The sequence below is a fragment of the Octopus sinensis genome, linkage group LG5, assembly GCF_006345805.1.
Source record: "Octopus sinensis linkage group LG5, ASM634580v1, whole genome shotgun sequence".
Lineage (NCBI taxonomy): Eukaryota > Metazoa > Mollusca > Cephalopoda > Octopoda > Octopodidae > Octopus > Octopus sinensis.
This window is the reverse complement of record NC_043001.1, coordinates 44,124,964-44,247,463: the sequence shown is the minus strand read 5'-3', so window position 1 is coordinate 44,247,463 and position 122,500 is coordinate 44,124,964. Positions and strand designations below refer to the sequence as shown.

Sequence of the window (122,500 nt, the reverse complement as noted above, 5' to 3'; positions counted from 1 at the left end):
CCGCAAAATGTGGGAGTAATTACGAATCTAAATCGTAGGAGACAGACACACAACTTCACTCTTATATAAAGATGCTTTTTTTTTTCAGTCATAGAATTAGATTTATGAAGGTCTTCAGTAGAAAATCCTTCGAATTCTGACTCGCTGCTTGATATAATGAAATTCGTATCCATTTTTTGTCAGAATTACAAATTTTGAAAACACAATAGGAACAAATTTCGGAAAAAAATCTCCCATAATTCACGGAATTAAAGTTACACTTCGATTTTTGTACAAAACTGTAGTTGAAGTGTTTACGAAGTATAATACGTGTTTTCACGAATGTACTAAAGAGATTTGCTCTGATATTCTCATTTAAATATGAATAGGTAAATTCGGGCGGTTTGGTAACGAAAGGGTTAAACGGATGCATACATTTATTAATCTCTTATTATAATCTCTTATTATAAAAGGCAGATTTTATCTGCCTCCCTTTGGGAGTTATACAAATCTACAATATAGGATTTCTTCAATTACAATTTACCTAGCATTTTTAAGAGTACAATGCATCGCGTCATGCCAGCTCCAGTTTTTAAAATTTAAACTCCAATTAAGCAAAATTTACAGAAAACTCACATTCTGGTGTGTGTGTCAAATGCTTTTCTTAGTCTGGTTTACAGCACACGCAAACGCACACACACAGTGTGCAATGAATAAACTGAAACTAATTCACTGTGTTGACAGGTAGAAAATAGAATGCGATGGCGATGGCTATGGCGATGGCGATGGCTATGGCGATGGCGATGGCTATGGCGATAGCGATGTAATATTTGTTTCTCTCTATGACACTCATAAAAGCATTGATGTACATGTGTGCGTGCGTGAGTGTGTGTGTGTCATTCCTCACACACACGCATACACATACATATATGAGAGTGGCAAACACAAACGTTTCAAACAACTACATACAAACACGTGTGTGTTTGTTATTAGTAAAAAAAAAGGCGCCAAAACACAACTCACTTATCATTCCAACACATTTCAAAGACACACGGACGGTCGAATAACAATACAGAAAAGGTAAATTGGTTTTTATTTTACTCTGTATATATTTTATTACATAATATTATATATAGATATATGTATATATAATTGCACCAAACCGCCCGAAAAAAATTTTGGTTAATGTGACCAAGCCGCCCGAATTTACCTATTCATATTTAAATGAGAATATCAGAGTAAATCTCTTTAGAACATTCGTGAAAACACGTATTATACTTCGTAAACAGTTCAACTACAGTTTTGTACAAAAATCGAAGTGTAATTTTAATTCCGTGAATTATGGGAGATTTTTTTCCGAAATTTGTTCCTATTGTGTTTTCAAAATTTGTAATTCTGACAAAAAATGGATACGAATTTCATTATATCAAGCAGCGAGTCAGAATTCGAAGGATTTTCTACTGAAGACCTTCATAAATCTAACTCTATGACTGAAAAAAAAAGCATGTGGTATTTGATCTCAACCTAAACAAAGCGAAAGAAACGATAGTTTGTTATTTCCCACAACCTTAAATGAAATTAAGGCCTATTTTGCCATAAATATTATTATGGGTATTAGAAAGTTCCCAGAAAAATAACAATTCTATCGTAAAATTTTGTTGTATACCCAATTGAATATTAGCTAATAACCCATTTTCTATAACGATGTTTGAACAAAATTTTAATAATTTTATATATTTTTGAATTTACCTGTATCTACCTGCAATTAGAGTCACTTTATGACAAAAATTATAGTATAGAATTGGTTGAGAACATTTCACTAAATTATCTTCCAAAAATCAGATTAATGTATTCATAAATAAAAAAGTTATAGTGTTTTAATGAAACCAGACTAAATTTATGATTACGTTAGAAATTAATTGAAACACATAAGGGGTGTATTTTAGTCAGAAATATAGTAACGAAAGGGTTAGAAAAACCAAAAAATATTTTATTCTTTGTAATTTTGTGTTCAAAATAACATTTTCTTTTAAGAATGTGTATATAACAAAGTATGTGTATATAACTACGTGGCTTATATCTTTATATATAAGAGTGAAGTTGTGTGTCTGTCTCCTACGATTTAGATTCGTAACTACTCCCACATTTTGCGGTGTAGTTTAACCAAAAGCGGGTATCTTATAGTCGTGATTCATATCGAGCCCTTCTGGGTATTAGCGTCTACGATGAGTCTACGATTTAAAAAAAATTTACCATCATATTTTTCCATTTTAATGCATATTTTTCGTTATTATATAAGGGAAGTAACTCTCTAAAAATATCTACGATGTGTCAACGATTTTTAAAAAAATTACCTTAATTTTTTTTCAATTTTTAATGCATTTTTTGCTATTTTTTGGCTATAACTCTCTAAAAATGCTTATATAGTTATTTCCCTTACAAACCCGAGCAACGCCGGGCGATACTGCTAGTAACTATATATAAGTGTCGTCTGTTTATACATAAACACTGTTTCATACTGCAATTATATATACATATATCTATATATAATATTATATAATAAAATATATACAGAGTAAAATAAAAACCAATTTACCTTTTCTGTATTGTTATAGCAATTCCACCGTCCGTGTGTCTTTGCAAATGTGTTGGAATGATAAGTGAGTTGTGTTTTGGCGCCTTTTTTACTAATAACAAACACACACGTGTTTGTATGTAGTTGTTTGAAACGTTTGTGTTTGCCACTCTCATATATGTATGTGTGTGCGTGTGTGTGAGGAATGACACACACACACTCACGCACGCACACATGTACATCAATGCTTTCGGAGTGAAATGTTAAAATATTGAGTTTTCTCGAATTTTGTCTTAATTGTGGTGGTAAAATTGAAAGAAATTTTTATGGCATCACCCACTGAAATACTCTGAAAAATCATGGGTACACTCTAATTGAAGAAATTGTGTGAGGAGTAAATCGTTATGTATTTATTTGTTTCTGTTTGCTGTGTTTTTTTTTTTTTGAGTAGTGGTTTAAATACTTTCAGTTTAGTCTTCCTCAAATCACTCTGTCGCTATTTACTTTCATTTTATTCGTTGCACACTGTGTGTGTGCGTGTGCGTGTGGTGTAAACCACATTAAGAAAAGCATTTGACATACACACCAGAATGTGAGTTTTCTGTAAATTTTGCTTAATTGGAGTTTAAATTTTAAAAACTGGACCTGGCATGACCCGATGCATTCTACTCTTAAAAATGCTAGGTAAATTGTAATTGAAGAAATCCTATATTGTAGATTTCTATAAGTTACAAAGGGAGGCAGATAAAATCTGCCTTTTATAATAAGAGATGTATGTATGAATGAATGTATGTATGCATGTACATATGTATCTATATATATATGTGTGTATGTGTGTGTGTGTGTGTTTGTATGTATGTATGTATGTATGTATGTATGTATGTATGTATGTATGTATACAGAAAACAAAGTTATTTTATTCTACACGGGTAGAAATGTAGAAAAAATAGAATTTGAAAATGCACTGAGAATAGTTAAAATATTTTTATTAAGATATTTGAAGGTTTCAGTTTACTCTGATTTTTAAAAAGTTAAAAAGAAAGACGTAGTTTATGTCGCAGCCGTCTTGCTTCTGAATATTGTTTGAAATTTGCCCTGTTTTTATAGGGAGTTCATGGCTCAAATTAGTATATGTTTTCAATAGGATTTGAGTGGCAGAGGATAGTCACATGACTGGTCTTAGGAACAGGACAAACTTCAAACACTAGTCAGAAGCAAGACAACTGGACATAAGCCACGTTTTTCTATTTGAACTTTTTGATAATCAGTGTAAACTGTGAAACCGGTTTAAAGCTTCAAAAATTTTAACTATTCTCAGTGCATTTTCAACATCTATTTTTCCTATAACGTGTGTGTATTTTGTTTATTTTATATTCATATTTATTATAACTTAACATTTGTTCTTTATAATCTCTGACGAAGCCTAGAGATATATACAAGTACCTCATGTTCATCTACCTATTACCTTAATCCACTTGAGTAATATAGGTAGAATGAGGTATTTTTATCTATTGGCTGAAACAGCTGTAAGTTATTTTACCAATTTATATTCATGTTTTTATAATAATTACTGGTATCTTTATAACTATATTTTATATCTTATATCTTATATGTAAACAATATGCTATATGTATGTATGTTATTATAATTATCAGTTTAATAAATAAATAAGTTAATATTTTAATGTCCAAAAGTTGATGAGCCACCTACTGTTCTTCTCCATTTTCTTATTTGCTATATATATATATATATACATGTATTTATTTGAAGGCGTATAAATTATTTTTCATATCCATACACATATATATATGCTTGTGAGTAATATGTACACACACAAACACTCACGCACAGTCACTCACGCACACATATACACACACACACTCACACTCACACACGCACTCAAGCACACACACACACACCACACACGCATTTCGATTGTATATGTGTTTATGCATGGTGTACATACGTGCATATGCAGACATGAGTAAACAGTGGTGAACATGTAAAACCTGACGCATTCATGGACAATATTGCAAGTAAATCTGAACTGACGTTGATGTATTGCCATAGATGTTGTCAAACGTGCATTAGCATGCACTTGAAATGATGCAGTCGTGCAGTAGCATATATAATGTGACTGCTGCACCAAAGGAAATACATTTATCACACGCACACTCACATACACACATACACACACACACACACATATGTACATACATATGTATCTATATACACACACACACACACATATATATATATATATATACACACACACACATATATATGCGTGGGTGTACGTATATATATATATATATATATATATACATATATATATATATATATACATACATACATACATACATACACACATACGTACATATATATGTTTGTGTATGTTCATATATATATATATATACACACATAAATTTGTATGTATATATATATGTATATATATATATATATACATATATATATATATATAATATATGTATATATTGCTCATGTGTGCGTATGCGTATATACACAGCATATTTAAACACACATACCATCAACATGCATATGTGTGCTAGTGTGCGTTCGTTTGCGTCCGTGTGTGTGTGTGGGGGGGTGCATTCATAAATATATAATTAGGTATCACGTATCGGATATTTTGTCACATACCAACATACATATATATATATATACGTATACACATACGCAGACGCACACACGTACACGTATAGACGCAATTACAGCGCTATGCGATACCTTAGCTATCTTTCTCCATCAAGTTAATACTGATGATGTAGTATAAATATTGGTAATATTATACAAGTTCCCTTTACTACGTTTGCGTTTCGTCTGTTTGTAATCGCTCATTATGTCCAACTTTTCTCCCCCGCCCATCTCGCCTCTCGCTCCTCTTTCAGTTCTCTCCCCTTCCTTCCCATTCGTTTTCGTGTTTATCTGTTTCCTTGCCTACCGGTCTGTCTGTCGCCCAGTGTCAATTTCCGCCTCGGGCTTTCTCTTTTTCATAATCCGCCGGTTCTATCCGTATTCAGAATATGTCTGTCTATCTGTCTGTCGGTTGGTCGGTCGTTTTCTTCGGTGTCTAGCTTTGTCTTTCTCTCTCATCCACTGCTTTTCTATCTATCTATCTATCTATCTATCTATCTATCTATCTATCTATCTATCTATCTATCTATCTATCTGTCTGTCTGTCTGTCTGTCTGTCTGTCTGTCTACTTATTCATCTGGAGAAGCAAGCCCATGTCGTCCACCAGCGCCTCCGTCGTGGGACGCTGGACCGACGAATTGCTGGGTTCTGGTTTGGTCCGGTTCTCCAAACGGAGAAGAACTGGAACGAGATAACGAGTAGGGTGGTACTCTCGCCTGGCAATGGGCCGAGAGGAGGCTGTCCCTAAAAGGTCGGGTGGAGGTGGCGAACACGTACATCGCTTCCGTCATCTACTACCGCCTGACCGTCGTGCCTTGACCTGACCCTACCATCACCAAACTAGAACGCATTCTCTTCCGCTTCTTGTGGAAAGGATGCGTTCCGATGATCAGGGGATCCGTCTGCTACCGTGGTTGATGATGTGCAGACACGCACTGAGACTGCGACATCTCCAGCTCTACGTAGACGAAGGTGAACAGATGTGGTCACCGTTTGTGAAGCGCGCTTTCCTGCAGCTCGTCTCCATGACCGAACTGCAGTCGTGGATCAAAAAGAGGCCGAGGAAGGGCGAATGGCACTGCGAGTGTCGCGTTGCTCTCAAGCAACTATGCCGTCCCGGGTCGACCTTGAGCGACTTCACAACCAAAGCATTCTATAGGGGACTAGTGGAGGTGAAGTACGACGACGATCTCGAGGCGAACCTGGGCGTCGACGAGGAATACCTTACTCGCCTGTTCAAGACGACTTTCGGGCCGGGACCTATGAACAACTTCCAGAGATCCCTGGCCTGGCAGTGCTATCGAGAAGCGCTACCCGTTCGGGATAAGCTCTGCAGGCATGGCTCGAGAAACACGGGGCCGACTTGCCCAAGATGCGGTCAGAGCGACGAAACCGTCCTGCATGCACTCGTACAGTGTCCAACCATTTTCGACCTGTGGGCCTATGTCAAACGACTTCTATCGCGTGTGGGACGAGTCGGTTTATCAACCGAGTCTATCGTGAATATTGTCGCGCCTCCTTCCTTGAAACGGGAGGAAAGAGCCATTTTCATCGTACTTCTGGCTATGGCGAAAGAATGTGTATGGTTGACGCGTCTGAAAGGTCTAGAGACAAACTCTTTCCTCTCTGGTCAATCTCTCATCAACTTTTTCACGTATCACTTGAAGAGAAAGGTGAGAGTAGAAAGAAAATTTTGTCTAGTGAATGTTTCAAAAGAAGATGGGTGAATGTTGCAAGGATGGCACGTGTGAATGACGGAGCCAGCTTGAGCATAATCCTATGAACCCAAAAAAAAAAACAAAGGTAAAAAGAGAGTCACTTTCTGTAATATTTTCTTTTTGCGTGACATTATAGCCCAAGGTTACCGTGGTCTTTTACGTAGGCTTTTCTTTCCACGAATAAACCTAATCTGTTTTCCCTTTTTACATTGACATTTATGTGATACACGATCCCTATTGATCGTTTTTTTTTTTCTCACGATCCCTTTTGATCGAAATTCGAACCACTTTTTTCTCTTCTTCTTCCCAAAAAGAAAAGCTCTACTTTATATTTTCTCCCCTCTGTGTTCAGCCCTGTGTGGCCAATAAGGAAACATATCTACTTATTCATCCACCTACTTACATTCATAAATTCATACCAACACTTATCGACCAACCAACCAACCAAACTTTCCGGAAGTTTATCATTTAAGTATATATGAGCATGTCTAGATATGCAAGTATATGCATGAGAAGACATACATAACACAAAACATACAAATCTACACATATACATACATACAAAAATACCCTTTTGATGTTGTTGAAATTCCAATGAAGGAGCCTTTGATCTTGGTTAAAAACCGGCTCTTTCTCTATTGGCAAGAGATCTTGAAATAAAACTGAATAATGACATACGTACATACATAATACATACATACTTATCTATCTGTCTTCTGTCTGTCTGTCTATCTATCGATATATATATATATATATATCCAGACTTTCTATTTGTATATCTGCCTCATAATTTTTACAACTCATGTATGTATGTAGTACATATATTCTTTTAAATAAATACATGCGTAAAATGAAACTGTAAAATGAGATCCCTGCGGCGAGGTACGTTTGGATGACACCTTGGACTGCACTCGAACCCTTTTAACAATATTAGAGTGGAGGAAGGCCGTGGTCTCGTGCTAAGATTGTGTCAACTTACCCAGAGCCAGCGTGGAGTACGACTCAAAACCTCCCATATGAATCTTGCAATTAAAGATGCCACAGCCGTTCCTGCCGAATGTGTGAATTTAGTTCAAGGTCCAGCGAAACCAGATCGAAATAAGAGCGGTGTATTCCGAATTTGACAATCCAAACACGATACTCTTTTGGATCGCCATGAACTACATCATAACTTGGTTTGATTCCAAAATGAAGCCAACGTTCAACTGTAGCAATAACTCACTTGGCGCTTAACTAAAATCATGAATACCACCGACCACATTTTTCCATATATGAATTTGTGTCCTTGTAACACATTGGGAAGCCTTGGCATAATAATGACTTCAAATTTGGACACAAGGCTAGCAGTTTTCGAGAATAGGGGGTATAGTTGATTACTTTGACCCCAGTACTTGACTGCTACATATTTTATCGGCCTCGAAAGGAAGAAAGGGAAAGTTGAACTCGGCAGAATTTGAAGTCAGAACGTAAAAATGAACGAAATGCCGCTTTGCATTTTGCCCGGTGTACTAACGATTCTGCCAGCTCACTGCCTTATTATTATAATAATAATAATAAAATAATAATAATAATAATAATAATAATAATAATAAGAAGAAGAAGAAGAAGAAGAAGAAGAAGAAGAAGAAGAAGAAGAAGAAGAAGGATGATGATGATGATGATGATGATGATGATGATGATGATGTGATGATGATGATGATGACTTAATTTGCTAGAAGGGCATTAGCTGATGTTAACAGTTCAAGGACAGTTTATTATTTGTGTGGGGCTTAGAAGACGGGGATAGGGGAGGGGAATGAAATAAAAGAAAGTTTATGCAAAATATGTGAAAAAAGTTTATGTAAAATATGGAACGAATAGTCCGCAAGAAACTAATCGCGTTTCTTGAAGAAAATGATTTACTGACTGACACCTAACATGGATTTCGATTATGTTGAAGCTGCCTAACACAGCTCTTGCAACACTACGAGTGGGTGTTAAAACAGCTGTTAAATGACTCGTGTGGATGTGATATATCTCGACTTTACAAAAGCGTTTGATAAAGTAGTCCATGGTATGATATGTCACAAACTGCGTGATCTCGTCATGGGCAGAAAACTTGGAGAATAGTCGCACGACTTTCTAAAAGATAGACGTCAAGCAACGGTGGCCAATGGAGCCACCGCCAAGGAAACACAAATAACAAGTGGTGTTCCACAGGGCACTGTCTTAGGGTCACTCCTGTTCATATTGGCCCTCTCAGACATGTCATCAGCTGCTCAGATAGCCACCCTTGCTAGCTATGTTGATAACACAAAAGTCTCTCGGACAATACAGAATCCTGGAAATATTACACTTCTGCAAGGAAAATTTCAAGCCCTGCGCTACCAGCACTCAAAGCTGAACGACATACAGACGGAATACACTGGTCCAGAAGGAATTGCAATCTCTGAATCAAAATCAGTGCGCGACCCGGGCATTGACATGAGCAATGATGCATCTTTGCAAATGCATATTACCAATTTGGTAATAAAATGCAGACGGCTAACTGGATAGATCATCTAAACTTTCAAAACAAGAGAAAATGAGATAATGATGGGTCGGTGGGGGTTGCATAGTCCTGACTACTGCTCCCAACTATAGTCACCACATAATATGAAATTAACAGCGGAACTCGAAGCTATGCAAAGATAATCGTCTCAATGCAACGTATCAGCTACTGGGAAAGACTGAAAGAATTAAAACTCTTCTCCCTAGAACGAAAGCGGGAAAGATATGCAGTGATATACAACTGAAAAGTCTTGGAAGGCCTTGTACCAAACTTTGGCATTGAAAGTTATACAAAGAGCTGAACGGAGCGCCACTGCATAGTGACAAAGAGCCAGCGCCTCCATCAAAATACAGGACCAGATACTGCAACAGCTTGAGTTTCAAGGGCCCACAGCTCCAATATCCTTCCAAAATGCCCGAGAGACCTGCATGGTGTGGATGTAGGTGTATTCAAAACAAAACTGGATCTTTTCTTCTTAAGGGTTCTAGATAAGCCTACATCACGCCATTCACCAAAATTCCACATATCAGAGGAGGTTTCAAATAATGGTTAGCACAGTCAACAGTGGTGTCACAGCATGACAGCAGCTTTGAAGCTGAAACAATTTGAAGATTTAAAGATTTAAAGACATGTATGACGCTGTCCTACTGATACAGGAGAACCTTCAAGTAGACCCAGTCAACGAAACCCACAGATCTAGGACCACCCTGACTATCAAAGTGCACAAGCCACTGCTCCATTTTATCACTTCAATCTATAGGCACATGCTTAGAGTATTTCCATTTACCCTGACCATTTTTGCTACACGACACAGCGAGCTCGCTTCCTAGAGGGCGCTGGCAATAGATAGAGCGTCTATCCAGCAGGACGCGTCCTTTCCAAAGGAAGCAGAAACGCAGACGCTCCATCCTAGGTAAACGGGGACTGAAACAAAACATAACGGTTGTGTTATAAGCTATGATAGAGGCGATGTACGTATTCATCATATCTGTTCGATCTTCTCAATCCCGTTTCTGATTGAGGTCACCCTGTTAGTAATCTTGTCCTAGTTTCTGTTCATCTGGAGGACCAAACTAAACCTCAGCGGCCTTCTAGTGTTATCGACGACATAAACTTACCTCTCCAGGTGCCAAACCTCAAGCCCACCGACTTGTCTGGAATAATTTTTGCTCCTGCCATCTCCTTGTTTTCCTTTAGAATGGAATCAACGACTTGCACTTCCCTGGTGTTCGAATTATTACAGTGTCATCTTCCATATACACCTACACAACTTTCCCAGCATCTCAACTCGAAAGGGACGCTTCTCAAGAGTTCTAGCTTTTGCAGTATTGGCTCCAGAGTCAGCACACGTAGAAGAGATGAGAAAAGATATTCCTAAGGAACCGAGTATGCGATAGGAAACGGTTCCAAGAAGTATCCGTCCACTTTGACCACTGTGCAAAAGCCTCTGTACATTGCTGCGACCCAGCTTTTGAAAACGGGTCCAAAACCGACTGTTTTCAGGACTGCTGCCAAGTAGAAATGGTCAACCCTATCGAAATCTTTTGACTGATCCAAATTGATCTGGGCTCCACCAGTGCCAGATTTGTCACATGAGGTCGAAGCTGTCGTCGATGGATCTTTCAGGGATCGCACACTTTGTGGTTCCTGACCAAACCACCAACGACAAGCGCCAACTCCTTTGCTAATACCTTGATCAAAATCTTAACTACTGCATTTAGCTTGGTTATAGGGTGAAAATTATATATAATATCCCTTTTGTTGGCAGCGTTAACATGTCCTTTTTTCAGCAGCTTTAACATACTCAGGTTTCCAGAACTAGGAATTCTTCCGTTTTGCTACCAGTAGGTGGAGACGTTTGCCAAGATGTTGCCAGACACATAACCATAAAACTCACAAGGCAGACCATCCAAACCAGGCAATTTGTTCTCGCACAACAATTAACTTCGGGAGTTTATTGGTTGTTACTGGACTTTTCTTCTGACAGCCGCAGCAATCTGTTGAGCTAAAAGTCATAGTCGTCTCTAACCTATCGTTTACTCCGAACTGTTGAACAAAGTGCTGCAGGGACGATGTATGTATCTGTATGGAATCAAGTATCACGGAGCCATCCTAGTCCGTGACCCTTTCTAAATGAAGAGAAGACACTTCACTGTACTCCGATGAAAACTGGCGCAAGGCAAGAGGTTCTGGCGGAAATAAATGACTGAGGCGAAATAAGCATTCTCCATTTCTGGCGGAGAGAAAATTGAAAATAAATTAACATGACTACGTGAAAGGTTCATTTTTTTAATCAGGCATAGAATGATAAAATGCAGTATCAACCGAGCTGAGGGCTAAACTCAGGAAGGAAATACCGCAGGGTAGCTTTAGCTGTGATGGCGGTGCAAATAATTGTTGTGGTGTTGGTGTTGGTAGTGATGCTGGTGATGGCGGTGATGGTGTTGGTTGTAGTGATGGGGTGGTGGTGTGGGTGGTAAATAGTTTAGATATGTATGATACATCAATTCAGTTGGGGAAGGCGAGACTTTCCACACGCATATACGCGCGCATACACACACACACACACACACACACACACCACACACACACACACACACACTCTCATCTCTCTCTCTTTCTCTTTCTTTCTCTCTTTCTCTCTCCTCGCCCCACATGTATTCATAACGCTTGCTCAAATCTTTGTGTGTGGTATGTGTATGTATACGTACATATGATATATTTATATATGATACAAATATACACGATGTATACATATAATACACACACACACACACAAGTATATATACTCGCACGCACACACACACATATATAAATATTGTATGTGTGCGTGTATATATATATACACATACTCTTTTGGTGGGGTAACAAGGCTACCATTGGTTTCATACGGAGAGGAAGCATTCATTCTCACTGTTCGACATTAGTGTGTTTGTGTGTGTATATATATTTATATACATACATATATATTATATAAATGATTAAGATATAGGTATGTGTGTGTGCGTATATACACACACACGCACATGTGCGCACATACATCACACACACACACACTCTCTCTCTCTCACTCTCACACGAACACACACACACACACATACACACACAAGCGCGCGTTCGTGTGTGTGTGTATGTACACTAGTTTCCCATAATATCCATGACACATCACTACAGTCAACCATAAAACATTTCTCCTCCATTTAACATCAGCCCACACCACAGCGCCACCCCGCATCACCGTGCCACCCCGGCATTGCCCCACAACTGTACATCACTCCAGTCATAACAAACTGTCAGCTTGTTTATTCACATGTTGTTGTGGTTGTTGTCATTGTTGTTGCTATCATAATTTATCTCAAGCCCTCCTCTTTCTTTTTCCACTTTTTTTTTACTGGACTTAGTTGTGATGGTGATGGTGGCGATGGTGGTAGTGGTGGTGGTGGTGGTGGTAGTGGTGGTGGTAGTGGTGGTGGTAGTGGTAGTGGTGGTGGTGGTAGTGGTGGTAGTGGTGGTGGTGGTGGTAGTGGTGGTGGTGGTGGTAGTAAAAGCAATGTTGGGTGGTGGTATTAATGGCAGCAGTGGTTTTGGTGTGTAAGGTGATGGTGATACTGGTAGTGTTCGCGGTGGTAGTGGTGGTGAAGGTGGTGGAGATGGTTGCAGTGCTCGTGGTAATGGTGGTGGTGGCGACACTGGTGGTGGTGAGGGTGTTGGTGTTGGTGGTGGGGTGGTGGTGGTGGTGGTGGTGTTGGTGGTGGGGTGGTGGTGGTGGTGGTGGTTAGGGTGATCGTCGTCGTGTGGTAGGAGAGTATTAATGGTGTTAGTGGTTCGTAATCGTCATAGCGTTGTGATAGTTGGTGATAACGTTGACGATGATGATGATGATGATGATGATGATAATGATGTGGTGGTGGTGGTATGGCGGCGGTGGTTCTCTTTTGCAGAGATACTACGTTGGTAGTAGTAGTAGTAGTAGTAGTAGTAGTAGTAGTAGTAGTAGTAGTAGTAGTAGTAGTAGTAGTGTTGATGTGATTGACGATACTGCAGTGGTGGAAATGGTGGTGGTAGCGGTAGTATTGGTGGCGATGGCGTCGGTGAGGCTAGAATTGGTTGATGGAAATGTTGTAGAATTGTTGCGGTGTTAGTGTTATGGTGATGGTTTTAGGAGTGGTATTGATGACGGCGTGGTTTGACAATAGTTGCAGTTTCTCTGTTCCAATCGTAATGGTTATATAGCTATGTCCGTGATGATGATGGTAGTGATGAAAATAATCGTGGTAGTGGTGGTAGTGATAGAGTCAATGGCTGTGATATTACTGGTTCAAGCACACGCGGTAGTTTGGGCGGTAGTGCAAGTGGTGGTGATGGTATGACAGTAATATTGTAGTTGTGGTGGCGGTGGGGCTGGTATTAATTTTGATGGTGTTGATGTCGTTGGTGGTGGATGGTGGGGGATGTAATAATGATGCTGACTAAAGCGGTGGTGGTGTTGGATGCAGTGCAGCTTTTGGTGTTATTTGCATAAACTCAGTATTTCTACACATCACGCACACACACACATATATCTCTTATGTGCTGCACATACACACACAGAGACACACACACATGCATGTATACATATGCACATATATACATACTCACACACACCTTACAAGAACAAAATACAAAGAAAGAAACAAACAAAGAAACAAAATGCTTTGAAAACTTTGTCATACACAGAAGAAAGAAAATATTTACATTTTATAGAAAAACATGTGAACTTCCTGAGCTGATATCAGAAAGGGTTAATTAATTTTATTTCAAATATTTTCTTTCCCTTTACAGCATGACTAAATCTGCTATAAAATGATTGAAGCCGGTAGCATATTTTGATAAAGAAGTAAATATCTTCCTTTGTTTATGTGCTGCGCATACACACACACATGCATACACATGCACATATATACATACTCGCACACACCTTACAAGAACAAAATACAAAGAAAGAAACAAACAAACAAACAAAATGTTTTGAAAGATTTATCATACACAGAAGAAAGAAAATATTTACATTTTTAAGAAAAGCATGTGAAATTCCTGAGCTGATATGAGAGAGGATTAATTAATTTTATTTCAAATATTTTCTTTCTCTTTACAGCATGACTAAATCTGCTATAAAATGATTGAAACCGGTAGCATATTTTGATAAAGAAGTAAATATCTTCCTTTGTTTCATGATAAAATTCTCAAAGCATTTTTATTCTATTTTTTAAAATGAGTTTATTCATGCGAGCGAAATCTCAGTCTTTTTAATTCATATGTATATAATTCCGCCGTCTCTTCTTTTCATCCTTTCGTGGTCGACCAATATAATCGATTTACTCCTCTCACCAAAATTGCTGGCTTCGTGCCAAAATTTTAAACCACTGTGTGGGGTGTGCGTGTATGTGTGTAAACATATATGCACATGTATTTATATACTTGTGCGCGCGCACATCCACACACGCATACACACATATGAGTAGTATAAGGCACGGATTCAGAGAATCGTGTGGTAATCACAGTAAGTTCCTCGAACGGACTTGGCTATCAGTCCACTTACTAATCAATTACAATGAAGCGTAATGTAAAGTGTCCATGTAACTAAAAATTCAGAAAATCAGAATGATAAAAAATATTCTGTGAAATATATATAAAAACATAAAGTTAGGTGATATGAGCGATAAATATATATTTAACTACGTGATTTCCATAGGGTTATGGCCGGTTCACAACCTTCGTCATATTGCATTAATTTCAAAATACAAGAAATTATGCAAACATGTATACATATTTTCTGACAAACTGAAATTAATATTACATGAAGAGGGTCTAAAACAGTTGTAACTCTATGGACGTTACGTGGTTAAATAAATCAATATTCACCTCTTGTACCCTACTGATTTCGTGTTCTCTCTTTCTCTTTCTCTCTCTCTCTCTCTCTCTCCCTCTCTCTCTCTCTCTCTCTCTCTTTCGCTCTCTCTCCTTATATATATTTGTGTGTGTGTATACACACACACACACATATATATATGTATGTAAGTGTGTGTATCTATCTATCTATCTATCTATCTATCTATCTATCTATCTATCTATCTATCTATCTATCTATCCACCTATCTCTCTCTCTCTCTCTCTCTCTCTCTCTCTCTATATATATATATATATATATATATATATATATATATTATCGTTGTTGTATTTCGAGATGGTCATTTTTTTTTTTGCTAAATAAATCTAGCTACTACACCACATGGGAAGTTTCCGTACAGTTCTTGTGAATTTTCTTTGGTCTCTTCCACTGATTTAACTTGTGACATATCGCCATATGCACTCAAAAAGCAGGTAGAATTTGAAAAACTCAATCGCAACATTTAATATTAATTCCCTACACTCAATCATTCACGAGTTTCTTTCACTTTTCGTATATAACAGTCAAAGAAACCGAAATGTTTGCAAAGTGGAGATACAGAGAAAGCTCACCTAATGTAACTGAATGAACTTTCTCGACAATATTGATTGCACATCGAAGCAAGAAATGCCGGTTTGTTCATAACACAGGGTTAAGAAATTTGAAATCGGGGAGAGAGCTGATATCGAGATCAGGGAGTAAGCAATTAAGAGCCTTGACTGCATCTGCGTAGTGTTCTTAAACAATGCCAAGAAATGTATTGAGACTGAGGCAGAGTTGAATAAGAGATTAATTACCATTGACAACTACGGCTTGGCAGTGAAGTTTAAGATGTAGACTTAATAACATGACCTTTTGATGACTTTTTCATGGATACTCCAAGTAATATGACATCATTACCAAAAGTGAAAAGAATGGAAAAGTGTACTAGTAAGTTCCTGCAAAAGAGGCATAGTCTCTTGTTATGCTTTACAAAAGTGGTAGCTTCGGCTGCTTTTAACACCTGTGTTGGAGAAGTTTGGATTAGAGAAAGTCTGCTTCTTTTTTATGCTGTGGTATCTAATGGATTCTATTGTTCGTGCAACCTGGCTAATATAGTGACAGGTTGGAAATGAAGAGTGGGAAAAATTGTGGTTGCTGAGACCAATCTGGAAATGAAAGAGATGATAGGCGCGATGAAGAAAACACAGGTTTGACTAGGACAGGTATAGAACAAAAGTGTAGCCTGCAGAAAGACTAACATGGATATTGTGGCCAAATAAATTCATCATATTAAAATAGGATGAATAGTGTATGACTGAGGTTACAGGATTAGGGATCCAATGTGCATGACCAGCATGGAAGGCAGCTGAACAAAAGAAGCTATCAGGGAACGCGTAAAATTGAGCTTAGAGACAACTAGATTGTACATTCTCTTGAGGACGATGTTCGATGTTCTTCCAATCTCGACCAATATTAGATGGTGGCACTGGATTGACATTACTGGTTGAAAACGATGCGGAGGTAATGTATGGCTGAAGTATGTTCTGGTTGCATGCAAATCATCCATTACAGTGGTTGTCTGATAGCATAGCCGAGTCGTGAGTAAGGCACTAAGGCAACTTAACAATCTTGAAGCAATGATAATCAACATCAAGTGACACCTTATTTTGTCCCATAAGGAAAATAAAAAAATTACGACACGTGAGCATAAACAAAGGTAAAGGTAAGTCGATAGTCAGACTTCTGTATAGTGCTAATGAATGTGAGGTGCAAGTGTAGTTGAAACTCGTGTTCTCAAGCTATATAGCAATAACAAAACAACGTTTTGATATTATAATATGGTTTTACTGGGCAAAAATATTCCCAATTGTTGAGTTTTGATACTTTAGGAAAGCAATACGAAAAGGATACATGAAAGAAAGGGCCAAAATATGACGAATTTAAGGAATCGTGTGAAGTACAAGGATGACAATGTACAGTGTTTCTGGGAAAAATTGCCTATCCTAGTTTTGTAGCTACTATGTTCTACCTGACTTGCATTAGACTTAGGATGGGCGACAGAGCAATGGTTCGTGAACTGAGAAAGACAGGAAATGCTTTATCATGGTTTATAGAAGATATATGTATGAGAAAGACCAAAGCTGAGCGCACGGAACAAACAAATCGTCAGTGAATAGTAAATCAAAATAGTTACTGCCTGATTGGTGGTTACAGTTGCACTTGGTTTGGTGTGGCAACTGCATGGAAGACGAAAGGACAAAGTGCGCCAAATGAACCCGAATATACCTTGATAGCAGCAATACAGCTAAGCATCGCTGGAGAAAACGGTACTGTCTGTAGGTACCAAAATCGTTACGAGCTCTAACTGGGAAATGTAGTGTTCAGCAGTGCAAACTGTGTAAAGTACACAGGTGCAAGAATGGCTTTCTTGTTTGTGGTTTCAGGTTTAGTCCCACAACGCGGTATTTTGGGAAAATATCTCCTGCTATTGCTTCAAGTCGACCGACGCCTTTTGAGGGAATTTGTTTGGCAGAAATCGAGTGGAAGCCCATCGTATATATAGATTTATATATATGTGTGTGTGTGTGTGTGTGTGTGTCTTTGTGTTTATCCCCACCACCGCTTAACAACTGGTGTTGGTTTGTTTACATCCCCGTAACTAACCAGTCCGAAAATAGAGGACGATAGAATAAGTACCAAATTTTAAAATATATCTACTGAGGTCGATATGTTCGATTAAATCCTTCAAGGTGGTGCACCAGTATAACTGCAGTCCAATGAGTGAAACAAGCTGCCCACTTGTAACCGAGGAAGATCATCACTGACCACCATTAAGAACAATTGGAATTGAGATAAAATTATATTTTACACTTGTGGCTCCGCTGGCGACTAACGAGCCCAGCTCTTGATAAACACACATATCTGCAAATGTTTACAGACCAAGCTTCTCTCATTCATTACACTGGCGGTGCGTTTCTTAACAGCTCTCTTAAATTCTGCATGCATGTATACGTACGTATGTACCTGCCTACCTGCCTGCATGCATGAATGCATGCATACATACATACATACATACATACATACATACATACATACATACATACATACATACATACATACATACATACACCAATCCTGAGAAATTAGGCTTCTCAAAACCAGAAAGGAAAAGGCTGAGAGATTGCGACCAATTTTAAGCAGTTTGCTTAGTGCGTTTAACATTTCATTTTTTGACAAAATCTTGCTTGTTTGAAAATCTAATCCTCCTTTATTTTTCAGATAAATAGCGAACTGATTCGACAACAGAAAGTCATGGAATAACAGAATCGTTCCGCTATTGTTGTTTTGGCGCGCGCCGGGCACACTGCCAATAAAATTGTTAAGTTGGCGAAACTTCCAAAAGCTACAGTTTATCGTATGTATAAACAATTTAAAGACGGAAAGATTGATAGAAAAGAATACAAGATTTGAAGTGATTCTAAGCACAATCCAAAGTTTTTTGCTGACCTCAAATACTTGACTGAAGCCAACCCATCCACATCCATGACAACTTTTGCAAAGAAATGCAATGTGTCCCTTTCCACGGTGTGCAGAGTTGTGAACAGGAACCTTGGCATTACTAGCTATGTTCAACGATGCCATTACCTCCTAACAGCCAAGGCCAAAGCAATCAGAGCTGATAGATACCCAAAGCTTCTGTCATTCATCAAGCATCAAAGTTTAAGGAAAAACTCTCGTGTTTGTGGATGAGAAGTTCACTGTGAAAGCTGAGGTGAATCACAGAAATACTCGAGTGATTGCATGCAACCCTTCTGACGTCTCCCCTCCTTGTGTTTGAGACTAAGAATCCTGCATCTGTAATGGTATTTGAAGCCGTGGCGAGTGACGGAAGTGTCATGGATCCACACTTCATTGAATCTGGCTTGGAGATCGGCACAAAGAACATCCTGAAGAACTCTGGACATTCTTAAGAACTCTGGATATCCTGAAGAACTCTCTGTTACCTTAGGTGGAGTAGAAGTTGGGCTTGACAACGTAATGCTTATCCAGGATTCGGCACCATGCCATAGGTCAAAAACAACATTAAGCCTTCAGAGAATTTTCAGATAATTTTTGCGAAGTTGTGTTCTACGTACTGGAATTCATACGATTATGAAAGAATTTTTTTATACTCCTCTCCACACCACAAATCCTAAAAGTTCCACTCTTTTTCGATTAAAAAACAAGTTCAAAATACGAACAGTCCGAATCTTTTGCTTGAATTCCAGCAACGAACCATCCTTTGGTGTATCTTCAAACCATAAAATGTATTTAGGAAAAGAAAAATATTGAAGAACATCAATACATGTCAGAGTGACAAAGAGACGAGGAAGGTATCAAGTGGTCGTTGGATGTACTAAAAATAACAGCTAAACCGCCCTTAAATAATACAAACATCTTCTTCTTCTTCTTCTTCTTCTTCTCTTCATCATCATCATCATCATCATCATCATCATCATCATCATCATCATCATCATCATCATCTTCTTCTTCTTCTTCTTCTTCTTCTTCTTCTTCTTCTTCTTCTTCTTCTTCTTCTTCTTCTTCTTCTTCTTCTTCTTTTCAAAATCGTATGATTCCCGTATTGAACATAAATTCACAAAAATTTTCTGAAAATACCAAAAAATAAAATAAAAAAAACTATGAGGGGGTTATATGGGATGTTTAAGTCAGAATTCCACCGAAAGTTGCTTAGCAGCTCATATGGCCGCGGACGGTATACATGACTTTACAGGTTTTCCACCAGTAGAATCTTTACTTTGAATTTAGTGAGATATTGTGATAGCAAATAACAAATGATACAGAGTTGCGAAGAAGTTAAAGACACTAGGGGCCAACAGGAAGTGAACTGTAGGACGAGAGGTGTAAACGGTAACAAATATGACTGGATTTAAAGGTTGGCACTTGTAGAGGAGGGTTGGTAAATCGGTGGTAATAAGGTTATTAATTGCGAACGTAAAATAAAAACTAGAAAAAGAATTCGTTTTATCGTAGCCTAAACGCCCTGTATATGACTACTGTATTTATAGTTATTTCCTGATGTATTTATTTTCAAATGTATACATGTTCTACTGTATATTTTTAAAAATTGATATTTTCATGCGTAAAAATCTAGTTGTTTTTTCCTCGTAACGCACCCCAATTTATAACATGGATATCAATGGAAAAGATAGACTTCGCATTAAGTGATTCGATGCTAGGGTAAAATTTTCCGGAACGTGATATTTCGTAAAGTGGGAAACAGTTGTACATTTAAATATAATTCGATAAAATAAAAATTAAGGAGACTATTGAAGTTTTGAATTTACAGGTGAAGAATATCGAAACGATATATTAAAATTTCAAGGAAAATGTGTAAGAGAAGCGACCTGAAATGCTTTATCATAAAACTTCTATTTTTGAAGGGTAGAAGATAGTACCTATTTCTTTACTTCCCACAAGGGGCTAAACACAGAGGGGACAAACAAGGACAGACAAACGAATTAAGTCGATTATATCGACCCCAGTGCGTAACTGGTACTTACTTAATCGACCCCGAAAAGATGAAAGGCAAAGTCGACCTCGGCGGAATTTGAACTCAGAACGTAGCGGCAGGCGAAATACCTATTTCTATTTCTTTATTACCCACAAGGGGCTAAACATAGAGGGAATAAACAAGGACAGACATAGGTATTAAGTCGATTACATCGACTCCAGTGCGTAACTGGTACTTACTTAATCGACCCCGAAAAGATGAAAGCAAAGTCGACCTCGGCAGAATTTGAACTCAGAACGTAGCGGCAGGCGAAATACCGCTAAGCATTTCGCCCGGCGTGCTAACGATCCTACCAGCTCGCAGGGCAGAAGATAGTACCATGCACTACGACCTTATCACACAATCATATTTGTGGTATATATAGTACTATAATACTATTAATATTTTTAAATTAATGTATTTATTTTCAAATGAAATGTGAAAGAAAAGATTCTGAAGTTCGATAGCTAATAACCCAATTAACATAATAGTTAATGAACGAATCAATGTAACTTAATTTTTAGCCAGGGACAATTTTATATTTTCCTCATACTGTTGGGGCTGACAACATGCATACCTTTCATAGATTATTCAGGTTCAACTAAAATATTAAGAGTTATTCCCCTTGTTAAAAGTTATTTCCCTTCCCTACAGGGTTTACTCGTTATATTCTGAATATGCACTTTCGCGACAAGGTAGACCTAGCTTAAAACAAGCCTTGCTATTCCAGTTTGCTTTTTCTATTATCCATTTAATAGATTTATACGATTTTTCTTTTTTTAATTGGAAAATGAACAGTTAGATACCCTTTTGAAGTTGTGACTATACAACACTATACACTTTGTATAACAGTTTCCACAGATCTATATCAACTGAAGACTTGCCTATTATATCACCTTCTAGCGGTCCCTTCACCCTTTAGACGTGATAGCGGTAAAACCTTTGACCGTGTCTGACATATGAATTTCCTAAATAAGTTGTTCACCAGTTGCATCATTCGGTTTTTCATCTACAAGATAGGGAGCTTTCTTTCAAATCGCACCGTTGCATCGGGTACTGATGAGGCTCTTTGTCCCCTATTCTATCAGTTGATGAGCCTCGTGGCTCATTTCTGTGCTACACTTTTCCGTCGGTATAATAACGATCTGTTTTACTGACACTTATAAACCGTTTGCATGCATTCTGATAATACCACTCGGTTATGTTTCGTTATACCTCGCGAAGTTGTCAACGAACTGTCATCTTAATCAGCTGCTTTGTTCGTTAATTTCCGTAAAAATTTTTTATTGGATTTACTCTAGTTTTAAAGTGAAAGAGAGGAGAAAGTCAAAGATGTATGAAAGCGTATATGAAATTGACGTGTGCATGTGTGTGTGAGAGAGAGAGAAAGAAAGAGAGAAAAAAACGAGGAAGAGAGAGAGAGAGAGAGTGAGTGCCACTTAAATATACATGACAACACACAATTCACTCACTCTTTCTCTCTCTCTCTCTCTCTCTCTCTCTCTTACACACACACATGCACACGTACATACAAAAAAGACGTATGCATATGTATTGATGTATGTACGTATACATGACAACGGCCCCTCACTCACTCTCTTTCTCTCCCTCTTGCTCTCTCTCTCTCTCTCTCTCTCTCTCACACGTCCATTTCATATACATGTACACACATCTTTCACTTTCTCCTCTCTTTCACTTTAAAACAAAAGTAAATAAATAAAAATATTTATGGAAATTAACGAACTTAGATGACAGTTTTACAAGTCAAAACGAAAGATCGCCGACCACTTTATTTCTCTTCTCTCTTTGCATAGTTGTTTTCTACATGGAACCTTGATAGCTCACATCAAATATTCACTGTTTCATGAGCTCCTAACACGAAAACGACCTCCAATAATCTTAGTCTCACTTCAAGGACACAAAGATAATCGTTATTCATTTCAAAGGAGACAATCTCGTATCTCAGCCATTCTAGAGTTGAACTAAATCCCCGTGGCTGCTTCAGTCTCCAGTCTTGAAGTTTTAATGATCTTTTTTGGATATTCAGCATATAATATATCACTGAAATTGCATCCCAATGACTTACCGTTCCTTTTAAGGACGGGAAATCCTTCGTTTCTGATCAATGCACTCTTTCTATAAAGCTTAAGTAAGATCTACAATAAATTATTGTCACCACACATGAGATGATGCTACTACTACACACATAAGCGTTATAGATTTCATTCAAAAGAACATCATCCAATTAGTTGGATGCTCGTCTTTTGGGTGAAGGCTCATTCACTGACAGGCTGGTTCACAAATTTCGCGCCTATTCTGTCCCTACTACAGCAACCTTTATTAACAGTAATCAAATTCAGTTTTAACAGGATAAAGAGAGATAAGAGATAGAGAGTAGTAAGAGAGAGATAAAAACAGAAAATGAAGAGGAAGGAATTAGAGCAAAATGTTTAGAGTTATCTCCCATTGATTGACATCCGGTGTTATAGTCGGAAGTGATTAAAATGAATTTACCACGTGTTTTAAATGAAAATAAATACGGCGGAATTTCTGGTCGACACAGCTGTGTACTGAAATTCAACGACAAATTACAGGTACTATATTATTCACTGTGTTGAAGGCTGGATTTAATAATTGAATTAGCTTATGTGATGAATTTCATTTAAATAATTAACATTTCTTATTTGAAACTTCTGTACCAACCAGATACGTCACCTGGACACAAATCTCCACCATTCTATTTTCAGATCTTTTATTCATGGAGCATGTTACCGCATGAAGCAATAACAGAGAGTTAAAAACGGTAGAGCTTCGGACTAAATGTCTTCTTTATAAATATTCAGCTTTGTTCCTCTACATTACTAATTTAGAATATGTCGCGATGAAACTAGCTGTTCGTTCATTTTATTCAGAGACTTCGCATACATTCTACCGGCTACAAGAAATATATTTGTGAAACCAATATATAAAGTGACTGTAAGAAATTAAATGTCCAACATGGCACGAGAGAAACAGAAAAAAAAGGGGGCCAGAGAAAAAAAACAGGAGGCTGGTGAGAAGATATTTTGCATTATGGACCAGTTTAAAAGATATTCAACTCTAGCACAGAAATACCTTGCTTTGTCACCCGAACTATCAAGATATTTCATGTAAGCGTTCGTTACTTTAACCTCTCCCACTGTACAAGCAAATACATTCTCATCTCGTTCCTTTAATTACGCAGCTCTATAGATTTCTCTCAAAAGAATAGAGCCCAGTACTTATTTGTATAAGCCTGGAACTTATTCTATCTTCTCTTTTTCTGAACTGCTAAGTTACTGAAATGTAAACTAATCAACACATTGTCAAGAGGTGGTGGGGGACAAACACAAAGACACATATGTTTGTGTGTAAGCCAGCTAAGAATCCATAAGTCAAGAAAAAAATGCACTCGTATAGCTGTCAGTAGAGTGAATATATTAATTGAAGTGTACAGTGTTATATATCCATTATAACTGATCTTAACAATTGGTTTCACACTAGGCATTCAACAGTATCAGGTAACAGTCTGATTATGTAACCCTGCACTCTTCAGAGATGGCAGTTATGGAATAAAATATGTTGCCCTATTTTATTTTCTATTGTTGGAGGAGAATGCCTAGTGCAAAACTGATTTGTAAGATCGGCCATAATGGATATATAATTATGGACACTCCGATTAATATAGATATATTGGAGTGGTTGTGTGGTAAGTAGATTGCTTATCAACCACATGGTGCTGGGTTCAGTCCCACTGTGTGGAACCTTGGGCAAGTGTCTTCTACAATAGCCTTGGGCCGACCAAAGCCTTGTGAGTGGATTTGGTAGATGGAAACTGGAAGAAGCCCATCATATATGTATATTTGTGTGTCTGAGTTTGTTCCCCCAACATTGCTTGACAATCGATGGTGTGTTTGCGTCCCTGTAACTTAGCAGTTTGGCAAAAGAGACCAATAGAATAAGCTCTGGGGTCAATTTGTTTGACTAAAGACGGTGCTCAAGCATGGGTGCAGTCAAATGACTAAAACGAGTAAAAGAGAGAGAGAGTATATATATATATGTGTGTGTGTGTCTATGTATATATACTATTGAACCTTGGGAAGGGCATTATGCCGATAATAATAAGTGCACGCACTGGTTCAGACCCTTATTGTTATTGTTCAGTATTGTTTGTGCTATAGTATTTCAATCATATTTCTTTCAACACCCGAATTCACATCAAGAATCTTGCAAACTAAATACAAATACGAACTATGTACATATATATATATATATATGCAAAAATGGTTTCAAGGGATATATAATCCTGGTGGTTACCATGTTAACTCTTAGATCAGTTCTCAATGCTGGCTAGCCACAGCAAATGTTGGTGATACACAAGTTAGTGAAAATTTACTAAGACTTGGTTATTACCCTTGGTAAATCTGAATGTCCCTTTTAAGGACTGCGTAGTTTCCATAGAGAAAATAATGAAACTAAAGTAGATCAGGAGAACGGAGATTTGCACATCCATATTTTATCGTACAATTATTTACATCATTCTTCGCTTGTACTTATACACATTTTGGTTGCAACTACTGCACATTAAGTGTGCATCTTGGTGTTAAATTGTCAGTGCAGCTCCTCCAGAGTCTGTTGTTTACTGCTGTTTGAGATGATCTTTAAACAGCAGTAAACAACAGACTGAAGAAACTACACCAAGATGCACACTAAATGCACAGCAATTGTAGCTGAAATGTGCAAAGGATGTTATAACTGTATTATATAATATGTATGTGCAAAGCTCCATTCTCCTGATTTTCATTAATTTCATTACTTATATGTATATATATGTGTGTGCCAGTGGCACGTAAAAAGCACCATCCGATCATGGCCGTTTGCCAGCCTCGTCTGGCACGTAAAAAGCACCCACTACACTCATGGAGTAGTTGGCGTTAGGAAGGGCATCCAGCCATAGAAACATTGCCAGATCAGACTGGGCCTGGTGCAGCCTTCTGCATGGAAAGCGGACGCTAAACGATGATGATGTGTGTGTGTGTATATTTCGTTTTTAGATTTGGTTTGCAAGATTCTTTATACGAGTTCATGTGTTGAAGCATATTCTGTTATGTCTGAGGAGAGTCATTTTCTTTTTGTGCCTTATAATGTAACACACTCACCGGTAAAATTTCCACTTATTTCTTATTTTTATTTTCCTAAAATTTTCATTGCATCTTGCAACCTTTTCAATAGTCTTGACTCTGTCCGTTATTTACACTGCGTTCCTTTTTGTTTGTTTGTGCACATATGTGTGGGTTAGTGTATGTCTGTGTGGTTATGCATGTATGTATGCATGTGTGTGTATGCATATGTATATATGTATGTATTCTGCATATTCATGTGCTTGCATGTCCGTGTTTGTATATTTTCTGTGTATGTGAGCATGTGTTTGTATATGTATGCACCTGTCTCCTTGTGTGTTTTGCAACTATGTACCATGTTTGTATGAATGTGCATCTCTATATGTGTGGAATAAAGTGTGTGTATATGGTCATGTGTTTCAGTCTCCATTTGCGTATGTGTGCTTGTCTGTTCTTATAACTTATGTACCTATCTGTCTGTATGTTGATTTGTTTATTTTCACCTGGCCTATTTCAGTTTCTGTCTTCCAGATCCACTCACAGGGCTTTAGTCAGCCTGAGACTATGGCTTAATTGTTTCCTTTCTATCTTCTTCAGGTTCAATGCTTTAAAGAACAACTCAAATGAAGGTAAGTTTATTTACTTCTAAATACAGAAATATTATTTCACTTGTTTGTTTATTGAAATAATCATTACTATTATTATTTACTTTATCAGAGTGTATCTGGGAATATATTGATTCTTAATAACTAATGTACATGAAAACTCAACATGTAATGGCGGTGCCCCAGCATGGCCACAGCTCGTGAGCTGAAACTAGATAAAATAAAATAAAATAAAATATATCCTCTGTGGTCACATTCATGCTTAACTCAGCATTGGTTGCTTGTTATGAAATTTCAGAAATATCAATGGAAAGCGGCTGTTATATTATTATTATTATTATTATTATTATTATTATTAAGGCGGCAAGCTGGCAGAATCATTAGCACACCGGATGAAATGCTTAGTGGTATTTTATCCATCGCCATGTTCTGGGTTCAAATTCTTCTGAGGTCAACTTTGCCTTTCATCCGTTCAGGGTGGTTAAATTAAATACCAGTGAAACACTGGGATCAATGTAATTAACTAGTCCCCTCCCCACGAATTTCAGGTCCTGTGCCTTTGGTAGAAATAATAATAATTATTATTATTATTAAGGTGGCGAGCTTGCAGAATTGTTAGCACGCTGGATGAAATGCTTAGCAGTATTTTCCCCATCGTTACATTCTGAGTTCAAATTCCATTGATTTTGCCTTTCATTCTTTCAGGCTCAGTAAAATAAGTACCAGTTGAATAATGGGGTTGATGTACTCAACTCATTCCATCCCCCAAAATTGCTGCTCTTGTGGCAAAATTTGAAACCATTATTATCATTATTATTGTTAGTAAGGTGGTGAACTGGCAGAATTGTTAACATGCCTGGCAAAATTCGTGCCAATCACAAAGCCAAACATCCCTGAAAGTTTCATCTAAATCCATCCAGCAGATAGTTGAATGATATATATATATTATATAATGTCTTTTGCAGAAAACAAATGTTGGTGCCAGACCTGTGGTACTTATTACTTTCCAAATAACTTAAGAGTAAGACTTTCACCCAAATTAACCCTGAATAAGCATATAAAATCGTTGGTGAAACGATACATGCAGGATCCCGATTCACTAAAGACATGTCAACAATCTCTAGCACTTCACTATCTGAATGGAAGAAATAAAGTGGTGAGTTTATTGTTTATTTTGTCTTCTTTTACTTAACATGCATTTTTATATGGTAATAAGTGCTGACCCCAAGTGAAAAGTACCCAACACACTATAAAGTTGTTGGCATTAGGAAAGGTATCCAGCTGTAAAAAACGAAACCAAATCAGACTGGAACCTGGTGTGGTTCTCCTGCTTGGTAGCTCTGGTCAAACTGTCTGACCCATGCCAGCATGGAAAAGGGACACTACAGGAGGGTGATGATGAGGATGATGATAGCATGGATAGAATGATTTTCCTGTTGGCACAGTTGTTTTTACAGCTGGATAATGTCCTTTGCCTTATCATTAACCTTGCAGTTGAGGTAGTAAGGGAATCTTCTGTGTGGGCACTCAATCTGCTAAAAATGGCTGCCAATGCTCTCCTAAATTACATGTCTACTCCTTAAAATAGGAAGAATGCATTAGATAATGTTGTCCTAGATGCATTGTCTTAAAAATAAAGACTGAATTGTTACAGCTAGAATGTTGTGGCCAAATTCTATCTTGTACTAAACATTGCATAATATTTTAGAAACACTATCTGAAATAAGAGTTGTGGTTATGGTTGGAACAACTTTGGTATTGGAGTGGGGGTGTTATGGTAAAGGGGGAGAGAGGGTAGAGGTAGATTGGTTAGTTTTCAAAGGAGCGGGGTTTTGTTAAGTACTGTTTGAGGTTGAGGAGGGTGGGGAGGCTAAGGGGAAAGTGGGAAGTGGTTGATTTGAAGATTTGGAAGAAATCTGAGATGTGTAGTTGGGAGGATATATATATATATATATATATATATATATATATATCTGTCCACCCTGCTTAGTAGTTGGTGTTAGGAAGGACATCCAGCTCTAAAAGTGTGCCAAAACAGACACAGAAGTCTGGTGCAGGCTCCTGTCTAATCTGCTGTCAAACTGTCCAACCCATGCCAGCATGAAAGGCAGGCGTCAAACGATGATGATACTGTGTATGTAACACCTGCACTGTTCCAAATATTTTACCTTTCTTCTTATGTAGCATGTATTTGTGTGTTATTTATTTTATGTTTCATTACCTGAAGGTCCTTACATGTCGAGTGTGCCATACCAGAAATAGTTACAAAGGAAAGAAACGGTTACCTATTAAGTGGACTACTCCTTCAAACATCACTGACAATTCTGTGGGTGAGTTTTTTTTGTTTTTTTTTACTGTTTTCATTCTTGCACAGGGAAATACTTTGAGCCAGAGCAAATTATTTCCCTTCCTATTAATTGTTTTATGATACACTTTTTCATGCTTGTATGGATCAGATGGAATTCATTGAGATGGATTTTCTACAGCTGATGCCTCTCCTGTCACTAACTCTCACTTGTTTCCAAGCAAGATAATATTTCCTCATAACCAGATGTTGTTTTCATGGAAGACTGGAAACAGACGACACTGCTTAAATGATTGTGACATTTATTTACAACTATCATATAATATTAAGATAGAGGAGACAATTATTAACCATCTTACAAACAATAACTCTGAGCACCTTTTCAAACTCCACCTGTCTAACACCCGTGGACATGTTTACAAAGTCAGAAAACAGCACAGCTCCCATGACTTTCGGAAACATTTTTTCACGCTAAGAGTTGCTGAAGCATGGAACAAACTGCCGGCATCAGTTGTTAGTTGTCGGAATACTGCATCCTTCAAAACTTCCATGCTTCCTGAGATTTGCCAACATTACACCTGATTTTCTCCCCTCCATACACACGCAAGCATGTATCTGACTCATACACTGTTCACTTTCCAGACATTTGTACATTACTGCATATGCTTTATACGCACTTTTGACAAGTTGTGGTGCACCTGAGCACTGTATACAATAATTTCATTATTATTATTATTATTTTATACTTACACATACATGACTAGCTTCTTTCAGTTTCCATCTATGAAATTCATTTATATGGTTATAGCAGAAGACACTTACCCAAAGTATTACTCACTGGGACTGAACCCAAAACCACATGATTGTGAAGCAAATTTTTTATGCACACAGCTATGTCTGTACCATGTCTATAACAATATTTGATTTTTGTCAAGTAGTTATCTTCTCTGCCCTGGGCCCCCAATACTATTTAGGGATTGCAGTGTAATGCAGCTTAGCATTCAATTTTATACAGTTGATTGAGCAACAGATGTATAGTCTCATGCTGTACACACTCTTCTGTGTAAATGCATTCACACATATACATGCCTATGTGTATTTATGTGCACTCACATACAATTTGTGTGGACAGCAAATACTGAGTAGAAATATCTTTTGAGTTGACATCATCATCATATTTCATACTGGCATGGGTTGGATGGTTTGACCAGAGCTGATAGATAAGGTCAGTGGCTACACAAGGCTCCACTGTCTGTTCTCGCATGGTTTCTATGACTGGACGCCCCTTGTAATGCCAGCCACTCTACAGAGTGTACTGGGTGCATTTTATGTGGCACCAGCATCAGTTTCAATTTTGTTGTGGCAAACAGGTGTTCTTATGTACAGCACTGCATCAGATATCTTGGTCCTTAATCATCTCCTTCATAAGGTTCAGTGTCATGAGCTAGCCTTCAATACTTCATCTCATGTCTTCTTTGGTCTCCCTCTTCCACAAGTTCCATTGACAGTATTTGTTAACAGTGTACTAAACCATCATTACCTGTATATTCATATTTATATAGAATGGTCATTTATTCATCCATACTGGAATGGGTTTGCCATTTAGTATATTGCTACTTGTCTTACTTTTTTACTTCATTTATGTAGTGACAAGGTGGGTATGTGGATAATGTATGAGATTACAGCATCTGGAGATCTAATAAAAAAAATCACCTTTCTTTGGTTTTTGTCTTCCATGGTTACATTTCACTAATCATTTTTGATTCAAATCACACATCCATATTAGCACAGTAATTTCTCCTGCACACATGAGCCTCATGTCCAGTCACCTTCTTCATTTATTTGTGCTCAGCTTTTCAGACAAGACAGCCTGGCATATCCAGCAAACCATTTTTGCTCCACTTCTCTACAATCTAGAGAACTTCCATTTTCAATGCTAGGCTGACAACCCATTATGAACTAAGATGCTAATTGAATTCATGAGCTATTCTCAATTTCCTGTTGTAGCTACGTCACTTTATTGTAAATATCCCTGCAAAGGCATCACTATCAAAATGTCCATCACACTCCACTGAAGTCATTAGAGCTTCTTGACTATTTATTGTGCTAGTGCCATGTAAAAAGCACTGAGTCCACTCTGCTGAGTGGTTGGTTTTAGGAAGGGATCCAGCTGTAAAAATCCTGCCAAAACAGTCACAGAAGTCTGGTGCAGGCTTCTGTTTGGCCAGCTTTTGTAAAACTGTCCCACCCATGCTAGTATGGAAGGCAGGTGTTAAACAATGATGATTATGAAGATATTTATGGTGTGTGATAAATACTTAAAGTGTGAATGTGTTTATGCACGTATCTTGTGTATGTAAGTGAATATTTATGTGTATGTGTTTTTTTTTTGTTAATTTTTGCAGAAGATTCTAAGTTGAAAAAACAACAGCTAGTGATGGAAATTATGTCAGAAATGAAATCTGAGAAAAAGAAGGCCTCCAAAAAGAAAGCATCTTCAATAAGGTGAGACTTAAAAGAAAGTTTTGTGTGTTTATGCAGTAGGGGGATTTGATAAAGTACCAATAAGTATTAGTATTGATGTAATCAATTATTCCCCACCCTTCAAATTTCAGGCTTTATGCTACATTTGAAACAGTTGTTGTTATTATTATTAGTAAGGTGGCGAGCTGACAGAATTGTTAGCACACTGGGCAAAATGTTTAGTGGCATTTTGTCTGTTTTAGATTCTGAGTTCAAATTGTGCTGAGGTTGACTTTGACTTTCATCCCTTTGTGGTCAATAAAATAAGAATTACTTGAGCAATAGGCTCAATCTAATCAACTTAGCCATCCCTTTACTCCTTCCCTTGGAATTTCTAGCTCTTTAAGTTCAAATTTTGCCAAAGTCAATTTTGTCTTTCATCTTTCCAGAAATGGTGAAATAAAGTACCTGTAAAATCTTGGGGTTAATGGCATTGACTAATTTCTCCCCTCAAAATTACTGGCCTTGTACCTTAATTCAAAGGTTGGTGAATAACAGAATTGTTGGAGTGTTGGACAAAATATACCTTGCAGTATTTGTTCTGACTCTTTACGTTCTTTGTTCAAATTCTTCTGAGGTCAACTTTACCTTTCATCATCTTCCAGGGGGTGTGGGACATCAAAATAAAGTACCAGTCAAATACTGGGGTCAATGTAACTGACTGTCCCTTCCCTAAAATTTCAGGCCTTGTCCTTATAGTAGAAAGGATTGGGACAGGAAGCTGGCAGAATCATTAACATGTCAGACAATATGATGCTAAGTAGAAAGGATTATTATAAGTAGTAGCAGTAGAATAGAGAAGTAGATTGGTAGAATTGATAAAGCACAAGTCCTATTTTGCCTTTAAATCCCTTCTTGAATTGATAAATGCCAGTCAAATATTTTTGTCTTCTTGTAATGGCATTCACCCAGGAGGGATTAAGCTAGCTCCTATTGTGAGTTCATAAGAGTCTCAAGGGATGATCAACCTGCAAAAACAGTTCTTGTCTGTATTTATAAGTCACCATTCACGACCAATGGCAGGTGGTAGTCCTGTTGCACATACTCACCACAGATGTGATCCAACGCCACCAGGAAGGCACCGGATTCTGGAATTCACTATTACCCTCCTGTTAGCTGGGTTGTGGCCCTAGCACCACCAGGTATCAGACCTGTCTATCTTGGAAGGCCCTGCCAGGAACTCTCAACGGCATAGCTCTGACACTCATTTAACCTTCCCACCATGATAGGATCAACTCTACAGTGCCTCTATTAGAAAGGGTAGAAATAACAATAGACAAATAGTATTTAATGTACATATTTTGTTATGAGTTCAAATTCTGCATGTTGATTTATCATTCATCCTGCCAAGATTTGATACTGGGGATTATTTGAAATAACTTTACTCTTCTTCCATATGAGTTTGGGTTGTACCAGTATCAGAAGCCATTATTAATTTGGCTTGTGGAATGACATATTTCGTTGAGTAATGGACACAAGCTTTTGTGGTTCTTTGTTACAGTCTGTTGCATCTTGAGTTCAGTTTTATGATCTTACACCAATTTTAGAAATCATTTATATATTGGATAACAAATATTAGAGACACATACTGAGTATGATTTAACCAACTGTACCCTACATTATGTGGAGGCACATGGCCTAGTGGTTAGAGCAGGGGACACATGGTCAAGGGATTGCGGGTTCAAATCTCAGACCGGGCGATGTGTGCTCCGGCAGAAGGTAATGGCAAACTTCTGCTGACTCTTTCGCCACAACTTTCTCTCACTCTTTCTTGCTGCTCACCTGCGATGGACCGGCGTCCCGTCCAGGTGGGGAAGCTATATGCCAAGGAAACCAGCCCTTATGAACCAGGCGTGGTTCGAGAAGGAACAAACAACAACCCTACATTATGCGTATACTTGTGCCACAGTAAGAAATTGTTAATACTGTGAGGTTCTTGGATATAACTTGGCATTTTCAGTAGATGTCAAACAAAATACCATCTGGTATCTATGCAGTCCTTTATGTTCTTAGTTCAAATCCTGCTGAGATCAGTTTTGCCTTTCATCCTTCAGTAGTTAATGAAATAAATTGCCAGTCTAGTACTCAAATAACTGGTCATTTTTTTTACTTGTAAATTAATAAGAGGAGGGGCAATGTCTGTAACTTTTGCATGACTTTCCAGGTTGGTGGAATTTATAGGGGACTTCAATGCCAGCCTCACCATCTGTGGGTTAATATATGCTGATATGTGGGAGAAATATGGGTTAAGAAAGAATTGGGAAGCTGTCTGGAATGAATTCTGTTAAACATGCACTGAAACCAGGTAGTAGTGTTAAACCAGGCACTGCATTTGGTTGATGACTCTTTCTGTTACCTCCTCCAATAACTCACGCAGATGAATTTGAGCTAGTAACCATTTCATAGTGGGTATTGTTCTAAGACATGCGGCTAGCAGTGATTTCCAATTAGTTACTCTGGTTTAATTACTTTATTTTGTATGTCTTTAATAACTCTACAATTTGTTTAATTACATGTACAGTAAGTTTTAGTTGGGACTTGAAATGTTTGGCTTGAAATTTTGCTTTTCAGTCAGATTTTGGCATCAAATATAACATACATTCTTTTCTCTTTTCTCTCAAGTTCGGAAAAGCAACGCAATTCAAAACACAAAAAGACCAAAAAACAACCATCCTGGCAGGTGAAATGTGAAATGAAAGCACTTTTGAACAAAGAATCTACAGTTTCAAATGATGATTCTTTACTGAACTTTTTGCTGACTTCTTAATATTCTGATCAAGATTGCTCATATGTGTCTGTGAAGCAACCATGGGAAAGCAAATAAGAACAATATAAACAAATTTTCACAATTATTCTTCAAAGCATTGTGAGTCAACTTCATTTTCATCTTTCCATGGGGTCGATAAAATAAATACCAATCATTTACTAGTAGACAAACTGAATATACTCTCCTACAAAGTTTGCATAATGCTTCACAGCATTTTATCTGTCTTTACATTCTAAGTTCAAATTCTGCCAAAGTCAACATTGTCTTTCATCCTTTTGGGGGTCAATAAATTAAGTACCAGTGAAACACTGGGGTCAATGTAATTGACTAGTCTCCACCCCCAAAATTTCAGGGTTTATGCCTTTTACAGAAAGAATTATTATGGCAGTGATGATGATGGGGAGCTGGCAGAATTTTTAATAAGCTGGGTAAAATGCTTAGTGGCATTTTGACTTTACCTTTCTGGGGTCAATAAAATAAGTACCAGCTGAGCACCAGGGTTTATATAATCAACTAACTCTCTCCTACCAAAATTTCAGGCCTTGTGCCTGTAGTAGAAAAGCTTCTTAATAGTATGGTGGCTGTTAGCAGAATTGAAATATTGCCTTGCAATATTTATTTTTGACCTATGAAAAAAGGACCCATACACACTGTAAAGTGGTTGGTGTTAAGAAGGGCTACAGAAACCTGAGCCAAAGCACGACATGGAGCGTGATGCAACCCTGTGGTTCATTGGATCCTGTCAAAACTGTCCAAGACGATTTGTACTGAATTCAGATTCTTCCAGCTTTACCTTGAAATCTCTCATAATTAATAAAATAAAAACCATTCAGATTCTGGAAGTCAATTTAATTGACTACACACCCTACAAAAGATTTGTGGCTTTGTTAGAATCATTTTCCATTTCAGTTCAAATTCTGCCTTTGGTAACTTTGCCTTTCAACTCCCTGGAAGTAATTAAATAAGTACCAGATAACTATTGAAACTGATGCAGTGAACTGTATTATCCCTATCAGAATGTCTAGCCTTGTGATGAAGATTGAAATCAATTAGTGTTTAAGAATATTCCTTTACATTCTAGGTTTAAAATGCATCAAAGTAGACTCTCTCTTTCATTCCTTTAAAGTTGATAAAATTAGAACCAATGAAATACTGAAATAGATTTAATATTGTGTTTGTCTGTCAATCTTATATAAGCACTGTTGTATTGTCAAAGACTACATCTTTAAATATTCTTGTACTGCATGTAATCTCTGATAATTCTTTCCCAAACCATCTTGTAACTGGACTTGGAATTTCTAGATAAAAAAAATCATCACCATTGTTTTAACTTCCAGTTTTCAATGCTCACATGGCTTAGAAACCATGCCAAAAATGAAATCTAAGAGTGAGAAACTGTCCTCTGGCCCATCTAGGAGGACAGTAATTCCAAATAAGAACTGAATCAGTATTTGGTAATGGAAAAACATGTATTGCTACTGGTGCTATACCAATAAAGTTGAACTTTGGTTTATAGTCATTAATAGTGAAACTTCTAAATATTTTAGATCTTTCTTGACAGGGAAAAAAAAAACCCATCCTTCTGCGACTAATGCAGGGAAATTTTTTTCCCCTCTTATTTTTCTCTTGTTGGTGGGAGTTCAAGATAATGTGATACTTATGAATTTATCAAATCTGAGGTTAAAATTCTTGCAACAACAAAATCTAAGTATATAATGTAATGGAATTTGCTAGGTGGTGGTAATAGTGAGGATGATATTGCAATTAAAACGATTTTCTTAGAAATAATCAAAAATAGTTTATTTAAAATACCATCAAATCATAATCTTCAGATATTTTCTGTTAACATACTAATTCAACGGAATTTGTATTGTTAGATATAAGTACCAAATTTTCAAAATGCCCAGACTTTCGTTTCTTGATGTAATTTTAAATTCAGATAAAAAAAGATAGCTCTTAAAACAATAAGCATATGTTAAACATAAAATTTAGAAGCAAAAATGAAAAAAAAAAACAAACAATAATGATAATTATAAAGTAGCAAATATTCAGTATGAACTCTTACAGAATTACTCTAACATCTGTCCATAACCTGCGGCTTTAGAAGAAGAAACATAACCTAATATAGAGAACACAAAATTTCCAGATAAATTTAAGTGAATAACAAATGTTATTTGAACTGGAGGCTTCTTTTAGAAGTTAGCTTATACACCTATTAAAGCATAGCTTATCAATTATATACTTCTTAGGCATGAATAAAGAACTTTATATGAAACCTATATATATGACCAGTACAGGATAACTAATAAAAATTTATGTTAAAGTAATTATAAATTTTAGTGGCAATGAATTATAAAATATTCAAAATATTAAAAATTATGTGCACCATATTCCATTGAAAAAATAAGTTAAAAGAAAAACATTTTGTAATATTCAACATATAAGATCAGCACCATGTACCATTAGAAATATAATGTGATAAAAACTGGTAACAAGCTGGAAGGATTATTAGTGTGTGCCATTGTTAATTCCATGGGTGTCTTTTTTTGACAAGAAATTAAGAAGGTCCAGACGAGTAGCAATTCCAAAGATGTTCGTTTGGACAGAACCATGAAGATGACCACCTGTAATGAGAAAAATATCAAATGTAAAAATTATGAGGCAAAATGCTATTTAGGAACCATTTCCCAAAATGCTAAGAATTAGAGAGTAATACCAAATAATTTTTTGTTTCAATTAAGTCAATTTAAAAATAAAAAAAACCAATTTTTTTTTTCATGATTGTTTTAATGTTCTCTTTTCTATGCTGGCATTGTTTGGATGGAATTTGTTGACCTGAATTTTTTATGGCTGGATGCCCATTCTTTTGTCAACTTCACCCGTTTCCAAATAAGGTAATATTTCTGCATGGGGCTGTTTAGCTTAATGGCAGAGCACTCAGCTGGTATTCGAGGGGATATGGGTTTAATTCTCATAGCTGCCTGTTGGCAACTTTCTTTGTCTGACCAATGCCAGCATGGAAAATGGATGTTAAATGATGAAGAGGAGGAGGAGGACCAGACATATTTTCATGGATGACTGGAAATGAAGGATATCACTTGCATGACACAATGAAACTCATTCACAGCTATCATGCAATGTTAAGATAAGGAAACTAACACACACTAGGCTTTTTTTTAGTTTCTGTCTACCAAATCCATTCACAAGGCTTTGGTTGACCTCAAGACCATAGTAGAAGACACTTGCCTTAGGTGCCATGCTGTGGGACTAAATCTAAAACCATGTGGTTGAGAAGCAAACTTCTTACCATACAGCCACACCTTCAGGCATGATGGTGGAATTATAGATATTAGAACTTTATTTCTTTTACAAAGGAATTGTCTTAAAATTGAAAATCAACTTAATGTTTGTTTAATTAGATTTTTAAAAATGAGTAATCTGCTATTCACATTGTTCCCAATCAAAACTGTCATAACCAACTTGGATAATCTTGCCTTCATTTGATAAGACATTGCAGTATTAAAAATGAAGCTATAATTAAATATTGTTTATCTTACTTGTTTCAGTCATTGGACTGTGGCCATGCTGGGGCATTGCAGCAGATTTTTTGGGTGGGGGGGTGGGGGGTCAACAGATCAATCCCAGTGCTTATTTTTATTCTAATGACCTCTTTGTTTCCTGAAATAAATGAGGCACAGGCATGGCTATGATACTATAGGCAAGTGTCTTCTACTATAGCCTCGGGCTGACCAAAGCCTTATGAGTGGATTTGGTAGATGGAAACTGAAAGAAGCCCATTGTATATCTATGTATGTGTTGGTGTTTGTCCCCCACCATTGCTTGACAACCAGTGTTGGTGTGTTTATGTCCTCATAACTTAGTGGTTCAGAAAAAAAGACTAATAGAAGTATCAGGTTTTACAAAAATAATAAGTACTGGGATCGATTTGTTGACTAAAATTCAAAGCAGTGCCCCAGTATGGCCACAATCAAATGATATTCTTAAAGGGAATTTAAAAAGATTGTTTCAAAAGATAAATCAAAGATGATTTATATTAAAAAGTTAACTAGTCAACAGGTGCAGGAGTGGCTCTGTGGTAAGTAGCTTGCTTACTACCAGCCACATGGTTCTGGGTTCAGTCCCACTGCGTAGCACCTTGGGCAAGTGTCTTCTACTATAGCCTCGGGCTGACCAAAGCCTTGTGAGTGGATTTGGTAGACAGAAACTGAAAGAAGCCCATCATATATATATATATGTGTGTGTGTCTGTCCCCCAACATCGCTTGTTAACTGATGCTGGTGAGTTTACGTCACCGTAACTTAGCGGTTCGGCAAAAGAGACCAATCGAATAAGTACTAGGCTTACAAAGAATAAGCCCTGGGGTCGATTTCTTTGACTAAAGGTGGTGCTCCAGCATGGCCACAGTCAAATGACTGAAACAAGTAAAAGAGTAGTCAGTCAGATCCCAAGAAATGGCCTAGCTGGCAACATGCTGAACCGACAAGAAAATTTTGTGTTGGCTCTGTAGTTATTTGGATTACTCTTAATAGCAGCCCTATCTCTCTCAAATTACACTCTACTGTTTGGAAAGAGAAAGGACACATTAGACAGTCCTGGACATGTACAGCCTCCAGAAATAAAGATGAAATTGTAACAACAGAAATTGTTTTGGTCATCATAGGTCTGCTCAAAGGAAACTAAACAATAAGTGGCAACATTTGAGATTTGTGCTGAGATGAAGCTAAACATGTCATAAATATATGAGGGTAAGTCAGAAAGTCATGCAAATCATATTTGCATCATCATTATTGTCATTTAACATCCGCTTTCCATGCTGGCATGTGTTGGACAGTTTGATTGAGGGCTGGCAAACCAGAAAAGAATTCTAAATACTTTAGATGAGACTAGAAACAAGTATTTTAATAAAAAATAAAACATTTAGTAGAACTGAGAATAAAATTACTAGTGAAATGGTATTGCAAGAGAAATTAAAAAAAAAAAAACAACTAATAGAGATTACTTTGCTTGAAAAACAATTGTTGAAGGTTTGCTGACTTGTAGGCAAAAGAAGAGACAAATTTGCAATTGGAGATTCATAATTCTGTACTCAAACACAAAACCAATGTTTAATCAAAAGAGTGACGTCAATAAATATATACAATTTGGTTAGGAAATGAAGATAATTGTCAGCTAAACATATCAAAACATTTTGGCTATTTTAAAAGACGCAACTCAATCTTAATGCATACTTACGTTGTGGCTGATCATGTAGAATGAGAACAAACTGGTCTGTGTCAAGCAAATGAGATAACTGTCCAACTGTAGCACTTGTTGGCATCTAAAGCAGCAAAAATAATAATAATAATAATAGTAATAACAACAAAATAACATTACAAATCATTCAGATGGATGTCATTTGAAACTTCATTCATGATAAACAAAAACTAATTTACCTGCTTGTATTGATTATACAATATTTTTGAAACAGGGTCACAGAGTTTCACTTTTTTGTGTGTGATGTTTGACATCATACTTCCAACAGTTACCATTCCAAGTATTTTTCTAAGAGTAAAAAAAAAAAAACTTTGTAAAAGTAAATCTAGTTTGTTAGAAATTACATCTTATATGTAATGATATATTTTTTAAAAAAGCTATTAGTGAGCATTTTCAACTAAAACACAATAAAAAAATAAAATAAATCAAAGCCTGATTTGTACAGTTTCATATACTATTGATGAAACAGTGTAAACTAATATTGTCATATTAAGATATTGTTAAGTTATCTTTAAAGTGTTCCCATCTATGATGCTAACAATATTTCCAAGACAAAAAAAAACAAACAACATTTTGTGTGTGGATGTTGAATTGCTACTATTTGAATAATTAAGAAATTTTTTTTACAAAGAAGCTCTTATAAATTAACAGGGTTATGCAGTCAAGACACAAAAATCCATCCTACAGTAAGTGTGCCTACTTTTAAAATGGACAGGTCAAGACTACAATGGATGTAGCAAAAATCGAAATGAATAGGTCAAGTGTTAAGTCTGAGTCTGACTGACTGACTGACTCACTAATGTAATAGATAAATAATTAGACATCCCTAATATATTAGGGATGTCATTGCACCATATACTTACCCTTCCTCATCAACAACTGGTACTTGATCAAAGCTGTTTTTGTTTAGCAGTTCAAGAGCATGTTGTATACCTGTATTTGGAGTTATAATTGTTGGAGTATTTAGCTTTAATGAAGTAACAGGCAAGTTTGACCACCTGGAATAAATTGACAAAGAAACATATCAAGCACTGAATAATTTCATTTGTTACAAAACTCACCAGCCAAAGAGACAAACTTTATACCAAAGCAATATTATACAATCTACTCAGTTTTGATTTAACCCTTTCGTTACGAAACCGCCCGAAAAAAATTTTGGTTAATGTGACCAAGCCGCCCGAATTTACCTATTCATATTTAAATGAGAATATCAGAGCAAATCTCTTTAGTACATTTGTGAAAACACGTATTATACTTCGTAAACAGTTCAACTACAGTTTTGTACAAAAATCGAAGTGTAATTTTAATTCCGTGAATTTTGGGAGGTTTTTTTCCGAAATTTGTTCCTATTGTGTTTTCAAAATTTGTAATTCTGACAAAAAATGGATACAAATTTCATTATATCAAGCAGCGAGTCAGAATTCGAAGGATTTTCTACTGAAGACCTTGATAAATCTAACTCGATGACTGAAAAAAAAAAGCATGTGGTATTTGATAATGAATCTGATGTTTCATTTTCCGAAAGTGAAAACAGTGAATTCGAGAGCTCTGACCGATAAAGAAAATGAATTGGCACCTGAATGGAGTGAAAATTTAAAAACTGTTTCTTTCGGTGATTTTTCTGAAGAAACTGGACCAAGCCACAGACTTTCCCAGAAGAGTAAAGCCTTAGACTATTTCTTTTTACTTTTTCGAATGAGTCTATTTGAAATCATTACGGCGGAAACGAACTGTTACGCTAAACGTAAACAAAGCGAAAGAAACGACAGTTTGTTATTTCCCACAACCTTAAATGAAATTAAGGCCTATTTTGCCATAAATATTATTATGGGTATCAGAAAGTTACCCAGAATAACAAATTCTATCGTAAAATTTTGTTGTATACCCAATTGAATATTAGCTAATAACCCATTTTCTATAGCAATGTTTGAACAAAATTTTAATAATTTTATATTTTGTTGAATTTACCTGTATCTACCTGCAATTAGAGTCACTTTGTGACAAAAATTATAGTATAGAATTGGTTTAGAACATTTCATTAAATTATCTTCCAAAACTCAAGTTAATATATTGATAAATAAAAAAGTTATAGTTGTTTAATGAAACCAGACTAAATTTATGATTACGTTAGAAATTAATTGAAACACATAAGGGGTGTATTTTGGTCAGAAATATGGTAACGAAAGGGTTAACAATTATTCATACATTTGATGTAATAGTCACTCATACACATTTAACACTCAATATGATAGTTAGACACACACACATTTCACAGGGTCATTAAGAATTTCCAAGGAGAAATTGAATATATTTTATTACCAACCATTCATCATTCAGTTGTGGTTTATCTAATTTCAGGAAATTTCGTTGACTCATCCAATTATCACTAAGAAACTTGGTCCTACAGAAGAAAGAGGATAAGATTTGTCAGTAATAAAATACAAGTATTGTACATAAGTATTTTCATTCATGAGAAGATCAATAAGAAATATCAATTGCGCAGTTAGATAATTAGTCTAAATTCACTGATTAACTTTCAGGCATGGCTGTGTAGTAAAGTGTTTACTTGCCGACAACAACAACGATGATGATGGTTCTAAGTTCAGTCCCATCGTCTGGCACTTTTGTTGAAAGCTATGAGTTCTGCTATAGCCTCAGGCACATACATACATACATATATATATATGTATGTATGTGTGTGTGGGGGTGTTTGTTCCCTCACCATCTCTTGACAACTGGTGTTGGTTTGTTTACACCCCAGTAACTTAGTGGTTCAGCAAAAAGGACCAACAGAATAAATACAAGAGTTGATCTGTTCAGCTAAAACCTTTCAAGGCAGTGCCACAGTATGGCTGCATCCCAGTGACTAAAACAAATAAAAGATAGAGCTGTAGTCAAAGGAGGTAGCAAATACATAGTCCTACACTGGCTTCAGACTATAAAAGGAAATCTAGTAATGCTAAGATAAAGATCTCTATAGACTGACTCAGCATTAATTGGAGGAGCCATTTTCATTTGCTTTTTTCCTTTTTGAGAGAGAATGAAACCATTCAAAATATCCATTTCTTATATCTTTTATCTTTTACTTGCTTCAGTCACACAAAGGGTTTTAGTCAAAATAATCGACATACATAAATTTAAGTAAGCAGAAAATGGGAAAAACTTTTGATCAACAAACAAATTAACCAACATAAATTCATCATTTTTTAATATATAACATTTCTTACGGCCATTTCAGCTGCTGATGTCAATCAATACTTACAAAGAAAATTCTGAAAATAATATTCACCATCTTTATAGCACATTCGATCTAGTACATGGAGCTTCATTAGAGTGAATACAAATATAATAAATAAATAAAATAAAATAAATGAAGGGAAGAGGAAAGAACAGGGCCTCAAGATGAGGCCAGAAGGTCACTATATTAGAATCATATATATAATGGGCTTCCACACCGTTTCCATTTACCAAATTCACTCATGGGGCATTAAGACACTTGCCCAAGGTGCCACACAGCCGGACTGAACCTGAAATGTTACAAAGTAAACTTCTTAACACAGACTTACCTGCACCTATATTTCAAATTTAGTCATTCAATAATTGATATGATATGCATGATTAGAAAGTTTCCATGGGTACATTCTGAATTTAAATCCAATCAAAGCTAATTTTTCCTTATAGGGTGGTGTTGGTAGTGTTGTTATTTTTACATATTGTGTTTGAATAGTTTGATAGATCTTTCCCAGCATTGCATCTTGCAATTTGTTACAGTCCTTGATCGTTTCTGCCATGAAATTCAGTCTCTTGAGATCATACTTCTCTGCTGTGTCTTATGTCCTCATCAGTGTATTTCTACATTACTTTCAACAAAATTCTACACACATACACAAATATCTAGAGCAAGCCAAAGAGGAAGACTTTATGTGGTTGTTCACCCTACTAGAAACAGTTGACAAACCTCCTTCAAACCACACCTAACTATTCAAAAAAAAGGAGTATGTGTATATATATATATATATATATATATATATATATATATATATATACTCTTTTACTTGTTTCAGTCATTTGACTGTGGCCATGCTGGAGCACTGCTTTTAGTCGAAGAAATCGACCACAGGACATATTCTTTGTAAGCCTAGTACTTATTCTATCAGTCTCTTTTGCCGAACTGCTAAGTTTCTGGAAACGTAAACACACCAGCATCAGTTGTCAAGCGATGTTGGGGGACAAACACAGACACACACACATATATACGATGGGCTTCTTTCAGTTTCCGTCTACCAAATCCACTCACAAGGCTTTGGTCGACCCAAGGCTATAGTAGAAAACACTTGCCCAAGTTGCCATGCAGTGGGACTGAACCCGGAACCATGTAGCTGGTAAGCAAGCTACTTACCACACAGCCACTCCTGAGTCTATATATATATATATACAAAATAAGAAAATGGAAAAATACACCTTAATCAATAATCAACTACCATATAATACCCAATCACATAATTTATTAACCCACTACATATGAACATCAAGGTCAAACATAACAGTATAGAACAAAACAATGCACATCAATGAGTAATATGATACAATATGTATAAGTGAATATAAATATAAACTACATCTTACAGCTGTTTCAGCCATGCAGATATGGGTATCTCATTATGCTCATATTAGCCAGGTGTGATAAGTTAATATGCGGTTATAAATGAGACACTTAAAAAAATATCCCAAGGCCTCTTCAGAGATTATAAAGTACAAACTAAACTAAATATAAATATCAGAGGAGGTACACCCATACAAGAGTGGGTACATACCCATAATATATAATATACACATGCATATGAGTGCATATACCCATACTCATATATATATATATATACACACACATATATATAATAATATACAACAATATACATACATATGTTCTATATTCAAGGTTACAGTTGGTCAACACAATATATTAGAATATTACAATATACAAACATACACATATCTATATTTAAATGCACATATAAGATTTTTATCTCATTTATCTTTCGTACCTCTCATTCGTTGCTCATTCGTTAAATGTCTTAACTTGCTTTGTTTTTCCTATCTTTCTCTACGAAATTTAACCGTTTAAGGTTACCTTCAATCCTTAATTCCATCTTTCCGCCATTTGGCGATGCCCCCGCCCTCCCACCACCAATACCGGTGAACACTGTTCTCACCATCTACACCGGATATGCGCTCCTCCTCCCCACCACCATTACGTGTGTCTCTCCCTCCTACCCCTCCTCCTCACATGCTTTCACTGTGTACTACCCCTTCCCCCCACCAAGACAAGCTGCTAGCGCCGCAGCTCATGAACCGCCCCACTGATCTTACGTTACCTCCTGTTTTGAATCTGTCACTGCCTCAATCCGACTATCTCCTTCCAGTCCCCTCCCCGCCTCGTGATATCCTACGTTTTTATTTTTTACGAACCTGCACTAACCCTTCCCTGTCATCGTTCCTCCTTACCCCAACCTTCCCCACTGGTGCTTCCCTATATTACCTGCACTCCCCTACTATCTCTCCCTCTCTTTTCACTGGTGGAACCTTTCTCAGCTGGACCCCCCCCAAACTCAACTCTAGAAAAGCTCGAACCGATCGTGACCGATGCCGGACCCCCCGGCCCCTGTGCAGGTGGCACGTAAAAAGCACCCACTCCACTCGCGGAGTGGTTGGCGTTAGGAAGGGCATCCAGCCGTAGAAACTCTGCCAGATCAGACTGGAGCCTGGAGCGGCCCCTGGCTTCCCAGACCCCGGTCAAACCGTCCAACCCGTGCTAGCGCGGAAAACGGACGTTAAACGATGATGATGATGATGATGATATACAAAGTCAAGAGTTCATTATATTAAGTTACAAAATGCCATTAATATTACCATCATTATTATTACCATTAGCACCATTGCTACTAATATTAATATTATTATTATTAATAACAACAATATATGCATCACGCGGTTCACAGTATCGACATCATAATATATTGGAATAGCAATATTTCGGCCTATCCATTATCATTGAAAGTGAAAATTATTCTGCTAATTATTTAGATGTTAATTGTAACATTACTAATGGATTACATGAACCTTATATTAAACCTAATTCTAACCTAATATATATTAACCGTTCAAGTAATCACCCCCCTCAAATTAAAAATGCACTAGTGCATAGCATTAGTCAGAGAATTTCTAGTTTATCCTCTAACGAGGAAATTTTTAACAAGCATTGTGATAGATACAATGCAGCATTGCTTAAGGCAGGATACAAAAGTAAGATATGGTTTATACCTAAGGGGAACCCTCCTAATGGAGGTGGAACTATTAGGAACAACACCAATAGATTTAGGATAAACAATAATAAACATAAGAATAGAAAAAATAGAATATATGATAACACCTATAATAATTGTAGAGGTGATGTTAACCTCGGAAAGGTGAACGGTAGCTTAAATAGATCTGAGCAAACGGGTAATAGTAGTAATATTAATAATAATATACATATTAAAACTTATGGTAGACATGATAATGGTAAAGTTTACTTGCGTAATAATCATGGGAATATTGATATAGATAGATATAACAATGACAGTGGTAAGAATAGTAAACTTGTGGGTTGGTCTAGGAATAGGATTTTTACAAATAACAATAATTCGATAGGCAATCCTAATTCTGATAAGGATACACTCTGGCTGATTATCCCATATGCAATGCAGATTAAAACAAATATAGTGAGAGCTTTGCATAATGTTATATTTAGGCATTTTGGTAAGGATAAGAATAAATTTAGTCCTTTAATTAACAATGGTACTGTTAGAGTGGGATATAGCATTACTCATAATCTAGCCACCATTATCTCCTCTTTTAATAACAGGAAACTAGATTACTTCTATAAGGATAGAAAATTGAATTTAGACAATGGAAATTTGCCCCTCTTTAATAATAATAGGAACAGAAACTTTCTTGGAACTAATGTGAACAACCCCCTTACTAATTATGAGTGCACCGTACCTGCTAGGGATAATATAAATGTAATAGATGATACTACTACTACCAATACTAGTACTAGTGATAGGAATATAGCCAATAATGTGAAATTAACTCATTCGTTGTTTTTGGGTTTGGATGATGATAACAATTGTAACACTTATAATGTGAATGGTGGTACAGGGGTGGGGACCAATCTTAGATTACCTCATTCTGTTAATCTTTGTAATTGCAGAAACAGAAATAAATGTGTGTTTGGTAATCAATGCCTCAGGAAGGAGGTAGTTTACCAATGCACTGTAGATACACAATTGAGTAGTAGGGTGTACATCGGGGCAACTATGAATAGCATAAAACAGAGATTGAATTATCACAGATATACTTTTAGAAATAAAAATAGAATGTACTCTACAGGGCTAAGTGCATACATCTGGGAACTAAAAGTAAGAACTTAGATTTTAGATTAAACTGGAAAATACTAACTTCAGCACCTGTGTATAATGGAAAAAATAAAAAATGCTCTCTATGTATTAATGAAATTTTTTTCATTATTAAAGCGGGTAGGCAAATTATTAACAACATAAATGAAAAAAACTTTTTTGCATTCATAGACTACCGTTCACCTTTTCTAGATTCAAATAGAACTTAGCACTTCTACTATTAATAATTTTTTAACTCCCTTCTATAACTAACTATACCAGTGGTCTTCTATAATTCTAAAGTATGCAACTTATAAATTTATAATTTTATAATTTTATAATTTTATAGCTACATTTGTATAATAATAATAGATGTGTCTAGTATTAATTGTTTCTTGTTTTTTATGTGTGGGTTTTTGTCTTGTTTTTAAGGGAAATGCAATATGACATGAAATAACATATTCATTTTGGTATTTGCCTTGTAATATGTGATTTTTGAAGTTTTCTAATATTGCATAGTGTATATGTATATCTTGGTTAGATACCTAGCTCTAGATAATGTAATGCTATTGTGTAATATGTAATATATGAGAGCCTTTTATGAGTTTGGTCTGTTTAGGTTGAGAATCTAGGTTTTTTGTATGTGTTTATTTGGCAGGTTTATATTGTATATTTGGTCTTTCTTTGTACTCACCTTAATTTGTATCTTATGCTATTTACTAATAAACCTTTTCATTTACAAACATTTGGCTTTATAAATATTACCAGCCTTATATATTTAGTTTATATCTATAGTCTTCTGGATCTGTACTTTAAATTATCCTTCCATACATATTTACTTTCATCAATATAATATATATATTCACTTTATTTTTTATTTTATTGTAATGGTATCTATCTCTGCATTTAGTCTTCTAATTATTTATTTATTTGCTTATTTAAGTGTAGATTTATACATACATATCAAGTCATCTAATTTGTTATCTATTTATTTTTTACTTATTTACTTATACAAGTGTAGTTTTATACATACATATCTATCATTTATTTTTATTTTAATAATATATGAATACATATATACTGGTTTGTACTTATAATATGTGTGTAACCGTAATTATTCCTTCTTATTTATTTTATCACATTTTATCTTAAGTATTTATAATATATAAATTTTTAAAAATTTCTGTGATGTTCTTATATACGAATGCATTAGTACTTCCCCATGTTGATATTATTTAATGCCTAATCTGGTGTATTATGGCATTGAATTTATTAAGTAAAAAAGAGATATATTTATAATATATAAATTAATATATTTTATAACTTAGCGTACTTGGAATCATAACAAACTTACGGTAAATCTAATAACCGGTATGTTTACTATGCAATAAACCGGTGTTATAAATTTTAAGTTACCCAATGAAATAGTATCTGACTTCGTAACATACTGATATTTAAAAATATATATATCTTTAAAATAAATATTTTATGGAAATGCATGAGTGGATCTTTTTTGTTATTTGAGGCATAGTTATAATTTTGAAGGACTAAATGGCAGCATAGTTGCTCCCCTATTTGTTTATCTATGTGCTAGTTGTTGCTTGTGGTTATGTATGTGTATAAGTGTATGTGTGTGTGTATACATATAATTATGTATGTATGTACGATTGATCTGTGGATGCGCGTGTGAATATTGGCGTTCCTTGACTAACTAACCGTAAAATTTCTTTTGTGATTTAAATTTCAAACTACTAGCCAATCGAATTAATCTAAATAATCATTACCTAGTGGTCAGAATTTCTAAACTCATAGTTATTTCGATCTTGAAAGGATGGACTTGGTGCAAACTTAACTGTATCTATTATTATTATTATTATTATTATTAATATTAATAGTAATTTTTATTGACTTTTATAGCTTTATAATTTTATGAACTGAACCATGGTTTTAATTATTATTTTTCATCTCCCTATGTGTTAGTTTTTTTAAAAACTTTTAGCCAAATATGTATAATAACTGTGCTTATTAATATTAATATATACACTGATATATATTTTGTTTTATTTTGTTTTGTTTACCTTGCATTATTGTACCAATGAGTATTATATTATACAAGTGTAGCATTATGAAGTTTATGCATAAGTTTTTATATTTTACATTTTTATATTTTTATATTTATATGTATATGGAAAAATAATTTTTTCACAATTATAACAAATTTAATTCTCTGAAGAGGCCGTGGGGCATCCTTGTTAATGCCTCATTTATACCTGCCTTTATGGCTTATAGGTTACATGAGGTATGACTGCCCTTGCTGCCGAAACAGCTGTCAGATATGATTTAATTACATATTATATTTGAAATTTTATACTTATATCTCTTTGTCTATTTACATTTACTGTATATTTTGTATAATGCCTTTACTAATATGTAATGGTGTAATAAAGTATTGATTGTGTATCATCTGATAGTTGATGTTTTATTGATTTAAGTATGTTTCTCCATTTTCTAATTTTGTAGTATATATATATATATATATGTGTCACAAAACAGGAAAATAGAAAGTTTTTGGTATTATTTCCTGTTTTGTAATACAGTAATTTTAATATGTTATCTTGATTAACATACAAGTGTAAATATGGATACATATTGATTGTGATAATGGAATAAGCAGATGTGCTTCAAGAGAAAACAGCTGGGATTTAGCCTGCATGCATGCATGTATGTATGTATGTAAGAAATAAGGATAAACACAAGTTTATATTATAGTCCCTGCGCATTTAGATGGTCAACTACAACAGGTCATCAAGGAATGCTTTACTGCATTAAGTTACAAATAACTATGTCTCTACATACTTCCATCATTTATGCTTCTCTCTCTATAAAAAGATAGATGAATGACAAGAGAAGTGGGACTGCAGAGTCCCTGTAGTCAAGAGGAGGACAGGGCTACCTCTATAGCGCTGGTATCACAAAAATAAAAAGCCCCATCCAGTGCACATTATAGAGTGTGTGGTTGTGAGGACTATTTAGTATTGATGAAGGTATGCTGCCTCCCTAGTGTTGGTGACATGAAAAAAAAAACCCAGTTCAGTGGTTTGTGTTAGGAAGGACACCCAGCCATTGAAACTAAGCCTAGACAAAACACAAGGGAGATGAAGTCCCTCTCATCTGTCTAGGGTTAGAGAGGTCTGCTTATCATCATTTTACATCCATTTTTCAGTGCAATTTGGACCAATGTTTTATAAATTAGGTGCATCTAAGTCTCTTTTCCCTTTTCACATATAATAAAAGAAAGAAAATGAAAGTAAGATTAATTTTCTAAAATGTAATACTTACATGTAATTTCGAATAGAATCTGGTAAAATTACAACACAGCGTTGTCCTTCTTTCAGTCCAGCTTCTTTCACTGCCTTTATTGCAGCAGACATAGCAGTACCTGAACTACCACCTAGGATTAAAAAGAGAGAGGGAGAGAAAAGAGGAATGAGTTAGAGAAATATGAAAGGTAAGAGTTTAAAGCAAAAGATACTGATGAAAGTAATGGAAATAGAAGACAGATGGAAAAGTACTAAGAGAGATGTGAATGAGCAAATAGATATACTAGTTCCTGAATTTAAGATATTAAATGCAGAGATAGAGGGCTAAAGATTTCGAAGTTTAAGGTCTGTTAATTGAATATTATAACAGCAGCAACTGGAAGAAAAAAAAACAAGGTAATATTTGGGGCAGAATTTATATATTTGTTTCAGTTAGTCGAGAAGAAAAAGAGTTACACAGAAACCATGAGATATTACAGATAACTAACTTGCAATGTAAAGAAAAAGTTTATACTGGAATGGTTTACAGAAGTTTGAAAGCCAAGAATTTTCTAAGAATTCTTGCAGAAGTTAGCTTTACAATCCCATATTCTTTCTAAAAGACAACAAAATTCAATATCCAGAGAGACGTAAATAGAATTTTAACAATCAAGCCTCCATACAATGTCTGAGACGAGAGTTAAATTCATAAATTATGGCTATAACTTCCAGATCAATTATTAAGAGTCACGAAATAATTTTTGAACCCTAAACTGTAAAGCCATACCACATCTATCTTATGTGCAATAATCACAATTTTGTACATACTTCTGATGTCCACCAGGCAACTGTACATCATTAGAGGCTTTGCTTCCTCTGAGAATCCAATAAAAGCGATGATATTACAGTTTAAGCCGCTGTTACAGAGGACAACCTCTGTAAATGAGGCAAAAGGGATAAAGCCACCAGATTTAGTCATACAGCAGCATAGGAAAGAGACTTTTAAAACAATGAAATTTTATGGTTAATGTTGATTCTTACCACAGAGAAGGCCTTCTTCTTTTATCAAACGTCGAGACATTATCAAAGAGTCCCTATCATTGGTTTTATACCATTTGTCAACCACCTGGAAGTTACATAGAAAATAATTTATCAATCAGTGTGATGAAGGTTTAATGAATGATCGAATGTAACCAATAAATATCATTTTGAAAGCATAAATCCTCTCATAAAACTTAGACTAAAAACAGAATTATATTTATTAAAAAAAAAGTGATCATATATTTTATTATATGTATATTCACGTGCATTACTACAAATACATTAACAAGTTTGCTATTTGTATACTTATACATTGTATGTAAATTTGATACAGTTTATTGATCTTACAATTAAGATATTGTGGGTAGAGATAAGTTGACAGAAGAAAAGCACAGAAATCTCACATCACTCCACTATTGCTCATAGCATTCACTTATTTTGAGTCTTATCACCAGAGTTATAGTGGAGCTTGAATATAGGTATATAAAATCATTGATTATCAATAACATGTTTTTTGTTATTTAACACCAAGTCAGTTTTGTTGATCCGGTTTATACCACACAAGTAATCAGTTAAACAATGGCTACAGTTGTACAAGATATACCATACCATCTACTTATGTAGAATCATATTCTTAAAAAACCCTCTATGCGGTTGACAAGCTTCAAGAATTATAAGTCATATCTTTTTCAAGAAATGACCCACCATCTTACCAAAAACTCTGAAATATGAAAAACTGGCTTATGTCTATTATACTTGCTTGACAAACTTAAATTTAAAATTTAAAAATTGTATCAAAACGATTCACCAGATGAATATGATTTTTAATTATTATAGAAACTATGATTAAAATGAGGAGTCTTTAAATTATTTAAGAACATATCTACAAATAGAAAATAGTAACATGTATTTAAGTTCAGTTTAACACAAACAAGGGAAAATTTTAAGTGCAGACATGAGCACTTTGCATAAAACTTTAGCTGTATTGGTACTTCTGGCTCATTTTTTAAGTATTCTAGTGTGTGAATATTTTAACAAAATGATGGTACCTATTTTTAATTATAATGTTACTTTGTAAATTAAATTTAAATAATTTTTAATATTTAAATTTTATCTTTAACTGCAACATTTTAAGTAAAAATTTTCTTGGTCTGTACTTTACCAGATGCAATAACTTGTCCTGACCTTTTCCAAGTGTAATAACTTGTCCTGTACTTTTCCAGGTTTATAATCTTAAGAATATTATTTCTTTTGCTTGCATTTTTCCATGTAATCCATGTTTTTTCCAGGTTATGCAATTATGCTAATTAATAATGTGTCAATTAGCGGTGTCATTGATAATTTTTTCCTTACTTCAATGATGCCGGTAACATATATTAAAAGTCCCCTTATAGAACTATATTCATAAGAGAAGTATAGAACTATATTATCACCCTCAAATTTGAGAAACAAACACTAACTTTTTCACCATGAAATTCCCCTATCATTTAAGCTTAATTAAAATATAGTTTGTTATTGAAATCAAAAAAGTTAATTATACTTAAATCCAATTTTATGCCTTATATTTTTTTGCATGATATTTTACCTCACAACTTTTTTCATACTAATTTTTGTTGCATAGGACCAAAACTATGAAATTCTTCATGCCTTCTTCTATCATTGAAACTAAGATAAATATATTTTGCTTTTAAAGTAAAAATGTTATTTAGATCTAAACTTGATTGGAGGCATTACTATAATGTTGCTACAAATTTTGAGGTGAACTTTTTTCTACTGGACCAAGTCTCAATTTTTTTATGCCAAAATGTAGCTAGGGACAATTCCTCTTCAAAAATGTTACCAGTTTTCAAATCGGTTAAGAACTGAATTAGCAACAAGCTCGGAAAGATGCTGCATGTGAGAAAATTGCGGCCTTAAGAATATTATCCAACTGCTACCGTAGTTGAATGATATATCTATGTGTGTGTGTGTGTCTTTGTGTCAGTGTTTGTCCTCCACCACTGCTTAACAACTGGTGTTGGTTTATATACATCCTTGTAACATAACAGTTCAGCAAAAGAGACCAACAGAATAAGTATCAGACTTTAAAAAATTACTGGAATCGATGCATTTGACTTAAAATTCTTTAAGGTGGTACCCCAGCATGGCAGCAGTCTGATGACTGAAACATGTAAAAGATAAAAGAGAACTATTTTAAATGTCATTTTTTTTCAACTTACTGATCTATCACAGACTGTTGGAACAAAGTCATATCCAATGCCTTCAACTTCATAAAAAGTTGTGTCAGTTTTGTTTATTTCTTCTGGTTCAGCTAGAATAGAACCTTCTGGATCGACTCCAATGATCTAGAAACAAAAGTGTAAATGAGTCAGTAAATCTCTAGGACTGACATGGCACGATAAGGTCAGAGTCAAATAATAATATGGGGGAGAGAGAGAGGGAGGAGGGAGAGAGAGAGCAAGCAAAGTAGTAAACAGTGAAACATTTAGAAGAGTAAAAACAGTTTTAAGTAAAAGTGAGGGGGATCCTCATGAGAAAGAATAATTGATGAAAAATATAGGAAAAATTGAGAATACACATATCTTTGCATTTATTTATAATTGCTAACTTTATTATTTAGCAAGAAATACTACACATGAACATTTCAAATAATTAATTCTCACATTTAAATGGCTACCTTCCATTCAATTTGCAACATCAAGTGACAGAATAGAGTACCCAACACAGGTTCTTGGAAGATGTGATATTCTAGGCATAAAGAGTTTCCATACCAAAGCCAACAGTTGTTGGCTGTCCATGTAGCCTGCATGTGAGACATTAGCTCACCTAAAGCCCCCTTTTATAGTCAGCTTAGCTTTGATGTCAGGCACCAAAGTCACTCACTGCTCCATTATAAGAACACTCTAAAGACTTGCTGGAAAATTTGCAAGAGAAACCTGAAGACATGGGAACTGGAGGCACAAAACAGAGCTCAGAGAAGCTCTTGCTACCAAGCCATTTCCAACTTGAAGCAGCCAGGATTAATGCCCTGAAGGAGAGAAGAGCCTGACACAGAGCTGGATTCAGTCTGCTTCCAAATGACAAAAAAAACTTATGCAATGTAGGCAACCAGATGTGCCTGAATTCCCACAGGAGATGGCACAACAAAACATTGAACTAAGAGCAATGTGCCCTGCTGAACCCTCATTCATCAAAACAATAAGGGAATCCAGTCCAGCTTAATTCTTTGAGGTTTTATGTTGTTAAACTGGTAGTGTGGATTAGTTACTACTAACCAGCAATTTGACTACCATTTTTTCTTAATTGATTAGCTATATTAAATATTTGCGCAAAACTATATTTTTCTTCTATACAGATATACTCACTTTACAGTTTGGGCATCTTTCCTTAATCTTTCGGGCAATACCAGTGACTGTACCTCCAGTTCCAGCTCCCATAACAACCATGTCAACTTTACCTGAAAAAGTCAAAGTGACAATGTCAGATTAGTGATATTTGCACTAGTGTCAATTAAGTCCTAATAAAATGAACATAAAAACTAGTCATGGCTTACATCTTTGCTACTATTTAAGTTTAAGATAGATAAGTTTAGACAATAAATATCATTAATGTATGTGTGTGTGTGAGCGCGTGCACATGTGTGTGTGTGAGTGTACACATGCATGTGCATGTACATTGTGTGAGCATGCATGTGCATGAGTGTGCACAGGCATGTGCATGTGTGTATGTGCATTTGTATATGTACTTTTCTTTTTTGAGTAACACAACCGTTTGAAGCCGTTGAATTTGTTTCAGTTTATATGATTTACTTTCAAATCATTCTACATGAGCTCCAATTATTAAATTATTCTACAAGGGCCGGAGTGATTCTGCTAATTTCTAACTATACAAAAGTTTGTTTTTCTGTGCTCTTTGTTTCATGATGCTCGAGTAATGTTCAAATTAATTTCTCCCTTTTTCTCATTGGTAAATCTAGTCTTGACTTTACCAACCACACAAAAATATTTCTGCACATGTTGTATGCACTGACTTTCTATCTTACCCTTGCCAAAGCATCAGGCAGAACCACTTCCCAAGTGGCTCTGGGATTCAGGTTTTCTCGCATAACAACCACTTTAGCCTTTCATATACTGACTTTTAGGCTGCTTAAACTATTATCCAAGATTTGGAATCTTTACTTCAACTTTTGAACAAATTCTGCCATTAGAACTAGATCATCAGCTTAATTGTAAGGATGATCAGTCCTCTTGAACTCTTGCATTCTCAAGGACCAGAATGAATAAAAGGTAGACAAAGAACCAGCTTTTGTATACAGACTTATTTCCAAAATACTTCATCACTAATCCTACCTAATCTTACAAAAACCATTCTCATACAACTTTTACAAATCATCAATCTACATTTAGTTTGCTGGATATTCACCAAAATGAGGAACTTTCTCAAAAGATTGACAAAGTAGAGAAGCTGCTTCTAAGTTATGGAATTTTCTTGCAATTATCTCACAAGAAACACATCACTAGTGATTATAAACTGTATCTTATCCATATTACTTTTACTCTGAATTAACTTTACTAAAACTTAAATCAGCCCTTCCCCACACAATCTGATTAACTTGGCAAATAATTAGTATAGGATTTATATAACATGATGTCTTCAACATCTCAGTAACTAACTGAAATAGATCTGCTCCTTTTCCAACTGAAAATTCCTTAACAGCTTTACTAACCTTGCCAAAGATATCTCAATAGTTGTCTCTTGGTCAATTCCTCTTGGGAAGTCCTACATGTTCCACTCAACAACCAAACATTGTAGCATTTCCATGCCTCTTTCTTTCCCCTACCACTGGAAGTAAATAGTACCAGTGTTCTTTTAGACACACTCCACCCTCAAGAACATTCTGATTCATATGAATGCAGTGCTTTGAAATTTGGAATAATTCATATTTCTCATTTTTATGGTTCAGAACAATAGTAAACCTCCCACTTTCAGCTTTTTCTCTTGGGTAGAGACTTCTGATATTTTACTTCTCACATACCATCTTATCACTCCTTGCTATTCCTTTTCTCCCACTACTTGGAGGCCTGTCACTTTGCTCATACAGCAATATTTACTTTGTGTATTATCCCACCACCATGTCACCTACTTCTTGGATGAAGCCTTTCTCCAGCCATAGAACTTATTAGTGGCTTACAACATTTTCTCTTTTAGTAATCCTCATATGTCCTCCATGCTATAATTTTCTTTTGTCTTCTTTATCATAATAAATATCAGTACTATTTCTGGAGTTTCACCTATAGAGGGATCATTTATCCAATACCTTTAGCAGATCAATCTGAGAACTAAATGTTCTCTAAGTGCTTTTATATGTAAAAGGAAAAAACAAATCAACAGACTTACCATCTGTATCTTTTAAAATTTCTTCAGCAGTGCCATCATAATGTGCAACTGGATTCATGGGATTACGATACTGAAATATATATGGAAAAGCATCACTGATGTTATATTTCTGGTAAGACAGCTGCAGGAGAAATACCTAGCCAAAGATAAACCTCTGTACCTGGCTTTCGTTGACATGGAGAAAGCCTTTGACAGGGTCCCCCAATCCCTTATCTGGTGGTCAATGAGGAAACTAGGGATAGATGAATGGTTAGTGAGAGCTGTGCAAGCCATGTACAGGGACGCTGTCAGTAAGGTGAGGGTTGGCAATGAGTACAGTGAAGAATTCCACCAAGGTTCAGTCCTCAGTCCCCTCCTATTTATCATAGCCCTCCAGACAATAACAGAGGAATTCAAGACAGGATGCCCCTGGGAGCTCCTCTATGCTGATGACCTTGCTCTAATTGCTGAGTCACTATTAGAACCAGAGGAGAAGTTTCAGGTCTGGAAACAAGGATTAGAATTGAAGGGCCTTAGAGTCAACCTAGCTAAAACCTATTTCTTTACTACACACAGAGAGGACAAACAAAGACAGACAAATGGATTAAGTCGATTATATCGACCCCAGTGCATAACTGGTACTTAATTTATCAACCCTGAAAGGATGAAAGGCGAAGTCGACCTCAGCGGAATTTGAACTCAGAATGTAACGGCAGACAAAATACAGTTACGCATTTCGCGGCGTGCTAATGTTTCTGCCAGCTCGCCAAAGTCCTAATAAGTAGAAAGGCAGGCAAACCACAAATCCCTTCAGGTAGATGGCCCTGCTCAATCTGTAGAAAAGGCGTAGATAGAAACTCTATAAGATGTACCCAGTGTAAGCTATGGACACATAGAAGGTGCAGCAATATCAAAAGAAGATTAACTGGGAAGATAGTTTTTGTATGTGACAGATGCTCAGGAGCAATAAACACTGAAAATGTGCAGAGAACAACTTTCGCCACATTCCAGGGAGAAAAACTAGAAGTAGTTGATAGCTTCCGTTACCTAGGTGACCAAGTCAGTAGTGGGGGAGGGTGTGCTGAAAGTGTAGCTGCAAGAATAAGAATAGCCTGGGCAAAGTTCAGAGAGCTCTTACCTCTGCTAGAGACAAAGGGCCTCCCACTCGGAGTAAAAGGTAGACTGTATGACACATGTGTACGAACAGCCATGCTACATGGCAGTGAAATATGGGCCGTGACTGCTGAGGATGTGTAAGCTTGCAAAGAATGAAGCCATTATGCTCCGATGGATGTGTAATGTCGGTGCGCATACTCGAGAGAGTGTAAGTACCTTGAGAGAAAAGTTGGACCTAAGAAGCATCAGATGTGGTGTGCAAGAGAGACGACGATCTTCAAAACAAACACTTGCTACAGTATTCGAAACCTCGCCTCGCAAAGTCAATTTCATTTAGTCAGTCTACAGCGGTGGTGTCATCTACCTTCAAGCAGACTACTTTAAGTCAGTTTTATCGTCAGTCTCATCATCTGGTGAATGCTACCATACAATGTGACATTAAAATATCACTTGCAAACTGGATAGCTAATAGTGGTAGACCAATATCGATAGTTGAAACTGATGGTCTTCAGCAAGTATTGCGTACAGCACTTCAAAATACTGAATATAAACTACCTTGCTGGTGCACTATTGATAAAATGTTGGCTGATATTTTTATCACTCTCAGTACATGTCCTAAGATTGATACCCAAACACTATGAAATGTTTCTATTGGAGTTTCCGGCATGAATGCAAGCAGTACAGCATGTTGTTTCTAAATTTCTAGCAGAATGAATTGCATCATGGTGTTGGTTTTCTCACAGACAGTGCCCAACTAACCCTACTATACTGTGTAGTCTACAAAATCAAAAGCAATGCACAAAATAAAAATAGAAAATGGTGACTATTTACCCATCGTACCCTATACATATGATGGTTTTTTACCACACAATTTCTGTTAATCAATGTTACAAGTCAGGGTTATTCTAAAAAACAGTTGCCCAAGTGCCATACAGTGGGACTGAACTCAAAACCACATGGTCACAAAGAGCTTCTTAATCACACAGCCATGGCTTATTTTGTAGAGGTTATGAAGTTAGATCCTGGATATGTATGTAGTATTACGATATGGAATGCAGTTTTACTTTGTATAGGGCTTTTGATTGTTCAGAGTTCAAGTAGTATCTGGCTGTGAGGAGAAAGCCTGGCCTTTAGTATGCTATAATGTTAATACATGATCATTATGAGAGATCATCAATCATTGAGATATAGCATATATAGGAACTGTAAAGGTTTTAAGTGTGTATCTAAGAGAAAAGAGTGCATTTCTTTAATATGTACATTAACTGTGCCTTTGTACTATTGAATAAGACTCATGCTGCTGTTGTCTTGTCCCCTTAAACTAAATCATTGAGTGCCCTTCCTTATGCCTCGCCCCCTTCAGCCCATTGCTTTGTCTCTACATTAGCCAATGATGATGAAAATATTTACCTGATCAAGGATATGTGCATTTGGAATTTCCTCCATTAAACGGCGAGCCACACCAATGTGAGATTCTGGTGAATCAAATGCTGCACTGGTAGGGGTTCTCACAATTTCAGCACCAAGACCGCGGAGGACATCAACCTACATATAAAAGCTATATGGTTCAAAATGTACAAAAAACAAAAACAAAACAAAAAACATAAGTCAGAGACCAGTGAGAGAACAACAAACAAGGTGCGATGCTCAGGAAAATGGAAGAATTTTTGATGCTTCAAGCCTATGTTCTTCAAAAGGGAATGAAGACAGAGAAAAAATATGTCTGGATTAACAATCTCACATGTTGAATTGATTGGAAGGAAGCGGTTGGTGGCAAGGGAGACAACAGTAACCTGTAGCATTGGGCCTCATGGAGGTAATGACAGGCGACTAAGACCTTTGGCGATATATCATGCTGGTGTAGACCTGTCAAGCCAAGTAAGATGATAATCGTGGCTGATGCTGGTGTCATGTCAATGGCACCCATGCTAGTGACACATAAAAAGTACCCACTACACTCTTGGAGTAGTTGGCATTAGGAAGGAGATCCAATTGTAGAAACCTTGCCAAATCAGATTGGAACCCGGTGCACTCCCTGGCTTACCAGTCAAACTGTCCAACCCATGCCAGCATGGAAAGCGGAAATTAAACAATGATGATGGTGGTTTACAGATAAATTGACTCAGGTATTTACAGTAAAATGTATCACCATTACAATGCAGTAGTAATGATATGTGAACTATCAAACTTTTGGGCATCACAGCAATTGTTGTAACCCTCTCTGACCAAGACTTCATATAAACAAACTATTAAACAACTTAGACAGTAAGAGATGTGCATAGATACTTATTTATGTTCAACTTTCTGGAAAAACTTAAATAAGATGGTTAAAATATTGTGTGTTAAGTGAAAAAGTATGTAACAAACTAACTTTTTCTGTACTCATTTTCTCTGGCAACACTATGATGCATCGGTAACCTTTAACTGCTGCAGAAAGGGCAATACCAATTCCTAAAAAATAAAATAAATTATTATTACACAGTGAGATGAAAAGGCCCTAATAATGAAATAATTTCTAGTTAATTTTTTTGTGTGTGTGTCACCTGCATTAAATGTTAAAACTAATTTCATTACTGTTTCTCATGTGGAGAGTGTTTCTTAATTACTTATTCCTCAAGGCAATTATATATTTTTTAATATGCAAATCATGGCACAGTCTTCTACAGTTACTTTGTGATTCTTTCACACAATTTCAGTGAATAGTGTCAAGGTTTTTCTTTATAGATGAGGTCATGATAAGAGTGAAATATGCTTGAAGTTGTCCCCCATATATGCTAGTAAAATGAAAATAATATTATTCAGTAACTAATTTTAATTTTTTTTCTCTCATAATACATTTATTTCTGTTTTTTTTTTGTTTTTTTTTTAAACTGCCTGCATTAAATATATTAACATTAACTCAAACATTGTTTTTCATGTTGCTTATTTCAAATCTCTTCTGAAAAACATGTCTGACCATAGGGAAATATTACCTTGCTTAGAAACAGGTGAGGTTTGGTGTCAGGAAGGGCATCTAACTATAGAAAAACTGCCTCAGCAAACTCTGTTTGACTCATGCAAGCAAGAAAAAGTGGATGCTAAAAGATGATGATGATGACGTATCTAAGTAACTTATTCTCAGAACCATTTTACTTTCCAAAAATAACCCACCCACCCAGCCAGATCTCTCTCTCTCTCAGATAAAGAGCAGAAACTTGAAATGTCAGATTGTTTACTCTTCACATGTTAACTTATCAAACTCTTCCACAAACTTTTCAATCAAACCAAAGCAAGGACAATAAAATAAACACCACCACCACCAATAATAATAATAATAATAATAATAATAGTAGTAGTAGTAGTATCTTTTATTAGCCACAGGGGCATAAGTGAGGGGGACATCACAAGGACCAAAAGCAATTTTTGTGGGGATTTACATAAAGTCAGTGAAATGCAAAAAAATATATATAGTATACAAGGTATGTGATAACATGAAGGATGCAGCCCTTCTGACGCAGGAGTAACTGAAAACAGGGCCAATCAAGGAACTCCACAAATCCAGGATTACCCTGACCACCAAAAGTACAAGCCCTCTCTCCAGCTCTTCAATCTACAGATGCATACTTAGTGTAGGGCCATACACACTAACCATTTCCCCACAGTCACCTATCTTTTTACAAATTCACTGGGAGGGAGCACTTACTTTCCTTTCCAAGTGGAAAGAGAAAGTCAATTCAACTGAATTATATCCTCAGATCACTAACATTAGTTTTCAGTTTAAAATGAAAATTATTCTTGTACTTAGTGATTCATTCATCACTATTTCAGCAAGTACTATGAAGACATTACTTTTAATATAGGAATAAACTGGAGAGAATTTTATTCTTTGCTCACTAAAGATGGATAAAAAAGAAAAAGAATGTTGGTCTGCAATATTAGATGTTCAGTATTATTGATAGGCCAAATAAAATGAGGCTTTGGGTAATAGTTTGTTGGCCCCTGCTGTATATGATTACTTAAACTGCTACAAATAGCAGTTTGAGCATCATATCTCCCTTCAAGATACACCATCTTACAAATAAAGATGAGCTGGTCATAACTGGAATGTCTTTGATCATAGGTGTGTTTGAGCAGGGTTGAAGCAGATCAAAATACATCAATGTATTTACTAGATATTTATCTGAAATGGAATAAATAAAAAAAAAAGATATGTAAAATGTGAATCTGACCCGTGTTTCCTGATGTAGGTTCAATCAAAACATCTCCAGGTTTCAAGTAGCCTTTCTCTTCAGCTTCCTCTACCATGCACAAGCCAATCCTATCTTTTACACTGCCACCAGAATTAAAGAATTCACACTTGGCCACTGAAATCAATGAAAACAAAGGTCCATTATAATGTGGCAGAAACATTCAGTTAAAATTCTAAGGTTCTAGGAAACAGGAGAAGAAAAGCAAAAATTCAATTAACATGCAAAACAATAAGAATATAAAAGAAGAGAATATTTAAATGGGTTTTCTAGATTTTTAAAATTGCTTCTATATTAGAAATTGACAGAAATTTCTATCAAAAGTCTTATCAAATTCTTTATAAAAGTTTCAATCAGAAACTGACTGAACCTTTTATCAAAGACAAGCAATTACATTAACCCTTTTGAAAGCAATCCACTTGCAACTGATATTTTGTTAGAAAGTCATTGGTTCTAAAGAGTTCATATGTATATTAAAGACATTTGTGAATTTTAGGCACAGGCCAGGCTCTGAAGTTAAGAAGTTTGATGTGACTTTGGGTTTAATGCTACTGCATAGAGCCTTGACGAAGTGTTTTCTACCATAGCTCTGGACTAACCAAAGCCCTGTGAGTAAATTTGGTAGATGGAAGTTGTAGGAAGCCCTTTGATTATATAATGGTTTCAAATTTTGGCACAAGGCCAGCAAGTTCCTGGAAGGGAGTAAATCAATTACATCACACAATGTTCGACTGGTACTTGTTTTACTGACCCCAAAAGGATGAAAGGTAAAGTTGACCTTGGTGGAATTTGAATTCAGAACATGAAGATAGATGAAATGCTGCTAAGCATTCTGACTGGCATGCTAACAATTCTGCCAGTCCACTGCCTTACTCTTTTTTTAATATATACTAGCAGTATCGCCCGGCGTTGCTGGGGTTTGTAAGGGAATAACTATATAAGCATTTTTAGAGAGTTATTTCCCTTATAGATGCCAATTTGGGCTTTCTTAGCCATTTCTGTTTTGGTGTCTTCAAGCCATGAAGTCGTTGTTCTAAAAGAACGCTGGTCTCCTTGACAACGCTTTACGACGTTGATTTCCTTACACTCCCTTCCCCACAGCTTCACGAGGGAGGAAAGAAGGGGGAGAAGCAAACAGGTGCAGGTGTGATCATGCACGCCAACTCCGCCGCCATCGACACACGAAAAATTATGCATTAAAATGGAATAAAAAATGATGTTAAATTATTTTTAAAATCGTAGACTCATCGTAGACGTGCGCTAATACTCAGACGGGCTCGATATGAATCACGACTATAAGATACCCGAATTTGGTTAAACTGCACCGCAAAATGTGGGAGTAGTTAGGAATCTAAATCGAAGGGGACAGACACGCACACAACTACAGTTTTATATATATATAGATTAGAAACAACACAGATTTGAGAGGTCTCTTCAGTATTGGGAGTGAAGGGCAAGGCAACCTCTACACAGCCGGTATGATGAAAAAATGCTCCCAGTACATTTTGTAAATTAGTTGGTGTAAGGAAGCCATAGAAACCAAACCAAAACTGAGAACTTGTTGAAACCTGTCAAACCATCCAAACCATGCCAGCATGAAAATTAGATAAAAAATGAGAAAGTTGATTGATGTATAGACGAATGTGAATGTGCAAGAATGAAAACAAAACAAAAACAATGATTTTTGACATTCCTTGTTAACCCCTTGACGCTGGTATTACTTGAAGCATGCGAGACACTGCTCCGGTTTTTCTTTCTAATGAGGCAACACAAACACACAAGTGCCAACGAGTTCGTGTCTATTTACATTCACCATAGTCTCGTACATTTATGTCAACCAGTTTATGAAAACGAACTATGTGAAGCTATTTATCTAAATATGATATGCACGAGTTATTCTGTTCAAGTTAAAAAAATAGCCTGCGCGTGGTACAACTCAAAACACGGTATTAGGCAAAGGACAATGATATCTAGTTTCATGCCTACAGTGGTGTTAGGTGCATACAACACATTTCCATGCCGAATTCTGCTTTTTTTCCATTGGTGGTATGAAGCGTGGGAAATGTCAGTCGGGTGTGAGGACGTCCATGCGTTCTGTAGTTAGACAGCTCAGAAACTTCAATAATTTCATTTATCAGGCGCGATGACGAACGTAAATTCGCTGATGGAGGAGCGAAGCATGAACGCAGAATTTGTTGTAATTGATTTGAAGACATTTTGAATTATGATGCATTTTTGTTGGAGACCGTTACTTTTATACCACCTGTACCAATGCATATGCATGTAAAGTATCCACATATCATTAGTCTACTGCTAGTCTCATGACTTGAACGTAACCTAAAATAGCTAAGAAAATGCACGGGACAGCGAGTAAGCGCACCACAAGAGATAAAGTACACGATAGCGAACGTAAACATACGTCAGCCGCTAAAAAGTCCGTGATAGATATAGGGCAGCTCTACATCGTATATTTACGTTAACTGTGGGTAGGCAAGCAAAAGTGCGATCGCATATTTGCGTCAACTGTTGTCAAGGGGTTAACATTATGACCATAGCTCTATGCTTCCCAACTACTCTGGAATATTAAAAAAAAATCCCTTACTTAAAAGAAAAACATTTAAGGATTGGTAATAAGAGCATCTGGTCATAAAATCTTAACTTAAAATCAATTTTCACCCAAGCTCTACTAGCATGGAAAATGACAGACATTAAACAAACAAATGAACAAATGTTCCAAGCAGCAGTTTGATATTTCAATACATACTCTTTTATTTTCTTTTTTTTTTTTTACCTGTTTCAGTTATTTGACTGCGGCCATGCTGGAGCACCGCTTTTTAGTTGAGCAAATCGACCCCCAGGACTTATTCTTTATAAGCCTAGTACTTATTCTACCGGTCTCTTTTGCCAAGCCGCTAAGTTATGGTGATGTAAACACACCAGCATCGATTGTTAAGCGATGTTGTGGGGACAAACACACACACACACACACATATACATATATACGATGGGCTTCTTTCAGTTTCCGTCTAACAAATCCACTCACAAGACTTTGGTCAGCCCAAGGCAATAGTAGAAGATACTTTGCCCAAGGTGTCACACAGTGGGACTGAACACAGAACCATGTGGTTGGTAAGCAAGTTACTTACCACACAGCCACTCCTGCACCTATATATTAACTAAATTTATGAGAGATGGTCACAGCTGGGTTGTGTTTGATCATAGATCTTGTCAATGGTAACCAAACTCATGGATAGCTCTGTAGTATGCTCTCAAGGGCATGCACATATGTACAGGTCTGTAAAATACTGGTAACTGTGTGCACAAACTGGCTCTCCATCAGTTATGACAAGTTTTCCAGTTTATCTGATCGACAGAGTATTCTGCTCATGAAACTGACATGCAAGTGGCTGAATACACCACAAACGCATGTATGTTTAACGTAATTTTCAGGGAGATTTAGTGTGGCACAGAATGGGACAAGGCTGACCCTTTGAAATACAGTTGCTACTTGTTTGTACCCAATGACTGGATTGGAGCAACATGATATTAAATGTCTTGCTCAAGGACACATGCCACCAAGAATTGAACTAGTGACCCTATGATTGTGAACCAAATATTCTTACTAAGCCATGTGGTGTGCACATGGATGGGGTATGGAGTCCATAGCATACAGTAGTGGCATGCACAGATGGATATGTCTGTAACATGCTGGTGTCATTGCACATATATAAGTTTGTGTGTCACATTACTATTTATTTAAATTGATACGAGTAAGTATTTCATAGATTTATTGATTTTTCTCCCACCTCCACCCCCTTTGCCCATTCATCTGAGACTGAATTATTTTTATGTTATCATTTTTGTCAATAGTAATTATTGATTTCTCCTGACAACCATAAAGTCGTTAGTGAAAAGTGGTTTTCAGAATTACTATTCACTTATTTCATTTTATTAAAAAAAAATAATAATTTCTTGTTAATAATAGAAAAAAGATAAAAGTTGGCTACAACTATGATTTTAGACTGTTTCTCCCATTTTTTGTTTGGAAAATGTGTGATACAATTTCTGACTGGGTTGTGTTCATAGGTTCTACTTGACATGACCTACTGAACACTGCTTTTCAGTGTTACTCTAATAACATACATTCGAATCACTGTCATCATTTTCTTTTCAAATAATCACATTAAGCTAGAGGCACAGACGTGGCTGTGTGGTAAGAAGTTTGCTTCTCAACCACATGGTTCTTGGTTCAGTCTCACAATGTGGCACCTTGGGCAAGTATCTTCTATAGCCTTGGGCCAAACAAATCCTCAAGAGTGGATTTGATAGACAGAAACTGAAAGAAGCTAAATGATAATGATGATGATGATGATGCATAGCACAAAATTTACAATAATTAATATTTAGTTATGTGCAAGAATGACTGCAACCACATGGTTCTGAGTTCAGTCCCACTGTGAGGCACTTCAGGCAAGTGTCTTCTACAATATTACTTATAGTTCCCAGCTCTGAGCCTGCCAATGTCTTGAGAGGGAATTTGCTTGACGGAACATGTGGAAGCCCATTGTATACATGTATATCTATGTGTGTGTGTGGGTTTGTGTTTGCCCCTGCCCAACCGCTTGACAACCAATATTAGTTTGTTTACATCCCTGGTACTTAATAGTTCAGCAAGAGACTGATGGAATAAATACCACATTTAACAAAGGGAAAAAAAACATGAACTGGGATCAATTAGTTCAATTAAACCCTTCAAGTCAGTGCCCCAGCATTGTCAGAATCCAATAACTAAATTCTCGAACATTTACTATTCTTTATTCTTTTCTTTTACTGATTTCAGTCATTTGACTGTGGCCATGCTGAAGCACTGCATTAAAGGGTTTTAGTCAAAGAATTTGACCCTTAGTACTTATTCTACCACCCCTTTTGCCAAACTGCTAAGTGGGCATAAACACACAAGTATCAGTTGTCAAGTGATGGTAGGAGGATGTACAATGGGCTTCTATCAGTTTCTGTTTACCAAATCCACTCAAGGCTTTGGTCAGTGCAAGGCTATAGAAGACACTTGCTGAAGGTGCTATGCAATGAGACATAACATGGAACCACATGATTGGGAATCAAGCTTCTTACCACACAGCCATACCTGTGCTTCTATTTAGATCTACTGAAGCAACAGTGTACAATCATTCAGTACAGAAAGCTCAAGGTTAATGATACTAAAACTTATTGATTCAACAAACTTCATCTTTTATAAGATGGATTTGCTCTCAAACATGTCCAAACATATTCTTATTTCTTTATTGCCCACAGAGGGCTAAACATAGATGGGACAGACAAATGGATTAAGTCGATTACATCGACCCCAGTGTGTAACTGGTACTTAATTTATCGACCCCGAAAGGATGAAAGGCAAAGTCGTCCAGAACTATTGCTGTAAGTGTATACTTAATGAACTGCAAAAGAGTGCTTGGTGGATACCAAAAATTAATGAAAATATTTAGATACTTACAGACTTCACACTTCACTCCTTCCTTCTGAGTAATTCTGTTTATTCTCACCAAAGGCGTGTTACCAATATTCTGTAGAATATTATCCAAAATTTTGGGACGGGGTTTACTGCAAACAATGATGTAAATAAATCAATAAGATTTTAACAATCAAGACAAAACTTTTCAATTGCTAATGCCATTAAAATATTTATTATTTCTGTAAAATTCAACACAAGATTTGCACCATGAATTAAACATGCATGGTGATATGTCTGAATTCACACAAAGATTTGTATTTGAATGTACAAATAAAAGGTAAATATGATACATGAAAGAGTTTATAATAATGAAATTATTGTATACAGTGCTCAGGTGCACCACAACTTGTCAGACAGCGCATATAAAGCACATGCAGTAATGTACAAATGTCTGGAAAGCGAACAATGCATGAGTCAGATACATGCTTGTGTGTGTATGGAGGGGAGAAAATCAGGTGTAGTGTTGGCGAATCTCAGAAAGCATGGAAGTTTTGAAGGATGCAGTGCTCCAACAACTAACAACTGATGCCAGCAGTTTGTTCCATGCTTCAGCAACTCTCAGCGTGAAAAAATGTTTCCTAAAGTCATGGGAGCTGTGCTGTTTTCTGACTTTGTAAATATGTCCACGGGTGTTAGGTGGGTGGAGTTTGAAAAGGTGCTCAGAGTTATTGTTTGTACGATGGTTGATAATTTTATGGGTGTCTGCCAAGTCAGCTGCCAGACGTTGGAGTTTCAATGTGTCCATGCCCAGGGAAGTAAGGCAAGACACCCTCAGCCTTGTTGACAATTTTAGCGATGTGTTTTGTCCAACGCAAATCACTGTCGACAATAACACCCAGGTCACGTTCACATGAAGACTTTTTGAGACTAGTGTTGTGGAGGGAGTAGGTGGACGCTGGGTTTCTCCTCCCAAAATGCATAGTGGTACATTTGTCCACAGCCAGCTTGAGTTGCCAGTCCATGAGCCACTGCTGCATTGTGTCCAGGTCTGCTTGCAATAGAGATCTATAGTGTACAGGATCTGACCTCTTTATTTCGAGGTACAGCTTGATGTCATCTGCATATTTCAGCACTGTGGCATTCTTTAAGTTGGTATCTATGTCATTAACATATGCAACAAATAAAAGGGGGCCAAGAACAGATCCCTGTGGTACACCAGATGTCATCTCATAGGGCGAAGAGTGCTGTCCTAGAACTGTGACAACCTCTTTTTGGCCGAAAATCAAGGACTTCAACCAGTTATAGAGTTCGTCTCTTATGCCCAACGCAGAGAGCTTCACCATAAGTCTTTTGTGTGGCACAGAGTTAAAAGCCTGAAAGCCTTTTATGTATTTGAAGTTAGATTTTGATAATCATCATTTTGACATCCACTGTTCCATGCTTGAATGGGTTGAATGGAGTTTACTGAAGCAGATTTTCATGGCTAGATGCCCTTCTTCACCTGTTTCCAAGCAAGGTAATGTTTCTCCATGGTTAGACATGACTTTGCAGAATGTTGTATGACAGTGACGCACATTTACAATAATTACATGATGTCAAAACAAGTAGTCACAACCACACACACACACACGTATATATGTGCAATGAGCATCTTTCAGTTTCTGTCATTTAATTCCACTCACAAGGTTTTAGTTAACTTGGGGCTACAACTGAAAACACTTGCCCAAGGTGCCAAGCAATGGGATTGAATTCAAAACATGTGGCAGGGAAACAAATTTCCCAATCATACAGCTACATGTGCATGTAAGTAATTAATAAAATGTAGGATTTTACACACATGTGTGCATGAGATAGATAGATAGATTGAGACAGACAGACAGACAGGCAAAACAAAAGCAAAAATTCATTCAGTACATTAAGCACAGTTTCTATTTGTAGATGAGCAGGTGGAGACTCGCAAAGTCACCAGCCAGAGTTTCATAGAAATGAGAGCATATCTAACTGATCAGATCTCCTCTACAAGTGAAACTTTAGCAGCATTCAGCTAGAAAGGCAGGTCTTTGAAAGTAGGTAAGCTTGGTTTCCCACTGGATGAGCCATACCACATGAAAATATGTTATTAAAAGCTTGTTATGCATTACATCTGGGAGAGATGCCTCAAAAAACCTAGAGTTAGAAAACACAATATATTTCAAAGTTTGAAGTTATGGAGGAAGACATTTTCTCAAGGCTCCATACAGTAGATTAAAACACAAAACCAAAAAGTAGCAAAGTGGACGTTTTAATCCATGGGTCATGACTGCAAAACAGCAATAATGACTATATACTTTAACTCTCCACTATGTTAAGATAGCTATGTAAACAGATATTTGAATCAGGTTAATTCATATGTAAAAAAACAACTATGTAGGACAGATAAGTAAAATATATATATATATATATATATTGAATTTCTCTCTCTTTGTGTGTGTACACACACACACATATATATGTAGTATATGCATATGCAACATATGTGTGTGTATATACATATATATTCAGAGAGAGTGATACTTACATAAGTACATATATACATGCAGATAAATAAATAATAGGTACATAGATAAACATCTATATATTTACATTAAACCTACCAACAAGTATATACATACATGCAGACAATTATACAAAGATTTATATATATATATATATATATATAAATTTATATATAGAGGGTATTATACATACATGCCAGAGGGCATTATACATACATGCCACACGCTAAGAGGGACAATTAGTCATTTCTACCAAAAATATTACTAATCCCACCGAATGCAATTTTTCAAAGTAAGACATTTAAAAAATATAGACCTGTATCACAGTGATTTCATACTTACGTATTCATCAGCAGGCCTGAATGTATCATAAATAAACGACCCTGTCCCGCTTAAGCCGATCAGCTAACTGATCAACATCAACGAAGCACATGGGTGAGTTTACATATATTACATCCTGTAAATGGCATACTTTTACGAATTGCATTTCGGGAAAGGAAAAGTTTTTTCGGAATAAAAATTTAGCAATTAAGGACAACTACTTAATAAGGAAAACTTAACAAGAAATTGTCAGGTAGATAGCGTGAAAACCTCATAAGAGAAAAAATTTCGAAAATAATTATTTCTTATTGAACATATTAATTTATATATAGAGGGCATTATACATACATGCCAGAGGGCATTATACATACATGCCACACACTAAGAGGGACAATTAGTCATTTCTACCAAAAATATTACTAATCCCACCGAATGCAATTTTTCAAAGTAAGACATTTAAAAAATATAGACCTGTATCACAGTGATTTCATACTTACGTATTCATCAGCAGGCCTGAATGTATCATAAATAAACGACCCTGTCCCGCTTAAGTCGATCAGCTAACTGATCAACATCAACGAAGCACATGGGTGAGTTTACATATATTACATCCTGTAAATGGCATACTTTTACGAATTGCATTTCGGGAAAGGAAAAGTTTTTTCGGAATAAAAATTTAGCAATTAAGGACAACTACTTAATAAGGAAAACTTAACAAGAAATTGTCAGGTAGATAGCATGAAAACCTCATAAGAGAAAAAATTTCGAAAATAATTATTTCTTATTGTATGTATGTATAATGTATGTATAAAGCCCTCTATATATAAATTAATATGTTCAATAAGAAATAATTATTTTCGAAATTTTTTCTCTTATGAGGTTTTCACGCTATCTACCTGACAATTTCTTGTTAAGTTTTCCTTATTAAGTAGTTGTCCTTAATTGCTAAATTTTTATTCCGAAAAAACTTTTCCTTTCCCGAAATGCAATTCGTAAAAGTATGCCATTTACAGGATGTAATATATGTAAACTCACCATGTGCTTCGTTGATGTTGATCAGTTAGCTGATCGGCTTAAGCGGGACAGGGTCGTTTATTTATGATACATTCAGGCCTGCTGATGAATACGTAAGTATGAAATCACTGTGATACAGGTCTATATTTTTTAAATATCTTACTTTGAAAAATTGCATTCGGTGGGATTAGTAATATTTTTGGTAGAAATGACTAATTGTCCCTCTTAGCGTGTGGCATGTATGTATAATGCCCTCTGGCATGTATGTATAATGCCCTCTATATATAAATTAATATGTTCAATAAGAAATAATTATTTTCGAAATTTTTTCTCTTATGAGGTTTTCACGCTATCTACCTGACAATTTCTTGTTAAGTTTTCCTTATTAAGTAGTTGTCCTTAATTGTTAAATTTTTATTCCGAAAAACCTTTTCCTTTCCCGAAATGCAATTCGTAAAAGTATGCCATTTACAGGATGTAATATATGTAAACTCACCCATGTGCTTCGTTGATGTTGATCAGTTAGCTGATCGGCTTAAGCGGGACAGGGTCGTTTATTTATGATACATTCAGGCCTGCTGATGAATACGTAAGTATGAAATCACTGTGATACAGGTCTATATTTTTTAAATATCTTACTTTGAAAAATTGCATTCGGTGGGATTAGTAATATTTTTGGTAGAAATGACTAATTGTCCCTCTTAGCGTGTGGCATGTATGTATAATGCCCTCTGGCATGTATGTATAATGCCCTCTATATATAAATTAATATGTTCAATAAGAAATAATTATTTTTGAAATTTTTTCTCTTATGAGGTTTTCACGCTATCTACCTGACAATTTCTTGTTAAGTTTTCCTTATTAAGTAGTTGTCCTTAATTGTTAAATTTTTATTCCGAAAAACCTTTTCCTTTCCCGAAATGCAATTCGTAAAAGTATGCCATTTACAGGATGTAATATATGTAAACTCACCCATGTGCTTCGTTGATGTTGATCAGTTAGCTGATCGGCTTCAGCGGGACAGGGTCGTTTATTTATGATACATTCAGGCCTGCTGATGAATACGTAAGTATGAAATCACTGTGATACAGGTCTATATTTTTTAAATGTCTTACTTTGAAAAATTGCATTCGGTGGGATTAGTAATATTTTTGGTAGAAATGACTAATTGTCCCTCTTAGCGTGTGGCATGTATGTATAATGCCCTCTGGCATGTATGTATAATGCCCTCTATATATAAATTAATATGTTCAATAAGAAATAATTATTTTCGAAATTTTTTCTCTTATGAGGTTTTCACGCTATCTACCTGACAATTTCTTGTTAAGTTTTCCTTATTAAGTAGTTGTCCTTAATTGCTAAATATATATATATATATATACACACACACACATATATATATATATATACATATATATATATATACGTACATATACACTTGCGTCAGAAATTAATTAGCACTTCTCAAATTTCTGCATTAAATAGGTTAAATCAATTAACCTATGAGCTGTTCAAAACGTCTTACGCGATGAGAAAACTTAGTATGGTGTGATTTCGGTCCTTGCGAGGCGCTACCTATATCTATTAAACAAAGGAAGATTTGTCTGCATCCGCACTCCAAGTTGTTGTTGCACTGCTATGTCAACATCATAAGGCTGTAGACTCTCAAACTGCTCTGCAAACAAAGTTACATCATCGTTCTGCGCAACAGTGAACTCGCAACAAAGCAATAGTTCGAGATATGGCCACTAGGTGACAGCACATACCTTGAGTGAAGAGCAAATCAAGGGTGCTAATTAATTTCTGACGGTAGTGTACGTACATATAAATATATAACCAACAGACATGTATATATGAGCAAAACGCCCCCCACCCCGTCCAATAGAAGGTGCTGAGTTGTCAAACATTTAAACCAAATTTTCTCAAAACAACTTGTCCGACCATCCCATTTTGTGGCATTATTTCAAGCCAGCCAGCTTTTTTTGCACAAACTGCACATGCATTTTTCTCATGTACACATAGTATCAATCGCAACAGCTAATGTACTGGCATGTACAAATGCATGTTCCCACAGCTTTATCGATCACATTCTCACCTGGAATCGATTTTTGTAATTTTTTCAAGACTTATACATGCCCTGATACCGTCAGTATCTACATATCAAATTTGAGTGCAATCGGATGGAGGATGCCTGAGATCCTAAAAGACACACACACAGACAGACAGAACGGATTTTATATAATAGATTATAGCATGTAACTAATGGGTTGGAAGCCCCTTTTGTATAGAAAAAGTCAAAGGAGGTATGTGTTTGTGTCCCATGGCCAACATTCAATTTTCTGTCCAAAAGGGTTTTTAAGCCTATTATTTATATGTTATTTATGTGTGCTTTGAGATCAACTAACCTAAATTCTGCTCATATCATACTATAATGGGTTTAATGTCCGTCTGTACTCACATCACGGCCAAACAGTTAGGCCAATTGGCATGAAACTTTGTAGGAGTGTTCGTGGGATCTCTAGGGTGGTTTATATATATATAGGTTTAGTTTCTCCCCCATCCCCCACCCTATTTTCCGAGAAATTCCATCAATTGAGGTAACTTTGGCACCTGGAGACAATTTTGGCAGAAGGTATAGGATGGCCTATACCCTCCTAAAGGGAAATGCTTGACCTCTTCCTTCTGCCCCTGCCCCACTACCACCCTCTACCCGAGTAATACCATCAATTGAGGCAAATTTGGCATCCAGACATAAGTCGTGTAAGAGGAATAAAGAGGCCTACCTTTTCCCCTAGAGATCAGTTTGACCTCCTCTTCCCTCCACGCCCCACACTCACCCTTCTCCCTCTATTGAGTTATATTGTCGAATGAAGTAACTTTGGGAACCTGTGAGTTTGGGAGTCACATCTCTCCTTTCAAACACATGAACAGTTTCGAAACATTGTTTACAAAATAATAGCTGATCATTTGCGAAGGAACGTGTCTACAGTCAACACTTAGGACTTTTGCTCTGGTAAGTTTTCCTACTATGTATCATACTATGATGTATAAAACAGTTGATGACATGATATGCATGCATTATATTACACATTAATTAAAATGTAGCAAAAAAGTTTTATTCATCAGGACTACCAGTACACAAAATAACTTTGAAGAAGGGTTGTCTGATTATGCTGCTTCAGAATTTTGACCCAGCTAATGGAACTTATCTCTCACGTCATCGAAGCAGTGATAGCAACTGGTCCTCACACTGGCACACATTTGTTTATACCACAGATACCTCTGATGCCTTCAGATAGTTTCCATTTCAGTTACAATGCAGGCAGTTTCCTATCAAATTAGCCTTCTCCTTTACGGCCAACAAAGTCTCAGGGCCAGACTTTGGATCACACCATGTTCACGTATGGCCAGCTGTATGTAGCGATGAGTAAGGCAACAGATTCAGCTAATTTGAAACTTAATTGAGGACAAATGGAGAATATTGTTTACAAAGAGGTTTTATAAAGATAGCACCATGAACGTGTTATGTAAATGTTTACATATATATTGTTCAATAAGGTACACTATATAGTTTAGCACTATCAAATGACTAAAAATAAATACATTACAACTTAAATTGTCTCGATTTCTACCCTGCTCTTATCACCCATCGTAGGTGGATAAGTTTGCTAGTATATATATATATAAATCAAAACAAAATGAAGAACAAACACAAAATAACAACGCGAGGATGTGGTACATGTAAAGTATTAGCAGATGCTCAGGGAAGGAAAGAAAGATGGTTTAATGTTTCGAGTAAAGCTCTTCTTCAGAAACAGTAGAAAGTCCAATAGGAAAGAAGAAAATTAAACAGACTGCAACAAAGCATTACCCCAATGATCCAGTGCAGTCAGACATCCAAATGCATTTGGAACATTCAATGCTGAATTCTAAATAACTGCAATGGGGAAACTTACATAAGAACTAAATATTTATTCTGGTGTTTATCTTAATTTCCACAACATAAGTTCAGTATTTGATAATTAGTAACTCTGCTAAGTACAGTGGTCAACTAACTACTACACTGGAAGGTAACCGGATAATGATAATCTATATGGAGCTCTAATTCATACAATAGTAGTTGTTCATCTAACTGTACACAGAAGTTTTATATATATATATATTTATTAATTGAAGTGTATAGTATTATATATCCATTAAGGCTGATCTTACCAATCGGTTTAACGCTAGAGAATCAATGGAGTGTTAGGTAACAGTCTGATTATGTAACCCTGTGCTCATCAGAAGTAGCTGTAATGAAACAAAGTCACCATATTTCATTCGATAATGGCTACCTCTGATGAGCGCAGAGATACATAATTGGACTGTTACCTAATACTCCATTGAATTCCTAGTGTGAAACTGATTCGTAAGATCAGCCAAAATGGATATATAATACTGTATACTTCGATTAATATACCTACTCTATTGACAGATATACAAGAGCATTGTTTCCTGACTTATGTACTTCACCATTACCATCATTATTTAATGTCCGTTGTCCATGCTGGCATGAGTTGAACAGTTTGACTGGGCTAGCACACTGGAAGTCTGAACATCCATCCTAATGCCAACCACTCTGAGAGTGTAATGGGTGCTTTTATGTGCCACTGGCGTGGGTGCCGTTTGTATGATACCAAGGTGCATTTACGTGCCACCAGTATCTGCCATGACTAGGATTTTGCTTGGCTTGATGAAACTTCTCAAGCAAGACATAAAGCCAAAGGAACTCAACCACTTTGCTTCTGTGAGGCCCAACACTCAAAAGAAACTCAGCCACTTTCCCTCCATGAGGCCCAATGCTCGAAAGGAACTCAGCTGCTTTGTGTCCATGAAGCTCAATGCTCGAAAGGAACTCAGCCACTTTGCCTCCATGAGGCCCAACACTTGAATGGAATTTAGCCACTTTGCATCCATGAGGCCCAACTCTCGAAAATAACTAAGCCATTTTGCCTTCATGAGGTTCAAAAAGATGTTCTTTATGTGCCACCAGCACAGGTACACTTGGCTTGATGGGTTGTCTCATGCATAGTGCATTGCCAAAGGTCTTGGTCACCAGTCATTGCCTTTGTAAGGCTCAAAGTTCAAAGATCATGCTTCACCACTTCATCCCATGTCTTCCTGGGTCTACCTCTGCCACAGGTTCCCTCCACAGTTAGAGATCAGCACTCTTTACACAGCTGTCCTTGTCCATATTCATCACATGACCATACCAGCACACTTGTCTCTCTTGCACACCACATCTGATGCTCTTATGCCTAACTTTTCTCTGAAAATGCTTACACTCTGTTGAACATGCACACTGACACTGCACATCCAGCGAAGCATACTGGGTACAGTTCTGTCAAGCCTATGCAATTCCTTGGCTGTTTCCCTGCCATGCAGCATAGTGTTCTGACATAGGCATCAAAAAATCTGCCTTTTACTCTAAGAGAGAGGCCCTATGTTGCCATCAAGTATAGGAACCCTCTGAAATTTGCCCAGCCTAATCTTATTCTCACAGCTATGCTCTCGGAGCATCCACCTCCACAACTAACTTGGTCACCTAAATAACAGAAGCTATCTACTACCTCTATCTTGTCTCCCTGGAAATTGATGGAGTCTATTTTCTGTGCATTTTCAGTGTTTATGTGCATCTTCCACATACAAAATTTAGTTTCCTTGTTAACCTTCCTCTGATGTTGCTGCACCTTTTGTCTGTCCAAAGCTTACACTGGGTGCACCTCATGGAGTTTCTACCTACACCTTTTCTACAAATTGAGCAGGGCCATCTACCTGAAGTAATTTGTGATTTGCCTGCCTTCTTAGTTATTAAGGTACACACACACACACACACACACACAAAAAAAAAGGGTGAAGCAAAGCAAAGTTGGGCTCAGTAGTAGGCTCCACAATCCACTCCAGTATCCAATATTGTAAAACATATATGTTATAAATTGGCAGTGTAGTTAAGAAGTTCGTTTCTCAACCATGTGGTTTTAAGTTCAGTCCCACTACACAGTATGTTAAGCAGGCGTCTTCTATGTAGCTTTTGGCCAGCCAACCACCACCTCACAAATGAACTTTGAAAACAGATACAGTCTGGAAACTCAATGTGTGTGTGCATGTGCACATGCATGTGTGTGTGTGAGTGCATATATGTATCAATGCGAATGTTTATATTCTGCGATTTGTATGAAGACACATTGAGCTACACTTGTAACATTTGTTGACATTTCCTGCCAACCTCAATAACATATATTCACGTAACACATGTTAGTCTCTAAAAACAGATGTAACAGATGGTTAAAATTTAATAATTGATATTATAAAACATTTTGCAAGTAATAATCTAAAACTGCAAAATAATTTTATCCCTTGATTTTTTATAATTATTCTTATTTTGGGGGTTAATTATCATCATAAACTAAGTATAAAGTGTGATATTTGATTACGTTAGACAGTAGAGGAATAGTGCTATATGCTAGTAGTTAAGTGACTGAAATTATGGAATGGATTTTTCAATTTTAGATATTTGCATTCAGATGTAGGTGCATGTCTCTGATCATAATCACACCTTAATGAAGCAGTGGCTTAAATGTAGTAAGACACCATTATCAATCATTTATCAATTATTTACTTTGTTTTTATCTTCTGTAAAAATGTTACTGTATTTGATGGCATATAACATTCTAAAAGAATGTCTCAAAAAGAAAAAAAAAAGATCACCCTGGGTCAAGTCCTATATGCAAAGTTGGGCATATATTACATGGTTTAAAACACTAAAAACATTATCCAGAATGTGCGCTGCTAAAATTGGGGTGCATCTAATATGTCACTGTCTTTTATGCTATCAAATACAAAACAATCATATTTAAACACACACACACAGTATCTCTCAGCCAAATTTTACTCAAGGTATTAGTCAATGTGAGGTCATCATAGAAGACACTTGCCTAAGGTTCCACAGAGTGGTTAAAAAGTAACAAAGAAAAACACAACAAAGATAAGCACGTTATAAATATACCTACACAGATTTATGCAAATGTGGTGAATCTTCCACTTTTTTTGAACTTGCGTGGTAAGTGCAACGACTTGGTAGGTCAGGACGTCTCCATTGTCGAAATGGGGAAAATCGCTCCTCGTTTTTGTGCAGTTTACTATGGCTATCATTCACCATATTTCTGAAATTTAAACAATTTTAAATTAATAAAAGGAAAGAACACATGAAATAGATTCTTTCAACTGTCATGAAAGCATCCTAAAAGTAGTTAATAGCGTTTATTACCTGGGTAGCTGATTAATTGAGGTTGACATTTTGAAGGTATAGTTACTGCAGTAAGAATGTGGTGGTGGTGGTGGTGGGGAAAGTTCAAAGAGCTATTAGTGCAGGTTGTATGATACTCAAAGTTGAAGTATAATGGTTAGGATGCAGAAAATTTGCGATGACTTGAAGGAAATGAGATATGCATAAACCACTGGCTATGTAATATTAGTGTGCATGAATGACAAAGCACAAATGAGCTGAGAGAAAAGCTGAATATAAGAATCAGGTGTAGTGTGAAAGAGAGAGGCTATGTAGTGTGAAAGAGAGAGGCTATTCATAACATGGGTTTGTTATGAATATAGAGAATATTAGAGAATATCAGTTGTATAAAGAAGTGTTGTGGACTCCAAATGTATGAAACCTATAGAAGGGACAAGTGGGATGAAATGAGGAAGGCTGGAAATAATGAAGGATATGACAAAAGACCAACCACAACATGTGGTGAAGCCTTGTGATAGAGAAAAACCTATCCAACACATTCAAGCATGGTAAAATGGAGGTAGAAACAGGAATATATAATATTTACACTTGGGTCTCCCCCAACCATTACATTCATATTAAATCTCCATCAATCATTCTCACAGTTTCAATTTTGTTTGATCCTCTTTCCTATCTCTATGTCCCCTTGTTGTTACCTCTCTTCCATCACACCACTTGTGTAACAAGGGACAAGATTGGATCTGTCTGTATCCAGATCCCCCTATTGTCTCATTTCTTTATTTCTCTTCCACCCAGCATCCTTCTCTCACTCACTTCCCCATTACTACCTCTTTCATCATTCATTAATGACATCCATCACTCTCTTTTTCATCAACCTATCTCACTCTTACCATATATATCTCTCTCTATATAAACGGCAGTTTGTCTGTGTGTGTCTGTGTGTCTGTTAGGTTGTACCCTCACCCTGACCACGGCTTTCAACCGATTCTGATGAAACTTGACACACACATAGCCCAATGTCATAATTCAAAACTAACGCAGCGAAAATTTTGAAAAGTTCCCCCAGTTCTGAAAAAAATCGATAAATTCGACATGGGGTCGAGAATCAGAAACACAAACCACAGACTGTCTAGGGGACGCAACTCGACCTTTTTTACTCTCAGAAAAAATTTACCATCATTTTTTTTCCATTTTTTTGCTATTTTTTGGCTATAACTCTCTAAAAATGCTTTATAGTTATTTCCCTTACAAACCCGAGCAACGCCGGGCGATACTGCTAGTCTTCTTATAAAATCTTCTCACCAACAACCAGCACATAGCTGTTTATCCCGATTCACTCTTCTATTATCTTCTCCTTCGTCATCCTCTCACTCCTATTGCTCCGATTCTTCCCTCTGACTTTCTCTTCTATGACACTCCCTTGCTTTTATCATTGTAGTTCTTTCCTTTTACTTTTTTTCTATTATCCTCTTCCTCTGATTCTCTTATTCCCTCTTCTGCCACCCTGTCAGACATATTACTTTGAAACAACACATACAAAGTAAAATAGCAATGCCACTTCAGTCTTGTAGGGACTAAAAATCTCTCTAGTTTTGGTGCTATGATAAAGTGAACCCAATGAACTTTGTAAAATAGTTGTTGTTAGAAGGGCATCCATCCACAGCAATCATGCAAAAAATGAAACATATGAGGTCTGTGACTCATCAAGAGAAATAATTCCAAATAGAACCTGACTTCGACCATAAAGACCCATATAACCCTTGCCAACTCGGAAAAAAGGAAATAATGATACTTGTAGTTTATTTATAATTTAAGACAAGCCAACAGTCAATGATGAACCCTGTATGTTGTCATTCAACCTGCTAGAATGGGCAAGGGCAACCTTTTACAAGAAGAGGGCTGCATAAGACATGGTTCATCATCAAGCAGGCTGCAGGGCTAATTTATATTCAAGTCCATGTTTAAAAAAAAACAAGGGAGGTACCTACAATGCAAAAGGCATTAATAAGGGTGGTTAGTTCGACATGTAATAATTATAATTAATGGCCGTAGTTTGCCCATGACTGTGCAAAAAGCTGCAGTTAAGTCTTTCTAAAATCACACCCAGTTACTTAAAGAAGAATGTACTGGATAATGTTCTCTTATACGATGTATAAATAAATCATGGGAGCATATCAGCTACAATACTTTTCTTCATATGTCTGATTGATCTGGCATGACCTTGGGCTAAACAATAACATTAGATAAATGCAATATATATGATTGGTTCAGATTCTCATGACTAGCAAAGCAAGTTTTCAAAGGCTGACTGCAAAAGCATGAGTATGGTTGATGGACAGCTATATTAAAGATCAAAAGTTGTAAAACATGTCATAAATATAGGACAAGTCTAGTATAAAACTGTTTATTTACTTTACTGACTATAACTGCGTTAAACAGTTTAGTCACATATGCTTAATGGTGTCCAATACAATGTCTCTCCAAAAATGTGAGAATTCTCACAGATTGAATCTGTAAAAATGATTTGAATAATTTCCATCATGACATAAAGGTTAATGATAAATAGCTGATCTAGTACAAGAAGTGTGCATAATATTTCCTTCTAGTCACAGTCAATCACAGTGTGATTAGAAGCAGCAACAATTATTTTCAACTAGTTCTGGTATGAGACCATCTGTTCATCAGGTATTTTCTTCTATGGTTTGCAACCATACTGGCACGCTTTTTTTAAAGGTTTCAGTTTAAACAAATCAATCCCAGTGATTTTTAAGTCTTGATATTTGTTTTATTGTCTCTTTGGTTGAACCACTCATGTACAGAGCTGTAAATACACCAATACTGGTTGTTAAGAGGTGGCGAGCTGGCAGAAATGTTAGCACGCCAGGCGTAATGCTTAGCGGTATTTCGTCTGTGTTACGTTGTGAGTTCAAATTCCGCCGAGGTCGACTTTGCCTTTCATCCTTTCGGGGTCGATAAATTAAGTACCAGTTACGCACTGGGGTCGATGTAATCGACTTAATACCTATGTCTGTCCTTGTTTGTCCCCTCTGTGTTTAGCCCCTTGTGGGTAATAAAGAAATAGGTTGTTAAGAGGTGGAACACACACACACATTTTTTCTCCCCCCCCCCCGCATTACTAACCTACCAAATCCACATAAAAAGCTTTGCCAAACCCAGGTTGTAGTAGAAAACACTTCTCCAAGGTGCCACATAGTGGGACTGAACCAAAAGCTATGAGGCTGAGAAGCAAACTTCTTACCACACAGCCTTATCCAGAGAAGAAAATTATGCAACTGTTTAAACCCCCCCCCCCCAATACCAGTTAAACCCTTATCTGTTTAAGTTTAATCTTTTAAACCTTACTTTGGATTTTTATGCTTTGAAAAACAGATTCAGAATTTACAGTTATATATTTAAGAGATGAGGAATTATGTACATTATTTACATTTGATGGATGTTTGTCCTCATCATTTCAGCTGATATACCCTCCCGTCTTCATCAGGTGTCTTGGGGAAATTTCGAACCCGGGTTCTCATTCGTAAGGTATTTTCGATGTTGTTGTTGTTATCATTACCATTACTATTCAGGTCACTGCCTAGAATCGAACTGAGAATTTTGGGGTTAGTAGCCCGCTACCAGCCCCAAAATTTCGAGTTCGATTCCAGGCAGTGACCTGAACAACAACAACAACAACAACAACAACAACAACAACAACAACAACAACAACAACAACAACAACAACAACAACAACAACAACAACAACAACAACAACAATCAACAACAACAACAACAACAACATCGAAAAATACCTTACGAATGAGAACCCAGGTTCGAAATTCCCCCAAGACACCTGATGAAGGCTGGAAGGTTTTCAGCCGAAACGTTGTGTTAACAAGATGAGGACAAATATCCCTCAAATGTAAATAATGTTCAGAATTTACACTTTAAAATCAGAAATTTGTTTTATTCTCACTTTTCTGTATGACTACTTTTGAGTAACATTTTATTTCAATTTCAAAATTTGTTTTATTTTCATTCATTATTGTTGTTTGTTTGTTTGTACGTACGTACAGACAGACAGACAGACAAATTCCCACCACCATCACCTCCGATTTACAGTTTACATATATTTATATATGTAGAGAGTTTTTTTTTTTTTTGTGTTATCACGGGCGCCGACAAGTCTACTTACTAGCGCGTCGGGTCCATTCTTTTTAAGTAGTACCCAATTGCCTTCACAGTGTTTACCGTTTTACAAAATCAAACTAGAAAACTGGACAAAACAAAGAACGCAAGTGAAAAAATTAAAAAGAAAAACGGAAGAAAAGAAGAAAAAGAGAATGAACAAAGAGGCGCAGGAGTGGCTGTGTGGTAAGTAGCTTGCTAACCAACCACATGGTTCCGGGTTCAGTCCCACTGCGTGGCATCTTGGGCAAGTATCTTCTGCTATAGCCCCGGGCCGACCAATGCCTTGTGAGTGGATTTGGTAGACGGAAACTGAAAGAAGCCTGTCGTATATATGTATATATATATATATATATATATATATATATATAAGTATGTGTGTATATGTTTGTGTGTCTGTGTTTGTCCCCCTACCATTGCTTGACAACCGATGCTGGTGTGCTTACGTCCCCGTCACTTAGCGGTTCGGCAAAAGAGACCGATAGAATAAGTACTGGGCTTACAAAGAATAAGTCCCGGGGTCGATTTGCTCGACTAAAGGCGGTGCTCCAGCATGGCCACAGTCAAGTGACTGAAACAAGTAAAAGAGTAAAGAGAAAAAAATAAAACAAAACAATTCACCACCTTGAGTTGCAAAGTTGGGGGCGCTGGGAAACTTTACTAATGGCTATTGAGACACGCCAGCACGCTTGCAGTGTTGCTATGGATGATGGCGAGGCTGATACGCTGGAACAGCCAAGCGCCCTCACGATCCTCACCAGTTACTTCTGCAAGGCAAGTTACCAGTGAAGATAGGAATCTCGCAGTGAGTGGTCCGACCCCACCAAATATCTTGAACGCCACAGGATGGAAAATGTAGTTGGCCGAAAGACTGCGGTATTTCAGGATTTTGTTCCGCTCGGCCGCAGAAGCTGTGGATCTCGCCCTGACCGCAGCATCCAGGATGTGCGAAGAAGCAAAGGAGTCGCTAACTGTTGAGTCCCAGACGAGGCATCTACTTTGCGACCAGGGGTACAGGGTGAGGCTGTCAGGTCTCCTTCCATCACATCTGGACAATTCAGATGGTTCCAAGATGGAGGGGATGTTTGCCCGGGCCAATCTCCGCTCTAGTATCAGGTTCAACTCCGTATGACGCTCGAAGCAACCAGCATTCAGGCGGTAAGAAAGGCCATGGAGGCCTGAGGAGTCGAAGAGCCTGTCACAACGACAGATCAAACCCGTGCATATATCAGCTTCCACTCTGAGGGCAATGGAGACACGAAGGTTGTCCAAGTTGAGTAGGCCACCAACATTAGCCACAGGATAGCATCAATCCAGTCACCTGAATATTTGGCGCTCGGAAACAGTAAGCGGCACCTTGAAAGTTGGTCCGACTGGATGAAGAGGGAGTTGAAGGTGGCCTTCAAAATTATGTTGTCCCAAGCTCTCTAACTCCGACAGTCCTCCACCTTCTCAGGAACAGACAAGCCCAATTTCCTCCAGTGTTGGAGAGTTTCATCCAACTCCCAGTTGGAACTGGTCCATGTTGGAGAGGAGAGGATGTTACTCATCAGGGTGATGCAGGCGTGGGTGGACGAAAGGAAGCAGGAGAGAGAGGGGGGGAGACCGCCAAATCGCTTGGGCAATGCAGCCTGATCGCGGGATGTTGGAGAGAGTCTGACATTGACTATGCATTCGAGTCTCTCAAAGATTAGGTTGTCGAAGCATTGGAGGCACGATGGGGATCGGTGAGATGAGCTGACTATGAATAAATATAGAAGCTTGGGGATCGAGAAGTAATTCCTAAGTATGAAAAAACCTTGATGAGGTTCGATAGGTTCAATATTTTTCAACAATTGTTTAATGGCAGCCACCTTCGACTGGAAAATAGACTCAAAGGCAAGGTCAGTGATTGGGGCACCTAAAGAGTACCAAGCCGATGGGGGAGAGACTGCAACGGAAGGGGAGGACTCTGCAAAAAGGTCAATAGTTGGTTGATGTTGAAAAGCCGGGTGGTTGAGGATCCAGAGCTCACATTTGGAGCTGCTTACTTGGAGGCCTCGGCAATCAAGCGCCCCAACCATCATATTAGCAATGGCGAGAACCCTGTCCGGAGGTCCCCCCACCCAAACAAGCATCCTCGAGATACCAGACATTGAGGTCTAGCTCAACGTCCATCTTGGTGGTGTTATCAATGCCCAGTGCGAACAGAGCAGGCCCAAGTGGGTTGCCCTGTTGGACTCCCGAGTCGGAGACAATGATCTAGTCACCGAAAGAGAGATAGGAAAGCTCCCGATAAGCCTGCCATGCAAGGCGGTAGAGTTGTAGGAACTTCTCGATTACTGAACTGAGGACAGCATCGCGGCTGATGGAGTCGAAGGCATTCTTAAGGTCAAGTTTGAGGATGACCTTGGGTGACAAGACGGGCAAGTTGACATAGGCTCTGATAGCTTCACATCACAATTTGGTGCCCACTCTTAGCTGGGTGGGAGAAAATTCCTCTTCCAATAAGCTAGAGAACGATTGTAAGCACACCTTTGTAGTGAGACGGCGAAGGATGCAGCAGACTGCAAGGGGGTGCAAGTCTCCATTGGGTTTGGTGAACCCAAATAATTTTGCACCGAAGAATAGTGGGCGGATATAAGGGACGACGTTTGCTGAAGAGAACTGGTTCACAAACTGAGTCAAATTCTCCAAGAGCTCAAGTCCGGCGTCACCGGCCGATAAGGAGATACCATCTTTAGGGTGTTGAGGCTGAAAGCCATCAATTCCCGGACCTGACCCAGCAGGGAAGGATGAAATCGCCTTTCTGATGCTATCAGAGGTGAAGACCGGTCTCAAGTATTCTGGGGGATCGAGCCAGTTTAGTTGATTATTAGGTGTCGATGGGTGTTTCTCTTTCAGACGGACAGCCCCTTTTATGTCGAATTCGCTGATATAAGTATTGACTGCACGCTTAAGGTTTATCGGTTGCTTGTCGGTAGGCACCATGCTCGATGTCAAATTGAGGTGAGAAGTGATTGGGGTGGACTCAAATAGCTGGAACTGTCGCTTGAGAGAGATTGTAAGGGAGCCTGATTTCACTTCGTGCACGTGGAGAGGGATAAACATACGTTTTTCAACAAGCTGGAGAGCGCGCGAGCAAAGCTATTCCGAGCTCCCTTAGGGATCCGGTTAACGAGCTTCGATTTAGATAAACCCTGGAGAGCTGCAACAAAGTCCTCAGTAGAGAGCTGGTTGTCGGGGTGTGAGGCGTGTCCACGGAGTGCAGGTCCAGTATGGAAGACTTTCGGCTTGAGTCTTGGTAATGCGGACACAACTCGTGTGGTAATATTGGTGGCACAGGTGAAAATTAATTGTCTTTAAATAACGGCTAGTGCGAGCACAGACAGCACAGTGAGGGGCGAGCTAGCATCAACCGACAGTAGAGGGCTAGCATTGGAACTCAATCGAGGGAGTGCAGCATTGATTCCGAAGGTGGGACTAGAACGGAGGTCGGGTGGTGGGGAGAGGGTTGAAAGTTGTAGGAGTGGTGGGGTTGGTAGGTTTAATTCCATTCGGAACCCGCGGTGGAGAGAGGTTAGCTTCTCTCGAGCGTACCGAAGTTGGTGGAGAATGAAAGGTCAGAGATTGATCTATTGTCACATAGTCGCTCCACTAGGCAGGTCTCGTCCTCTGTTTTGTACAGTTTTCTAGTTTGATTTTGTGAAATGGTAAACACTGTGAAGGCAATCGGGTACTTCTTAAGAAGAGTGAACCCGACACGTGCACCATACGCACACGCGCTAGTCAGCACCCACAATGAAAAAAAAAAAAAAAAACAACTCCACCTGTATAAATATGTGTAAATTGTAAATCGGAGGTGGTGGGGATCTATCTATCTATCTAACAAAATAAAACAACCGACTGAATGAAAGAAAATAAAACAAATTTTGGAATCAGAAATTGGTTAAGATTAGGGAATTTAACATTGCTTTCTATTTAAAAAAATATTTGTGCTTTTATGAATGAAAAAAAAAAAAAACTGGACCTTTTTAAAGTAATGGACAGAAATACTTTGTTAACAAAAATTCCAAAGAACGTCTCTTTTAGTTAGCGGTTGGAGGTAAGTGTTAAAGAAATACCCACGCTCAAATCCTATGAATGGGATACTTAATAAAATCTGATTAATGACAGGATTAATCCCGAAATTATATACATATTAATTTTCTTCTGACCTGGCTCTCACTCGGTTACGATGACGAGTGTTCCAGTTGGTACGATCAACAGAGCAGCCTGCTTATGAAATTAACATGCAAGTGGCTGAGCACTCCACAGACACATGTATCCTTAACGTAGTTTTCAGGGAATTTCAAGCGTGACACAGAATGTGACAAGACTGGTCCTTTTGAATTATATGTACCACTCCTTTTTTTTCCGGCTGAGTGGACTGGACCAACATGAAATAAAGTGCCTTGCTCAAGGACACGACACGCCACCAGAAATTGAGCTCCCGCCCTAACGATCATGAGCTGGACGCCCTAAGCACTAAGTGCACATCTTCACTTCTAAGCTAGTTAATTTTCTACAACCAGTAAATGTTGATTCTTTCCATTTTAATTTTCAAACTGAAGACATCAGGTTCATTTGAGGTTTTTGTTTGTTGTTTTTTTATCTGTGCCAGACAAACATGTTATCTCGATAACTGTCAGCGACAATAATCTATCAAATGTATTTGGTTACTGTAACCTAATCGACCTAGGTGAGGAAAAAATAAATAAATGTGAAGAAGCAAAGTATTATGAAGTCCCTTGTCACTAGCTAGAAACGGAGGCTGTCGACGTGTTTGTACACGTATGCCGTTATTTTAATACATCACACCTGATCAAAGGTACTTCGGGAAAATATTTTATTTTAAAAAATACGTAGTTTTTCAATATGAAGTACTTTTTAAAAGGTTAATATACATATCACATGCACTATCTGTCACTTCTATCTCTCTCTCTCTCTCTCTCTCTCTCTCTCTCACACACACACACACATCACCTACGTAATCTATTATCTAGCTATGTAATCTACACATTTATTTACCCCACTTCTCTTTATCTACCCCTTCTCTTTATCTATCTATCGTATTTGTTTATGTAATCTACCTATGTCTATCCGTCTTTTTATCTATACTTATTGTTGCTTAACTCTGCATCAGCCGTGATCCAAGCATGTATTATGGAATATAGTTTAACTTATATACTAGTTTTTTGAGTCGCAGTTCAGACCTGACAGAGAAAGATTTCGCTGCTGCTTAAGCGTATGGAACGACTTTGTGCGTGTGTAAATCCAAACCCTTCACAGATACTCACACAATCGTAAATAAAATCACTCGGCTTTAATATTATGTGTAAATGATTTTTGAACCAGTTTTATGATTTATTACTTTTAAACGCTTCAAATATTACCGCAAAATAGCTTTTGTTTAAAATATACGCTGTTTTACTCATGAAATCGCCGGTACTACGTACGATCGGCCAGGTTTTAAGAAGACACTTCTAGAAATAGAGTACAGGGGTGGTTCTCGGACCACATTTTATTTACAATGTATACAAATGATAATCTCTTGTTACATAATAATTTCTTATTATATAAGCAGTGGAAGCGGCGTAAGTATATGACCGATTTAACACTTAGTATCATTAATTTCTCAAAGTCTGTAAGACATTACCATAATTCATATTTCCCCTTCTCAGCATCACAAGTTGCTGTGAGCTGAATTTTATTTTCCTATTATATCTACACAACCCATTTTGAACAAACAAAATATATTTCCAGCCAAATGTCCCTAGTGGTGAAAAGGTTAAAATAAAGAGATAGAAAAATTTCCGACATTCTTCGTTCCTAAGGGATGTTTCTGTCCTCTGAAAGACATAAAGATGGTTTAGCATTGGAAAGATTAAATAAATAAAACAAACTAAAATTGAACGCTTGGAAACAGTAACTACTACTGAATTTCTAGTTAATACGTAGATGAAATTATTTACCTTGTGTCGGTATTTGTAGTATCCATAATAGACGTTTTAAATTGATTTTGTGCCTCCGCAGTATTTATACAGTATGAAATCGTTCACACGACACGCGCCCACCGTTAGGCCGCCGCTGATTGGCTACAATTCAGCATCTTGATTGGCTACCGTATGTTACTACTCATATTAACATAAACAATCATAACACTTGTGTTTGTCTGAAATGCTTGAGGTTTTCGGCGATTTTAGATTCGTATTGTCTTATTTATGTAAAAATCCATGCATAGGTCTGTAATAAATGAGCATAAGCACTGATGCTTCTTTCAAAGCACATAACTGTAAATGATTGTTTATATATATTGTGTTCGCAACACTTACATCTGTCCCTCTCACATTTATTTATTTATTTCCTTCGACGTGCTTCGCAGCACATCTCATTTTTTTCTCCTCTTCCATTAGCTGGATCATTCTGGTTCTCCCTGCCGAAGATCTGTTACATGTGACGCAGTTTGTTATCTGATTCCTTGACGGCCAGTTGACACCTGAGATTCTTAGCAACCTCTGGTTGCTCAGATTTCGCTCAGCCGCCATAAAGTGGTCCGATTGATCTGAAGGATATTAAGGCCTATTTTCTCGCATTGTTTTAGCTTGTAAGATGAAGCCACCCCAGTGGCTATGCGGACAGAATATTTATTACTTCTTGTTTAGCTAAATTCCATCCTCTAGCACAGGGGTCTCCAAAGTTTTCCAGCGGAGGGCCACATTGCTGAATTTTTAAAGCTACGGGGGCCAAGGTTCTAAATTATTTATTTTACCAAAAATATATAATAAATAGTGAATTAATAATTAAAAAAGGTTATTTATTCAGTACATAATCACAATGTATATAATATCAGTAACAATTAACATGTTTTTTTTAACTTTGATCAATAGGGGAAACATGAAATTGTTTCATTTCTGACAAAATTTTGTCCAACTGAGGTTCAAAATGAGTGGTTCCAATAACAAGCAATGCATTTAAATGTTCATCAGACAATTGTGATCTGTAGCAGGATTTTGTATATTTCATCTTTGAAAAAGTCTTCTCACACAAATATGTGGTGCCAAAAACTGAAATGAATTAAATGAAGAAATTGGTCGGATGGAAGGCATTTGTAGAATTCAATCAAATTTCCCTCTTTATATTTGTCCTTCAGGATGTCATTGGATTGCAAATCAATAACTTCCATTTGTAACTCAGAAGGTAAGTCTCCAATAACAGAGTTAAATGGATTTTCAAAAATTCTTAGTTTTGAAGAACATGCATCAAGATCAGAAAAACGTTCTTCAAACTGTTGTTTCAAAGCTAAAATGACATCTTGAGCAAACAAGTCTGGAAATGGAGTGGCAGCTTCCTGTCTATATTTGTCACATCGTGAAAATGAGTAAAGCAGCTTCTTGTTAACTGACTTTCAAATAGTATTAATTTCTTACGAAAAGCTTTCACCTTTGAGTACAAATCACAGATGAGTGAAGTTTCACCTTGTATCCATAGGTTGAAATCATTGAGATGCATAGTTAAATCGCTGAAAATGCTAATTTCCAGAGCCATTCACTGTCTTTGAGCAACACCTGTGAATGGTTTTTCTCATTTAAAAATATTTCAATTTCAGTTCGAAGCTCAAAAAATCTAGCCAGAATTTTTCCATAGCTTAGCCATCTTACTGAAGTATAGTAATTAGGTCTGGAAACTCAGCATTCATTTCCTCCAAGAAATCACGAAATTGGCGATGTTTGAGTCCATGAGATCTTATGTAGTTAACAGTGGAAATCACAGATCTAATACAGATGATAAATCAAGATGCTTTCCACACAGTGCTTGCTGATGAAGAATACAATGCAATACCAAGGTTTCAATCCACCGGAATTCTCAATTACTTTGTTAATTTGCCCAACTAAGCCCTTTTTGGTTCCACACATATTTCTGCCACCATCTGTTGTTATGCATTTTAGTTTTTTCCATTCCAAATTATACTCAGCCACTGACTTTTCCACTTCTCTAAAAATCTCTATGCCTGTTGTTGTTCCATGCATGCTGTGCACAGATACAAGTTCCTCAGTAATCTCAAAATTGGCATTTATTCCTCTGATGAACAATACAATTGGGATGTGTCTGATACATCAATTGACTCATCAAGTGCAACAGAAAAGCATACAAACTTGCTGGCTTTGTCTTTTAGCTGTGATTGAATATTTCTTTCATATGTTCAACCCTACGAGCAACAGTGTTCGCAGAAAGACTAATTGCGGAAAATAAATCTACGTTTTCTGGACACATTTCCTTAGCTACCTCATTCAAGCACTTTTTATAAGTTCACCATCTGTAAATGGCTTACCTTTCTTCGCCAAAAGGTTAGCAACATGGAAGCTTGCTCTTGTTGCTCTCTCTCTTTTTCTACAGCCTTCTTCTTGAAAACAAACTGCATTGATGATAAATTCTTCTTTAATTTGTCAAATTTCTCTTTACGTAGCTGTCCAATGAATAGGTAGTACTGTGATGAATGCTTTTTTTCATAATGTCTCCGAATGTTGTACTCTTTAAGTACTGCAATTGTGTCGGTGCATATAACGCATAGTGCCTTGTTGTTTGACTCTATGACAAAATAGTCTATGTTCCATTGTTCCTTAAAAACTCTACACTCAGAGTCGATTTTTCGTTTTCTTCCTTGAGCTAACATTTTTACCATGGGTCGACAGATTTTGCTCGACGATATATGTAAAAGGACGAAACAAGTAAAAACATATTCACAGGTCACTCGATACGTGCATTCACTTCGGCAGCGACGACGACAAATGACTCACACTTGTGCACAACGAAAACGCCAAGTCTGTGCTGACTGACGGAATGCGCATCGAACTTTACTCCACGCTGATTGGCGACTGCACCAGGATTAGAAACCACCACACAACGTCAGGCTCAATCCTCTCTATTCATCGCTCGTGAGATGTAGGTAACATCGATAAATCGATATTTGTCTTCTTTTATTATACTAGGCACGGACTTTTATTAACGTCATACTTGTCGTATCTGCTCTCTCGACAGTTGACGGAATAGGTTGACTTTTCTGCGACATCAATAAAGCTAGAAATTGAATCTCTGCTTCATTGTAAGCAGCACCATCCATCTCACTGACAATCGCCTATTATCTAAGATGAATGATAGGTAGCTCCATAGCGAAGTTAATTCATTTTATGGTGGTTCTGATGGGTCAGTTAAAACGGGGGGAGTGGAAAAGAACCTATATTTACACTAAAGTTTAGTGTATAATTTTTAATTCGCCGGCGCAATTTAAAGACATTAATTGATGGCAAATCAATTAGCGTCGTCTTGCGTCTATTTGCTGTACTATATTTGTCAAACGTATTAAAAGGGGTGTAAAGTATATTTGTTTTTGTATGATTTCGGCAAGGCTTGTTTTTCGACATTTGTTTTATAATTTTGGAGGACAGCTCGGCGGGCCGGATTAAAAACCTTGGCGGGCCGAATCCGGCCCGCGGGCCGTACTTTGGAGACCCCTGCTCTAGCAAATAGACTACATGCTCGCTTCCGTGAAGTAGTCCTTCCGTTGGGTCAGTAGTCCGGTATTTTTGTAGCTTGGTTGAACCAGGTCATACGCCCCGCTACCAAAGCTACCGAACAACCATTATGAGGTACTAAAGTAGGATTTCGCAACAGGTGATACAGGGTTCATAGTAAGGAAAGAATGGGCTTCGAGAATTGTTTATTGTCAATTGCCTTCATCATGCATCAAAATGCTAAACATTCATCTCTCAAAAAATGTCACCCAGAAGATCATCCAAACCTATGCTTCCTCAAATATGAACGAAGACAACGGAGTGGAAGCATTCTACCAAGAGTTAGGGAAAACGCTAGCTCACAAATCAACTTATATCCTAGTGATGGGTAATTTCAATACAAAGATTGGAAAAGGGACCAGGGCAACAGGGAGAGAAATATGATCGTAAGTTTGATTCAAATAAGAGGAAGAAAAGAAGATAATGTTTGGTTACCAAGGCAGGAAGCAATTTGGAAGGAGATGGATCTGGATAGCTCCAAATGCTCAACACAAAAATGAAATTGACTACATCCTGGTCAATAAACAGGGCATATTCAGATTGGCACAGCTGAAGCACCATTTCATTGATTGTACCATGACATTTTATTTTGTTTAGTTTGTTATATCAACTACCAGTGTATGATATAAGTCTATTGAAACATAATTTATAAATAACAGCAGAATAGCAATTTTTTTCTTTCAGTTTTAGTTACAGCTGGAGGGGATTTATTCAATGATATTGGTTTGAGAGGATGAGTAGGAGCACATGATTTTTTGTAGGGCTTTTGAGACTGGTGAAGAAAGGAGGCGGTTATCCTTAGCCCTTTAGCATTTAAACTGGCCATATCTGGCCCCAGTATTTTACTTATTTTATGTTCAAACTGGTCAAATCCTTTTCCTTACACCTACCCTACAAAGGCATTTTAAAGATAAACAATCACATCATTGAAATCTTGGGGCTACAAGTTAAAGATCATCATCATCGTTTAACGTCCGCTTTCCATGCTAGCATGGGTTGGACGGTTCAACTGGGGTCTGGCAAGCCCGAAGGCTGCACCAGGCCAGTCAGATCTGGCAGTGTTTCTACAGCTGGATGCCCTTCCTAACGCCAACTACTCCGAGAGTGTAGTGGGTGATTTTATGTGCCACCGACACAGGTGCCAGACGAGGCTGGCAGACGGCCACGCTCGGATGGTGTTTTTTATGTGCCACCGACACAGGTGCCAGACGAGGCTGGCTGACGGCCACGCTCGGATGGTGTTTTCTTATGTGTCACCGACACAGGTGCCAGACGGGGCTGGCGGACGGCCACGCTCGGATGGTGTTTGTTATGTGCCCTCAGCACGGAGGCCAGTCGTTGCGGTACTGGCTACGATCACGTTCGGATGGTTTTCTTATGTGCCACCGGCACTGGTACCACAAGGATACAAATTCCATTGATGTTCATCTATTTTGATTTGGTTCGATTTGATTTGATTTGATTTGATTCGATTCTCACTTGCCTCAACAGGTCTTCACAAGTGTCACAAGAAGGAAGGTATGCACAGGTGGACTGACTACGTCCCAGGTAGGGGCCACGGATTATGGCTTCACTAGTCTTGCCGGGTCTTCTCACGCACAACATACTTTCATAGGTCTCGGTCTCTAGTCATTTCCATGGTGAGACCTAACGTCCGAAGGTCGTGCTTCACCACTTCGTCCCAGGTTTTCCTGGGTCTACCTCTTCCACGGGTTCCCTCAACTGCTAGGGATTGGCACTTTCTCACACACCTATCTTCATCCATTCTCGCCACATGACCATACCAGCGCAATCGTCTCTCTTGCACACAACAACTGATGCTTCTTAGGTACAACATTTCTCTCAAGGTACTAACGCTCTGTCGAGTAAGTACACTGACATTACACATCCATCGGAGCATACTGGCTTCGTTCCTCACAAGCTTACGCATGTCCTCAGCAGTCACGGCCCATGTTTCACTGCCATGTAGCATAGCTGTTCGTACACATGCATCATACAGTCTGCCTTTTACTCTGAGCGAGAGGCCTTTAGTCACCAGCAGAGGTAAGAGCTCCCTAAACTTTGCCCAGGCTATTCTTATTCTAGCAGTTACACTTTCAATGTAAATAAATAAAAGATTATATTTGACAGAGTTATCTGAATGCTAAAGGGTTAAACCAGTGTTTCCCAAACTTTTTGCGCCAAATTGCAATATCGCCCACCTATAGACCAAAAATGCTCTCTTGCCCACTTGAGTAAAAAAAAAAAAACCTGACACAACCCCCACCAACACTAAATCCCCTAGGAGAACTCCCCACTTCTATCATTTGACATACACACTATATCGTAGACTCGTTTCCAGCTTAGTGCCATTTGGATTAAACATGCATAGTTTACAAATCCCTTATTGTGGGCTTAGTTTTGCCATTAATATGAATAAAATTCTAACGTTAGTTCTATATTATGCAGCGGGTAAACTTGCGTTTTGTTTTACACTGAGTTTTATTTTTCCCAAATGAACCATTGATCAGAACTACTGATGCAAAAATAATTAATGATTGTATCATAAAGGAAAAGAAAACTTTTTAATGAGTACCATGTGTTTGGTGCGATACAACTAGTGCGGATACATTTGGTTTCAAACTTGTCAACTTTAGATGCACGTCTCCTCATTGTGTCACATCCAGTCCAATTCTTTTGTGAGAAAGTAAAGTTCCAACATGTCTAAAACCAGATTCAACCAGGTATAGGGTAGGGAAGGCAAGCAAAAGTAATTTCAGATGTTTCCGCTGACTGAGTTACGAATTCAATATACTTTGATGCTCCTACAAACCGTAACCATTATGGTGATATCGCATTGTGGCGTCATTGTCATTTTATAATTCTATCAATTCCTCCTGAACGTCGTCCTCGCAATCGACTGCTTCGACCTCAAACGGATTGCTGTACCAATTTGGAATATTCAGCGCAATAACATCTTGAAATCGCTCCACCATGTCATCGTGCAATGATTGTAAATATTTGCGATATGTAGTTAAATCCTCATCAACCAATTCCTCTTCCAAAGAGTCAAGTTGTGGAAATTGATGGAATTGAATATTTTCAGTAATTTCCAGAAAATTTTTGCGAATGTGTATTCTACACAAAGGCCTTCATACGATTATGCAACAAAAAAAAAATTGTGGCGGAGCGTGATTTAAGGCCTAGGCCTATTTGGCTGCTATTTTTAGCACGCATGACAACCATCTCAATGACTGTGCGGACGTCTCATGTGAGTAAGAATTCGATAAAAGAGCATCTTTATGCAGACTTAATTTCTAAAAATTCGGCATTCCTTCGATATATATTTCTTTACTACCCACAAGGGGCTAAACACAGAGGGGACAAACAAGGACAGACAAACGGATTAAGTCGATTATATCGACCCTAGTGCGTAACTGGTACTTAATTTATCGACCCCGAAAGGATGAAAGGCGAAGTCGACTTCGGCGGAATTTGAACTCAGAACGTAACGGCAGACGAAATACGGCTACGCATTTCGCCCGACGTGCTAACGTTTCTGCCAGCTCACCGCCTTGGCATTCTTTCGATATAACTCGACAAAATCAAAACACTTCACTTCGAGTGTTTCCGTGAAAAGCTGAAAAGCACGTGGTCAACTGTCGTGAAATGGGAGGAGGAGAAGAAAACTAAAGAGTTCTACTTCCATGCGAACATGTTTCTGTGTGTGTGTGTGTGTGTGTGTGCGTGTGCGTATGCGTGTGTGTGTGTGTGTGTGTGCGCGCTTGTTCCTGTATCTGTGTGTTCGTGCTTGTTCTTGTTTTTGTGTGTGTGCCTGTTCTGTTATGTATTTATTTGTTGTGGAATATAAATATAACGAAATTATGCCAGCAACGTCGCATTTTAAACTTGAAGAAAAAAATGCCTTGCATATTTGTTCTTACCTGCTTCATGTATAAGTACCAGTTTCAATTCATCTGCTACTGATGATTCAAGAATTTCCGTATGAAGGAATCAGGGCTGGATCAACCATTAAGCAAAATAAGCACATGCTCAGAGCATCAAGGGAAGTGGGGCACCACAGAAATAGTAAATGGTGTACTTGGGTACTTAAAAAATGAACACCCTATTGAATGCTTTTTAACCTTTCAGGAATTGAACAGTCATACCAGTGTGGAAATGACAAATCAGGTGTTACAGTCATCATCATCATCATCGTTTAGCGTCCGCTTTCCATGCTGGCATGGGTTGAACAGTTCAACTGGGGTCTGGGAAGCCAGAAGGCTGCACCAGGCCCAGTCTGATCTGGTAATGTTTCTACGGCTGGATGCCCTTCCAACGCCAACCACTCCATGAGTGTAGTGGGTGCTTTTTACGTGCCATCAGCACAGGTGCCAGACGAGGCTGGCAAACGGCCACGATCAGATGGTGCATTTTATGTGCCACCGGCACAGAGACCAGACGAGGCTGGCAACGGCCATGATCGGATAGTGCTTTTTATGTGCCACTGGCACGGAGGCCAGGCGAGACTGGCAATGGCCGTGATCGGATGGTGCTTTTTACGTGCCACTGGCACAGAGGCAGTCGGAGCAGTGCTGGCAATGGACATGTTTGGATGGTCTCTTATGAGCCCCCGGCACTGGTATCATAGCTGTACTTATATGAAATTTGTAAGTTAAACTTTCCAAAATGTGGAGGCTAGTCTTATGATAATGTTGCTAAAATGTCTAGGAATTATAAGAGGATGCAACAAAAACCTTATAAACAAACAAGTTTGCTATATAAGTAACCTGTGCAACTTATTCACTGAATGTGGTAGGCTGAAATGCTGTTGACTGCTGTCAAGATTTCTTCTTTACAGTGCAGTTGCTTTATACCTATTTTTCAATCTCAACCAACTGGTGGAAAATTCTGAAAGGTTGTTTTGGAAATGAAAGTGCTTTAAAATCCTTCTCTAATACCATATGGGAGGCACATGCTATGGCAACAGCAACCATTTTGAATTTTTTCCTAAAAATTTTGGAAGTGTTTAGACTGTAAAGATAAAGAACTGTCACAAAAGTGAAAAATCAAAAGTGAAGCAAATGATATTGCAAATAAGATGCAAGATCTAGAATTCATTTTTAAGATGAATTTTTGGAATGAAATTATGCAAAATTTTCATAGAGTTCTACAGATCGAGGATGTAAACTTAAAAACATGTACAGATTCGTATAGATCATTAACTGACCAACTGTACACTTCACAAATTGAATTTGAATGGTATGAAGCAGCTACAACGGAAATGCTACAAGACATTGATTACAAAGCAGCACAAATTCACAACCATATCAGGAAGAGGGCACCCAATAACAATGACAGAGATGCACTAGAAGTATATGTGATCACCAAAGATAAATTTCGTATCATTAGTGTGCCATAAATTTAGTGCCACAAAAAAAAAGTAAAACAAGATTCAGTCATACTGAACAGATGACAATATTGAGTGTATGTTTCCAAACATAGACATTATCTTTCATATATCTTTCTCAGCTGAGTGTTCATTTTCTCAGTTGAACTATATTAAAAATCTCATCAGAACAACTATGCAACAAGGCCAGCTGACTGCTTTATCTCTATTAATATAGAAACAGATGAGGTATGTGAGATTAATTTTGAGGATTTGGTCAAAGACTTAACAATTAAAAGAACCTTTTCAAATATAAACAGAGTGGAAGTTTACAAAAATAAACATTATTTTTCATCTCATTGTTAGTTTCATTTCATTTTGAAAAATAAAAATTTATTTTATAGTCTATTGCTGTTTATATTTTAAATTACATATATATGGGGGCACCAAAATCTTTTAAGTACTTAGGGTTAAGTACTTAATCCAGCTCTGCTAAGGATGTTATGAATACTTACATGACAAGCTACAAATACTGCTAACTGTAATTCTCATTTTGCTGTTTTGCTACTAATTATAAAATGGCTTCATTAGTTTGTTGTGATGTGAGTAGTGCAACCAACTAGGAATTTGAACATCAGAACAAGATTGTGTTACTTTTAAGTTGCTGAACAGTTAAGATGTTAATCTGTTGGATTAATATCCTGACACAATGCTGTCTTTCTGAAAAAGCACTTAACTCACAATGGTTAGGCCACTTAACTCTAAGTACATGCTACGTACTAGCAGTATAACATGTTTTCATAGGCTGCAAAAATATACAATATGACTGTTGACACTTTCATTAGCTTGCAATGTTAAAATCCTTTCTTAGATAAAACCTGCAGCATACTTTATACCCAGAGAAAAAGATGTCTTTTATCAGTGCAACATAGTCTCAAAAATAAGGGCCAGCATGTTTTCTGAAGTACATAGACTGTCTGTCAGTGATTGTTACTGTACAAGATTATGTGGAGGAATATTCTGATGTCAGTAGGTTCAATATAGTGTTTTTCACATTCACAGCACTCAAAATCATGTTCATTAATACTAGATTAATCATGAGCATAACAAGTTCCAACTTTCTCTAAAATCATACAAATAAAGTTTCATATGTATAAAAATAAATAAGTTTGTGTGATCTGAGTCTGAAAAACAAGGTGTAATTGTCAAATTGTAGGTATTTTCCATTAAATATTTTATTAAAACATTTTAAAAATATATAAAAATTGCACAATCATATATCTTATAAGGTAACAGCAGTTATTCTTTATAGTATATTCTCTCTATTAGTACTAAACACATTGAAATTAAATGTTTAACTACTAGTGATGAAATATAAAAAAAATCTTTATATATATAAACGGCAAAATGTTTGCGTGTGTATCCTTTATACAAATCCACAAATTTTCAGTTAGAGGGCTTGCACTTTCTATGGTCATTCGAAACCGTCCAAGTGTGGTCGTGCACATCTTTACATTTCCCCAGTCACCCCGCAAAGCCATTAAAAAAATCGATACACAGACTCCTTATGTTTCAGGTAACAAAAGTCTTTAATACAAGGGACATGACTCACTCCAGCAGTTTAATCTAAAGATATTAAACCATTGCAAAGGAAATAACTCTTTATATATATATACCTCTTTACTACCCACAAGGGGCTAAACACAGAGGGAACAAACAAGGAGAGACAGACAGTCGATTCCATCAACCCCAGTGCGTAACTGGTACTTGATTTATCGACCCCGTAAGGATGAAAGGCAAAGTCAATCTCGGCGGAATTTGAACTCAGAACGTAACGGCAGACGAAATACGGCTACACATTTCGCCCGGCATGCTATCGTTTCTGCCAGTTCCCCGCCTTCTTTATATATATGTGTGTATATATATCTATATATATAAAACTCAACTTGTGTGTCTGTGTGTGTATCTGTGTGTGTGTCTGTGTGTTTAACTTCCCGGCACATCTCCTAGCCAACAAATCATAGAACCACCAAAAATGGGTCACTTAAAGTTTAGGCGAATGAAAATTGAACTGCGCTATTTCTGTTCCGAAATTCATCTCACAAGTGCAAAAATCGATAATGTGTTTGTTTAGGCCTTATCCCATGCATTGAATAGTGAACTTTACTCAGTCAGCTGTTTGACGTGAACTGTGTTCACCATGCGTGCAAGCATGCGTAAATTGCATGAAAAATAAAAAATCAAGTTATAAAAACGAATCGCCGTAAACATTGTAGAAATTCGGCAAAGAAATGAGTTTTCAGGATGTAGCCTGGAGGGGTTTTTCGTATTAATCGTTTGGACTTTGTGAACACATACCAATTGTTTTCATAACATTTTTAATGCTTTGAATTAAATGTGACCATTTTGCGTTGAGTCTGCAGTTTGAATCACTTAACCAAATTTTAGTAGGCTGTATTTTTGATCATCACGATACATCGCTAGCGACTCCCTGAAACTCTTCCCTGAAATCCCCGTTGAAAAATCTATTATATATATAATAATACTTTGAATGTGACTCCTGAGAAGAGTAAAAGTAATTATCCGATGAACGACAGGTATTACTGCTAGTATATATATATATATATATATATATATATATATATATAAAACACACGCACATATATATATATTATAGCCTCAGTTTTGTGAGTGGTTTTTGTACTCAGAAACTGAAAGGAGTCTGTCATATATATATATCTCTATATATATAAAATTGAAATGTGTTTTTACCGCTTGGATCGCTTTCAATGCCACTACGTCCCGTTCGATTCGCTCCAAAATTTACAGGAACCTGTAGAATGAGGTGACGATGCCCGTGGGCTACCTTAGAAATCCCTAGCTTAAAAGGTGTGGTTGCTAGGGGCCATCTTCCTCACTCACGCTATTTCCTCCATTACCCTCTCACTCCTCTTCATCTATAACTTTGACAATTCCACCCCGTTATTTAATGTATCTGTCACTCTCGCTATTTCCTCTCTTTTTCATATGTTTTTGTTTTTGGTTTTTCACTGTTTGATTTGCCTATTAGTGGTTTTATCTCTAATTTAATTTATACAGATATATATCTCATTTGTATACATTTGTATATATAATGCGTGCACACACACACACACACACACACACACACACACACACACACACACACACACATATATATACATATATATATATATATATATATAATGTGTGCATTACGTAGTCGGTCGATTCAGCTGAAAATATGCACACCTATGTTAAAAGTGCTGGCAAGTTTGCATGACAACTATTTTTTTCCTCAAATGAAAGGCGTCACCTCTAGGACAAAATTCCTCATCTTATAAAATGTGGCCCCAGTAGACCCGAATGAAATCGGGTTATATTAACCAAAATGTGAAAAGGGGTCTAAATGGGGCTGGAAGGGGATTAAAATCTCAAGGAGCGGGTGTTTAGGAATTCTCTGTTACATCAAGCTAAAAAATTTGCGCCAGCCTTTTAATCGTCAATGTGTTGCCGTCCATGATAAAGAAGTTTTGAATGCTTGCCATGGTGAGTCTACTGTCGTGAGAAAGAATCACTTCAAAACTTGGTGTTTACGAATTTTCTTTTACATCAAGTTCAAAATTTTACGCCAGCCGTTAAACTGTCAATACGTTGCTGTCCGTCATTAAGAAATGCCAGCCATGGTGACTCTACTATCCTCAGATTCTATCCCTTCAAACTTTAGTTTCCAATATTTTATTATTTTTATTCAGCTCGCAAGTTCGTCTGTCCCTTTTAAATGTTAGCATTTTGCTGTCTGCCTTGAAGCAGACCTTTCTGTTGCCACTGCCTGATATTTATGATTGATCTTTCTAAATATTTTATTTCTCAACTTACTCAAGATCTTCTGTTGTTTATAAATGGGAGAGAGATAGATAAAGATAGAGAGTAAGAGAAAGCGAGGGAGAGTCCGAGAGAAAAGAAAAGTAAGAGAGTGAGAAAGTGAGAGAGAAAGGAGAGAGAAACAAAGACGGAGAATCATCATCATCATCATCGTTTAACGTCCATTTTCTGTGCTAGCACGGGTTGGACAGTGTGACCGGGGTCTGGGAAGCCAGGAGGCTGCACCAGGCTCCAGTCTGATCTGGCAGTGTTTCTACAGGTGGATGACCTTCCTAACGCCAACCACTCTGTGATTGTAGCGGGTGCTTTTTTCGTGCTGCCGGCACAGGTGCCAGGGGGGCTCGTAGAGGCAACGATCGGTTGGTGCTTTTTACGTGCCACCGGCACAGAAGCACGTCAAGGCGGCGCAGCAATTGGCCACGTTCGGATGGTGCTTTTTATGTGCTGAAAAGAAGCAACAGAAAGTAACAACCACACTCTTACCCGCGCGTAGAGCGGGTCACCTTCAGCTAGTATATATATATATATATATATATAATATATATATATATATATATATATATATATATATATATATATGTGTGTGTGTATATTTGTGTTTTTGTGTGTGTGTTTATACCCCCACCATTGATTGGCAACTGATGTTGCAGTGTTTACATTCCCATAGATTTCGTCAAAATACACTGTTAGAATAGGTACTAGGCTTACAAAGAATAAATCCTGTAGTTGAATTTTTTCACATGACTGAAACAAGTAAAACAATGAAAAAACTATGCCATTTTAATCCCGAGCAAGGCCGGGTATCTCTACTAGTAAACAATAACTGGTTTTGCTGAAATGGCTTGGGTGGTATTATAAATAGCCTTATGTAAACTATATTTAGTCACATAGAAATCTACTGTAAACATATTGTCAAAAATGAAAAAGGAAAAAAAAAACTAAATGAATAAGTTAAATATTACTAAATTGTATTGACAATTATTTTGTCAGTGCAACTGACAAAATATTGTCAATACAATTTAGTAATATTTAACTTATTCATTTAGTTTTTTTTTTCCTTTTTCATTTTTGACAATATGTTTACAGTAGATTTATTCATTAAAATATCTTTGTAGGTTTAACAAAATAATATTTGACTAAATCTCTTTTAAACAGCTGAATTATAACAAAACAACTTTAAAAACGAATTTATTTGTTGTTGATTTAGGAAACAATGCTATCTTTTTGTCAACATTGCTAGATTTACCTGTTAAAAGAAGATTGTTTATAGCTTTAGCATCAAATTATAAAACAACAAATTCAAGGCTAAATTTGTTTTTAATAATAATGATGATAGTGGTAGTGTTGATGGCAGTGGTAGTGGCTATGAAGTAGAGAAGTGTGGTGGTGATAGTTCAGTTGGTGATGATCAGATAAATGAACCTTTGTCAAATTCCTTTAACCAGGCATAAAACTGATTTTAGCAGAGTATTTGGTTAATAAGATCAACTGACACATGTTTCCTTTTCCCTTTGCCATTTAATATTCTACTTGTTTTATGTTTAAACTGACCAGATCCAACCTCTCACACTTACCCTACAATGTCATTCACAAAATATACAAACACACCATTGAAACCTTGAAGCTACCAGATAATGTGTGATTAATTAAAAAATATGTGAATAAATAAGTATTACATTTGAAAGAGTAATCTGAATGCTAAAGGGCTAAACACAGAGGGCTGAAATACTCAAACAACCATAGCAAGATTTAAGTTCTCCATCCATTCATCCAAGTCAAGCAACTTTCCTGGAACCAAAGTAACTCTTCCATACCAGATGGCCCAATCAATCCCTAAGGCATGAACGTTTAGCCTGAGTTATAGTCACATTGATCTTTTGCTAGTGTAAATATCTCATCTGAACATACCACAACTACAGATAACTGAACTGGTTAATCCTGCTGTCTGTTCATCCATTCAGCATGTAGTGATATTTGCCATTGATTCAATAAGTGCATTTGTTGAAATAGTTCACATCCACCATGCTGCATCCCATAATTTCAATGTACACTGACTCAAGTCATTACATGTTATTTAACCCATGGCTGGAACCTGACAAGTGTTGTTACTCCGGGGTCAGAGTAGACTGGGAACAAGTAGTAGCTAAGAGGTGGTTTCACACTCCTCAAAACCCAAGAAATCCTGAACCAGGATCCCACTACAGGATGCAGTTCAAAGTCTGCTCTTCTTGTTGCCAACTCCCATCTGCTTCTATGCAAGGTAACATTTTCCCACCATAGTCTGAATGTCTTCATGGAAGACTGCAAACAAATATTACCATTTTATGTTGGTTGTATGAAGTCTGTTTAGAGTTTGCAAGTGCACGTGTGCACACACACACACATGCATGCACGCACGCTCACATACACACACACACACACACATACACACACACATTTCCATCAACAGTTTTGATACTTGCTGAGTGGAAGGTATTCATAAGCCATTTAAGATATGCACAAAATCCGTTAGATTCACTTCAACATTTGAATTTAATTTGTCAAAATATTTTTACCACTTTGAGACCGTGACCTGTTCACTGACAAAATTCCAAGATGCAGCATGGAATTTTGTGAGTGAACAGGTCGCAGTCTCAAAGCAACAAAAATTTTTTTTGCAAATTAAATTTAAATGTTGAAGTGAATTTAACAAATTTTGTGTGTTTCTTAAATGGCTTATAAACACCTTTGACGCTGCAATTGTTTTCGTTCCAGCACACAATCTCAGATCAGGTCACTTGCTATGCAAGTACATCTCCATAGTTTTGATACTATTGTGACTCAATCCTATTGTGACTACAACACTATAGTGACTACAATACTATTGTGACTATTGTGACTACAATAATATTTCAAAACTATAGTGACTACAATACTATTGTGACTATTGTGACTACAATAATATTTTCGAATACAAGCACAAGGACACACACTTGGAGGAAGGAAACTGCCCATTGTAATGACAGTATCATTCAAGTACTTGAATGGTACTTTATTTCATTGATCCCAGAAGGATGAAAGACAAAATTGATTTTGGTGGGATTTGAACTCAGTATTGAAAGAACTGAAACAAATCAAATAATAACAACAACAATCATAGTAATGACATGATGGTTGTGTTGGTGGCAGATGTTTAAATGAATCCTTATTAATACACTACATAGGCATGACAGTGTGGTTTAGAATTTTACTTAGCAATCATGTAGTTTTGGGTTCAGTCCCACTGCAAAGCAGTTCAGGCAAGTATTTTCTACAATAGCCCTGGTTTACCTGAATTTGGTGAATGGAAATTGGAAACAAGCCCATTGTGTGTGTGTGGGGGGGGGGGGCAGATTGTAAACAAACCTCACCATCATATATGCAGTAATGTTTGTCTGCAATCTTCAAGGAAAGCATCAAGACTCTGGCAAGAATATTATCTTGTTTGGAAAAAGATGAGAGTTGGCAACAGGCAGATCAGAAGAGCATCCATCCACAGAAATTCTATATCAATGAATTTTGTTTGACCCATGCAAGCATAGAAAAGTAGGCATTAGCATGATGATGATGATGATGATGACAACTGATAGTAGTTTCATAAGCTTATCTTGTTACATGATGACAAGACAGGTGCTATGGCTCCAAAGCATTCTCCAAAGGTGCTTATTTTATCTTTCACTCATTACAGATTGAGCAGATATCAAAGTGTTTATATCAATGACTATTATATTTTAACAAAAATATTTAAGTCTGTGTTTGTTCTTGGCTTTGAGTAAAATACAATACAGGAGGATCAGTTAATTATGATTTTATTCAACATATTCCCCTTTCAGATTCACACACTTATTGCAGTGGTCCTTAAGTTTTTCTAAACCTTTTAAAAGAACTCGGAAGGTTGGGCCTCCAACAAGGCCTTATGCAATACTCATAAAGCCAGGAACTTTTCAGCACCCCCTCGTACATACACACACATATCCACATTTGCACATAAGTAATTATACATATCTACATGAACATAAGCATGTGTTGGTAAGATAAGAATGTAACAGTGAAACTTAACAAGATGTCTCAATTGTTATTTAATTTTTTAGTCAGGGTGATTTGACACCTCTTATATTTGCAGTGTTATCTTCATATTTCAGCAGTAAAAAAAAAAATGATTAATCCTAAAAGACCAAACTGTAGTTAAAGGAAAACATTAGAAATTAATCGATATTATTCCATAAACATTTTTGCATTGTACAGACCAGTGCTACTCAAAGTGGTGGTCTGCGGACTGGTGCCAGTCTGTGAGCCATCAACTGTCAGAATGCAGCGTATTTCCAGAAAAGAAAGAAGCATTACAAAATACTTATGTAATATTGTATTATTTGTTTAAAATAAATATAAGATAAAAAAATTGTCAGCTTTTATTATATTCATTATATATATTGTTTCTGGTATAAATTAATATTACTAAGAAATATTACTGGTCCCTGGAACATTCGAAAAAAAAACTGCTGATATGCCACATCAGGTAGTTTGAAAAAGCACTGGTGTAGATGACAGTTTATTCACTGCACCCTCTGTATATACATATATATGAACATATATATATATATATATATATATATTATACGTATATATATGTGCACACACACATACACACACACACATATATATTCTTTTATTCTTTTATTTATTTCAGTCATTTCACTGTGGCCATGCTGGAGCACCACCTTTAGTCAAACAAATCGACCCTAGGACTTATTCTTTGTAAGCATAATACTTATCCTATTGGTCTCTTTTGCAGAACTGCCAAGTTACGGGCACATAAACACACCAGCATCAGTTGTCAAGCGATGGTGGGGGGGGGGACAAACACAGACACACAAATATACATACATATATATAAATACGATGAGCTGCTTTCAGTTTCCATCTACCAAATCCACTCACAAGGCTTTGGTTAGCCCGAGGCTATAGTAGAAGACACTTTCCCAAGGTGTCACGCAGTGGGACAGATCATGGAACTATGTGATTGGTAAGCAAGCTACTTATCACACAGCCATATATATATATATATATATATATATATATATATATATATATATATATATATATATATATATATGTATACATACACACACACACATATTGGGTCATCCTATAAATAATGTGGTTTTTTTATACTTCTTTTAATTTTCAAAATTGAGATAAATAAAGTTCTTTTTTAATCTAAAATATACTCTCCTTCATTTTCTACAAGGCCCTTCAATCTATCTGGTAGACTTGTAAGGCCCCTCTTCCAAAATTCACTTGTCTGTGATGAAAAATACTCCTCCAGTACTGTTCTGACCCCATCTACAGAGTTCATATTTTTCCCGTCCATATGAGTTTGTAGACTGCAGAATAAATGATAATCAGATGGAGCAATGTCTGCCGAATATGGCAGGTGGGGCATCGTTTTCCAGTCAAACTGCTCCAGCCTTTTGAATGCTATCCTCATTTCATGTGGCCAAGCATTATCCTGAAGGAAGAACACCTTTCATCTCGAAACCAAAGATGGTCATTTTTCTTTTAGCGCTGACTTGAATGACTGGTTGAATGACCAAATCCAAGCTTCTCAGCTCATTCCTCAACAGATACGATGGTATAGTGTTCCACCAAGGTTTGCAGAACGTCCTCATCAAGCTCTACAGACTTCCAGGACAATGCTCATCTTCTAGGCTGTAGTTTCCGGCTTGGCATTTCTGGAACCACTGTTGACATTGCTTATACTTATTGTCTGATTTACATATACTGCATTGATATTCCTCACATTTTCTATTGCATTGTTGCTTTTATTGAACTCATAAAGCAAAACATGCTGAATATACTCCTTTGTCACTTCCATTATAACTTTGAAAAAATAACTGTTAAAATCAAACAGCACTCTTCAAAACTTGCACTAAGAATAAGTACAAGGTAAAACTACTACCTGCTTTTATAACAAGTAGATGCAGGTACTTTATCCCATTCTCTTCTGACTTTTAGTTCATGCAATTGAAAAGACTGCATTATTTATGGTATGACCCAATATATATGATGGAGTTCTTTCAGTTTCCATCTACCAAATACATTCACAAAATTTTGACCGGCCCAAGACTATAGTAGAAGACCTTTAACCCTTTAGTGTTTAAACTGGCCATATCCGGCCTAAAATATTCTACATGTCTTATATTCAAATAAACAATCATTGAAACCTCAAAGCTGTAAGATAATGCATGATTAATTAAAAACAATTTGAGCGAAAAATTATTACATTTAACAGAGTAATCTGAACAATAAAGGCGGCAAGCTGGCAGAAATGTCAGCATGCCGGGTGAAATGCTTAACAATATTTTGTCTGTCTTTACATTCTGACTTCAAATTCTGCTGAGGTCGACTTTGCCTTCCATCCTTTCGGGGTCGATAAATTAAGTACCACTTGCGTACTGGGGTCAATCTAATCGACTGGCCCCTTACCCAACATTTCGGGCCTTGTGTCTAGAGAAGAAAAGAATCTGAACACTAAAGGTGCCACACAGGGCAACAGAAACAAGAACCATGTGGTTTGGAAGCAAACTTCTCACCACAATGCCATGCTTGTACCTGTGTGTGTGTGTGTGTGTGTGTGTGTGTGTGTATTTATTTTAAATGTATGTATATGTATATGTGCGTTTGTCTTTGTGTTTGTCCCCATCACTAACCATTTGACAGTGATTGATTTGTTTACGGTTACATAACTTAGTGGTTCAGCAAAAGAGACTCAACAAAAACATAAGTACTGGGGTTGGTTTGTTTCATTAAAATTCTTTGAGACAATGCCCCAGCATGGCCACAGTCCACTGACAGAAGCAAGTAATAGAAGATAAAAGATATAAGCATTCTAAAAACATATGGAAAATTTCACATAATAAGGATAATTCAATGTATTTTTATTTTCACATTAAATCTATTTTTTCTTTCATTTTTAAAGTCATTGACATGTGATGCCATGCAGTCTTATATCTTTTAATACATTATAATGATAAGTAAATGATAAATTTATAATGAATTTAAAAATAAATGTTCTTCTCTTTTACTTGCATGCAGTCATGCTGGAGCAACACCTTGAAGGGTTTTTAGTCAAACATGTCAACCTCAGGATTTATTGTTTTTAAGCCTAGTACTTATTCAATCAGTTTCTTTTGCTAAACTACTAATTTCAGGGATGTAAACACACCAACACCAGATGTCAAACATATAGATACATATGCACATGTGCGCATGCACACACACATACATACATACATACATACATACTTACACACACACACACACACACACATTTATATATATACACAACAGGCTTCTTTCAGTTTCCATATACTAAATCCACTCACAAGACTTTGGTCAGTCTGAGGCTATAGTAGAAGACACTTGTGCTTGGTGCCATACAGTGGGACTGAACCTGGAACCATGTGGGAAGCAAGCTTCTCACCACACAGCCATACCTGCACTTAATAGTATATATTTTTTGCAATGTTTCCATCATACTATATTTGGCTGTGTGGTAAGTAGCTTGCTTACTAACCACATGGTTCCGGGTTCAGTTCCACTACATGGCACCTTGAGCAAGTATCTTCTGAAAGAAGCCCGTCGTATATATGTATATATATGTGTGTGTGTGTGTGTCTGTGTGTGTGTGCATGCGCGTTTGTATCTCTGTGTTTGTCCCCCCAACATCACTTGACAACCAATGCTGGTGTGTTTAACTTAGCAGTTCGGCAAAAGAGACCATTAGAATAAGTACTAGGCTTACAAAGAATAAGTCCTGGGGTCAATTTGCTTGACTAAAGGCGGTGCTCCAGCATGGCCACAGTAAAATGACTGAAACAAGTAAAAGAGTAAGCCAATCAAAATGAAATTTTTTTTATATAAATCAAGAATAGACATTCATCCTTGAGAATGTGTTGGGGTAGAGTTTTCTACAACTTGATGTCCTTCTTGATATGAACCCCATCTGTTTCCAAATGAAGTAATAATTTCCTTTCCAGTCTACAGAAAAACAAACAGCCCAGATATGCTTTCATGATGGACTGCAAGCAAATGACACTGTCTGCTTGACCAACAAGGCCATTTGCAACCAGTGATTACACGTGAAGATGAAACAAAATATGAACTCACACAAACACACGCACACACACACACATGCACACACACACACACACACACACACAAACACCACATATGTGTTCTTTTTTTTCTTTTATTCTTTTAGTGGTTTCAGTCATTGGACTGTAGCCATGCTGGAGCACCACCTTAACTTATTTTCTATTAGTTTTGTTGTCACTCTATGGCAGGAAATTGGTCTATGATTGAGTTTGTATTGGCTGATCTTCCCTGAGTGAATCCTTGAAAGTTTGGCTGGTGCAGTCTCATCATTAGGCATTTATATTTCAGTAGAGGTTCCTTTTATATTTCTGATTTCTTTAGGATAGCAGTTGAAGTAAGTTTTGGTAAGCTTATTCTTCATTCTATAGCATATAGTCAAAATGTTCATATGTGCTTTAAAAAGGTTATGATGCTTTTATTCCTTACTCTACTTTGATAAAGAGTTCACCTGGAACACTAGTCTACTTCTTTCCTTTTTTGGTATATAATTCACAGTGCACCACTTTTCATATTAATATTTTTCCTTGTGTTCACATTTTGTCTCCCACGTTTGAATTTTTATCAATCTGTTGTTACCTCTAATGTTGTCTAACTGTTTACCCCATCCCTTCTGTTGACATCAGTTCCCTCTTCCATTTTGCTTTGCCATGTCCATCAACAAGTCCCAAGGCCAAACACTAACAACAACAGGCCTCCATTTCGGCCAACCATACTTCTCACACAGCCAATTATACGTCGGATGCTGAAGAGACAGATGCAAAGAAATAAATTTCCGTGTTCGCCAAAAGCCAAAACAAAAAATGTCGTCTGCCGTGAGGTGCTCTAGGCCATCCAACATACCACAGCTTCCCTACAGAACAGGTTTATAGTCAGTAAGTACTATTGTTGCCATTCTTTCAAAATTACCTTTTTTATATTTTGTCTGCTATAGTTTCTCAGTCTCCTTGCAGATGGCTTGAGTTTTGGCATCATTGTACCCACTGCTTTACATATGAATGAAAAAGAATTTTTATACCTGTGAATGGTTCACAATCCTTTTCAGGGCTACTGTGAGAATGATAACATGGCCCTTGTCCATGGCTTTTCACCCTATTGTTACTACTTTATTTATGTTCCATGGGAAAAATCACTTCTTCCTCAATGTCAATGTTTGCAACTTAATGCAAAAAATATTCACAGAGATGTACAACAACAACAAAAAAAAAAGGGAGAGCCTATTAAGACCATTGCCGACTATTTAATACCTGAGCAACGCCAGGTACTCCTGCTAGTGTCATACTAAAATTTGAAACTTTAAGAATCTATTACACAGCTTCGTCTTCTTCTTCTTCTTCTTCTTCTTCTTCTTCTTCTTCTTTTCCTCCTTCTCCTCCCCCTCCTCCTTACATTAATTTGTATGCATGTGTGTGTGTCTGGTGTAGGGTTCAGGCACAGTCTGTCTAAGACAATATTTATCTATTGTGTCATTTTTTTTTTGAGATTTGACTGCTTTTTCTTGCAGTTTGAATGATCATGTAGAAATTCACTCACGTTAAAAACTATCTCTATGTAAAAATTCCCTTCTCTAATATAACAAGTATAACAAAGAAACTTTCATTTTTTTTAAAAGCAACATTTATCTATTCTGTCATCTTTTAAAGCAATGGTTTTAGTGAGATTTGACTGCTATTTCTTGCAGTCTGAATGATCATGTAGAAATTCACTAATTGTTAAACAATCATTATGTAAAAATTCCATTTTCTAATTCTATACATCAAAGAAACTTTCAATGAATAATTGCTCATCCGACACACAGCTTTTGCTAATAAATTACACATGAGATATTGTCTTCTGATGGGTGACAATTGTGACTAAGATCTAATTTACAATTCCATTACATTTCCGAATCATACCAGCATAGGATAATGAGGAAAATGAATATATGTCACAGTTGCCACTAAAAATCTCTGGAAAATTACTGAAGCATTACATTACTATGAAATTGAGTTTAACCAACAGCTGCAAGACGAGCAATTATTTATAGAGAGGTTCTTTTTTGCATAGAATTAGAGAAGGGAATTTCTACACAGAGATAGTTTAATGTAAGTGAATTTCTCCATGATCATTCAAACTGCAAGAAATAGCAACCAAATCTCACTAAAACCACATCGTATCACTTAAAAAAACAATGACACAATAGATAAATGTTGTCTTAGAAAGACTGTACCTCAATCATCCCCCCCCCACACACACATGGGGGCACAGAAATCAAAGCAATAACAAAAACATAAGATAAAGTGAAATGTGGCTAGCAGAAGAAGAAGAAGAAGAAGAAGAAGAAGAAGAAGAAGAAGAAGGAGGCGGAGAAGAAGAAGAAGAAGAAGGAGAAGAAGAAGAAGAAGAAGAAGAAGAAGAAGAAGAAGAAGAAGAAGAAGAAGGAGGAGGAGAAGAAGAAGAAGAAGAAGGAGAAGAAGAAGAAGAAGAAGAAGAAGAACAAGAACAAGAAGAACAAGAACAAGAAGAACAAGAACAAGAAGAACAAGAACAAGAACAAGAAGAAGAAGGAGAAGAAGAAGAAGAAGAAGAAGAAGAAGAAGAAGAAGAAGAAGAAGAAAAAGAAGGAGGAGGAGGGGACGGAGGGGAGGGGAGGAGGAGGAGACGTGTAACTGAGTCTTTTACAAAATTTGAAATGTTGATTGCTCAGCCTTAAGTTTCAAGTTTTAGTATAACCTGTAGTCATAGTTTACATGGTTTGTCATCCTTCTACTCACCAACTGAGTAATACTTAGTGGTTGCCATGATAAAATATACTGGGTATATTTTATCCAGGCAAAAAAAACATGAGAGAGTTTCCAGGCATAGGAGTGGCTGTGTGGTAAGAAGCTTACTTCCCAACCACACGGTTTGGTGTTCAGTCCCACTGCATGGTACCTTGAGCAAGTGTCTTCTACAATAACCTTGAGTGGATTTGGTAGATGGAAACTGAAAGAAGCCCCTCATATATATGAGGGTGTGCTGAAAAGTTCCTGGTTTTAAGAGTACCATGAAAGACCTGGTTGGAGACCCAGCCTTCTGAGTGACCAATAGAATAAGTAGAAGGCTTAAAATAAAACATACTGGGGACAATTCATTCAACTAAAATTCAGCAAGGTGGTGCCCCAGCATGGCCACTGTATAATGACTGAAACAAGTAAGATGAAAGAAAAGGCGGTGAGCAGGCAGAAATATTAGCATGCCGGGTGAAATGCTTAGCAGTATTTCGGCTGCCGTTACATTCTGAGTTCAAATTCAGCCGGGTCGACCATGCCTTTCATCCTTTCGAGGTCGATAAATTAAGTACCAGTTATGCACTGGGGTTGATGTAATCGACTTAATCCGTTTGTCTGTCCTTGTTGTCCCCTCTGTGTAGCCCCTTGTGGGCAGTAAAGAAATAAGCCAAACGAAAAGATAAGGAGGCAGAGTGATGGGTGAGCATGAGAGATAAGTGAAATAGCAGCATAACCTTCACCTCCATCTTAGCATTAAGAATATGTGAAGTGAAAGAGCTGCAAACAGCGACATCCAGTCCAAAAATTTTTTCTGGACAATCCAAATATAGGTTGTCCCAAAAGTTCGTAGAAAGTCTTGGAAAATAATGGTCTTTATTTTGAGGAATAATTTTTGTTGTTTTTGTTAGTACTTGGCGAGTAAAAATTCAATTTTCGCAAGTGTTTACGAACTTTTGGGACAACCTAATAGCTCCAGGAATCAGCGAATATTCAAGTTTATCTCATAACAAGCGAAACAATCTGCATTCAGGATAATTCTCAGTTACAACTATGATGTTGTTGGTAAAACATGTTCTTTGTCTATCTTCTTATCCCCTTGGAGATTTTTGGGTAAAATTATACTAATGTGTCCTTCTAATTTAATTAAATTCTATGTCTTTGTGCAGCTGAAGATTGCTCTACATTTTAAATTGATATAATGAAATGATTGCATTGTACAATTAAATGGAGTCGCATGAAACGATCGTTCTGCATTACCTCTGGATATCCTTCTGGCTTATTTTGATATATATATATGTGTTGGTGGCATGTAAAAAGCACCATTTGAGGTGCTGTAGGCCATCCAACATACCACAGCTTCCCTACAGAACAGGTTTATGGTGAGTGATTACTATTGTTGCCATTCTTTCAAAATTACCTGTTTTTCTTAAATCTTTTTTTTTATATTTTGTCTGCTATAGTTTCTCAATCTCCTTGCAGATGGCTTGAGTTTTGGCATCACTGCACCCACTGCTTTACATATGAACGAAAAAGGACTTTTATACCTGTGAATGGTTAACAATCCTTTTCAGGGCTATTGTGAGAATGATAACATGGCCCTTGTCCATGGCTTTTCACCCTATTGTTACTACTTTATTTATGTTCTATGGGAAAAATCACTTCTTCCTCAATGTCAATGTTTGCAACTTAACACAAAAAATATTCAAAGAGATGTACAACAACAACAAAAAAAAAAGGGAGAGCCTATTAAGACCATTGCCGACTATTTAATACCTGAGCAACGCCAGGTACTCCTGCTAGTGTCATACTAAAATTTGAAACTTTAAGAATCTATTACACAGCTTCGTCTTCTTCTTCTTCTTCTTCTTCTTCTTCTTTTCCTCCTTCTCCTCCCCCTCCTCCTTACATTAATTTGTATGCATGTGTGTGTGTCTGGTGTAGGGTTCAGGCACAGTCTGTCTAAGACAATATTTATCTATTGTGTCATTTTTTTTTTGAGATTTGACTGCTTTTTCTTGCAGTTTGAATGATCATGTAGAAATTCACTCACGTTAAAAACTATCTCTATGTAAAAATTCCCTTCTCTAATATAACAAGTATAACAAAGAAACTTTCATTTTTTTTTAAAGCAACATTTATCTATTCTGTCATCTTTTAAAGCAATGGTTTTAGTGAGATTTGACTGCTATTTCTTGCAGTCTGAATGATCATGTAGAAATTCACTAATTGTTAAACAATCATTATGTAAAAATTCCATTTTCTAATTCTATACATCAAAGAAACTTTCAATGAATAATTGCTCATCCGACACACAGCTTTTGCTAATAAATTACACATGAGATATTGTCTTCTGATGGGTGACAATTGTGACTAAGATCTAATTTACAATTCCATTACATTTCCGAATCATACCAGCATAGGATAATGAGGAAAATGAATATATGTCACAGTTGCCACTAAAAATCTCTGGAAAATTACTGAAGCATTACATTACTATGAAATTGAGTTTAACCAACAGCTGCAAGACGAGCAATTATTTATAGAGAGGTTCTTTTTTGCATAGAATTAGAGAAGGGAATTTCTACACAGAGATAGTTTAATGTAAGTGAATTTCTCCATGATCATTCAAACTGCAAGAAATAGCACCAAATACCAAGCTCACCTAAAACCACATCGTATCACTTAAAAAAACAATGACACAATAGATAAATGTTGTCTTAGACAGACTGTACCTCAATCATCCCCCCCCACACACAACACATGGGGGCCACAGAAATCAAAGCAATAACAAAACATAAGATAAAGTGAAATGTGGCCTAGAAGAAGAAGAAGAAGAAGAGAAGAGAAGAAGAAGAAGAAGAAAGAAGGAGGAGGAGAGAAGAAGAAGAAGAAGGAGAAGGAAGAAGAAGAAGAAGAAGAAGAAAAGAACAAGAAGAACAAGAAGAACAAGAACAAGAAGAACAAGAACAAGAAACACAAGAAGAGGAGAGAAGAGAAGAAGAAGAAGAAGAAGGAAGAAGAAAAGAAGGAGGAGGAGGGGACGGAGGGGAGGGGACGGAGGAGGAGGGGACGGAGGGGAGGGGAGGAGGAGGAGACGTGTAACTGAGTCTTTTACAAAATTTGAAAGTTGTTGATTGCTCAGCCTTAAGTTTCAAGTTTTAGTATAACCTGTAGTCATAGTTTACATGGTTTGTCATCCTTCTACTCACCAACTGAGTAATACTTAGTGGTTGCCATTGGTATAATTTTATCCAGGCAAAAAAAACATGAGAGAGTTTCCAGGCATAGGAGTGGCTGTGTGGTAAGAAGCTTACTTCCCAACCACACGGTTTGGTGTTCAGTCCCACTGCATGGTACCTTGAGCAAGTGTCTTCTACAATAACCTTGAGTGGATTTGTAGATGGAAACTGAAAGAAGCCCCTCATATATATGAGGGTGTGCTGAAAAGTTCCTGGTTTTAAGAGTACCATGAAAGACCTGGTTGGAGACCCAGCCTTCTGAGTGACCAATAGAATAAGTAGAAGGCTTAAAATAAAACATACTGGGGACAATTCATTCAACTAAAATTCAGCAAGGTGGTGCCCCAGCATGGCCACTGTATAATGACTGAAACAAGTAAGATGAAAGAAAAGGCGGTGAGCAGGCAGAAATATTAGCATGCCGGGTGAAATGCTTAGCAGTATTTCGGCTGCCGTTACATTCTGAGTTCAAATTCAGCCGGGTCGACCATGCCTTTCATCCTTTCGAGGTCGATAAATTAAGTACCAGTTATGCACTGGGGTTGATGTAATCGACTTAATCCGTTTGTCTGTCCTTGTTTGTCCCCTCTGTGTAGCCCCTTGTGGGCAGTAAAGAAATAAGCCAAACGAAAAGATAAGGAGGCAGAGTGATGGGTGAGGCATGAGAGATAAGTGAAATAGCAGCATAACCTTCACCTCCATCTTAGCATTAAGAATATGTGAAGTGAAAGAGCTGCAAACAGCGACATCCAGTCCAAAAATTGTTTCTGGACAATCCAAATATAAGGTTGTCCCAAAAGTTCGTAGAAAGTCTTGGAAAATAATGGTCTTTATTTTGAGGAATAATTTTTGTTGTTTTTGTTAGTACTTGGCGAGTAAAAATTCAATTTTCGCAAGTGTTTACGAACTTTTGGGACAACCTAATAGCTCCAGGAATCAGCGAATATTCAAGTTTATCTCATAACAAGCGAAACAATCTGCATTCAGGATAATTCTCAGTTACAACTATGATTTGTTGGTAAAACATGTTCTTTGTCTATCTTCTTATCCTCTTGGAGATTTTTGGGTAAAATTATACTAATGTGTCCTTCTAATTTAATTAAATTCTATGTCTTTGTGCAGCTGAAGATTGCTCTACATTTTAAATTGATATAATGAAATGATTGCATTGTACAATTAAATGGAGTCGCATGAAACGATCGTACTGCATTACCTCTGGATATCCTTCTAGCTTATTTTGATATATATATATATATGTGTTGGTGGCATGTAAAAAGCACCATTTGAGGTGCTGTAGGCCATCCAACATACCACAGCTTCCCTACAGAACAGGTTTATGGTGAGTGATTACTATTGTTGCCATTCTTTCAAAATTACCTGTTTTTCTTAAATCTTTTTTTTTATATTTTGTCTGCTATAGTTTCTCAATCTCCTTGCAGATGGCTTGAGTTTTGGCATCACTGCACCCACTGCTTTACATATGAACGAAAAAGGACTTTTATACCTGTGAATGGTTAACAATCCTTTTCAGGGCTATTGTGAGAATGATAACATGGCCCTTGTCCATGGCTTTTCACCCTATTGTTACTACTTTATTTATGGTCTATGGGAAAAATCACTTCTTCCTCAATGTCAATGTTTGCAACTTAACACAAAAAATATTCAAAGAGATGTACAACAACAAAAAAAAAAATGGGAGAGCCTATTAAGCAACGCCGGGTACTCCTGCTAGTGTCATACTAAAATTTGAAACTTTAAGAATCTATTACACAGCTTCTTCTTCTTCTTCTTCTTCTTCTTCTTCTTCTTCTCCTCCTCTACCTCCTCTTCCTCTTTCTTTCACCCTCCCCATTCCCCTCCTCCCCTTCCCCCCTCCTTACATTAATTTGTATGCATGTGTGTGTGTGGTGTAGGTTTCAGGCAGAGTCTGTCTAAGACAACATTTATCTATTGTGTCGTTTTTTTTTTTGAGATTTGACTGCTTTTTCTTGCAGTTTGAATGATCATGTAGAAATTCACTCTCGTTAAAAACTATCTCTATGTAAAAATTCCCTTCTCTAATATAACAAGTATAACAAAGAAACATTCATTTTTTTTTAAAGCAACATTTATCTATTCTGTCATCTTTTAAAGCAATGGTTTTAGTGAGATTTGACTGCTATTTCTTGCAGTTTGAATGATCATGTAGAAATTCACTAATTGTTAAACAATCATTATGTAAAAATTCCATTTTCTAATTCTATACATCAAAGAAACTTTCAATGAATAATTGCTCATCCGACACACAGCTTTTGCTAATAAATTACACATGAAAGAGATATTGTCTTCTGATGGGTGACAATTGTGACTAAGATCTCACTTACAATTCCATTACATTTCCAAATCATACCAGCATAGGATAATGAGGAAAATGAATATATGTCACATTTGCCACTAAAAATCTCTGGAAAATTACTGGAGCATTACATTACAATGAAATTGAGTTTAACCAACAGCTGAAGATTGCTCTATATCTTAAATTGATGTAATGAAATGATTGCATTGTACAATTAAATGGAGTCGCATGAAAGGATCGCACTGCATTACCTTTGGATATCCTTGTTGCTTATTTTGATATATATATAAATATATATGTGCCAGTGACACGTAAAAAGCACCATTTGAGCATGATCATTACCAGCGTCGCCTTACTGGCACGTGAAAAAACATTCGAGCGAGGTCGTTGCCAGTGCTGCTGGACTGACTCCTGTGCAGGTGGCACATAAAAGACACCATTTCAGGTGTGACTATTGCCAGTAGTCCCAGAGTGTCTCTCGTGCCGGTGGCACGTAAAAGCACCCACTACACTCTCAGAGTAGTTGGCATTAGGAAGGGCATCCAGCTGTAGAAACTCTGCCAGATCAGATTGGAGCCTGGCGCAGCCATCTTATTTGCCAGTCCTCAGTTAAATTGTCCAACCCATGCTAGCATGGAAAGCAGACGTTAAATGATGATGATGATGATACATATATATATATATATATATATATATATATATATATACACACACACATACACACACATATATATTATGATAAGTAGAAAAATATATATATATATATATACATACACACACATATGCATGGCCAAGTGGTTAGGATATTGCATGTGAGGTTGCATGGCTTAGTGGTTAGGGTGTAGCACATATGATCTAGTGATCGTGATTTCGTTGACCAGGTGTTGCATTGTATTCTTGAGCAAAACACTTCATCTCACATTGCCCTACGATCACTTCAACACTTGACATGTGGTACACTGTGTACCTCTTCAGACAATCTTGATTTGATGGATATAGTGAGCTAATGTGCAGCACAAATATTTGATTACTATAAACAAATCATTTGTGCAAGTCTTTAGGCAAAAGCCGAATGCTCATATGTCATCTTTGACAGGAAAGTCTCTCATACACACACACCACACACACACACATGTACACACACACACACATGCACACATATATGGCTTCTTTCATTTTTGTCTACCAGATTTACTCACAAGGCTTTGCTCAATACACAAAAGAACCTTGAGTATGGTTTCAGAAGTATGATAAACTAGTTCTTCTATTTTTCCCTCATTTATTCAGTCATTTGACTGTGGTCATGCTGGAGCACCACCATAAAGGATTTTTAGTCAAACAAATCGACCCCAGGACTTATTCTTTGTAAGCCTAATACTTATTCTATCTATTGACATTGGTTGTCAAGTGATGGTGGGTGATGGGACATAGACACACACACACACACACACACATAAATACATATATATATATGTGATGGGCTTCTTTCAGTTTCCGTCTACCAAATTCACCCACAAGGCTTTGGTCAGCCCAAATCTATAGTAAAAGACACTTGGCCAAGGTTCCACACAGTGGGACTGAACCCAGAGTAATATGGTTTGGAAGCAAGCTTCTTACCACACAGCCACACCTGTTATATAAATGCTTACAAAAATATAAAAAGAAAACATTTTCAGTCAAAACATGCTTGGGTTCAGTCTGATGAAATATGTTACAATTTTATCAAACCCTCCTTTTAGAAAAATCACAATTGTCTATATGATTACAATTGATAAGGTATAATTTTAAAATGACTGTTATCATATATTATTGTACTTTTAAAAAAATAAAATTTGTTAATAACAATATATATCTTATTCAGCCTGAATACTAGTAAAATAAAGTATTTTTTATCAAATATGATAACATGACCTGCATTTTAAAAAATGTTTATCAAAAGTATCTTTCCAATACAAGTAGTGTGGATTGTTTTTAAAAATCAGCTCCAAATAAAAAAGAAAATGGTAATAGCAATCATTAGATCAATTTTATTTAATTTACTATATCTTATCTTTTTCTTTATACTTGTTCTAGTCATTGGACTATGGCCATCCTGGGGCAACACTTTGACGGGTTTAGTCAAACAAATCAACTTCAGTACTAACTTTTTAAAGTCATGTACTTAACCCCTCAGTCTCTTTTGCTGAACTGCTAAGTTACAGTGATTCAAACAACCCAGCACTAGTTGTTTGCAATGGTGGGAACAAGCACAAATCCAAAGGCATACTTACATCCATATATGTACAATGGGCTTCCACACAGTTTCTGTCTACCAATCCATCACAAGGCATTGATCAGGCCACAGCTATCATAGAAGACACTTGCTCTTTGCCATCTTCTATTTTCATTTATACTTCCAAAGTCATTTTGCAATAGCAGCTTAGTAAACATCTCGCTCACGTTTTCCTTCCCATAACTACTTTTCGCTAGAATCCACAGGAATTCAAAATGAACTACACAAGCTTCATCTAATTGTACTTTCCCCCAAACTGTATAAATCAAAGAATTTTTCACCATGGCTTTCTTTTCCTCACATTTATAATACCATTTTCATTATTCCAGTTGCCAACAAGATGGTGAGCTGGCAGAATTTGTTAGCATATGGGACAAAAATGCTAAGAAGCATTCTTCTGATTTTCACAACCAGAAAAATGGAATTTTGGGGTATTATTTATTCTCCATAACATATATTTCATTTGCTAATAGGAACGACAATGATCTATGTGTTAGATAGACATGTAAGAAATTTTATATTAGAAAATCTTCAGACCTGTCTGTAAATCTTTATTGTACATACATACTTACATACATACTCTTTTACTTGTTTCAGTCATTTGACTGTAGCCATGCTGGAGCACCACCTTTAGTTGAGCAAATCGACCCCAGGATTATTCTTGGTAAGCCTAGTACTTATTCTATCGGTCTATTTTGTTGAAAACGTAACTTGTCGTTAATTGCTCGAAATACGAAGTAGAAAAACAGCCGGCAACTGATGAAGGGTAGTTTTTTATGTTGCTTGTCTTGTTTTCCATTTGTTTATTTCGTTGTTCGCAAAAAAAAGGTTCGTATTTCATGTTGTTTATGTTTTGTGGTGTCCTGTGCCCATATATTCATGTGTGTTATTCATATATATATGTATGTGTGGAAGCCCATTGTACATATATGGATGTAAGTATGCCTTTGGATTTGTGCTTGTTCCCACCATTGCAAACAACTAGTGCTGGGTTGTTTGAATCACTGTAACTTAGCAGTTCAGCAAAAGAGACCGATGGGTTAAGTACATGACTTTAAAAAATAAGTACTGAAGTTGATTTGTTTGACTAAACCCGTCAAAGTGGTGCCCCAGGATGGCCATAGTCCAATGACTAGAACAAGTATAAAGAAAAAGATAAGATATAGTAAATTAAATAAAATTGATCTAATGATTGCTATTACCATTTTCTTTTTTATTTGGAGCTGATTTTAAAAACAATCCACACTACTTGTATTGAAAGATCGCTTTTGATAACATTTTGTAAAATGCAGGTCATGTTATCATATTTGATAAAAAATACTTTATTTTACTATGTAATTCAGGCTGATAAGATATATATTGTTATTAACAAATTTTATTTTTTAAAAGTACAATATTATGATAACAGTTCATTTTAAAATTATACCTTATCAATTGTAATTATATTAGACGATTGTGATTTTTCTAAAAGGAGGGTTTTGATAAAATTGTAACATATTTCATCGGACTGAACCCAAGCATGTTTTGACTGAAAATGTTTTCTTTTTATATTTTTGTAAGTATTCATATATACATATATATATATATGGAAATAGAACTACTCAAGCTGAGAGCTAAGACAAATGAAGAAAAAGTAAAAACCATAGACGAGGAAATCAACGAAGAAGTCATCAAACTAATAGACGACATCAATACTGAAATATTACCAGCACTATGGAATAAAGAATGTAATAAAGAGGAACTTAAGTCCCTCCAACGATGGGAAAAGAGCGCCATCTGGTTTTTAGATTATGAAACCAACTTCAAAAATGAACACATATCCAACAACCCCTTCATAAAATTAAGTAAATCAAAACCAAATACCAACAGAACGGAACAACCACCAAGAAATCCTAACACACTCTACACCAGAAAAGTACACCTAAAACACACCCCACACTACCTACACCAACCCCAAAACACATACAGAGCCTCACCACACCAGTTCGAAAATAGACATACCAACAGAGCAGAACAACCACCAAGAAATCCAAACACACCCT

The 122,500-nt window shown here is 36.8% G+C and overlaps 2 protein-coding genes across 2 annotated transcripts; one reads left to right on the top strand and one right to left on the bottom strand.

The window, feature by feature from the left end:
* Positions 1-23,308: 23,308 nt before the first annotated feature.
* LOC115212332 lies at positions 23,309-34,571 on the top strand. The gene is made up of 6 exons (XM_036503369.1): positions 23,309-24,069; positions 26,656-26,687; positions 27,629-27,819; positions 28,891-28,993; positions 31,374-31,473; positions 34,114-34,571. The coding sequence occupies exons 1-6, from the start codon at positions 23,909-23,911 to the stop codon at positions 34,256-34,258; spliced, it is 732 nt and encodes a 243-aa protein (XP_036359262.1). The 5' UTR covers positions 23,309-23,908; the 3' UTR covers positions 34,259-34,571.
* Positions 34,572-36,428: 1,857 nt separating this feature from the next.
* Positions 36,429-88,979, bottom strand: LOC115212101 (cystathionine beta-synthase). The gene is made up of 16 exons (XM_029780943.2): positions 88,823-88,979; positions 78,409-78,561; positions 67,533-67,639; positions 62,006-62,140; positions 60,169-60,248; positions 59,208-59,342; positions 56,703-56,772; positions 54,671-54,762; positions 53,525-53,650; positions 51,306-51,390; positions 50,305-50,416; positions 41,856-41,933; positions 40,396-40,530; positions 39,712-39,820; positions 39,512-39,596; positions 36,429-36,882 (listed from the first exon to the last, which is right to left on the bottom strand). The coding sequence occupies exons 1-16, from the start codon at positions 88,846-88,848 to the stop codon at positions 36,767-36,769; spliced, it is 1,644 nt and encodes a 547-aa protein (XP_029636803.1). The 5' UTR covers positions 88,849-88,979; the 3' UTR covers positions 36,429-36,766.
* Between the last annotated feature and the right edge of the window lie 33,521 nt (positions 88,980-122,500).

Coding starts and splice junctions, on each gene's coding strand:
- LOC115212101 (XM_029780943.2), bottom strand. CDS start 88,848: ATGGATACTACAAATACCGACACAAG. Junction 60,249..62,005: donor ACCTACATCAGGAAACACGG/GTCAGATTCACA, acceptor TTTATTTTTTAG/GAATTGGTATTGCCCTTTCT. Junction 41,934..50,304: donor GATTCTATTCGAAATTACAT/GTAAGTATTACA, acceptor TTTCTTCTGTAG/GACCAAGTTTCTTAGTGATA.
- LOC115212332 (XM_036503369.1), top strand. CDS start 23,909: ATGTCCAACATGGCACGAGAGAAACAGAAAAAAAAGGGGGCCAGAGAA. Junction 26,688..27,628: donor AAAGAACAACTCAAATGAAG/GTAAGTTTATTT, acceptor TGTCTTTTGCAG/AAAACAAATGTTGGTGCCAG. Junction 27,820..28,890: donor TGAATGGAAGAAATAAAGTG/GTGAGTTTATTG, acceptor CATTACCTGAAG/GTCCTTACATGTCGAGTGTG.